This window comes from Salmo trutta, chromosome 22 (genome assembly GCF_901001165.1).
Source record: "Salmo trutta chromosome 22, fSalTru1.1, whole genome shotgun sequence".
Classification (NCBI taxonomy): Eukaryota; Metazoa; Chordata; class Actinopteri; order Salmoniformes; family Salmonidae; genus Salmo; species Salmo trutta.
This window is the reverse complement of record NC_042978.1, coordinates 14203856-14348034: the sequence shown is the minus strand read 5'-3', so window position 1 is coordinate 14348034 and position 144179 is coordinate 14203856. Positions and strand designations below refer to the sequence as shown.

Below are 144179 nucleotides of genomic sequence, written 5' to 3'. Positions count from 1 at the left end.
TGGCGAATTTGCCAATCTTGGTGATCTCTGGCAAATGCCAAACATCCTGCACGGTGTTGGGCTGTAAGCACAACCCCCACCTGTGGACGTCGGGCCCTCATACCACCCTCATGGAGTCTGTTTCTGACCGTTTGAGCAGACACATGCACATTTGTGGCCTGCTGGAGGTCATTTTGCAGGGCTCTGGAAGTGCTTCTCCTGCTCCTCCTTGCACAAAGGCGGAAGTAGCGGTCCTGCTGCTGGGTTGTTGCCCTCCTACGGCCTCCTCCACGTCTCCTGATGTACTGGCCTGTCTCCTGGTAGCGCCTCCATGCTCTGGACACTACGCTGACAGACACAGCAAACCTTCTTGCCACAGCTCGCAATGATGTGCCATCCTGGATGAGCTGCACAACCTGAGCCACTTGTGTGGGTTGTAGACTCCATCTCATGCTACCACTAGAGTAAAAGCACCGCCAGTATTCAAAAGTGACCAAAACATCAGCCAGGAAGCATAGGAACTGAGAAGTGGCCTGTGGTCCCCACCTGCAGAAGCACTCCTTTATTGGGGGTCTTGCTTATTGCCTATAATTTCCACCTGTTGTCTATTCCATTTGCACAACAGCATGTGAAATGTATTGTCAATCAGTGTTGCTTCCTAAACGGACAGTTTGATTTCACAGAAGTGTGATTGACTTGGAGTTACATTGTGTTGTTTAAGTGTTCCCTTTATTTTTTTGAGCAGTGTATAAGCGATGGCCCTTGCATCACAGATGTATGTCCCTGATAAGTTATCATTGAGTGATACAATTAGAATCACACAGATTCAATGACATACAACACATTCTGTGATCTCCAACTATTGCTCAATTCCAGTTAAACTAAATGTATGTGTTTTAACTGGAAGCTGCACATCCCTAACATATCCTCATACAGGATGGACCTGAATTAAAGTATGTTGATGATTTTCTTGGCCAGGTCACCATTGCAAATGAGAATCGGTTCTCATTATCAATCAGCTCAATAACATCAACCAGCTCTCTAAAAAACAGCCATAACTAATCTCTCTCATAAATGTTTGGCAGAGGGACAAGCCAGCCATCCACATGAATACATTTACACTTGATATCTTCCAAAGAAAAAGCTTTTTTTTTGTCTCGACCTCTCAACTTTCACACACTTTTTTTGATGAGATAGATTGCGGCCTAGTTTGAATTACATATGGTTGAACCACAACAATGGGAATAGGTTGACATAAGCAGTTTGTTTGACAAATGCAATTCAGTCTAACAAAGAAAAAGAACAGCAGTTGTGCACAACATCCATTTTTGAACATGACTGAGGTATTATCCCTTTTTTCTGAGATTTTGTAGTTAGCTGTGTGATAAACAATCCATAAATGAATCGTCCGTATGACTCCATAGACTGGGACGGGACAGATCCGGTAATTAGTTATACTACAGCAAGTTTTACAGAAGCTGTGAGGTGAAGAGGAACAGATTTTCCAAGAGTTTTGGGAGCATGAGATTTTTTCTCCTTTCAATCTCCTGTCTGCAAACTTTGTAAGGAATATACCGAACTCTGACTCTGGGTGAAATCCTAAAACACTAAGACGTTTGGAAATGTCTCGCCAAAGAAGGAAAAGCTGGCAAATTTGTTATGGAACACACTGCGTCACATGGAAAAGAGATTTCAAACTTGAATTGTTACCCTCAAATGTAAAATATGACGTTGCCCAGAGAGGCCCCCAGTTCAGTACACTATCAGTAAGGTAGATTAGCTGATGACAATTGAAAAAAACATTTTCTTGTCCATATAATTCTTCCATTTTCTTGACAAAGAGGACTAAAGAAATGTTAGCTAATCTAAAGTCACGCTGTGAAATAGATCCTTGGACCAAAATATGTTTTCTTTTTGTAGAAATGGAGCCAGAAGGATGCCAGGCAGAACAGTGATTGAATAAAACAGAAGAAATGCACGACACTCCGATGCGTTCTAAACTTGTCTCGTATGCGGTGATCACGGTATTCTTGTGATTTTCTTTAGTGGCTTGAGATTTAGCAGTAGAACGTCTAATTCTGTAATTTGTCAACCTATGTACGACGGATTCAAACAGTTGCACGTGTCCAAATAAAGAGACAGAAGTTGTCGAGTTATGCCGAGGAGAACAGAATGCATGCATCAGGCACAAAACCAAACACAATGTTGAACAATGGAAGCAAAAACAGTTGACAACCCCTTTACACCATTTTGCGGAATGTCAGTGTGAGAAGTGTGAAATGCATTATCCTTAAATTGATTGTGTGATCTTTCAATTTGCAGTTGCTGACTGTAAGGATAGGATCTTACATATCCTCTGCCTTTGGGGACAACTTTACCGGGGTGCAAGCACCAGTCACAACCATATTCACCATTGAATTGCTTACAGTAACGAGGTACTGGCCTGGCAATTGCATCTAAGGAACAAATCAAGGGGAAGACGTAAAGGCGCCACATAAAAGGCGCCAAGCTCTACGTAACTAAATCGTGCGCATGGGCGGAAGTTAAAAAACTAGGCGCGAGCAAAGAAAATAACGGTTTACGCTTGCACTTTGCAGCACAAGCAAAATATCACCAAACATGTATGCACTTATGGATTTTTTTGAAGAAAGGACATCAGAAATTGTTGAAATGGAAAACATTGAATAGTTTGATGGGACGTGCGATAATTTTCAAGAATGTATTATTAATTGGCAGCGCAAGGGTAAGAGATATCCCGCCTATGTCATGGCTCTGGATGGTAAGCTAACTAGCTAGCTACCAGCTAATGACACAGTATAACGTAGCTAGCTAACAATATATGGTTAATGTTATCAATCGTTAAACTCACTTATAAAAAAGTAATACAGACAAAACATTGGCTATAACAATTAGAACTAATGTAGCTAACGTTAGCTAGCTAAGGAGCTAGTTATATCACTTAAGTTCACTAGTATGTGTAGGTAGCATGCTAACCACTGGGCGGCAGATAGCCTGGAGAAGACTAGCCTGCCTTCATCAGGGCAGAAGGCACCTCAACTTTCTTTATATTTGGTAACATTGCATAATTAAAAAAGGATTATAAACCAACTTTGGGAAAAGTTATAGTCCTAATGAACATTCTGTAAAAGTACATCTGATGTCAAATAGGGACTATTAACTAGAGAGCCCTTTAGCTAGCTAGGTTGCACATAAAAACAATGTATCAAATATCAATCAATTATGGTATCAAAGGCTTTAAAAATTTACTTGAATTTAGCTTACCTGAGACAAATCGTCAGGCGTTCAACTGGGCTGATGGACTCTCTGTAGTTGGCATCCACCCGGGTGATCCTGGCTCCAACCATCTGGAGCAGGTGATCGAACTGGCTTGGGTCCAGACGAAAGTAACGTCGGAATTCCTCTCCAAACAGTCAAAGCTCTTGAATGACTTTCGTGACTTTAACCATCTCTGGACCTACACAGACCTGCGCTTTCGGCGGCGCTGGTCCCGGCCCAACAGTGCAATCAAAACCACCTTCCTCAACGTTGTTCTCATTGTTGAAAGAGCCTACTCTGCTATCTTGACTATTTATTATTGCCTCCAAAACGTATTCCCTCCAAAACTGCATTTTAGAGGGAAATTATATTATAGGCTCTCATAACTAATTTGTGGATGTCATCGAATAAATAATAAACTTGGCAAATAAATGAATAAAAAATTTAAAGAAATTCTACAGTCAAACTGTTTTTATTATGTTATCCCACATGTTGTCACTGGATATGTGCAACAAAAATTCAACATTCACATTTTGCTACTTTCTGTCAAGTCTATGCATACATTCGATAAATCCAATGTATGCACCACACAGAACGCACTGCCTCTGCAAGGCAATGCTGCAAGGCAAACGCAGCGTTCCATTGTAAATGAATTTACTTCTGGTGTATCAAAACGCAATGACACAGTCGATGTGTTTGAAGCATTAGAGCGTTGGACTAGTAACGGAAAGGTTGCAAGATCGAATCCCCGAGCTGACAAGGTAATAATCTGTCGTTCTGCCTCTGAACAAGGCAGTTAACCCACTGTTCCTAGGCCGTCATTGAAAATAAGGATTTGTTCTTAACTGACTTGTCTAGTTAAATAAATAAAAAAAACTAGCAGCTGGTTAGCACGAAAGCTAGTTAACACATACTAACTGGGCTGATTGGCAGTTGTAAATAAGAATTTGTTCTTAACTGACTTGCCTGGTAAAATAAAAGATATAGCTAGCTAGGTTGCAAACACAGCTTATGATATTATGGGGTGAGAGGGTATGCAACATGGTGAGTGAAGTGAGCCACTAACTAATGTTCATTTTTACTTTGTAGAAGATCGCAAGAGACCAGTAGAAATGTCAGAATGTGCAAGCGAAGAAAGGATAGAGGAATAAGTGAGAAAGTAAAGAACCCGCATTATGTGGAAGAAGCAGAAAATACAACTCAAAAGGCATGCTTAGTTGTGAAGTTGACTAGCTATAGCTAGCTCTTTGCTCTTTGTTACTCTACCAGAGTATCACAGAAAAAGAAGAGAGCTGAGTCTGAAGAAAAAAAAACATCAGGCAGAACTAATGACCAGTGTATCACGTCAAGTAAGTTTCTAACACTTTGTAGCATTAGTTGTGCAATTTAAGTTGATGCTTTAAAGGTGAATTTAACCATGTCTCACCTACTTTATGTACTAATATTAGCATTACACTTTGTGTCATATAAATCTGATTTCTCCTCAACACAACCAAATACATTTAAAAAAGTTATGTGGTTAATAATTAGGTCTGAAACACCTCCAAAAATATGTCCCCTATTCATGTCTAAATTTGTAAGTTGTACAAAGAATCTTTGTCCTTCCAGGCCAGACCGCAGTGACCTCACCTTAGTGTCAAAACAGGAAATGCAAATGCAGCTAACCACTGCAAACTTTCAAATATGGATCTCAAAAGAGAAAATGCAACACTCAGACAATCTCTCTCCATGATTGAAGGTAAGCTTTCCTGTTTGTGGATGCTCCCACTGAATATTCCCACCCTGCATGCAAGTCCAGGTTTAGTTGTGTATATACCCATAGATACTGTGATTAGGTTCAGTTGTAGGTGTATCTGTGAATAGGTACAGTTGTATAGTGTCTACCAATCTATTAGTTGATTGCATACAAGTGTAATGATAGCACATTATGTTCTATATTTTCAGAGTTGCCAGGTTTGCTCCAGGAGGTGAAAAACCTAAAGAGGGAGAGAATGAGATACAATTTCAAAGGGTGTGTGTGTTTGGTTTAAGCTTGATGATCAGAATATGAGGAGTAGAGATTGAGAGTAGGAAAGATTATTAGAAGTTGGAAGGATGTAGTTGAATGAATCTGTATTCACTTTCTCTAACTGTCTGTCATTCTGTGTGTTCCCAGACATGGCTGGTGGTTTGAGACCCATCCCCAAATCTCACAATGGTGAGAGGAAAAACTGTTTCTAACGGTGTGTGTGTTATAGATTGTTGTTGGTTGATGATCAGAATATGAGGAGTAGAGATTGAGAGTAGGGGGGATGATTAGAAGATGTAAGGAGGTGGTTGAATTAATCTGTATTAAATCTCTTTAACTGTCTGTCATACTGTGTGTTCCCAGACATCATGGCTGGTGAATCCACACCCTTCCTCCAACCCCAAAAGCAGCACTCCAAGACATAGCCATCACAACCCTACCAGACATTATGGTAGGGTGACTTCAAACCTTGAGCTGTAAAGCGGGGATGCAAACTAGTCACAATTTGAATACAAAAGCAGGTGTATTAACATTGTAACAATACAGCAAGCAGAAAAATACTGTATGCATGTGCAGTTTTGCTTAATTTAATGTAAATGTTTATTGCATATTGTAGTACAATGATAATTTGTCTTATAAGTGTTTTAATTTATAGAGCGCCATATCGGATTATGCAAAACATATTCACAAAACTATTTCTCGTTAACTACTAAAACTATCTAACGGAGTACAGCAAGCAAACAACTTGAGTCGTTGCGGAAAGGACTACGAGAGTGGTTTTATAATTCAAATACATTTACTTACTTAAAGGGGTGGTTTATCGAAAAATAATTTTAACCTCATTAGAACAAAAAAATCCAACATTTACGATTGTATCTAGAATGTATGAAAAACTATATGTATGTCACGTCCTGGCCAGTATAAGGGTTAATTAGTATTGTAGTTTGGTCAGGACGTGACAGAGGGTATTTGTTTTATGTGGTTCAGGGTGGTGTGTTTGGTTAAAGGGTGTTTGATTTAGTATTTCCGGGGTTTTGGTTTATAGTCTATGTTTATGTATTTCTATGTGTAGTCTGGTGAGTGTGTTTCTATGTTGTGTTGATTGGGGTTGGGACTCTCAGTTGAAGGCAGGTGTTGTCTATCTGCCTTTGATTGAGAGTCCCATATATTAGGGTGTGTTTGTGGTTGTTATTTGTGGGTGATTGTTCTGTGTGTAAGCTGTATGCGTTACCAGACTGTTTGTAGTTGTTCGTTCGTTTCGTTTTGTTATTTTGTATGTTCATTTTTGTAGTTAATAAAAATCAAGATGAGCATACACGTACCTGCTGCGTTTTGGTCCTCATTCACCGACGACAACCGTGACAATGCATTTATCCTCACTTATGCGACAAATGTTGTTTCGTCATTGAATTGCCCCAAAACAATCTGTTTTGCTTTAAAACATGTTACAAAAATCGACCTGCTAGAGGTAATATTTTCTTCAGTTTGTGTTATCTGGTTGATACTCTTCCTCTTGATTCAAAGATTTGTATGTAAGTTCTCAATCTGACTCGGTGCGAATTAATCAAAAATTACTTCCTGGATTTTAATGAAAAATTACTGATATCATTGGGAAATATTAGGCTAGGTAAATATTTTACCAAAGTAATCTTAGTGAGATTTTAACTGCAAGGGCTGTTGCAGTGATTGGAGGCACCTTTGGTGTCTTTTGAAGGTATTGAGGATCAACTTTGACATTAAATAGGGTTTCTATGGGAGAGGGAGAAGTAGAATTTGTTGATGAGCTAAACTAAATACTGATTCAACCAACCTAAAAACTGTCTCTGGTGAAGGCTAATGCCTAGGAAAATGTTCTAGTGAGATTAAACAGATTTTTTTGATGAACCACCCATTTAACATAGTTGATGAAAACATTAAACAAGGCAATATAACAGTTTACATTTCAAGATAATACTTTATGAACAAGCATTTATCTGAGCATGAATCTGAGAGGAAGGCAGAGAACATATGTTTGACTAAGTCCAAAACTCAATTCTAATATACTGTACTTAGAAAGGGGGAGAAAGACAGAAAGGGAGAGTGACAAAGCGAGGGAGACAGAGAGAGAAAGAAGGAGATAAGAGTTGTATAGTTACCACTAGTGCTGGGGATAGGACTACATCCATCATCAATGGCGACGACGTGACAATGATGTAAATAATCTATTCATATTTGTGTTCGGTAAAGTCGGAATATTGGTAGCAATAATGGTTTTGTCCGAATACTCGGCACACCCCTATTAAAGACATACTGGGGAGATGATTGCACTAAGAAGACAAGGGTTTTTTAGAACAGGTGCACACAAACTGGAAGTCAGAGCAAATACTTATATTAAAATACTGTATTGATTTCAGATATAAATGTTTTAAATATTCTAATATCATGCAAAAAAACATTGTTTCTGTCCATCACAAAGGAAAGTTTGAATACATAGTTGATAGCTACTACAGTACTGTGCGAATAGCAAAATCATGTGTAACTGGCTTATGTCTGTTATTGTTTTATGATGTTTTACAGGTGGAACTGGCATAGGGTGTTAAACTCCAGGTGAACATTATCGCTCGACTGAGCAAAGAACCATCAAAGTGCATTTCTGAGCTCATGACAGCTCTGTTTCCCAGAGAGGTGATGGCCGTCTCTTTGTTGACAGGGGAAAAATGTAATGCATTACGGGACAAGGAGGCACAGAAACAGCTGTGCCCAACCAAAGTGTCTGCCATTTGCAGTAAGTTGCTTAATAATTTTTTACAATAAATACTGTACATGTATAATACATGTACATGTATAATACATGTATAATTATGAAAGATAAGACTTTTACTTTAAAATACGGCAGAACTACTAGTACTGTAAATGGCCAAAAGGGGGTTTTGTAGTTTATTTAATTTAATTATTACAAGCGTGTGAATGTATGTGTGTAACCTGATTTCAGGTCTATTAGTTTGTGTCAAGACTGTTGATTAATTTGGGGTTAGGCAGGCTATTCTGTACTCAAAGCAAATTTGTTAAAACCGTCTTCTTTTTTCCCACAGCCTTTTAATTAGGCGAAACCAGATGGAGGAGAAGGATGTCTTTAAAATAATTTAATTGAAGCTTGAATCGAAATTGCTTAAGAAGTTCAAGATTTAGGTTTAAAACTGCTTTTTTTTACTCAAAGGGAGTAACTTGGAGGCTAAGGCCTAACCTTTTGATTTGTTAACTCAGTGAAAAAGTATTAAAATTGATAATCTTTCAAATATAATGTCCTCGTATCTGTCAACTTTTTAATGTACACTGAACAAAAACATTTCAAAAGTCTACTATAGTTATTGCTGTAGTATCACTATACGATTGTTATAATATTACCATAAGATATACCATTAGTATATCTTTGTAAATTGGTATAGTAATGTATAATATTAGTTATTGCTATAGTATCACTATAAGAAGATGTTATAGTATTCCTTTAAGATAACTATAGTTATTCTATACTATGTCTGAATTTACCATAAGAATACTATAGAATTTGTTAAAAGTTTTTCTGTGATATTTCTATAATATTCTTCTATAGTAATCTTATAGGATCACTATAATATTGCTATAGTTATTGCTATATTATTACTATAAGATTGCTGTAGTTATTATATAGTATGTCCAAATTTACCACAAGAATACTATACGTTTTTTTTGTGATATTTATATAATACTTTTTTATATTAATCCTATGGTGTAAGTAACTCTTCCCACAATCAAAACAGTGGTGAGATTTCGTAAGTAACTCTTCCCACAATCAAAACAGTGGTGAGATTTCCCTCCTGTGTGTACTCACTGGTGTATTTTAAGTTCTGATGAAGATTTGCAACGTTTTCCACAGTCGTAAGGGTGAGATCGATCATCTCGAAAACTAAAGCAGATACTGTAATTTGTTACGGCCCACCACACATGAATATCAATATTAGCTTTGCGTCCCTTTTTCAGGACCCTGTCTTTCAAAGATAATTCTTAAAAATCCAAATAACTTCACAGATCTTCATTGTAAAGGGTTTAAACACTGTTTCCCATGCTTGTTCAATGAATCATAAACAATTAATGAACATGCACCTGTGGAACGGTCATTAAGACACTAACAGCTTACAGACGGTAGGCAATTAAGGTCACCGTTTTGAAAACTTAGGACACTAAAGAGGTCTTTCTACTGACTGAAAAACACCAAAAGAAAGATGCCCAGGGTCCCTGCTCATCTGCGTGAATGTGCCTTAGGCATGCTGTAAGGAGGCATGAGGACTGCAGATGTGGCCAGGGCAATAAATTGCAACGTCCATACTGTGAGACGCCTATGACAGCGCTACAGGGAGACAGGAGGGACAGCTGATCGTCCTCGCAGTGGCAGACCACGTGTAACAACACCTGCACAGGATCGGTACATCCAAACATCACACCTGCAGGACAGGTACAGGATGGAAACAACAACTGCCCGAGTTACACCAGGAAGGCACAATTCCTCCATCAGTGCTCAGACTATGCAATAGGCTGAGAGAGGCTGGACTGAGGGCTTGTAGGCCTGTTGTAAGGCAGGTCCTCACCAGACGTCATCGGCAACAACGTCGGCTATGGGCACAAACCCACCGTCGCTGGACCAGACAGTACTGGCAAAAAGAGCGCTTCACTGACAAGTCGCGGTTTTGTCTCACCAGGGGTGATGTTCGGATTCGCGTTTATCATCGAAGGCATGATTATTACACCAAGGCCTGTAATCTGATGCGGGATCGATTTGGAGGTGGAGGGTCCGTCATGGTCTTGGGCGGTGTGTCACAGCATCATCGGACTGAGCTTGTTGTCATTGCAGGCAATCTCAACGCTGTGTGTTACAGGGAAGACATCCTCCTCCCTCATGTGGTACCCTTCTTGCAGGCTCATCCTGACATGACCCTCCAGCATGTCAATGCCACCAGCCATACTGCTCGTTCTGTGCGTGATTACCTGCAAGACAGGAATGTCAGTGTTCTGCCATGGCCAGCGAAGAGCCTAGATCTCAATCCCATTGAGCACGTCTGGGACCTGTTAGATCAGAGGGTGAGGGCTAGGGCCATTCCCCCCAGAAATGTCTGGGAACTTGCAGGTGCCTTGGTGGAAGAGCGAGGTAACATCTCACAGCAAGAACTGGCAAATCTGGTGCAGTCCATGAGGAGGAGATGCACTGCAGTGCTTAATGCAGCTGGTGGCCACATCAGATACTGACTGTTACTTTTGATTTTGACCCCCCTTTGTTCAGGGACACATTATTCAATTTCTGTTAGTCACATGTCTGTGGAACTTGTTTGGCTTATGTCTCAGTTGTTTATTCTTGTTATGTTCATATAAATATTTACACGTTAAGTTTGCTGAAAATAAACACAGTTAACAGTGAGAGGACGTTTCTTTTTCTGCTGAGTTTAGTATTATATGGACAGAGTGGCCCTGATCCTAGATCAGAATTCCTACTCTGATGGTAAATTCTCTCTCCCTCATCCTTTCAATAACTTCAGTCGGACCCCCTGGTCAATGATTAGTAGATATGGGTGAGTGGACATACATCTGGGACTAGCCTAGAGGACTGGGCAGGACTGATTTCTTCCTCCCTCCCGCCTGCATTTGCAGTTTTCTGTCTGACTCCCTCCCGCTACCGCAATGTTATTTTAGGCATATGTGACGCAGCTCACTTGCCAGCCATGGTGCCATCAATTTTGCGCCCTATAGGCAATATGAACATTTGCAAAAAATACCCTGAGAAATAGCCTAGGTTAAATTACCTGAGATTCTCACGTGGTCCATTATATTAAGCTATCGGTATTACTGGGCTGTAGCAGCCAATATGGTAGACTTGCACTTTTTCACTTTGGCAATTTTTATAGCCTACCTTTTAGGATTGGGACAATTTTCAGAATGAGACAAATATGGGTGATCAATATTTATTTCTAGGCAATGCAGTAAGCTAATTAGCTAGCTACTACCATAGCCAGTTCAGCTCTAGCTATCTGTCAGATAGCGATATGAGGTGACAATTATTACTATCTAACAGCTGTTGTTTGTGTGGAAATGTTTTGTAGCCTTTGCTTTGTCCCATTTCAACAGAAATAAATGAACTTGGCTAACTTTCGCCAGTTGATGTGCCGTTCAAGAGAGAGCTGGCCAAAAGTTGGCTAACGTTAGCTATTATTTTTGCTTCAATCACACTAGACCTGAATCAAACGATGAAACCAGCGGCCAAACAATTGAAGACTGATAATCTGATATTCAAAAAATAATAATAAAAATAAAAAGTGATGCAGGCAGTCTCATGAGTTTTTATTAGAGTCAGTATAGCAATGTTTATTTAACTAAATAAAATCAGTTAAGAACAAATTCTTATTTTAAATGACAGCCTAGGACCAGTGGGTTAACTACCTTGTTCAGGGGCAGAATTCAAATCAGCTCTGGGATTTGAACTTGCAACCTTTCAGTTACTAGTCGAACGCTCTAGCCATTAGGCTACGCTGCAGCCCCAATGAATTGTCATTAATATGTCAGTTTCTCAAGCTAATTCCATAGCTGCTTTTCACACTCACACAAATAAACAGCTCTACAGGCTAAATTGTCATGGTGCATAGTCAGTACACAACACTGCTCATTAGGGTCAGATGGTGACAGGTATCAAGGCAGGGTCAGACAGCCAGGGAATACCAGTCTATGGAGCTCAGGTGAATTTTGCAGTATATTATAACAATATCAGTGAATGATACAAAGTCCCATGTTGAGGTGATGGGTAGACCTACAGTACAGGGCAGCGGTTTAAGCTGAAAGGTACAGTCTGGGATCTGGGAATAATGTTAATTTTATTGAACCATTGATTCTATTCTTGGATAATATAAAGTATACATGTACACCAAGGTAATTCTTTGTCATGCCTCATCTTAGGAGGATCAGATTGTGACAGGGGTCTCAGCAGGGTCAGGTAGCCAGGGAAAACCAGTCTATGACGGCGCTGAGGTGAATTTTTGCAGATAAAACACTTTATTCTCTCTGTGCAAACACTAGACAAGCAAGATGCTTCAGAGATTGAAACTATTTGCAGGCTGTCTGACAAACCTCCAAAGTTGATTTCCAAACTGTATCAAGGGTTGATGGAGGCTTTACAAAACATGTAAAACTAAAATGTGAGGAAAACTAGAAGCTATTGATGATGATGAATATACAGATATGTTTGAATGCCAAGTCATGTTCATATAATCTCAGACATAAACTACTGCAGTTTTAAGACCATCCATAGATCGTACTATATGCCAGTGAAACTGAATAACATGCACTCAGAAATGTATTTCCTCTGCTGGAGGTGTAAAACACAAAAGGGGACATATTTGCATATGTTATGGTCTGAAGGCTGGCTGAATTATGACAAATAGTATGTTCTTTTACCTCAGCATGTCTACAGATTATCCCTTCTCTCTGTTTTTGTTTGCTTGGAAATGTTGATAATGGAGACTTATAAGAAGAAACTGTAACCAAGCATTTATATCGGCTAAGAAATGCATTGACATTAATTGTAAGGTTGATTATCCTCCCACAATGGCACAAAGGACGGCAGAAATGTAAAATGTATCACTAGATTTGATTTATTACAAGATTAACGGTATACTTTGCAACTTTCATAAGGTCTGGATGCCTTATATGGAATACAGTATAACTAAAGGAGTCTGTATTGAAAACATGCCCACGTCAGGGGAGATACCTATTTAGGCTGGGCTGCTCAGTACGAGTCCTGGGACTCTGCTGTCCTGTGGGTTGTCACTCTGGCCTTGGCCTAACACACCCAAAACCAATTATGAATATTTCACTGAGAACTTAAAGCTTAGTGGAGTGTGTTGGATTGGGGCGCTTCAGGGTAGTGGACCCCTAGGGACAGAACGGGGCGACCCAACTATATTGTGTGCATGTAAAAAGAGCTCTGTTGGTTAAAGGTGCAACACAATATTGATTATTTGAATTCGTTAAGTCCTATCAATCATTTAAACATATTTAATAATGATATCTTACCTAGCTTGACGACCTTCAGCATTTTTTATTATTTTATTTGTTCTAAATAGAGAAGGCTAGAAGGGCCATGGGTCATTTGGACTGTGTAGAAATGGAAGAAATGAGCTTTAGATGCCCAAAAGATTTCTGGAGGAGACCCAGACCCCACGCCAGGTTATGTCCCCCACCCACACACTTCTAAAACCAATGTTGCGCCCCTGGGTAGGATACTGAAGTTGAAGCAGCGAATTCTGAGTGTGTGTGAATAATGCAACAAAGATGACCGTTTCCAAATTATCTGCGGGACAACAAAAATATTTTCATCCCAAAGTTGTTTGTCTGACCACCTGCTCCCACCCGCAACATGAAAAATGCCGGCCGCACCGCGATGATCTCTGTTGGGACCCGCAGGTCCTCTCCCGTCGCCGAGGCCAGGAATAGTCCTTCAGCCGAAGTAGAAGATAAGTTCATCGCTATGCAATACTGACCGAGGTAGCCTATGCTTTGAGTAGCAACAGACTGACTGACAGGCAGTCAGGCAGAGACACACACACTCACATTTGACTTGACCTTATATTGACAGCACTCTACTCCCAGATCCCCCCCTCAACCTTTCTCTCCCATTAACCTCCCCCTGTCTCCACCCTAGGTGCCACGTGGTCTCCCATCTCTTTCATAGCTGGACCCCGCCACATAAATCCTCTTTGTCAAGACAGGTAAATTAAGAGCTACACTCTGGCCTGGCTTTGGCTTCAAGGTGGGTCACAGTTACAATCCCCTTTGCTTCCACCCACCTCAATTATCTACTAGGGTCTTCACATTCTTCTTGAGGCGCTCATATTACTTTCTATATTATAGGGTACGAAGCATGTGTTTTTACTCACCAATGTAACAAGACAGTGTGGTCAAAGACTTGGTAACTTAGTTGTAGTCACTATCTGGTTACCTATTACATATTTATTAACTTATTTCTGGATATCTTTTAAGCTACCCACAATGCACTATTTCTCAATGTCACATGGATGACAAAAGTATGTGGACACCCCTTCAAATTAGTGGATTCAGCTATTTCAGCCACACTTGTTGCTGATAAAATCGAGCACAGAGCCATGCAATCTCCATAAACAAACATTGGAGGTAGAATGGTCTTACTGAAGAGCTCAGTGACTTTCAACGTGGCATTGTCATAGGATCCCACATTTCCAACCCTGCTAGAGCTGCCCCGAACTGTAAGGGCTGTTATTGTGAATTGGAAACGTCTAGGACCAAGAACGGCTCAGCCGCGAAGTGATACGCGACACAAGCTCACAGAACGGGAACGTTGAGTGCTGAAACGCATAGCGCGTACAAAATCGTCTGTCCTCAGTTGCAACACTCACTACCGAGTTCCAAACTGCCTTTGGAAGCAACGCCTTCACAAGAACTGTTCGCCGGGAGCTTCATGAAATGGGTTTCCATGGCCGAGCATCCGCACACAAGCCTAAGATCACCATGCGCAATGCCAAGCGTCGGCTAAAGTGGTGTAAAGCTCGCCGCCATTGGACTCTGGAGGAAGCGCGTTATCTGGAGTGATTAATCACGCTTCACCATCTGGCAGTCCAACAGATTAATCTGGGTATGGCGGATGCCAGGAGAAAAGTTTGGTGGAGTATGAATAATGTTCTGGGCTGTTTTTCATAGTTCAGGCCCCTTAGTTCCAGTGAAGAGAACTCTTAACGCTACAGCGTACAAAGACATTCTAGATGATTCTGTTCTTCCAACTTTGTGGCAACAGTTTGGGAAGGCCCTTTCCGGTTTCAGCATGACAATGCCCCTGTTCACAAAGCGAGGTCCATACAAAAATGTTTTGTCAAGATGAGTGTGGAAAAACTTGACTGGCCTGCACAGAGTCCTGACCTCAACCCCATCAAACCCCTTTGGGATGAATTGGAACACCGACTTCGAGCCAGGCCTAATCGTCCAACATCAGTGCCCGACCTCACTAATGCTCTTGTGACTTAATGGAAGCAAATCCCCACAGCAATGTTCCAACATCTAGTGGAAAGTCTTCCCAGAAGAGTGGAGGCTGTTATAGCAGCAAAGGTGGGACCAACTCCATATTATTGCCCATGATTTTGGAATGAAATGTTCGATGAGCAGGTGTCCACCAGTGGAGGCTCCCCAGAGGAGGAAGGTGAGGACCATCCTCCTCATTGACTTTCATAAAAATAAAAATAGTGAAACATTAAAATGTTTATCCTTTTTAGATAAAACAATACTAAATATATTCACATCACCAAATAATTAATAAAAACACTGTTTTGCAATGAAGGTCTACAGCATCCTCAGCAGCACTCTGTAGAGTAGCACCATGGTGTAGCCGGAGGACAGCTAGTTTCTGTCCTCTGGGTACATTGACTTCAATACAAAACTTAGAAGGTTCATGGTTGTCACCCCCTTCCATTGACTTACACAGTAATTATCACAACTTCCGGAGGACGTCCTCCAAATTATATACTACGAAGAGCTCTTGCAGCATGAACTGACATGTTGTCCACCCAATCAATGGATCAGAGGATGAATTTAGTACTGAAAGCATAAGCTACAGCTAGCTAGCACTGCAGTGCATAAAATGTGACTCAAAGAGAAAGACAATAGTTGAGAAGTTTTGAATAAATTAATTCCTTTCAAAATTAAGGAGAAGCAAGAGAGAGAGGGAGAAAGAGAGCTAGCTATATTTCGTAGAATATATTTTTTCACTTTCACTTACTTAACTATTGTCAAATTCAGCTAGCTAGTTTAGCCTACTGAAACACCCGGCTCCAACAGAGAGGGATGTTATGTTAGCTAGCTGACTATGGATATCCAACAGTGGAACTCTTCCAAGTCAAGGTAAGCTTTTGGCTTTATTCATTTATTGCCACCGGGGCCTGCTGGTGCAACTGCTAAACTGATTGCGTCTAATTACACTGTTGTGCATGATTGTAGCGGGTTTACTAACGCCTTAGTTCTAGTAGCTATGCCTATGTTGACTATGACGTGACAACGAAATAAGCTGTATGTAGCAGTTAGCAGTAATGATATGAAGGTTTGGCTTGGAAAGGTTTATTCACCTGGTCACAGACAGCTGATGTGTTCTGTACTGAAGTCCACAAGTGAAGGGAAAAGGTGAGAGGAGGAGAGTGCATAGATAAATGAGAGAAGGAATTATATATACAACGAGCGGTTTGTATGTGTCTGGTATGAAAGTGAACTGTGTTTGCGTGTGATCAGGGGTGTATTCATTGCGCCGATTCTGTTGAAAAACGTTTCTTAAATGGAAGCAAATGGAAAGAAACGGGGGTAAACATATCTGAATTTGTCCAATAGAAACTCTCATTTGCAACTGTTGGAGTAATGATTACACCCTATATCAGCTAGATGCAGGCAAGAGTATGCAAGGCGGTATTGAATGTGTCTGTCACCTTGATTACTCAGAATTCTCTTGACCTGTGCAGCTACGTTGTAAACTTTCATTCATAGGCTAGGTTGTAGCAACCTCATGATGGGTACAGGGAAAATTTGAGTATCATGTAGTAGCCTAAACCTATCTATGTTACATTGAGCTGAGTGAATGTAATCTGAATGACAGTCATCCAATATGCTGTAATAGAAATGAGGCCATGTTTAAAAAATAAAAAAAAAGATCATCCTCCCTCATCTTAAACGGCACCGACCGCCACTGGTGAACTCATACTTATGGTCATCTAGTGTTGCTCAAGCTGGCTAACGTTAGCCATGCTAGCATGTATATAATTACATTCCAGACCAAGTGTTGGTGGTGGTGAGCTACAATCCACCAATCAAATCAAATTGTATTTGTCACATGCACCGAATACAACTGGTGTGGACTTTACCATGAAATGCTTGCTTACGAGCCCTTCCCAACAATGCAGAGTTCAAAAATAAAATAGTAACACAAGGAATAAAATAAAATACACAAGAATGGAGGTATGAGGTATTTGAGTTTGTGGTATTTGAGTATGAGGTATTTGAGTTTGTGGCTGTGCTATCTAGTGGGAAACCATTAGCACGGCTGGCTCAGGTGCTTTCTTCACCTGGGCACAAAGTGAAAGAGAAAATCATACCTGCTTGTTCTAATTTTGTAGTACCTCGTCTGTTCTCCTTTTTGTTTTATCAACTTTTCGGCATGTTCTCTGTGAAGTAGGCTACGGGAGTATTGTAACTTTTTACACATTGGCAGGCTAGCTGACAGACATCTGGAATCTATCTATTTGGGATTTTTTGATTCTCCATCGGCCCGCCTCCCTGGATTTGGTAGCTAACTCAGCCTGAACGCTTTTAAAAGTTTTACCATCGGATGTGCCCCAGCCATCAATCTGTAAGTCTCTGCTCTCTCTTTGATCTGTGGTTATGTTTTAGTTTGGTTAGTTGTGTTCGAGCTGGTCTTTAGTAGTTGGGCTCTAGCTTGCCTACCATAATCGTAGTTGTTGGCTAGGCTAATAGCTAGTTAGCTAAATAGCTCATTTTAGGTGGCTGGATAGCTTGCTGTTTAAGATAACTGCATATACAGTACCAGTCAAAAGTTTGGACACACCTAAAACCTAAGGGTTTTTCTTTATTTTTACTATTTTCTACATTGTAGAATAATAGTGAAGACATCAAAACTATGAAATAGCACATATGGAATCATGTAGTAACCAAAAAAAAGTGTTAAACTAATCTAAATATATTTTATATTGTCACGACTGTGTAGGAACAGACCAAGGCGCAGCGTGCGTATCGTTCCACATCTTTATATATTGTGAAACTTAGCCAAAACAAACAATAAACTATAAACAAACAACAAACCGTGACGACAGAGGTGCAACATGCACTAACTCAAAATAATCTCCCACAAACACAGGTGGGAAAAACAACTACTTAAATATGATCCCCAATTAGAGACAACGATGACCAGCTGCCTCTAATTGGGAATCATACAAAAACCCCAACATAGAAAAAAGAAACTAGAACACAACATAGAAAAAATAAACTAGATAAACCCCCCAGTCACGCCCTGACCTACTCTACCATAGAAAATAAGAGCACTCAATAGTCAGGACGTGACATACACTGCTCAAAAAAATAAAGGGAACACTTAAACAACACAATGTAACTCCAAGTCAATCACACTTCTGTGAAATCAAACTGTCCACTTAGGAAGCAACACTGATTGACAATAAATTTCACATGCTGTTGTGCAAATGGAATAGACAACAGGTGGAAATTATAGGCAATTAGCAAGACACCCCCAATAAAGGAGTGGTTCTGCAGGTGGTAACCACAGACCACTTCTCAGTTCCTATGCTTCCTGGCTGATGTTTTGGTCACTTTTGAATGCTGGCGGTGCTTTCACTCTAGTGGTAGCATGAGACGGAGTCTACAACCCACACAAGTGGCTCAGGTAGTGCAGCTCATCCAGGATGGCACATTAATGCGAGCTGTGGCAAGAAGGTTTGCTGTGTCTGTCAGCGTAGTGTCCAGAGCATGGAGGCGCTACCAGGAGACAGGCCAGTACATCAGGAGACGTGGAGGAGGCCGTAGGAGGGCAACAACCCAGCAGCAGGACCGCTACCTCCGCCTTTGTGCAAGGAGGAGCAGGAGGAGCACTGCCAGAGCCCTGCAAAATGACCTCCAGCAGGCCACAAATGTGCATGTGTCTGCTCAAACGGTCAGAAACAGACTCCATGAGGGTGGTATGAGGGCCCGGCATCCACAGGTGGGGGTTGTGCTTACAGCCCAACACCGTGCAGGACGTTTGACATTTGCCAGAAAACACCAAGATTGGCAAATTCGCCACTGGCGCCCTGTGCTCTTCACAGATGAAAGCAGGTTCACACTGAGCACATGTGACAGACGTGACAGAGTCTGGAGACGCCGTGGAGAACGTTCTGCTGCCTGCAACATCCTCCAGCATGACCGGTTTGACGGTGGGTCAGTCATGGTGTGGGGTGGCATTTCTTTGGGGGGCCGCACAGCCCTCCATGTGCTCGCCAGAGGTAGCCTGACTGCCATTAGGTACCGAGATGAGATCCTCAGACCCCTTGTGAGACCATATGCTAGTGCGGTTGGCCCTGGGTTCCTCCTAATGCAAGACAATGCTAGACCTCATGTGGCTGGAGTGTGTCAGCAGTTCCTGCAAGAGGAAGGCATTGATGCTATGGACTGGCCCGCCTGTTCCCCAGACCTGAATCCAATTGAGCACATCTGGGACATCATGTCTCGCTCCATCCACAACGCCACGTTGCACCACAGGCTGTCCAGGAGTTGGCGGATGCTTTAGTCCAGGTCTGGGAGGAGATCCCTCAGGAGACCATCCGCCACCTCATCAGGAGCATGCCCAGGTGTTGTAGGGAGGTCATACAGGCACGTGGAGGCCACACACACTACTGAGCCTCATTTTGACTTGTTTTAAGGACATTACATCAAAGTTGGATCAGCCTGTAGTGTGGTTTTCCACTTTAATTTTGAGTGTGACTCCAAATCCAGACCTCCATGGGTTGATAAATTGGATTTCCAATGATTATTTTTGTGTGATTTTGTTGTCAGCACATTCAACTATGTAAAGAAAAAAGCATTTAATAAGATTATTTATTTCATTCAGATCTAGGATGTGTTATTTTAGTGTTCCCTTTATTTTTTTGAGCAGTGTATATGAGATTCTTCAAAGTAGCCACCCTTTGCCTTTATGACAGATTTGCACACTCTTGGCATTCTCTCAGTGATTCCAAACCATTTAAGAATGATGGAGGTCACTATGTTCTTGGGGACCTTCAATGCTGCAGAAATGTTTTGGTACCCTTCCCTAGATCTGTGCCTCAACACAATCCTATCTCTGAGCTCTACGGACAATTCCTTCGACCTCATGGCTTGGTTTTTGCTCTAACATGCACTGTCAACTGTGGGACCTTATGTAGACAGGTGTGTGCCTTTCCAAATCATGTCCAATCAATTGAATGTACCACAGGTAGACTCCAATCAAGTTGTACAAACATCTCAAGGATGATCAATGGAAACAGGATGCACCTGAGCTCAATTTCGAGTCTCATAGCAAAGAGTCTGAATACTTATGTAAATAAATACATTTTAAAAATATATATTTTACCTGTTTTTCGCTTTGTCATTATGGGGTATTGTGTGTAGATTGATCAGGATTTATTTTTATTGAATCCATTTTAGAATAAGTCTGTAACATATCAAAATGTGGAAAGAACACGTTTCAAATGCACTGTAGGTGGGGGCAAAGTGACTACGCATAGATATTTTTTATATGTTAGTCATTTAGCAGACGCTCTTATCCAGAGCGACTTACAGTAGTGAATGCATACATTTCATACATTTTTTTTTTGTACGGGCCCCCCATGGGAATCAAACCCACAACCCTGGCGTTGCACACACCATGCTCTACCAACTGAGCCACAGTGAAGGCTAATAAACAGTCACTGACCTCCTCCCTATAGACTGCCTCATCGTTGTCTGTGATTAGGCCTACCACCGTTGTGTCGTCAGCAAACGAAATAATGGTGTTGGAGTCGTGCTTGGCCACGCAGTCATGGGTGAACAGGAGGGGACTGATGTGAGCCATGACCAGCCTTTCAAAGCACTTTCAGAGTACTACGGGGCGGTAGTCATTTAGGCAGGTTACCTTGGCGTTCTTGGGCACAGGGACTACGGTGGTCTGCTTTAAACATATAGGTATTACAGACTCGGTCAGGGAGAGGTTGAATATTTCAGTGAAGACATTTGCTAGTTGGTCCGCACATGCTCTCAGTACACGTCCTGGTAATTAGTCTGGCCCAACAGCATTGTGAATGTTGACCTGTTTAAAGGTTTTGCTCACATCTGAAAACATGTTGGCGCCAGAGGGTATGGCTGCCGTTTTACTGGCTCCTAACCAGCTATTTAGTTTGTTTTTTTGCATATTTTGTAACTCATTTTGTACATAATGTTGCTGCTACCGTCTCTTATGACCGAAAAGAGCTTCTGGACATCAGAACAGCGATTACTCACCTCGACAAAGATTTTTTCTTTAATGATTCCAACGCGAAGGATATACTGCTTCCCGGAGACCAGGCCCTCATCCCCGTCATTCGCATGAATAAAATATGGAACTACAGGGGGCGGAGTTCTCGGTGCCTTGTGAGAATTTGCTGCCGATTGAGTAAACCACCACTACCCTCTGTATTATTGGCCAACGTGCAATCATTGGAAATCAAACTGGACGATTTAAGATTAAGAATATCCTAGCAATGGGACATTAAAAACTGTAATATTTTATGTTTCACGGAGACTTGGAACGACGACACGGATTATATAGAGCTGGCTGGCTTCTCTGTTTTTCAGCAGGACAGAGCAACTAGGTCTGGTAAGACGAGTGGTGGGGGTGTGTGTCTATTTGTCAATAACTGCTGGTGTGCGATGCCTAATATTAAAGAAGAATACCTCATGATAAGCTGTAGACTATACTATTTACCATGAGAGTTCACATCTACAGTTGAAGTCAGAAGTTTACATACACCTTAGCCAAATACATTTAAACTCTGTTTTTCATAATTCCTGACATTTAATCCTTGTAAAAATTCACCTGTCTTAGGTCAGTTAGGATCACCACTTTATTTTAAGAATGTGAAATGTCAGAAAAATAGTAGAGAGAATGAATTATTTCAGCATTTATTTCTTTCATCACATTCCCAGTGGGTCAGAAGTTTACATACACTCAATTAGTATTTGGTAGCATTGCCTTTAAATTGTTTAACTTGGGTCAAACGTTTCGAGTAGCCTTCCACAAGCTTCCCACAATAAGTTGAGTGAATTTTGGCCCATTCCTCCTGACAGAGCTGGTGTAACTGAGTCAGGTTTGTAGGCCTCCTTGCTCGCACACACTTTTTCAGTTCTGCCCACAAATTTTCTATGGGATTGAGGTCAGGGCTTTGTGATGGCCACTCCAATACCTTGACTTTGTTGTCCTTAAGCCATTTTTGCCACAACTTTGGAAGTATGCTTGGGGTCATTGTCCATTTGGAAGACCCATTTGCGACCAAGCTTTAACTTCCTGACTGATGTCTTGAGATGTTGCACAAAAAAACAACAATTTTCCTACCTCATGATGCCATCTATTTTGTAAAGTGCACCAGTCCCTCCTGCAGCAAAGCACCCCCACAACATGATGCTGCCACCCCCGTGCTTCACAGTTGGGATGGTGTTCTTCAGCTTGCAACCCTCCCCTTTTTCCTCCAAACATAACGATGGTCATTATGGCCAAACAGGTCTATTTTGTTTCATCAGACCAGAGGACATTTCTCCAAAAAGTACGATCTTTGTCCCCATGTGCAGTTGCAAACCATAGTCTGGCCTTTTATATGGTGGTTTTGGATCAGTGGCTTCTTCCTTGCTGAGCGGCCTTTCAGGTTATGTCGATATAGGACTCGTTTAACTGTGGATATAGATACTTTTGTACCTGTTTCCTCCAGCATCTTCACAAGGTCCTTTGCTGTTGTTCTGGGATTGATTTTCACACCAAAGTACGTTCATCTCTAGGAAACAGAACCGGTCTCCTCCCTGAGTGGTATGACGGCTGTGTGGTCCCATGGTGTTTATACTTGCGTACTATTGTTTGTACAGATGAACGTGGTACCTTCAGGCATTTGGAAATTGCTCCCAAGAATGAACCAGACTTGTGGAGGTCTACAATTTTTTTCTGAGGTCTTAGCTGATTTATTTTGATTTCCCCATGATGTCAAGCAAAGAGGCACTGAGTTTGAAGGTAGGCCTTCAAATAAATCCACAGGTACACCTCCAATTGACTCAAATTATGTCAATTAGCCTATCAGAAGCTTCTAAAGTCATGACATCATTTTCTGGAATTGTCCAAGCTGTTTAAAGGCACAGTCAACTTAGTGTAGGTAAACTTCTGACCCACTGGAATTGTGATACAGTGAATGATAAGTGAAATAATCTGTCTGTAAACAATTGTTGGAAAAATTACTTGTGTCATGCACAAAGTAGATGTCCTAACCGACTTGCCAAAACTATAGTTTGTTAACAAGAAATTTGTGGAGTGGTTGAAAAAATGAGTTTTAATGACTCCAACCTAAGAGTATGTAAACTTCCAACTTCAAATGTATATTATTAGTAGCCGTCTATTTACCACCACAAACCGATGCTGGCACTAAGACCGCACTCAATGAGCTGTATAAGGCCATAAGCAACAAGAAAATGCTCATCCAGAAGCGGCGCTCCTAGTGGCCGGGGACTTTAATGCAGGCAAACTTAAATCCGTTTTACCTCATTTCTACCAGAGTAAAAAAACTCTAGACCACCTTTACTCCACACACAGAGACGCATACAAAGCTCTTCCTCGTCCTCCATTTGGCAAATCTGACCATAATTCTATCCTCCTGATTCCTGCTTACGAGCAAAAACTAAAGCAGGAAGTACCAGTGACTCCGTCAATACAGAAGTGGTCAGATGGCGCCGATGCTACGCTACAGGACTGTGTTGTTAGCACATACTGGAATATGTTCCGGGATTCATCCAATGGCATTGAGAAGTATACCACATCAGTCACCAGCTTCATCAATAAGTGCATCGACGACGTCGTTGCATTGAGCCCAATGAGCTCTGATGCGCGTAACGATGGTGACAGGTAATGAGCGGGAGCAGGTGTGACACCTGTTCCAAGACAGGTGCATGATAATAGTCCATTCTAAATCAAAACTAATTTCACACATATTATTTACTATAATAGACGACATACAATTAAGAATAGTCTCATGGGTGACAATATTAGCCTATCACTTGTGAAGGATGTAAAGCACTTGTGAATGATGCCCAGCAAGGGAAGAAACAGAGCATGCCTTTTTTTGTTGATTTTTTTCAAATCATAGTCGCACACCTCATGTAGCCTAGCCCATAGGCCGATATGTTTTAATAAGGTTTGTGTCACAACTACAGTGGCCAAATAACTTAATAAAATTAAGTTCATTAATCCGCTTTACAATCGATGTAGAGCCTAACTGGCATGCGGCACAGGCAGCACGTGAGTTTCAAGTTTGGGGAAGATCATTTTCATGACATGTATAATCGCATTTACGGTCAGAACAGTGTTTTCCCACTAACTGATTGCATTTTGGAACATTCATAATGTGAAGAAATAGCCTAATAGTATATCAACATTTTAAGCTGAATGTTCTGATCTGTTGCACCAGCCTCATTGCTTTTAAAGTTTTTTTTTTATGCGAGTGGTTGTATTAATTTGGATCCCACAACTGTCCCAGCTTAGGTTAAGAATATTTATTTATTGCACAGGACAAGTTGACAAATAGAATAGGTCAACTTTTGTACTATGGTGGATAGTAGATTAACATAGGCTAGTGTTTTTGCTGTTTGTTAGGCCTACTCATCTTGTTGGCTGACTAACAATAGGCAAAATCTGGACAGTTCTTCTAACATCTTCAATATGCACCTCAGAATTCGATAAGAGGGATGTGTACGTCTTCACTTGTAGCCTACTTCTTAGCTGCGAGAAGGACCCGATCACATGACGAGCATTGGCGAATAAGAATTGAGATATCTGTTGCCATGTGAGTGAGAGGTGCTTCGGAGCACGGCAGCCGGGAGAATGGAATGATATTATATTCAGCCCAAGGGCACAACAGCCACTTTGGCCGCAAAAGGCATAGATTTTTAGGGGCATTACAACCACGTAATGGGGATGCCACCGGGAAATTGTCAAATTGTGAATGAGAGACCGATGAGGTGTTTGCAGCCTGCACATGAAACAAATCAGCTCATGCCTTTCATGCAACTTTTTTCAGCTCATCATTAGTTGCATCATGCAGCCTTAGAATATATAAAAAATCTAAACATATAGTCCAATATTTGTATGACAACTAAAGTTGCATAAATAACTCTAAATGAAGCATATCGGGAGGATCTGTATCTTTGTTAATGGCTCAACACAGAATAGCCACGTGGGCGCACTTCCTTGGAAATTGTTTGGAGAAAATATCCTTTCTATTTTATTCAGCTATGTTCAATTGTATTCTTCATACTATAAAATAATACAAAATAATGTCACAGAAATCTAAACAGATCTTATCTGCTAAATGAACTAGTGTAGCCCACAGCCATTTGGCATAGCCATATCAGGGCCTAACATAAGGACAACTCAGAGTATGCTATTCTGTTCTTCTGAAATAGTCTACATTTCCTTCATATCATGTTTCTTTAGACATGTCTAAAATAAATAATGGATTGATTGTGAAGGTGTAGGCTATATTAAATGGATTTATTAGACTTTTTAAAATGTAGATGTTCCAAAGGTCTGCATCAGTGGCTTGTAGGCTACGCGTGTAAGCCAGGAGATGCTAAACGTGTTTATGTTAATTAACGGTCAATTACCATGAGTCCAGCAGTTATTTGCTCAACAATCATCTTTCATGACCGCCACTGCTAAGGTCATCCTCGGTACTTGAAATATCACAACTGCCTTCTTGACTGACATGCCCTTTTTACATGCCTTTACCAATCTCTCATTGTCCTCTGATAACAGCTTCTTAGGCCCACTCCTGCAGACTACCTTGCCACTCAGCAGACAGGATAAGGTCATCCTCGGTACTTAAAAAAAAAAGTAGGTGCTGGCATGGTATTGTCACTGTAAGGACATGAAGAAAAAAAATTCAAGAATCAGATGATAGGTATTTGGTGTCACCTACTGCTTTGCTTTTTCTAACAAATAATCAAACGAATGATCATTAATTTAACACAACACAATTTGGAATCAATATGTTGCATCAAGATTATTTGACTCTGGTAGACATCACCAGCGAGCAACAGTAACAACCTTAGTAAATCAAATCAAACTTTATTTGTCATATGAGCCGAATACAAGTGTAGATCTTACCGTGAAATGCTTACTTACAAGCCCTTAAAGTTCTTCAGGATTGGTGGGTCCCCTGCGGGACGGTTGAGCTAACGTAGGCTAATGCGATTAGCATGAGGTTGTAAGTAACAAGAACATTTCCCAGGACATAGACATATCTGATATTGGCAGAAAGCTTAAATTCTTGTTAATCTAACTGCACTGTCCAATTTACCGTAGCTATTACAGTGAAATAATACCATGCTATTGTTTGAGGAGAGTACACAGTTTTGAACATAAAAAGTTATTAATAAACAAATTAGGCACATTTGGGCAGTGTTGATACAAACTTTGAACATATATGCAATGGTTCATTGGATCAGTCTAAAACTTTGCGCATACACTGCTGCCATCTAGTGGCCAATATCTAAATTGCACCTGGGCTGCAATAATACATTATGGCCTTTCTCTTGTATTTCAAATATGACAGCACAAACAAATACAAAAATACATATATTTTTTTTTTTGTATTATATTTTACCAGATCTAATGTGTTATATTCTCCTACATTCCTTTCACATTTCCACAAACGTCAAAGTGTTTCCTTTCAAATGGCACCAAGAAAATGCATATCCTTGCTTCAGGGCCTGAGATACAGGCAGTTAGATTTGGGTATGTCATTTTAGGCAAAAATTGGGAAAAAAGGGGCCGATCCTTTAACCAACAGTGCAGTTCAAAAAGAGTTAAGAAAATATTTACCAAATAAACTAAAGTAAAAAATACTAAAAAGTAACACAATAAAATAACAATAACGAGGCTATATACAAGGGGTTCCGGTACCGAGTCAGTGTGCGGGGGTACAGGTTAGTTGAGGTAATTTGTACATGTAGGCAGGGGTGAAGTGACTATGCATAGATAATAAACAGCGAGTAGCAGCAGTGTACAAAACAAATGGAGGGGAGCGGTGTGTCAATGTAAATAGTCCAGTGGCCATTTGATTAATTGTTCAGCAGTCTTATGGCTTGGGGGTAGAAGCTGTTAAGGAGCCTTTTGGTCATGGACTTGGTGCTCCGGTACCGCTTTCAGTGCAGGAGCAGAAAAAAACAGTCTGACTTGGGTGACCGGAGTCTCTGACAATTTTATGGGCTTTCCTCTGATACTGCCTATTATATAGGTCCTGGATGGCAGGAAGCTTAACCCCAGTGATGTACTGGGCTGTATGCACTACCCTTTGTAGTGCCATACGGTCAGATGCCGAGCAGTTGCCATACCAGGCGGTGATGCAACCGGTCAGGATGCTCTCGATGGTGCAGCTGTAGAACTTTTTGAGGTTCTGGGGACCCATGCCAAATCTTTTCAGTCTCCTGAGAGGGAAAAGGTTTTGTCGTGCCCTCTTCCCGACTGTCTTGGTGTGTTTGGAGCATGATAGTACGTTGATGTGGTAGGTCCCGTGTGGCTCAGTTGGTAGAACATGGTGTTTGCAACGCCAGGGTTGTGGGTTTGATTCCCACGGCGGACCAGTACGTTAAAAAAAAGTATGAAATGTATGCATTCACTACTGTAAGTTAGAGCCCTGTCGATGTTAATGGGGGCCTGTTTGGCCTGCATTTTCCTGTAGCTCCTTTGTCTTGCTCACATTGAGGGAGAGGTTGTTGTCCTGGCACCACACTGCCCGTTCTCTGACCTCCCTATAGGCTGTCTCATCATTTTCGGTGATCAGGCCAACCACTGTTGTGTCGTCAGCAAACTTGATGGTGTTGGAGTCGTGTTTGGCCACGCAGTCGTCGGTGAACAGGGAGTACAGGAGGGGACTAAGTACACACCACTGAGGGGCCCCAGTGTTGAGGATCAGCGTGGATCAGTACACCTAGCTCCTGTGTGTGTACCCGTTTGGACTGATACTGGCAGGGTCCTGGATTCAATTCAGGGCTTCCCATCAAATATTTCTACATCAGAAGTGGGATGGCACCAGCTGGTGCTGGGAGGCCATCAGAATTCTGACCGTTAACTGGGTAGGCAGGATGGATGTGTGAAGCGCAGGGACACCTTCTATGAAGAAATGTTGCAGGCTTACTCTTAGTTCTGCAAGGACTACCATGTCAGAGGTTTGGGCCACTTGGTGTAATATGACACCCAGAAATAGCACCGAAATTGGCTACAATAATGTAGGCCACCAAATATGAATTAGTGATTTTAATTACTTATAAAACATGTTTATTTGACCCATAGCTATCCAGATAACTTTTTCTCCACTCTGGAGAGCCATTATTAACTTGTAACACAGATGGAAGGAGCAGTATCTTTGCTTGATAACAAGCAAAAGTACACTGAACAAAAATATAAACGGAACATGTAAAGTGGTGGTCCCATTTTTCATAAGCTGAAACAAGAAAATCCCAGAAATATTTAAAATGCACAAAAAGCTTCTCTCTCAAATTGTGTGCACAAATGTGTTTACATCCCTGTAAGTGAGCATTTCTCCTTTGCCAAGATAAACCATCCACCTGACAGGTATGGCATATCACAAAGCTGATTAAACAGCATGATCATTACACTGGTGCACCTTGTGCTGGGGACAAAGGCCACTATAAAATCTGCAGTTTGAGGGAGTGTGCAATTGGCATGCTGACTGCAGAATGTCCACCAGAGCTGTTGCCAGAGAATTGAATGTTCAATTCTCTAGCATAAACTGCCTCCCAATGTCGATTTAGAGAATTTGTCAGTACGTGCAACCGGCAAACCAACCGCAGACAACGTATAACCACGTCAGCCCAGGACCCCCACATCCAGCTTTTTCACCTGTGGGATAGTCTGAGTGGGGGTCGGCCTGGCTCCCCAATTGGTGGGCCTACCTGCCAAGTGGGAAGGCCTATGTTCTCCAAGGCCCACCCATGGCTGAGCCCCTGCCCAGTCATGTGAAATCCATTGATTAGGGCCTAATGAATTTATTTCAATTGACTGATTTCCTTATATGAACTGTAACTGAGTAAATTATTTTAAATTTTTGCGTTTGAATTTTTGTTCAGTATAGCTGGCTAGCTAGCAAAAGAATATAAAGCTAGCTAGCATTTCACTATATTTCACATTGCTAGCTTGATAAATAATCATAGTTTGACTGTTTAATCCATGTGAAATCACTTTGCGGTGGATCCGTTAGCTAGCAAGTCAGGTTTTTCTGTCAACACCCATCACGTGTGTGGCGCGAATTGGGCACGAAGACAGTACTGGACCCATAGATGGGTTGGTGGTTTAGCAACAAAACCGTCGCGGGCAAAACAGACAGGGTTGGCTTAGATTTGTTGACATGTAAACTATATTGTCTCCAATGTTTATTGAAAACAAATACATTTTCACAATGAGCACTCGTCTCTCAAATACGTCATTACAGTTGTTGGTTATCTAGCTAATTTTAACCGTCAACATTCCAGAATGTGGTGAAAATGGCAACCATATTGGTCAGGGAGAAATCCAAAAACAGACAATCCTGATTTTACTTATGCAGGAAAATAAAAGTTAGGCGTGTGATACTGTAATAATCATCTACCAAAAATACTGTCATTATAAATTCAACTTCTATATGAATAGACTCAAATATGCAAACGGCCAGTAAATGTCTAAATGTTTTTCTTGGTAAACTGAACGCTATTATGATACAATATCAGTACTTCTTGCCTGTCCAACTCCCTGACCAAGATGGCTGACCTTAAGGTTCATGTCTATTGTAGTATACTAATTCTATGACTGGACCAAAGATTAATCTTTAATATGAGCTGGGCAAGTTAGACACCAAAAATTATGGTAGGCTGCTAGAAGGGAAAACTGCTGGTAGGCTAGGAGAAAATCAAGTGGATTAAACAAAATGTAAATTTTAAACAACTGTTTACATCAGTGTGGCCTAGGCCCTATGGAGTAGATAGACAACAATCATGCCAAACGAATTAAGTTATTTTAACACATTCTTAAGCTCATTATGAATAAAGATAGTAAAAAAAAAAAAGTAAAGTGTAAAGCTCCAAACATGTAGCCTACAAGTATGTAGGTGAAAATACCCACAACACATTTCACTAGGGCAAGATGATTAATGTACTTATAATTTTTCTGGTTGCATGAAGAGCTCCGAACTCTTAGGTCTAATTCTATTTGATTTGTGGAGCGTTATATCTACCTCGAACCAAACCTGCATTAATAGTTGATTGCAAAACATTGCTCTTAAAAACAATCATGATGAGAAAGTAAATAAAAATGTTTGCCCTTGGCCTGCAAAAAGAAAACTTTATTAGGCAGCATTTTCATCTCACAGAAAAATAGCCATCTGGTGCCATCCAGTGGTGGTATTGTACAGCTGCAGTTGAATCAAACGCGGTTAATCGTTTCCTATTATCCATACAAATTCTTAAAAGATTTTTGTACATTACCACTAAGACAATGCCACATTTGACAGTAATTGAAATTAAGCCTGAAATGCAATCATAACCATTGTGTTCGTACTTTTCCGCAACCAAGTTTAAGCAGACGCATTCCTGAGCATTTCTTACCAAGATTCAACCACATACAAAACACTCAAAATACACAAATTGAACAGAATTTATCATTTTTCTATTAAAAAAAAAAAATTCAGAGTGAAAAAACTATGAATGATCTGATCAGACATTTAAAACTCAGATGTTCAGTTAAATTCAATTGCAATCTTAAATTTTAAAAGGAGGAAGAAAAGTCAAAGGGTCTATAAAAGCAACATCGAATTCACAAAGCTTTTGTGAGCAATATACATGCTGCAGACAGTTTCACAATACATCTAAACATGTGACTGGGAACAAGGGTGTTCAGACCTCAGTAGCGGCGACCGAAGGCCCCACCACCCTGCATCATCTGATTCTGACGATTCAGAGCTCCAGAGAGGGACTGGGAAGTCCCTGTTGTCATGTAGCCTCCTCCACGACTGGGGGTCAGAAAACAAGACACCATAAGGACCAGAATTGCTGATGGATTTCACACTGGCCCCACATGTCCGAATCCTACATGGGCAGATGTCTCAAAAACATAGTCAATATTGCCATATATATGAGCTTACCTTGCCATTCCTCCCCGTGCCCCCATGTGACTTTGGCCTGGGATGCCCCCGTCTCGACCTGTTTGCCAGGTTCTGTCCCAGTCACGGCCCTCCCTGAAAGAAAAGACAGAGATGAGCAGCTCAAAGCACACCTTGGCATCCATCTGGTGAGAGGTAAATTCAAATTGACAAAACTATCTAAAAATCAAACTAACCTTGGATTAATAGTACGCTTGTCATAACTTCCTGCTGCGGTCCAGGTGTCCCTCCCGTGCCTCTCGGTACGGTCCGAGAAGTGCTGGTGAGGGAAGCACAATTAAAACCAAAAGAATCGCATCACATTTTTTTTTAAAAAGGCACCAAATGCTGTAAAACAGTGGTACGACATGATCAACAACTCATATTGGTGCCTAATAGCATACAGTGCCTTTGGGAAAGTATTCAGACCTTGACTTTATCCACATTATGTTACATTACAGCCTTATTCTACAATTGATTAAATTGGGGGGAGAATCTTTACACAATATCCCATAATGACAAAGCAAAAACCAGTTTAGACATTTTTGCTAATTGATAAATTAAATACAGAAATACCACATTTACCTAAATATTCAGACCCTTTATTCAGTACTTTGTTGAAGCACATTTGGCAGCGATTACAGCCTTGAGTCGTCTTGGGTATGACGCCACAATCTTGGCACACCTGTATTTGGGGAGTTTCTCCCATTCTTCTCTGTAGAGCCTATCAAGTGTTGTCAGGTTGTATGGGGAATGTTGCTGCACAGCTACTTTCATGTCTCTCCAGAGATGGTCGATAGAGTTCAAGTCCGGGCTCTGGCTGGGTCACTCAAGGATATTCAGACTGGTCCTGAAGCGACTTCTGCGTTGTCTTGGTTGTGTGCTTAGGGTCGTTGTCCTGTTGCAAAGTGAAACATCACCCCAGTCTGAGGTCCTGAGCGCTCTGGAATAGGTTTTCATCAAAGATCTCTGTACTTTGTGCAGTTAATCTTTCCCTCGATCCTGACTAGTTTCCCAGTCCCTGCCGTTGAAAAACATCCCCACAGTATGATGCTGCCACCACCATGCTTCACCGTAGGGATGGTGCCAGGTTTCCTCCAGAAGTGAAGCTTGGCATTCAGGCCAAAGAGTTCAATATTGGTTTCATCAGACATGAGAATCTTGTTCCTCATGGTCAGAGTCTTTAGGTGCCTTTTGGCAAACTCCAAGCAGGCTGTCTAATTCCTTTTACTGAGGAGCGGCTTCTGTCTGGCCACTCTAGCGTAAAGGCCTGATTGGTGGAGTGCTGCAGAGATGGTTGTCTTGCCAGAAGATTCTCCCATCTCCATAGAGCAACTCTAGAGCACTGTCAGTGACCATCGGGTTATTGGTCACCTCCCTGACCAAGGACCTTCTCCCCCGATTGCTCAGTTTGGCCAGGCGGCCAGCTCTAGGAAGAGTCTTGGCGGTTCTAAACATTCTTAAATGGAAGATGGAGGCCACTGTGTTCTTGGGGACCTTCAATGCTGCAGAAATTATTTGGTACCCTTCCCCAGATCTGTGCCGACACAATCCTGTCCCGGAGCTCTACGGACAATTCCTTCAACCTCATGGCTTGGTTTTTGCTCTGACATGCACTGTCAACTGTGGGACCTTATATAGACAGGATTGCCTTTCCAAATCACAGTCAATCAATTGAATTTACCGCAGGTGGACTCCAATGAAATTGTAGAAGCATCAAGGATGATCAATGGAAACAGGATGCACCTGAGCTTAATTTCAAGTCTCATAGCAGAGAGCGATACACACACACATACATATTTTAATATAAAATGTGGAGAAAAAAAAAATCTAAAAACCTGTTTTCGCTTTGTCATTATGGGGTATTGTGTGTAGACTGCATGAGGCCATGACTTACCGTGCTATCCCTGTCTGCAACTACAGCCCGTGAAGTGTCCCTCCTACAGGAAAGATTACATTATTAAACATTACTAAACACAAACATTGATTATTGACCGAAACGTGTGGCATACAACCACAAATTCAACAAGCAGTTGGCCATTGAAACTGCTTTTTACATAAGTGTAAATATAAGCATCAATTGAAGTGATGCAGAAACAGGCGCAAAATATTTGAAGCCCCCCCATCATAAGACCTACATAACAGATGTCATAAACAGTCATGACAGCTGGTGTCAGCTAACTGCAAATAACCTTAGTCTACTCTGTACCTGTCAATGACGGCATCGTCCTGGTAGCGACCGCGGTCCCTGTGGTCAATGTCTTGGTAGCGCTCCTGGCGACCGAAGTCTGAGCGCCCCCCATAGCGGTCATCCATAGCCAGCCTCTTGTCCTGCCAGTCGTCTTTCCTACAAGCAGCAGGTCTTTGTCAGTCGCAATAAAATATTCTCAAACCATGCACGTCTTTAGATGACAGTCATGCACACTGAGGATCTAGAGTAAGGCTGAGGTTGTTATGTGGCCATATCCAGCCATCTATTCTATGATAAGAGACCTGGTAACTCAAACAGGGGTACTGACGCTGTGGAGAGGGGTGAAAGAGTCGCAGACGTGGATGAAGCGTGTACCTGTTGTCCAAGTCGGCGTAGGGCCTCTTGAGGGGGCGGCGGTCCTGCTCAAAGCGCAGCTGCTCCTGCTGCCTGCGGAGCTCATCCCTCTCCCGCTGGATCCTCTCCTGCTCACGCCGGCGCTCGTACTCCACGCGCTGACGCTCGCGCTCCAGGAACTCACGCTCCATGCGGTCAAAGTTCAGCCGCTCCTTCTCCACCTCCAGCCAGTTTCTTTTCCGCAGGAGGCGCTCACGTTCCTCCTTCTCCCGGAACAGGCGGATACGCTCACGCTCTGTGCGGTTGTCCACGCTGCCACGGTCTGGGCCACTACCGCGCTCCCTGGGCCAAACAGAAAGCATAGGAGATATTTAATGGAATCACTTTGAATGACCAGTCTCTTTTCAAAGGATTCTAACTGCTGTAACAAGCTAACAGTGTACAAGCTGGCTTCATTCTTAGCATTGAGGTGAAATGTCGTGCAGCTATAGCAACTCCTCACCCAGAGTGCCTGCGTCTGTCCACCTCCCTGACCTCCCTCTCACGCTGCCTCCGTCTCTCCCGCTCACGCTGCTCCTTGATCTGGTCAAACGACAGGATGTCCTTCTCTTTGCTTGGGGACTTGCGGTCGCGACTCTTGGTACTCTGTTTTGAACAAGACAAAAGCTCTTGTAGTGTAACCATTTTTACAACAAAAGTTTGAGGTGAAAGTTCAATAGATGGAGCATAGATGTCAGCATTTGGGTAGCTTACCCGGTCTTTGCTTTTGGCTTTCACGCTGATGACAGGCTCTCCCTTGGACTTGTCCATCACCACTGTCCTCTCATTACGTTTGCCATCTTTTCCGACTTCACCTTCAGCCATTTCGTCCTTGTTGGCATCGGACCTGGATAGAGAAAATGGTTAAAAACACGAATCTAGTATCTGATGACATACAGTAAGCACATAGCTTAATGTGTAACGACATTGACGTTCTCAGAGCTTACTTGGAGTCTGAGGAGTGTCTCCTGTCGGTGCCAGACTTAGCATCGCTCTTGTCAGCAGGCTTCTTCCCAGCAGGCTCGTTTTTAGCCTGGAACAGAGGTCGGATTATAAAACAGCAGACTTGCCAACCATGAAGATTTTGTACGAGTACCACTTCAGGGTGGCAGCATCTCCGGCTCCCACATCGGTACACGTGCAAATCCCACACTGCTCACATCAAATGCACCTTTTTTTGCCTAATAATGATGTTGGCAGAAGACTGCCTAAGCAGGAATGGTATGCTATAGACATACGCGTACTTGGTAATTGGCTGCTTTTCAGTAGCTAACTAGAAAATGTTTAAAAGTACACATTTTTACAATGAAATACATTTAAATGTATACTTTCTTAAGCCCTATTCAGATGGGATTAGTTTTACTGGGGGAGGTCGGGTAATGTAATTATGTGCACAAGCACAAAAAGTAACATTTCAGTCACGTCCGAATCTGCCATGTCAGTAAATTTTCCATGGCAGGAGAGTAATATTTCCAACCATAATGACCTCTGATAATACTAGCCCTTTGCGAATTGGCATCCCTGTGTTTTGAGTGAAATGTTCGAGTTTGACAGGCATTGCTCGTGGTTTGAGCAAGAAATCATTAACTGATTTGATAAAAAGTGCACTGTGATGGAAAATGTTATGTTGGTGCTCGTCTATAAACCAATTTCTGTGTTCATGCTAGTGACTGATTGATAGTGAGGATTTGTTCAGTGTCTGCAATTTGGCAGTACACCCAGAAGCTTGTGAAGTATTGGTCGGTCACATGCAGCACCCAGCACTGGTCGGTCACATGAATGAAGCAAACATTAAACGAATAAGCTAAAAATCATGCAAACATGACTTGTCTATCATATATAAAAAAGGACTCAACGGGACTGTCCCGTTAGAGCTCCTGACAGACATTCACAATGGCGCATCAAGTTTAATAGAACCTCTCCAGTGCACTGACAATCCTAAATGAATCATTGTTTATTGACTTTTGAGTGTCCCTGTGTAGGAATTTCCACAACAGCGCTGTTTAGGCTGGGGGGCATTTAGGATATCTACTGCAGATTGCTAAAATATCCTAATGATCACACTTCCACAATTCAAATATTATGACGACACTATAGCAAAGATGGTTTGGTATGGTTTAAAGAAACGTGAGCTTTCAGTGTAATCCGTTGTCGCCTGGACAAGCCTAGAAAAAAAACGTCAAGGCTTCCGTCATAACTGTCAATGTATTGAGAAAAATAATTAGAGAGCATTTTGGGAAAAAAATAATCCTGTCCGAATCGTCCTCTGGAGTAACGGACATTCTGGGGTTATAAATAAATAACCAACGTTCTCTAATAATACTTGTCCCGTCCGAATAGGGTTTTAAATGAAACATTGTAGCCAACATAGAAGTCCTCATGAAATTGAAGTGGTCAATGAAATTGAGGTATTATTTATTCAAATTTGTCATTGTATGTGTATAGTCTAGTGAAAATGTAAACTTGAATCAACTTACATTTAATTTGTGGAGAGAATCCAGAATAATTCAATTACTGGATGCAATGTAGTAATCTAGCTTGATGTAGGCTATTTGGAATATGAAACAACGGCCTACATGAGCTGTTTTCAGGGGAATGGCCCTAGCCCCCACACTCTGATCCAACAGGTCCCAGAAGTGCTCAACAGGATTAAAATCCAGGCTCTTCGCTGGCCATGGCAGAACACTGACATTCCTGTCTTGTAGGAAATCACGCACAGAATGAGCAGTATGGCTGGTGGCATTGTCATGCTGGAGAGTTAAGTCAGGATGAGCCTGCAGAAAGGGTACCACATGAGGGAGGATGTCATCCCTGTAACGCACAGCGTTGAGATTGCCTGCAAGCGCAGTCCGATAATGGTGTGACAACGCCCCAGACCATGACGGACCCTCCACCTCCAAATCCATCCCACTCCAGAGTACAGGCCTCGGTGTAACGCTCATTCCTTCGACGATAAACGCGAATCCGAACATCACCCCTGGTGAGACAAACCTTCGACTCGTCAGTGAAGAGCACTTTTTGCTAGTCCTGTCTGGTCCAGCGACGGTGGGTTTGTGCCCATAGGCGACGTTGTTGCCAGTGATGTCTGGTGAGGACCTGCCTTTCAGGCCTACAAGCCCTCAGTCCAGCCTCTCAGCCTATTGCGAACAGTCTGAGCACTGATGGAGGGATTGTGCGTTCCTGGTGTAACTCGGGCAGTTGTTGCCATCCTGTACCTGTCCCGCAGGTGTGGTGTTCAGATGTACTTATCCTGTGCAGGTGTTACACATGGTCTGCCACTGCGAGGACAACCAGCTGTCCGTCCTGTCTCCCTGTCTTAGGCATCTCACAGTACGGACATTGCAATTTATTGCCCTGTCCATTTCTGCAGTCCTCATGCCTCCTTGCAGCATGCCTATAGCACGTTCATCCAGATGAGCAGGGACCCTGGGCATCTTTATTTTGGTGTTTTCAGAGTCCGTAGAAAGGCCTCTTTAGGGTCCTAAGTTTTCATAACTGTGACCTTAATTGCCTACCATCTAAGCTGTTATTGTCTTAACGACCATTCCACAGGTGCATGTTCATGGTTCATTGAACAAGCATGGGAAACAGTGTTTAAACCCTTTACAATGAAGATCTGAAGTTATTTGGATTTTTATGAATTATCTTTGAAAGGCAGGGTCCTGAAAAAGGGACGTTTCTTTTTTTTGCTGAGTTTAGTATTAATAAGACTACAGGGCAGGCCGGAGTGGAGCTCTAGAGATCATTTTATCCTTGCCCAAATCATCTGATTGGCTCAGCTCCAACTTTAGACAGTTGAACTTGTTAGGGTTAGGGTCTAGTTTCCTGAATTTCCGCCTGACTGACGTGCCCAAAGTAAACTGCCTGTTCCTCAGGCCCAGAAGCCAGGATAAGCATATAGTTGGTAGTATTGGATAGAAAACACTTTGAAGTTGGTTAAACTGTTAAAATAATGTCTGAGACTATAACAGAATTGATATGGCAGGCAAAAATCCAAAGAAAAACCAACCAGAATGTTTGAAGTCCCAGGCTTTTACAATGGAAAGCTATGGGTCCTATGTAATTCTGGCTCCCAGATTGCAATTCCTATGGCTTCCACTAGATGTCAGTCTATTGAATGCCGTCGCTGTAAACGCCTATTGTAAATCGGACAACGCAGTTAGATTAACAAGAATTTAAGCTTTTAAATGATATAAGACACTTGAATGTTCATGAATGTTTAATATTACGATTATTTATTTGATTTGCGTGCCTTTCGATTTATCCGAATGTTGTTCCCAGGTGTACCGCTAGCGGGATGCCTATCCCTATTAAGTCAAAAACCACAATGTGCCAACTAGAAGCCTATTTTAGGGGAGTTTTTCATTCAAGCTTATTTTGACCTCAAATGGCGTACATGGCACGCAAAATGCATGCAGGTTGGCATGGTCAAGCCTCACTTATCTGAATGAAGGCATCCCATACATTTGACAAAACTACAGGTTGAGAGCAGTGAACTAAGAGGCCACTGACATTGAAGATGGTAGATAATGACCCTCACCCTCTCCACAGTGATCATTCTACCGTGGAGCTCGGTCCTGTTCAGGTGGCTGATACACTTGGTGGTCTCCTCTGTGGAACACATGGTGACAAAACCGTAGCAGCGAGCCCCGGGGCTCCGGGCGTTAGTCACCACTTTAGCTCCAACAACCTGATGTTGAGACAGAAGGATAGAACACTTAATTCATGAGCAGGGAAAGTGTGTGGGGTCCAAAAGTACAGTACCATTTCACACCTACATCTTGCTCAATTACATTCTTGCATGAACATGTACCAAAAAAGTGCTTATTTTTTTCCTCAGGATACTGACCTTTCCGTGCTTGCTGAACAGAGTCTTTAGATCAGTTGCTCTGGTGTTGGAGGAGAGGCCGCTAACCCACAGGTTTCTGCCACTACTAGCTGGAGCACTACCTGCAGGGCCTTTCAGAACACAGACAAACATGAGCCAAATGTACAGACATTCAACAGAGCTGATTCAGCACCTCATTCAGGTGTGAGCAAGTATTTTGCAATTTCCCACAATGGATACATCACAATTACAGAATGAACAATGTTTACACTTACCCTTTTCATCTTTTGAGTCAGGCTTGCTACCTTTTTCCTCATCAGAACTAAAGACAAAGAGAACACACAATTAATATCTGGAAGTGAGAAGACCTGGGGGAGGGGGCTCATCCAGATGAATCATACTTACCCTGTGCACATAGTAATTACCCCAGCATATACAACACTACAGTGATTTGGGTGGGTGTCAATGTTACAAGGCAGCCTTACATGGCCAAAGAAACTCCCAATACATTACTTTATGAAGGTAAAGAGGTGAGGTAGGGGTGGGAAATGACAAAATGATAACTTGACACAAATGCAGACCATTTTACATCCAGAAGAGCACCAAAACTTGCTAAAAAAGGACCCAATGCAACAGAGATAGCCATTGTTCTAGTAGACAGAAAACAACAAACCTCTTTTTCTGATCATCACCCTCAACAGAAGAGGACTCTTTCACTGTCGTTGATTCTGCAGCATTCTCTTCAGTCTTCTCCTCACCCTCAGCCTTAGAGACCATTTCCGAATCAACAGCGCTTTCGGTTTCACCCGCGCCCTGCTCGCTTACGCTAACAGCCTGAGCGCTCTCGCTTTCAGCGTCATCTGCCTCGTCGGGGACATTTTGTGTGTCGCCAGTGTCTTTCGTTTCACTCGCAGTTAGCTTAGCAACGTCCATGTCGCTAGTCGACAGTTCAGGCTCCAAATTGTCTTCCTCGGCAACATTGACCTTGTCCCCGATGGTGGCTTGATCTTCTGTCGGTGGCTCCTGGCGCTCTTCATTTAGCGGCTCAGATAAACAAGACCCGGCTACTTTATCAGTTTCTACGGATTTAACAGGAATAGAATGGCACAGAGTTTAATTACTTCTGAAACACAGCAATGGTTAACGTGGAACTGGCAAGGCTGGAAAAGGACGTGGCCCTCCGCTGTCATTGAACTACGTATACACAGATACACACGTAACAAGAGACTGGAAAAACCAAAGAGACTGACCAAGCAGCCTAACTCCTCATTCAAGTCGACCATTTCAGTTCACCTGATCCCTAGGCAGAAAAAGATCTGATCTGAAGAAAGCCAAAAGATCAGCAGAGGCTCCATGAAGGTCCATCTTCATGCAATTGCTGACTTCATGAGTGTCCATAATCTGGTAAGTGACAGCGAATTCAGAATTCTTTTGGTTTGTATAACAAGTCCATTAGTCTCATCTCCAGTGAGAATATTAGTCAGAGTCCTAAAAAGGCTTTTGAATGGTCGGTTTCAAATGATGGGCCTCAGTCTTCTCTTCTTGGTCTTTGCGTGGCAAGCTAAAAACACTGCGTGCTAACTGCAACAACTAAACCTTTAATTACTGGCTTTGTGCTTCAGATTGTTAACCAGTTCTGTTTTAATAATAGGAGGGTGCCCAAAACAGACAGATTCATATATCAGTGTTTAGCAATTCCAGTTAACAAGCATCAACACACAGTCAGCAATTATCTTTGGATTTCCAGTCCCTTCCTGACCAACCACAGGCAAGAATGTTAATCTAGAACGACTTGCATACCGGATTTAACACTGCAAAAAGATAGTGTGCATTCATATCAACTTCCAACCCCTTTTCAACAGTACCTATTTCTTCCTTTGAGTCTTTGGGCTTCGGATCCTTCTCTTGAACCTAAAGGAATAAAAGGAAAATGTATCTAGTGTAACATGGCTCCTAGCACAAATGGGGTTTTACAGTCTGTTTTCCTTCCAACTAAACACAAATGATTATGAAATGCGCCTGCATTTTATTTCAACTTTAACTCTTCCTTCTCTTAAATGTCTGCTAATTACGGCTGTGCCGCCTAATTTTTTTTTTTTTTTAAACAAGTGGGAGAATATTGGAATGATTAGGTATGACTTTCCCACAACAGCAGCGAGTTTGTCTCACCTCTTCAGGTTTGGCTTCACTCATCAGCTCAAGAGAGCCAGAGATTCCATTGTGTTCATCTTCGTTCATGGCCCCTTCGTCAGCCAGGATCTCGGGGTTGACTTCATCCGACGGAGAGTTCAGGACTTCATCTGTGTCATACTCCTCCTCTGCCGGCATACTGTTGTCATTCTCGGCCTCATCAAGCACATTCATATCCAGGATGTCCATGTCCTGCATGTTGTCATCCTTGAATGGAATTACGGAAGGTGAATTTATTAATAGATTGTTATCCAGGGAGTGCATAGTGATTGCGTTAGATAAAAACGGTGGTAGATGCTCACCTGGCCATCACCCGAATCTTCCTCAATGGTGCAGTCCTCTGATTCATCGTTCTCCTGTCTTTTCCCTGCAGACAAGATCGTAATTGGATCGCAATTAAAGACCACAAAATTGGGGAGAAAAGTGGGGTCATATTTTTTTTATTTAAGTCCCTAATATCAATTTACTCCAAGACATTGCTTAATTATGACCTTGCTCTCACTCCCTAAACATACCTTTGGAGGTCCGTTTAGCCAGTGCTGCCTTAGGAGTTGCATCGAGAACAACCACCATCTCATCTGGGTTCCCACCCTCTTCTTCAATCGCCTGTTGGGAAATTACATAAGGAATGATTATAGTTACCTGGCTAGCTAACTACGTTAAATCTGGTTTCAGTTTAGCCAACTCTACTATTATCAAACAAACGGCTGTGTGGCCAACTACAAAACAGTGTTAGTTGGTGAACATTATCACTTACACAAACATCTGACAAGCTAACTTGCAGGCCTTGGAGCTGTGTTTCTTTAACCTCTCCTCCAGTGCCTACGAGTATTAAACCTATTCGATGCATTTTAGTACTAACACATCTGATTCAAATGGCCAACTAATCACTAAGGCTTTCATTTGTTGAATCATGTATGCTAAACTAGCTAGTTCTAGAATACGGAGCGGGGGTGCCGGAGGAGAGGTTTGGGAAGGGCACCATGTGGCTATCACCGCCCGCTCACAAAGGCCTTGCCGTTCGGCTACGCAAGGCCATGGCTAGCTGACGTTAGCTTCATTTATTTGAAATATAAATCTTAGTTAGCTAGAAAATCCTAGTGGTTATATACATCATGCAACTAACTAACTAATGACGTGACACTGGTTCCAGCTCATTTGTGAATTATCATGATGCATAAGCACATCTAACTAGCTACTAGTTAGCATGGCTAACGTTACCTTTTTCAGCCTCTCTGTCAGCGTACTCTTAATGCCAGTGGCGTCCAGATTTCGTCTTTTTAATTCTGCTTTCAAGTCAATGACTCTCAGCTCCGACAACTTACGAATTGCTCCCTCAGGAATCTCAACGCCCCCTGCTTCTCCCGTCGAATAATTTTCAGCCATGATTACACTGAGAAAACGTTATTTTGTTTGCAAGCACAGGTTAGCTAATCTCTTGCACGAAACAAGCGGCCTACTGTCACAAAATGGCGCACTATGAACAGGGAACTCCACTGCGCATATGTCATCTGAAAACAGTTCGTGAAAAGGGGCAGTGTTCGCTTGTTCTTCTTCTTTGAGTTTTACGTCGCGCTACACGCAGAATTGGTGGTGTATTGTCGCCTCCAACTGAACGGGGGTGCAAAAAATATACAAGAGAAAAGGAAATTCCATAAGGGGAAGCGAAAATATACATGACTCCACACAAACTACAAATAAATAAATAAATACAAAATATATATTGCGTAGTTTGTGTGGATTCGTGTTAATTTTCCCTGAACACACTGAACAAAAATATGAACGAAAAAAAAAAAAGTACAATGTCTAAGATTTTACTGAGTTACAGTTCACATAAGGAAATCAGTCAATGGAAATAAATTCATTAGGACTAATCTATTAATTTCACATGACTGGGAATACAGATATACATCCGTTGGTCACAGATACCTTTAAAAAAGTAGCGGTGTGAATCAGAAAACCAGTGTGACCACCATTTGCCTTATGCAGCACGACACGTCTCCTTCACAGAGAGATGATCAGGCTGTTGATTGTGGCCTGTGGAATGTTGTCCCACTCCTCTTCAATGGCTGTGCGAAGTTGCCGGATATTGGCGGGAACTGGAACACGCTGTCATACACGTCTACCCAGAGCATCCCAAACATACTCAATGTGTGACATGTCTGGTGAGTATGCAGGCCATGGAAGAAACGGCTTCCAGTGGATTTCAGCTTCCGGCTTCCAGTGATTGTGTACAGATCCTTGCGACATGGGGCCATGCTTTATCATGCTGAAACATGAGGTGATGGGGGTGGATGAATTGTACAACAATGGGCCTCAGGATCTCGTCACAGTATCTCTGTGCATTCAAATTGCCATTGATAAAATGCACATGTAACAGTGTAGGTTCCGTCCCTCTCTTCGCCCCAACCCGGGCTCGAACCAGGGACCCTTGCACACATCAACAACTGACACCCACCGAAGCAACGTTACCCATCGCGCCACAAGAGCCACGGCCCTTGCGACGCAAGGGGAAACCCTACTTCAAGTCTCAGAGCGAGTGACGTCACTGATTGAAACGCTATTAGCGCGCACCACCGCTAACTAACTAGCCATTTCACATCGGTTACACACACACACACACACACACACACACACACACACGACGCCAAACACGTGGTCTGCGGTTGTGAGGCTGGCTGGACATACTGCCAAGACAACGCAGGAGTTCCTTCGGGACAAGTCTCTAAATGTCCTTGAGTGGACCAGCCAGAGCCCGGACTTGAACCCGATCGAACATCTCTGGAGAGACCTGAAAATAGCTGTGCAGCGACGCTCCCCATCCAACCTGACAGAGCTTGAGAGGATCTGCAGAGAAGAATGGGAGAAACTCCCCAAATACAGGTGTGCCAAGCTTGTAGTGTCATACCCAAGAAGAATCAAGGCTGTAATCACTGCCAAAGGATATTCAATAAAGTATTGATTAAAAGGTCTGAATACTTATGTAAATGTAAATGTGATGTTTTTAATTTTTTATCAATTAGCAAACATTTCTTAACCAGTTTTTGCTTTGACATTATGGGTTATTGTGTGTAGATTGATGGAGGGAAAAAAACGATTTAATCCATTTTAGATTAAGGTTGTAACCTAAGAAAATGTGGAAAAAGTCAAGGGGTCTGAATACTTTCCGAAGGCAACTCCTCAGATGTAAAATCCTTTAATCCTTGAAAGAGTTCAGCTGCAGAATCAATGTCGATCTTTCTTGACTTATTTTTACTTCTGCAGTTCCATTTAGCACCATTGCTATAAATGACACAAAGTCCACTTTCTTTACTTGAAGAATGTCTGGATCCTGCAGGTGACACGCAGGCATCACTGCTTGTTGCTGTGTCGGACCTTTTGCTATTTCTACCCTTTATAGCACCTTCCGCATAAAAGACGGACTGAACTGCCCTGATTTTGGCCACCTCCACCTCTTCCACCATATTTGGGCATTCCACAGTTACAACACTTTATTCCTTTGCAATTCTCTTCTGCTATACAGTCTCTATCAAACGGATTTTCCCCCACACGTTCCACATCTCAGCTCCTTCCTTCTGCAGACACTTTTTACATGTCCAAACATTTGACATGTCTTACACTGCAAAGGCCTGGATATAAAGGCTATGACAGGATAATAAACATATCCCAGCCTAAATGAGTTGTCTTTTGTGTACACTATTTGAGGGGCCAGAATCAAAATGTTCAAACACATTTTAATAAGTTATTAATGTCTGTTAAACAAAAAAAAAGTTAAATCCACCATGTGAAAGATGTGAAAGAAATGTATTAACAGCATGCCCAAATGGTTATGCTTTAAGGCACTATATTTTCATAACATTAAGACAAACACCCATTACATGAGCTAAAAAAAATGAGATTACATCAGTTTCTCTCTACATATTCTTTAACATATAAACAATGCAGGTCATGGGATCAATTTGTTGTAAAGTAAGTTGCACTATAAGTTAATGTGTAGGTCTGTAGACAAAACACAACGGGTTGCACGGCTTACTATTCTGCAAATTGACATGACTAACATGAATGGAAGTTGTGCATGTTACTGAACCGATATGTGAGGTCCTCTACTTGACCATGAGGCAGGCTTTTGCTTGTGGTGAGAGGCTGAGGGGGGTCAGAATCAAACAACTCTGGACTGTCATCCTCCACAGGTAGATTTAACTTCCCAGGAGAAGATGGGGTGGCAGACAGTCCTGGCTGTGAGTAATATGACCAGGTGGTGGAGGCTGAGCCAATGGAGGATGTCTCTGAGGCAGGGAAGCTTGGCCCAAAGCCCTCTGGGAAGGAGGAGGAATGGCTGAAGGAGTGAAGGTCGAATGAGGAAGAGGCCGAGTAGGAGCGGGGAAGCCGAGGTTCGTGGAGATTGAGTTTGGATACCAATGGTTTTCCCACAGTGACAGTTTGCCTCTCATGGACCTCCTCATCCAAGTTTGTATACTTATACTGAAGACACACAGTGAATGTCAACTCCTTCTGTAATGAGAACAAACAAAGGCAGATGCGTCAAAGCTCAGAAAATGGTGATAGTCACATAACTCATAGGCCTACACAGAGAAGGGATTCACAATCACCTTGAGCAAGGTTCTTACAGGGTTTCTGGGCTCTCCCGTATCCCCAAACAAAACTAGTAACAAAGATATCTGATTTAAAGTTCGAATACCAACACTGTTTTGGAGCACCCATGAGAGTCAATGTGTAAAATGAACCCTGACCGTAAGTCTCTGCAGTCCCTTCAGGCGGGTGTAGAGGCCTGGAAGCTCTGCAGGCAGGAGGATCTCCATTGGCAGTAAACTCCCTGCATCTAGGAGGTTCTCCTGATTACTCATCTTCAGATCCATATCCAAACCCTGCCATCATACAGAACACAATTGGAAACAGGAACAAGTATGATTGCATGTCCACGTGACAGAAACAGAAACTCAGCAAAAAAAGAAAGGTCCTCTCACTGTCAACTGCGTTTACTTTCAGCAAACTTTACATGTGTCAATATTTGTATGAACACAACAAGATTCAACAACTGAGACATAAACTGAATGTCACGTTCGTTATATAAATAATCGGACCAAGGCGAAGCGTGAGTAGAGTTCCACATATTTATTACAGTGAAACCTCAAAACAACAAAGAATTAATGAACGTGCAGTACGTAGCGCACATAGGCACTAAACAAAACAATATCCCACAACGCAGGTGGGAAAAGGGACACACTAAGTATGATCCCCAATTAGAGGCAACAATATTCAGCTGCCTCCAATTGGGAACCATACACACACACCAACACAGAAATAGAATACATAGAACCCCCCCTAGTCACACCCTGACCGAAAACACCTTAGAGAACCCCGTGGGCTCACTATGCTCAGGGCGTGACACTGAACAAGTTCCACAGACATGTGACTAACATAAATGGAATAATGTGTCCCTGAACAAAGCGGGGTCAAAATCAAAAGTAACAGTCAGTATCTAGTGTGGCAACCCAACTGCATTAAGTACTGCAGTGCATTTCCTCCTCATGGACTGCACCAGATTTTCCCGTTCTTGCTGCTTGCTGTGAGATGTTACCCCACTCTTCCACCAAGGCACCTGCAAGTTCCCGGACATTTCTGGGGGGAATGTCCCTAGCCCTCACCCTCCAATCCAACAGGTCCCAGACATTCTCAATGATATTGAAATCCGGGCTCTTCGCTGGCCATGGCAGAACACTGACATTCCTGTCTTGCAGGAAATCACGCACAGAATGAGCAGTATGGCTGGTGGCATTGTCATGCTGGAGGGTCATGTCAGGATGAGCCTGCAGGAAGAGTACCACATGAGGGAGGAGGATGTCTTCCCTGTAACGCACAGCGTTGAGATTGCCTGTAATGACAACAAACTCAGTCCGATGATGCTGTGACACACCGCCCCAGACCATGACGGACCCTCCACCTCCAAATCGATCCTGCTCCAGAGTAAAGGCCTCTGTGTAACGCTCATTCCTTCAACGATAAACACAAAGCCTACCGTCACCCCCGGTGAGACAAAACCGCGACTCGTCAGTGAAGAGCACTTTTTGTCAGACCTGTGGTCCAGTGACGGTGCCTTTGGGCCCATAGGCGATGTTGTTGCCAGTGATGTCTGGTGAGGACCTGCCTTACAACAGGCCTACAAGCCCTTAGTCCAGCCTCTCTCAGCCTATTGCGAACAGTCTGAGCACTGATGGAGGGATTGTTCGTTCCTGGTGTTACTCGGGCAGTTGTTGTTGCCATCCTGTACCTGTCCCGCAGGTGTGATGTTTGGATGTACCGATCCTGTGCAGGTGTTGTTACACGTGGTCTGCCACTGCGAGGACGATCAGCTGTCCGTCCTGTCTCCCTGTAGCTCTGTCTCAGGCGCCTCACAGTACGGAATTGCAATTTATTGCCCTGGCCACATCTGCAGTCCTCATGCCTCCTTGCAGCATGCCCAAGGCACGTTCACGCAGATGAGCAGGGACCTGGGTATCTTTCTTTTTCTGTTTTTCAGAGTCAGTAGAAAGGCCTCTTTAATGTCCTAAGTTTTCATAACTGTGACCTTAATTGCCTACCGTCTGTAAGCTGTTAGTGTCTTAATGACCGTTCCACAGGTGCATGTTCATTAATTGTTTATGGTTCATTGAACAAGCATGGGAAACAGTGTTTAAACCCTTTACTATGAAGATCTGTGAAGTTATTTGGATTTTTACGAATTATCTTTGAAAGACAGGGTCCTGAAAAAGGGACATTTATTTTTTTGATGAGTTTATTACTGTGAAACGTTTAATAAGGAGTTACCAACCCTGACTGTGCTGCAGTTGAAGACTATTGAACATATTAAGACATTGTGACAATGGAGAAGCTAACCTCAGTGAAGTCTGTGAGATGGGCCGAGCAAGACGCAATGTCCTTGGGGTTCTCCAATATTCGGGTGTAGATGATCATGATGTTGGAGAATTCTGCTGCGAAGCCCAGCTGCACCGTCACGCCACAGTCAAACTGCAGGTTACGGCTCTTTGGAAGAACTGGAAAGAGACAGCTAATGCTTTTTGAAGCCGTCATGGGTGCTTGCTTAGGTCTACCAGAAAACGCATATCAGCTCCCGGAGCTAATGCATTGGATTTAGCTCAGAGGGATAATGTAACACATATGACCTGGGTTCAAAACCCAGTCAGTCACTCCACTAATGTACCTTGATTGAAAAATGCATGGTGAATAAGCCAAAGGTCTCACCATGTGCTATGGCCCACTGCAGGTTGCGTGCCGAGGTGGTCTCTGGGCAGCCAGAGCTCTGGATGCGGTCAGTGAGTGCACGTCGCTCAGAAAGATTACTGCGTAACTCTAGAGCCTGCCGCCCTCGTGTGATCTCACACCGACCCATGTCTGTACAGATACATGAACAAAAAAGACAAACTACATTAACAGTCATTTGTAAAGATTGATATTCACGATATCAAGTGTCACAATACTTCCAAATATGTTTTCGTTTTTTTTTTTTAAACTTCATTAGTCATACCTTCGGCCACCCTGTCCAGCATGACAGTGACCTTCTCGTCCTCCATGACTCTCTGTTTGAGGAAATTGATGAAGATTCCATTGGACAGGTCGTCTTTGTTCACCTCAAAGGCCTCTGCATCCACACACCTAGACATAATCAGAGATTAATATAACACATTCTGTGATACGTGTATGAGTGAAAGAGGTACTTTAAAGTGGCAGAGAAGCAACTCACGTGGCATAACCAAACACTATGTTTGCGGTCACTTTCAGTTGCCCTGGCTGTGGGGGGACGCCGTCGTTCAAGTTTCTAAAACAGTACAAGTTTAGTACAGATATGAATTAATTTACAACATCATAACAGCAATATCATTATTACATTATCATAGAGCCCAATCACATAGTTGATGCTGAGAACTGTACCTTTTGCGACACATGTCCAATAGAAATACATTGAGGCTCGTCTCTCGCTCCTGCATCCTTTGTAGCACATCCTGCACCCACAGGCAGTTCTCTGAGGTATAAGAAGCCGGGGCATCAATGGGCACCATGAAACTGTTCCCATAGTTCTCATAACCATGACCCGCAAAGTACAGAAGCCCTGGAAAATGACGGGAGAGGAGGAACGGGAAAGGGATAGGCACTATCAGACACAGCTGGACAATGCAAATAATATTACTATTTAACTACTATGATTTCTTATAGTAACTAAACTGACCATAGACTCCGCGGTCGAGCAGCAGTAGGAACTCAGTTACAGCGCTGTGCATCTCCTGCCAGTTGAGGTCCAGCAGAGAAACCACCTTGAAGTCCAGCTGGCGCAGCAGGTTGGTCATCTCGTGCACGTCAGCCATGGGCGCTCGCAGAGGCCTGTGGTGCAGGTAATTCATGTTGCCCATCAGAAGAGCCACCTTGTCCGTGGCTTTGACAAACAAGAGGAAATTGAGGTATGAGGAAAAAGGGTACATAGAAACATTCTGTTATTAATGTTATTCAAAATGGACAATCATATACAGTCATTTATGTTTCTAAAGCTTTTTTCAACACTGCATCTTCTTTTAGATGGCTATGTTGTTTACTGCACTTACCATATAATTTACTTATCTGCCTGGCAGGGCTAGGTGTGGCAGCTGTAAAACATTGTTTATAACATTGTTATGAATTAATCACAATACCACCCAAAAACATTAGTGCAACACGGAGTAGAAAAACAGTGAAGGTGGTTAAAATACTATGATGTCTGTACCAGCGTCTATTTCATCCCAGGAGGCATCAATGGAGGAACCAGGGTCTACAAAAACCACAAACAAGGAAGTCAGTCAAAGCACTGTGTCATGTGCTTTCCGGGACAATCAAAACACATTCATAGAACCACTTCTGCACGAATCCTCACAACTAAGCCAACACTAAAAAGGAAACATACAAAACACATCGTAAAATTCTGACCACAGAACAGAAATAACAGACAATACAGTCATTGCAGGTGCAACACTCACCTATTTTGACATGGACCTGGTCGCTCCACACCTCATGGTACAGGTTGAACACCCTGCAGCTGTACATTCCTCTGTCTGCTGTGGTCACACACAGTATCTGCAGACAACCACGACACATAACAACCCCAAATATGGCAATCATAAACAGCCAATGAACAGACACATACAAGTCCAAGATGTCTGACATAATTGGAACTATAATTATGATACGGGCTTTTTAAACATAGAGTTTAAAAAAAAAGGTAAGTAATCATATATTCAGGGGACCCAAAACGGCACTGACCCTCAGGGTGCTTATCTTGCCTGTTGGCATTGATTGTTTATTGTGGTACCACTGGTACTGAGGAGGAGGGTTGGCCTCAGCAAAGCAGTCCAGACACAAGGAGTCCCCCTCAGCTACTACCTGGGGCCGGGGCTGACGGACAATACGCACTCCACTCACTGAGGGGGGGAAGAAGCTGCTACTGACACCTGAAACACAACCAAGGGGCCCAATGGTTATGACACCATAATGCAAGGTGAAGTCAATGTGATGAATTCAGGAAGGGCAGAGCCTAAATGCCAAGACGATCTTCTAATACCATCGTTGCATTGACTACATTAGTTCTACTGATTGAACAATATTGGAAAATATAGTTGAATTGAGTTACCTGTGCTGGAGCCAGCTGACCTGACAATGCGGACATGTGCCCACTGGGAGAAGATGAAGTTCTCTCCATGGTTGACCCGGCAAATGTAGTGTCCCTGGTGGGTTGGGGTTAAAGGGCAAAGGACCAGCTCTGGACCACTTCCACCCAGCACCTAAAGAGAGAATACATTATCTCACTCATACACTTTACACTGTATGTGGGCACACAGTGAGTATACCAAACATTAGGAACACTTTCCTAATATTGAGTTGTTTAAGGGGTGGAGGGTGCACAAGTTGGCTGGATGTCCTTTGGGTGGTGGACCATTCTTGATACAGACTGGAAACTGTTTTGCGTGAATAACCTAGCAGCGTTGCAGTTCTTGACACAAACGGGTGCGCCTGGCACCTACTACATACCCCGTTCAAAGGCACTTAAATCTTTTGTATTGCCCATTCACTGTCTGAATGGCACACCCACACAATCCATGTCTCAATTATCTCAAGGCATAAAAATCCTTCTTTAACCTGTCTCCTCCCCTTCACCTACACTGATTGAAGTGTATTTAACAAGTGACATAAATAAGGGATCATAGCTTCACCTGGGTTCACCTGGTCAATCTGTCAGGGAAAGAGAAGGTGTTCTTAATGTTTTGTATGCTCAGCGTATAATCACTGTAATATGCAATGGACTGACCTCTTCTTTGCCTCTGAACCATTGGTAGCCCATAGCAGCAGGACCAATGGCCTTACAGACCAGCACCACCCTGCCTCCCTCTGTAGCATGCTGGGCCTGGGGCTGCACTGTGATCTGAAACCGCTCCATCACTACACACACATATACACACGCACAGTGACTGAGGTACCAAGTAAGGTGACAGAGGACACCTGTAGTGTTGCTAAAATGGAGCAAATAATATATATTTCAGAGAGCGAGAGACAGGCAGGCAGAGGTTAAGACTGACCGTTAGCAGTGAGGTACTGCGCAGCTTCATGGTGCTCCATCTTCTTCAGGCAGTGCAGCAGGAAGGCCAGGGTGCAGGAGCGCTCAGACAGCCTCTCTAGGAGGTAACGGCTGGGGCTGCCTGTTGGGCTGAGCACCTGGAGCGAACAGCTGGTCATCTCATTCTCACTGTCAATAAATGGTGACAAACCACTAACAGGTCAGGCTAAACATCGACATTCTCTCTGTATGGCTTTATACCATCGTTAAGACTCCACAGCTTCACAACATCACCGTTAAAAAAAAAGTTACAGATTGAGTGTTATCATTCGGTATAGATGACAGATTATTCTGTAAAGAATATGGGGTACGGACTCAGTTATCAACATCATAGCTCTAATGATTATGAGACAATGCTATTAACATTGAGTGTTTCATTTCAAAGTCTCACCTGCAGCGGAATCGAGGTTCCTCAGTGACAACATTGGCAAGTTGTCTCCATCCACATTTGGCATTATCCAGCATGTCAGCTAACCTGCTCTGAGCTCCTTCACTCAAAGTCCCAATGCTGAGATTCCAGTCACCCATCTCTAGTCTGTCTTCAAACAATATTGTTTTTTGTAGGGAAGAATAGAAACAGCTAATGGTTATTGACCTTAGTTCTCAAAACATTTTGGAATAAACTTGTAACAGTGGTCATCCAGAGTCAAGCGTGCCAGTTACGCCTTGAGTGGCTGTGATGACAGAACACACTACAGAAGACACATTGTTCCAACCATAGATATCCTGTTAAATTACTAGAAGGGCTATGTCATAGATCGTCAAAGTTCCAGAATGGGATGAAAATGGCAGCCATATTGGTCAGGGAAAAATCCAAAGTCTAATTGGAATGAATGGCAGTAGAGGCATAATCCTGATTTTACTTATACAGGGAAAATAAAAGTAAGGCATGTGATATTTTAGAAATTGTGTAATATAATTATTGTCAACAAAATATTGTCATATAATTATACATACAGTTTATACAGGTTTTATACCCATTTTCTTTATAAATAGCCTCTAAAATATATGTAAACAGACCAGAAATGTCTCCATTTTCTTGTAAAGCTGTGAGTGCCATTATATGATACAATATGAGTACTTGTTGCATTTACACCTTGTCTAAGTCCTGTCATCAATTAATTTCAGCCAGTGTATGGCCATGGATAGAGGAAGTGGAGTTTAGTCCGCTAGGCTGTGGATTGATTGCATTGTTTGAATGGAATGTTGGAATATTAGCAGTTCATTTGTCCAATTAATGGAATCATTCCTCGAAAACTGGCTTGCTATAGCTAGCTAACAAACATACAGTGCAGATAAATTGTTCAAATACATTATTTTACACAATATCTAAATCACAGCACTGGCAAACCATGGTTGACCAACTTGACCAAAATGGCTGATCATTTTGGTCAAGTTCATGTCCATTCTAGTATTCTAATTCTTAATGCTATGGTTACAACTTTCACTTGCTGATGCTTACAGTGACTGGCAGTATACAAAGCGTGTGAAAAAAGATTTGTATGATTGGATTGTACGTAGCCTAGTTAAAAGCTATAACAATTAAACAAGCACATTACAACATAACGAATAGGCCTAAATATCGGTCAACTGCTATAGCCTATTTATCCGAATGTATTGCTCACTTAAGTGAGTGACTGAAAGCGCATCCATTTACCTGCGTTCGATTCAGCTGCTTCCGGAATAACCTGAGATGAATTTCTTCGTCCACTTAAACGAGACTACAGTATCTTTATCTCAAAACTTACAAACGCCTGCCTCTTTACCGATTCCGACGATGTTTTCGATGAGACAAGAAGCCGTTCAATAGTTTTCAGTGGAAGAAGAGACAAACCGACCGCTCTCATCTAGTTCAGAAATCTCTATCAATAATCATATATTTCGGAACTACAGTTGTCCGTTTTGCCAATCTCGTCTCGGTGTGAATCAACTCTCACAATTGGTTGAACAATGTCTTGTTTCTCATTTCACATCGGTTCCTCTTTTTGTGTTGTCCCTTGTATTTGCATGAAAGCAACCATGTTCCCCCTCAAGTTTACTTTCACCTTCCCTACGCCAATAGAATCATACCAAAACTCAGCGTCAGTGGAAATATGTATCAGAGAGAAGTTTGGAACTATCAGCAAAAGAGACAACTCCATCACGTTGCAGAAACACTAGCAGTTCATGTGTAAAATCACTGAGAAAGCAAAACCAATAAAAAAAAGCTATTACAACCTGTTATGATAATTGCGTTGTTTGTTCTACAACCCATTCATTCATACGTCACCGTGAAATACAATAAGGCCGTGACAACAAGTAGGCAACAGTCACACACACACACAAAATCCACACACACACACAAAAAAAAATTGATATTCACCATCTACACACAAAATCTTGCACGAAATAAGTAGATCTCAAAAGGTGACGAGAATAAACAAGGCCATATTTTTTCAGGTCTCTAGCAGCAGCGGTGCATGTTTAAAATCAACAGCGACGCCAAGACACAAAAAATGTCATATTACAACCTGTGATAATTGCGTTGTTTGCTCAGCATATCTAACTTTTTCAGAAGTAGGGCCATATGAGATTTTTTATTCGGCAGGTGATGGAATAATATAAAAAAACAAATGAATGTAATAATTTCACCTCGAATTTGCTAGGTCATTTGCAAGCAAAAAATCGGCCTATTAAGCTATTCGATGGAGAATGACCCTAGATAATCTCTACTATAAATGAATTTGATTTTACTACAGATTTTTTTTCGAACCCCACTCACAATTCTATTAAGTTCAGTCATTCGGCCAATCCTGGCTTAATATAATGGCATTAGCGATTTTAAGGCATATGCTTGTGGAAATGTTAATTATAGGATGACTTGGGATACATGATCCACGACCAGTGGTGGAAAAAGTTGCAAATTGTCATAGTCGAGTAAAAGGAAAAATACAACAGACAACACAAAAAGAGGAACCGATGATGACTCAAGTAAAAGTGAAAGTCACCAGGTAAATACTACTTGAGTAAGTCTAAAAGTATTTGGTTTAAAATATGCTTAAGTATCAAAAGTAAATGTAATTGCTAAAATATACTTAAGCATAAATCATTTCAAATTCCTTATAGTAAACGAACCAGACAGCAAAAATGTTTTGTTATTTAAATGTACTGATAGCAAGGGGCACACTCCAACACTCAGACATAATTTACAAATGAAACGTGTGTTTAGTGAGGCCACCAGCCATAGAAAAATAGGCTATAGCCTATGTGTAAACATCGATACATCCTGACAAAATACAATATAATTTTCTGGATCTTGTAAACTGTCGAGAACAAAGCCAAAACTGATCCAAATCCGAATCAAGTGGATTTGGGCCATTGCTGGGAAGATTCTGGCCCTAAAATGGAAGCTTTGGCTCAGTTCAGGCTGCCAGATCTGGCCGAATGACTCAGGGCAGGATCCGGCTGCCAGACCCGGGCCAGCAGTTTTAGATCTGGCATGTCGGAATCAGACCAGATGTGGGCCAGACGTTTTGTGCTACCTGGGAAGCCACAGTGGCAGAATAAATTCAACTACACCTTTGTTTAATCACAAAACCAGAGAGCAACATCTGTCTGGTGAAGTCCACAAAGCAAATATTGCATGTAACAGTTATTTCACCTGCAGCATGGTCAAGCAAGTTCATGTTTTCAACCGTTTACTAAACAACTACTGATTTAAAACCAGTTACTACAAGTCAGCATAAAAACAACAGGAGCACTGCCTCTGCTATTCCAGCACCATTTACACTTAAACATTTAAACGTCATCAAATGAACAAGGCTATACATGCTTAGTTTAATACACTGAAAACAAACTTCAAATATACCCAAAACAATTTAGTCCAATCAATGTTGCTAAATGTCATGTAGCTGTCCATGGTACAGATTTCAGTCTGTGTGTGTGGGCGTGTGGCTTAAACAAAACATTTTTTTTGGACTCACCATACAGTGAGGGAAAAAAAAGTATTTGATCCGCTGCTGATTTTGTACGTTTGCCCACTGACAAAGAAATTATCAGTCTATAATTTTAATGGTAGGTTTATTTGAACTGTGATAGACAGAATAACAACAACAAAAATCCAGAAAAACGCATGTCAAAAATGTTATAAATTGATTTGTATTGAGGGAAATATGTATTTGACCCCCTCTCAATCAGAAAGATTTCTGGCTCCCAGGTGTCTTTTATACAGGTAACGAGCTGAGATTAGCACACTCTTAAAGGGAGTGCTCCTAATCTCAGTTTGTTACCTGTATAAAAGACACCTGTCCACAGAAGCAATCAATCAGATTCCAAACTCTCCACCATGGCCAAGACCAAAGAGCTCTCCAAGGATGTCAGGGACAAGATTGTAGACCTACACAAGGCTGGAATGGGCTACAAGACCATCGCCAAGCAGCTTGGTGAGAAGGTGACAACAGTTGGTGCGATTATTCGCAAATGGAAGAAACACAAAAGAACTGTCAATATCCCTCGGCCTGGGGCTCCATGCAAGATCTCACCTCGTGGAGTTGCAATGATCATGAGAACGGTGAGGAATCAGCCCAGAACTACACGGGAGGATCTTGTCAATGATCTCAAGGCAGCTGGGACCATAGTCACCAAGAAAACAATTGGTAACACACTACGCCATGAAGGACTGAAATCCTGCAGCGCCCGCAAGGTCCCCCTTCTCAAGAAAGCACATATACATGCCCGTCTGAAGTTTGCCAATGAACATCTGAATGATTCAGAGGACAACTGGTGAAAGTGTTGTGGTCAGATGAGACCAAAATGGAGCTCTTTGGCATCAACTCAACTCGCCGTGTTTGGAGGAGGAGGAATGCTGCCTATGACCCCAAGAACACCATCCCTACCGTCAAACATGGAGGTGGAAACATTATGCTTTGGGGGTGTTTTTCTGCTAAGGGGACAGGACAACTTCACCGCATCAAAGGGACGATGGACGGGGCCATGTACCGTCAAATCTTGGGTGAGAACCTCCTTCCCTCAGACAGGGCATTGAAAATGGGTCGTGGATGGGTATTCCAGCATGACAATGACCCAAAACACACGGCCAAGGCAACAAAGGAGTGGCTCAAGAAGAAGCACATTGAGGTCCTGGAGTGGCCTAGCCAGTCTCCAGACCTTAATCCCATAGAAAATCTGTGGAGGGAGCTGAAGGTTCGAGTTGCCAAACGTCAGCCTCGAAACCTTAATGACTTGGAGAAGATCTGCAAAGAGGAGTGGGACAAAATCCCTTCTGAGATGTGTGCAAACCTGGTGGCCAACTACAAGAAACGTCTGACCTCTGTGATTGCCATTAAGGGTTTTCCCACCAAGTACTAAGTCATGTTTTGCAGAGGGGTCAAATACTTATTTCCCTCATTAAAATGCAAATCAATTTATAACATTTTTGACATGTGTTTTTCTGGATTTTTTGTTGTTGTTATTCTGTCTCTCACTGTTCAAATAAACCTACCATTAAAATTATAGACTGATAATTTCTTTGTCAGTGGGCAAACGTACAAAATCAGCAGGGGATCAAATACTTTTTTCCCTCACTGTACTTGTAGACTAGCTGAATGCCAATGCCAACCTCCTTTCTTGCTAGCTAGTTAATGGGAGCCTGCTAGGCTACATATTCAACTTCAATCATCTCAGGCCAGTGGCACAACATATCAATTTATAGTTAGATCAGAATCGCCATCACAATCATTAGCCTGTACAGAGAATTAAGCCAAAACAACAAGTCCAAATCCCCATCTCCATCCATGGCTTAGGAATGGGAGGATTTAGCAAGCTAGCTACTGCAGGACATCAACACAAGCGGACATTTTTTTACATTTTACGCTCTTATCCAGAGCGACTTACAGTAGTAGTGAATGCATACATTTCATTTTCATTTCATACATTTTTTTTTGTTTTTTTTTCTCTTCGTACTTGGCCCCCCGTGGGAATCGAACCCACAACCCTGGTGTTGCAAACACCATGCTCTACCAACTGAGCTACAGGGAAGGCTAGAAACCAACACTGAAGTTTTGTCCAAATGCTTGCTGGTATCATTCAATCAAATGCTACGGGGGCAACATGTTATACTTTTTAGGTCCAGATAGTAACAGATAACTGGGCTACACATACTGAGACAGGGGGGTGCCGTTTCCCTCACTCCGATGATTTCTCCAGTGAGATTCAGACACTCAAATTATGAAAACAGAGACGAAATATAATTTTATTAATATTTTGGTATTGGTCAAATATTTGGGGAAGCCTGGCTTCCCTTGGCATCCATGAACACACCACTGTGTAGAATAATCAAAATAATCACTTACAGAATAATCAAAACAGTTCATTTATTCACCATTGATACATAAAATCTTGCACGAAATAAGCAGATCTCAAAAAGGTATTTACGTGTTCTCTCTCTGACAAGTGACGAGAATAAACAAGGCCTTCATTTTTCTGAACGAGAACTTGGGACCTCTGCCGTGCTAGCATACATGACCGCCCTCCTGTAACGTCTTACCAGTCGGTGCTACGCGAAAAGCTAGCTATTCGCTGGCGCAAGTGTAGACACTTCAGGCTGAGGAGTAAGTTTCACATATCACCATGTGCTACACTTCATCTGACTACTAAAAGATACCAAAAACTATTTAGTCCAATCAATTTAAGCTAAATATGATGTGGCTGTCCATGGGACTGAGTTCTGTGTGTGTGTGTGTAAGTAGAAAAAACATGTTCACTCACCCTACTTGTAGGGAAATGCAAATGCCATCCTACTCTTTCATGTTGCCTAAACGGTCTATGTCATACAGTACACACTTTTATAGTTTTTATTGTCCTAGGCTACCTGGCTAAAATGCTTGCTCGCTAGCCTAACTTCCTTTCTTAGGCAATGATATGCCAGACCAGTTAGTTAAAATTAGCCAACTACATCTAGCTTCATGTTGAACTTCCATCCTCTCAGGCCAGGGGCACAATGCATGAATTTATGGTTGGATCAGAATCTCCCTTATAATAATTGGCCAGCACGGAGAATTAAGTAAAACCAAAAGTCCAAATCCCTGTCTCTATCTATGAAAAGGGACGATTTTAGCTAGCTAGGCACCGGAGGACAACGACACAACAATTCAAGTTTGTTTCTGTCAATGACGTTTGGCTTCTGATGTGATTGGTGTCAAGCCAAATCCTAACTTTTCACACGCTTTGTATACTGCCAACAATGTCATACACTTTTTGAGCAGACAGCATCATGATGGGCTACACATACTGAGACAGAAGGGTGCTGTTTCGTTCGCTCTGAGGCTTTCTCCAGTGAGACATTCAGCCTTGTGAATTTAAGGACATTTATGAAACACAGAGAGAAAAGAGAAATAATTGTGTATGTTCACAGAGTATTACAGATGCTATCTGCAAGGTGTGAATCAAAACTCATACCCTCACATAATTCTAAAATAACATGTCTATGCGTCATCTTTTTCAAAGAAGCCTACACATGGTAACATTTGAGATAAGAAATCAAAAGGCAAAAGTTGAGATGGATTCAAAATCCAGGGCTTTCTATTTGCCTTAGCTTACAGTACAAAGTCCAAGTTATCAAGGTGATGGGTTATTCCTTTTCAGCAGAAAGATGACATACAGGCTGAGAGTATTGACTCAGTCTGGTGTCTAGAGAACACAGTTCTGTAGAGAGCAGCTGATCACTGCCACGGTCCTACAGCTTCTTCCCTTTGTGTAACCTGTTAAAGCACCACATGCTCCTTCCTCAGGACCTTCCAGTATTCACGACTATCTGGCTCCAGCTCATGGATATTCTTAAGGGGACCCAGCTGTAACTGGAACAGCCTGGGCGGCAGAAGCTTGGTGTCACTTAATTGTTTATAAAGCTTTTGTAATTATTCATGAATAAAAACACACAACGCTACATGTTTATAACAAAAGCTGATATACATGGACATGAAGTAGAGCATTAACAGGAAGTTGAGCATTAACAGGATGTAGAGCATTAACAGGATATAGAGCATTAACAGGATATATTTCTATTGTTCAAGTGAAAGCTATATCTCAAAATATCCCACAAAAACTTAACTGATCTCCAGCTCGCTTTGTCAAGGTAGTACCACATTTGAGCACTTACAACTCTGGGTATTCCTTGTGTGGTTTAAGTGCAGGGTCGTCTCCTTGCTTCAAAATGTTGACTCCGACAGCATGAGAGGTGAGCTTCACAGGGTCCTTACAGAACTCCAGCCCCTTCAGCACATCTTTCACGATGCACTTGCCTTTCCCTTTGGCAGCAGGCAGAGAGAAAACAAGTTGGGATAAAAACCTGTTATGACTCATTCAACACTTCAGCATCGCTATCACTGGTCATACTACAAAACATGGAAACAATGAGTTAGAGAACATGAACAAGATCGGACTCATGATTTGTGCTCTTCTGCATTTCTGCCCAGTGTTTATGTTAAATACATCTAATTGATCCCATATTTATAGATATAAAGTCTTTAAAAAAAATAAAAATCAGGTAAATTAATTAATGCAAAAGATTTAACATTGGCTAAAGATCCAACTGATCCACGCAAGATACCATTTCCATCGCTATTTACACGGCCGTAACACATCTGGACAAGCGGAACACCTACAGTATGCGAGAACGCTGTTCATTGAATACAGTTCAGTATTCAACACTATTGTTCTCTCCAAGCTCAACACCACCCTCTGCAACTGGATCATGGACACCCTGACAGGCAGACCAAAGGCTGTGAGAATTGGCAACAGCACCTCCTCCACACTGACTCTTAACATAGGGGCCCCCAGGGGTGTCCTCTTTCCTCTGCTGTAGTCCCTGTTCACCCACGACTGTGTGGCTTTGCACGACTCCAACTCCATCATCAAGTTTGCTGATGACACCACGGATGTAGCCCTGATAACCAACAACAATAAGTCAGCCTATAGGGAGGAGGTAAGTGAACTGGCATTGTGGTGTCATGACAAACACCTCTTCCTCAATGTGAGCAAAACAAGAGAGTTGATTGTTGAATTCAGAAAGCAGAGAAGGGAACATGCCCCGATCCACATCTACGGGACTGCAGTAGTCACGTTTTAAGATCCTCTGCGTCCACATCACTGAGGACTTGACATGGACCAACAACACCACCACTCTTGTCAAGAGGGCGCAACAGCGTCTCTACTTCCTAATACGCCTGAAGAAATTTGGCAATCCGCCCCGGGTCCTCTCCAAATACTACCGCTGCACCATCGAGAGCGTTCTGGCCGGTTGCATCACGGTCTGTTACGGGAATTGCTCCGTCCACGATTGCAAGGCCATCTTCACCACCCACTGAAGGGCCAAGTAGATCACTGGGACCGTGCTCCCACCCATCCAGGATATCTTCTCAAAACGGTGCCTGAGAAAGGCACGCAGCATCATCAGCACCTCACACACCCCAGCCATGAGCTGTTCTCTCCCTTACCGTCGTGCAGTTGGTATCGGAGCATGAGGTCTGATAGAAACTGTCTCTGAGCCTGTTGTTATCTACAAGCCATCAGACTGCTGGACACTTGAACTGGACTTGACCACTTGCTCTGATTCTCCGGACCTTAGCACACATGCACACACCACAACTGCTGCTACCAGACTCTTATTATACTGCTCAATTTATACACTTGCCTCCATCTCCCCTTCCCCAATACACGTGTAAATATTGGACTATAAAGTGTGCCTTCCTGTATTATAAAATGTATTATTCTATTCTAATTTCATTTACTTTATATTCCATTTTCTTATATTTTATTTATTTATTTTTGTTGCATTGTCGAGGAGAAACCTTCAAGTAAGCATTTCGTTGGAAGATGTATACCATGCGTATCCTGTACATACGACTAATACAACTTGAAACTTGATATTGTACTGAATGCTATGTGGCAAGGCAACATTCAGATGTAATCTAAAATGCAGTGCCTTGAGATAAACTTCACCATTTACAGAGATAATATGGACAGGCAAAGGCATACAGAGGATACAGGCAATTATTCAGTGGGTGTGGGTGAAAGAGCTATTTTGATTGCACATGAAGTCACACAGGAAGTTATGATAGGAACTGTGCATCACTGTGCATCACTGTGGGCATCCTGACCATAAAGCGGCATATAGACTCCTACTAGCAAGTAGATAGCTACCTCACACTCGAGGTCTTCACAGATCCACCTGTACCTGAATACCTGAGACCCGGTCAGGGACCCGAGTGGGTCCGGAACCAGAATTCGAAATAATGTTAGGGGTCTGGGTCAGATCTGATATGATTGTCATGGGACTCGGGTATGTTTAATTTTGTCCGGAAGGGTCCGTACAGATCCGAATGCAACTGTTGCAGTAGAGAGAGAGAGAGACATTTATGATGCTTCTCTTGCTTTTCACAAGTGGAGGGTGTAGCTTGTGGTTGGCCAATCATAATTCATCAAAGCGGAAACAGGCATCCAGTCAGAGCCTCGCCCCGTGTGTGGCAAAAGTTAGGAAATATCTAATCAATGGAAGATGGAATTAAAAAGGATGGAATTAAAAGTTAAAGGAGAAGGATAGGCTGCCTGCTGAAGGGGCACCACTCTCCCTCCTCTCACGCTTTATTAGCTCTGGTTAAAAATTACTTTTCTGCTGCTTCCCTCACTCAGATCAGACCGGCTCTGGATCCAACCAGGTCTATACAGAACAGGTCTAGTTGTCCTCTGGTTTATTTGCAATGGCTCTCTATATTAAAAAATGATATTTATGCATACTGGGTCCGGGTGGGAAAGCCCAACTTTCGTGGCCCGTGAAGACCTCTACTTCACACTTTAAAGGGCTTGCAATTGCATCACAAATCACCTAGAAACCGCACCAGGCACCATGTTGGAAGACCAGTCAGTCTGGTGGAAGTCCTCCAATCGTCCACATGGCTAGGTAGCTAACAGCCATGGAAAAGGGTGAAAGGTTTAGCTAGAAGTTCCAGCTGTCAGAGAATGGAGAGTAGGCTACTCTGGATAAGGGCAGGTACCTTTGTAGGGGGACATTAGGAAAAGATTCTCCAGTTCCAGTCCCTAGCGAGAAAAACTGAGGACAGAGAGATATAGCAACATAATATTCAGTGCTGTCCAATTTCAGTATAATGCAGCCTTTTTCTTTGTGATGTTTTCTGTCCTCGGATAGTGAGAGCTGTGAAACCCTGTCTGCAAATTTAAAGGTCCCAGTGAATGTCCCAAGAGAATAAGGGTACATCCTTGGATACCATGGATTACAGTGCATTCGGAAAATATTCAGATCGCTTAACTTTTTCCACATTACAGCCTTATTCTAAAATGTATTAAAATTCCCCCCCATCAACCTACACACAATACCCCATAAAAGACAAAGCAAAAACTGTTTTTTTTTTAGAAATGTTAGCAAATGGGTTACAAATAAAACTGAAATATCACATTTACATAAGTATTCAGACCCTTTACTCAGTACTTTGTTGAAGCACCTTTGGCAGCTATTACAGCCTCGAGTCTTCCTGGGTATGACGCTACAAGCTTCGCACACCTGTATTTGGGGAGTTATTCCCATTCTTCTCTGCAGATCCTCTCAAGCTCTGTCAGGTTGGATGGGAAGCGTCGCTGCACAGCTATTTTCAGGTCCCTCCAGAGATGATCGGGTTCAAGTCCGGGCTCTGGCTGGGCCACTCAACGACATTCAGAGACTTGTCCCGAAGCCACTCCTGCGTTGTCTTGGCTGTGTGCTTAGGGTCGTTGTCCTGTTGGAAGGTGAACCTTCACCCCAGTCTGAAGTCCTGAACGCTCTGGAGCAGGTTTTCATCAAGGATCTCTCTCTACCTTGCTCAGTTCATCTTTCCCTCAATCCTGACTAGTCTCCCAGTCCCTGCTGCTGAAAAACATCCCCACAGCATGATGCTGCCACCACCATGCTTCACTGCAGGGATGGTGCCAGTTTTCCTCCAGACGTGACGCTTGGCATTCAGGCCAAAGAGTTCAATCATTGGGTTTTTGTTCACCTCCCTTACCAAGGCCCTTCTCCCCCGATTGCTCAGTTTGGCCTTCTATGTGTGCCTTTCCAAATCATGTCCAATCAATTGAATTTAGCACATGTGGACTCCAATCAAGTTGTAGAAACATCTCAATGATGATCAATGGAAACAGGATGCACCTGAGCTCAATTTGGAGTCTCATAGCAAAAGGTCTGAATACTTATGTAAATGTGATATTTCATATATATATATATATATATATATATATATATATATATATATATATATATATATATATATATATATATATATATACACATACATACACACACACACACACACACACACACACACACACACACATTTTTTAAAAACTGTTTTCGCTTTGTCATTATGGGGTGTAGATTGAGGAAAAAATGTAATTTAATCCATTTTAGAATAAGGCTGTAACGAAAAAGTCAAGGGGTGTGAATACTTTCCAAAGGCACTGTATGTGTACTATTGCTGGGCTGGAACAGAAGTCAGCTCACCCAGTAGACCAAGGATCAGTGGAGCGAGGTTTGCCAACCCTGGTATTTAATAAAAACAATTCACCAGATTTTTTTTTAACCTTTATTTAACTAGGCAATTCAGTTAAGAACAAATTATTATTTACAATGACGACCTAGGGCCTTGTTCAGGGGCAAAACAACAGATTTTTACCTTGTCAGCTCGGGGATTCGATCTTGCAACCTTTCGGTTACTGACCCAACGCTCTAACCACTAGGCTACCTGCCACCCAATGAAATGATGCTTTAGTAGTAATAGCCTACTTGTTACTAAGATGTCTAACCTTTACATAGGAGTTAGCTTACTAGTACACTTTGAAATTATATGAAAGTGTTGATTCTTTGAAGTGTTTAAACTTGTTAACTTCAAACTATTATTCAAGAACTATTGTTAATGTTGATTGATCACAGTTCACAATCCGTCAGTAAAGAGGGTAAGGGAATCGATCTTGTCTGTGTTGAATTCTCAAATGTACATTACCTATGCTTTTGTTCAGTTGTAAGCTCTCCAATTAGATTTATTTGATTGTCACTATTTTCAGGATATCAGCCAGGTGAACCAATTTTGCAGCGGATAATGGCATGCAACACCAATGCAGCCATAGGCCTACAGCAGTGGTTCCCAACTCCAGTCCTTGAGTACTTCCAACAGCATACAGTTTTGTTGCAGCCCCAGACAAACATACCTGATTCAACACAGAGGGCCTTATGATTAGCTGACAAGTTGAATAAGGGTGCTTGTCCGGGGCTACAATAAAACGGCGTACCATTGGGGGTACTCGAGGACCCGAGTTGAGAAACACTGGCCTACAGTATGATGGCATTAGTCTAATGGACATTAGCTTAACTCACACATTGTTTACATATTGTTGAGCTACAGTACATGTTCTCAATTTTAAAACGATACCAGTAGACAATGTATGAGGCTAATCATTATACTAGATGTTTAACACGCATTATGCTGACATGAAATAGTTTTGTGCAAATCCAACCCTTGTAATCTAGGCGGTGAAATGTCTGGAAGCAGGAGATGGGATCTTTAGTTTAAAACATCCACCACCACGTTCAATGCCAGATACTTTTCTCCCAGATGGTCTGAGTGGCACTTGGGAAGTACCACTGTAATAATGAAAATGGTTTGCCTAAGACTACCACAACAATTACATTGTCTATGCTAAATGTGTTTAAATTGTTTTAAATAAATTTATACAAGTTAGGCTATAAGAAATACTTTTTATTCAATTAAGCAAGGCAAAGCAGAAATTACAAAACACTTTTAATTTCACCCAAACAACAATATAGCCTATTATTAAAGTACAGTATGTTTACAATATCAGAAATATGTATTTTACATGTTGTTCCAAAATAAATATTATATATTTTCATACGGTTTATTTTGTCATGATGACAAAGTGAAGGTGCCCTCTGCTCAAATGGCACAACAGAATCATTCAGATTGACCAAAGCACAGCATATTACAACCACCTTGTATAACTGAGGGATGTCTCCTTTCATATCTGGAAAAGGACGAAGTTGTAGAAGAAACTGATGTTGCTGCAGCATTGCTCATCTTCACAGGGGGAATCCAGTCGACATACAGTACATAAACAAATAAAGCACACCTAATGTTAGAATATCACTTCTTCAGGTCACCTATACCATCAGGGCTCAAAATTGTTTGGTTGTGTTTAATTCATTCAGTTGTTTTAGTGTCATATAAAGATTAAATCTATTGTTGGGCTGGAACAACCAGTCAACACAGCAGGTTGTCCTAACCCATTGAGGCATTTTTCCTATGCTGTAATGTCCATACATTTTCCCTCTTATGAATAAAGTTGTCAAATGATCATAGTTTTTTGGGGGGCTATTTGGACCTCATATTGTACATTCTACATGGGTAGAATGTATCCATCTTTTGTAAAATGAACGTCATTTGACTATTTGTTGCAGATTAGGTCAGGAGAATTAGGTTAAGGTAAGGAAAAGGGTTAGCTAAAATGATTGTTTTACTTTTGACGTCAATTTCACCAAAGTTGCATCCCTTCTAGCCATGACTACTTTTCATAGGCATAGATTACATGGTTACATTCAAGCCAAGTAGGTTTCATTGGCTAATGTCTCCAGTTATATAAAGTGTACCAGAAATGTATGAAATGCTTATCAGAGGTCAATATTTCCCCCGGACAAAAGAAAAAAATGTCTCTGATATAGTCTATAGGCCTATACCACTACGATCTCATTAATAGCCAACATTTTCATTATCCAATCTTCTCATCACATTAGGAATAGTAGGCTTACATTACTCTGCAAATGCGATGATAAATGCATGCAATCTTTTGTTATCAAGGTGCATATGTTGAAAAAAATTGCTTCCCCAAAACTTGAAACTCACTCGACACACGCTTATAGCTAGACTACAAGCTATCTAATTTTGTCCAACTTAGTGTTGTTGTTAACACCTGGTTAGCATAACAGCTAAACTAAATTGATGAAATAACCGTAGCAGACCCTGTACTGCCAGCTGTCTGGGTTCAGATCTTGATGGACAAAAAAGGTTTCTTCACTTTTCTTACAGTTCTCCTTGGTGTCACCAAAGGTGTTTCATGATTGCGAGGAATCTGTAAACATATATTTTTTGTTGTCTTTCCTGCCTTGTTAGAGTAGCCATATACCGTTCAGAAAATTACATGGTGACGAATCAACTACACTGAAGAAAAATATAAAACGCAACATGCAACAATTTCAAAGATTTTACTGAGTTACAGTTCCCATATGCGTATGTTGGTCACAGATACCTTTAAAAAAAAGCAGAGGTGTGGATCAGAAAATCAGTATCTGAAGTGACCACCATTTTCCTCATGCAATGCGACATCTCCTTTGCATAGAGTTGATCAGGCTGTTGATTGTGGCCTGTGGAATGTTGTCCCACTCCTATTGAATAGCTGTGCGAAGTTAGTGGATATTTGTGGGAACTGGAACACGCCGTCATACACGCCAATCCAGAGTATCCATAAAATGCTCAATGGGTGACATGTCTAGTGAGTATGCAGGGCATGGAAGAACTGGGAAGTTTTCAGCTTCCAGGAATTGTGTACAGATCCTTGCGACATGGGGGCATGTATTATCATGCTGAAAGGTAATGGCGGAGGATGAATGGCATGACAACGGGCCTCAGGATCTCATCACTGTATCTATGTGCATTCAAATTGCCATCGATAAAGTGCAAATGTGTTCGTTGTCCATAGCCTATGCCTGCCCATACTGTAACCCCACCACCACGGGGCACTCTGTTCACAACGTTGACGTCAGCAAACTGCTTGCCCACACGACGCCATAGACGCTGTCATTCAATTGGAATGATGACGCCAACAGAGATGGTCGCTTCACTTAGAAAACTATGCGGTCCTTAGAAAACTATGCAGTTATTTGTTTTTTTATGTACTATTTCTTACATTGTTAGCCCAGAAAATCTCAAGTGTTATTACATACAGCCGGGAAGAACTATTGGATATAAAAGCGATGTCAACTTACCATCATTACGACCAGTAATAGGTCTTTCCCGAAGCGGATCCATTGTTCGGAACTCCAACCTGGACATGGGATCTTATCCCAGAGGCCGACCCAAAACAACACGGTCGCCGCAGGAGAGGCAGACTCAGAAGGTGAGCACACCATCCACCGCTTCCAAGCATATTAATCGCCAATGTCCAATCTCTAGATAACAAGGGGGACGAAATTAGGACACGAGTTGCCTTTCAGAGAGACATCAGAGATTGACAAAGTATCCCGAGTGAGCCATGTTACAGAGTCGGTACAGCCACCCGGTTTCTTCACGCATCGCGCCGACAGAAACAAACATCTCTCTGGTAAGAAGAAGGGCGGGGGTGTATGCCTTATAATTAACGACTCATGGTTTGTTCCAACAACATACAGGAACTCAAGTCCTTTTGTTCACCTGACCTAGAATTCAATTAAATGCCGACCGCATTATCTTCCAAGAGAATTCTCTTCGATTATAGTCACAGCCGTGTATATCCCCCCCAAAGCAGATTTTAACAACGCTAACCTAAGATCAATACTCCCTAAATTCTATCAGCATATCGAATGCGCGACATGAGCTGGCAGAATTCTGGATCATTGCTACTCGAACTTCCGCGATGCATACAAAGCCCTCCCACGCCCAGCCTTCGGCAAAGCTGACCATGAACCAATTTTGTTGCTCCCAGCCAGACAGAAACTAAAACAGGAAACGCCCGTGCTCAGGTCAATACAACACTTGTCTGACCAATCGGATTCCACGCTTCAAGATTGCTTCGATCACGTAGACTGGGATATGTTCCGGACAGCCTTCGACAACCACATTGATGTATACGCTGACTCGGTGAGCGAGTTTATTAGCAAGTGCATCGGAGATGTCGTACCCGCTGTGACTATTAAAACCTTCCCCAACCAGAAACCGTGGATTAATGGCAGCATTCTCGCAAAACTGAAAGCGCGAACCACCACTTTGAATCATGGCAAGGCAACCGGAAACATGACCAAATACAAACAGTGCAGCTATTCCCTCCGCAAGGCAATCAAACAATCAAAGCATCAGTATAGAGACAAAAAAAGTAGTTGCAATTCAACGGCTCAAACACAAGACGTATGTAGTCAATCACGGACTACAAAAAGAAAACCAGCCCCGTCGCGGACATCGACGTCTTCCTCCCAGACAAATTAAACAACTTCATTGCTCGCTTTGAGGACAATAAAGTGCCACTGACATGGCCCAAAGCCTGTGGGCTCTCCTTCTCCGTGGCCAACGTGAGAAAAACATTTAAACGTGTTAATCCTCGCAAGGCTGCCGGCCCAGACGGCATCCCTAGCCACGTCCTCAGAGCATGTGCAGACCAGCTGGCTGGTGTGTTTACAGACATATTCAAACAAACCCTATCCCAGTCTGTTGTCCCCACATGCTTCAAGATGGCCACCATTGTTCCTGTTCCCAAGAAAGCTAAGGTAACTGAACTAAATGACTATTGCCCCATTGCACTCACTTCTGTATTCATGAAGTGCTTTGACAGACTAGTCAAGGATCATATCACCTCCACCCTACCTGATACCCTAGACCCACTCCAATTTGCTTACTGCCCCAATAGGTCCACTGACGATGCAATCGCCATCACACTGCATACTGTCCTATCCCATCTGGACAAGAGGAATACCTATGTAAGAATGCTGTTCATTGACTACAGTTCATTGACAACAACTTATCATTAAGCTCGAGACCCTGGGTCGCGACCCCGCCCTGTGCAACTGGGTCCTGGACTTTCTGACGGAACGCCCCCACGTGGTGAAGGTAGGAAAGAACATCTCCACCACGCTGATCCTCAAAACACACAAGGGTGTGTTCTCAGCCCTCTCCTGTACTCCCTGTTCACCCATGACTGCGTGGCCATGCACGCTTCCAACTCAATCATCAAGTTTGCAGACACCACAGTGGTAGGCGTGATTACCAACAATGACGAGATGGCCTACAGGGAGGAGGTGAGGGCCCTTAGAATGTGGTGTCAGGAAAATAACCTCTCACTCAACGTCAACAAAAGAGATGATCGTGGACTACAGGAAACAGCAGAGGGAGCACCCCCCCATCCACATCGACGGGACAGTAGTGGAGAAGGTGGAAAGTTTTAAGTTCCTCGGCGTACACATCACAGACAAACAGAATAAAGTGCAACAGCGCCTCTTCAACCTCAAGAGGCTGAAGAAATTTGGCTTGGCACCTAAAACTCTCACAAACCTTTACAGATGGACAATCGAGAGCATCCTGTCTGGCTGTATCACCGCCTGGTACGGCAATTGCACTGCCCTCAACCGCAAGGCTCTCCAGAGGGTAGTGCGGTCTGCACAACGCATCACCGGGGGCAAACTACCTGCCCTCCAGGACACCTACAGCACCGGATGTCACAGGAAGGCCAAAAAGATCATCAAGGACAACAACCACCTGAGCCACTGCCTGTTCACCCCGCTATCATCTAGAAGGCGAAGTCAGTACAGGTGCATCAAAGCTGGGACCGAGAGACTGAAAAACAGCTTCTATCTCAAGGTCATCAGACATCACTATAGAGAGGCTGCTGCCAACATACAGACTCAAATCTCTGGCCACTTTAAAAAATTGACTTAATAAAGATATCACTAGTCATTTTAAATAACGCCACTTTAATAATGTTTACATATCCTACATTACTTATCTCATATGTATACACTGTATTCTATACCATCTATTGCATATTGCCTATGCCGCACACCATCGCTCATCCATATATTTATTTGTACATATCCTATTCATCCCTTTACATGGTGTGTATTTGTGTGTATAAGGTAGTTGTTGTGAATCTGTTAGATTACTTGTTAGATATTACTGCAGTCGGAACTAGAAGCACAAGCATTTCGCTACCCTCACATTAACATCTGCTAACCATGTGTATGTGACCAATAAAATTTGATTTGATTAGATTTTTTGCCATCTGCCCGGTAGTTGAAACCGGGATTCATCCATGAAGAGCACACTCCTGCATGCCAGTGGCCATCGAAGGTGAGCATTTGCCCACTTAAAGTCGCGTACGAAGCCAAACTGCAGTCTGGTCAAGACCCTGGTGAGGACGACAAGCACGCAGATGAGCTTCCCTGAGACGGTTTCTGACAGGTTATGCAGAAATCTTTCGGTGGTGCAAACCCACAGTTTCATCAGCTGTTCCGGTGGCTGGTCTCAGACAAAGGTGAAGAAACCAAATGTGGAGGTCCTGGGCTGGCGTGGTTACACATGGTCTGTGGTTGTGAGGCCGGTTGGACGTACTGCCAAATTCACTAAAACGACGTTGGAGGCGGCTTATGGTAGAGAAATTAACATTAAATTATTTGGCAACAGCTCTGGTGGACATTCCTGCAGTCATGCCAATTGCACACTGCCACAAAACTGCACATTATAGAGTGGCCTTTTATTGTCCCCAGCACAAGGTGCACTTGTGTAATGATCATGCTGTTTAATCAGCTTCTTGATATGCCACACCTGTAAACAATGTAAACAAATTTCTGCGCAACATTTTAGAGAAATAAGCTTTTTGTGCGAATGGAACATTTCTGGGATCATTTCAGCTCATGAAACCAACACTGCATTTATATTTTTGTTCCCTGTAGTTTTAGGCACTGTTATCATACATACAGTTTGGGGTAGCCACTCAGCTATTTGTCGTTAGAATGAATGGGGTGGTCTTCCAACATGGCCACCAGGAGGCGTCATATGTCAACTGCAAGAATGTAGGCTTCCCCTGGTGTGATGTTTTGATAACCATGTAAATCTCTCTTGGACAAGGTGACTTTTATCAATATATTCAGCTCTATTTACTCTCAGATTTAAAAATGCTAATTAGCATCAAAGTAGATATCATGCAAGACTACAAATCCCTGCAAGCTCCTGCACGTCATCTCTAGCTGACACCTTTGCTAACAGGTATTGTGTCAATTTAAAACTTGCACAAGACAGTTTAAAGAATTGTAAATGTAAAGAAATGTAGCCAATTTCTTCATTACTAAATTTAGCTAACATTAGATAGTTAGCAGTCTCATCCAGATCATCATGGCATTTGAAGTTCTTTATGATAGCCATATTACCAGATAATTAGCATTTCATTTTTAGTGGGTAAATACAGGCAAATATATTGATAAGTCACCTTGTCCTAGAGAGATTTACATGGTTATCAAAACCTCACACCAGGGTAAGCCTATACGAAACGCAGTCCTTATTTTAAGTGTTTCTAAAATCCCTATGGGAAAAATGAATGGTGGAAAAATTACTGGAACTATTTCCTTGTTTGACTGCTAGGTTTTATGTGTATTATGACTCATTCTGTGGTACTCTATAGCAGGTTTTCCCTAAGTTGGTACAGAAACATGGTGAAAAGCTTCTGTTGTTCAATGTACATGTAACTAGGTCAAAAATCTGGCTATTTAGCATGGGAAATTTGGGGACCCGGTGTCCAAGTAAGCTTTGACAACATGTAAACTATGTTTAGTTTCCAAGGTTTGTTAAAAAAATAATTACATTTGCACAATGAGCACTTGCTGTCTCAAATACATTGTTACGCTTGTTGTTTAGCTAGCTAGCACATTTTTGCCATATTAGCATTGCCATGAAATCAGTCAAAACAAGACACGGTATTATCGAATACATTTACCAAGAAACCCCCACTTCTCCTTATATGGTTCCTTTCGAAACGCCCAGTCCTTTCGACACCCACACTTTTCATGAGACAGCATATCAGTAGCTGGGAGCATAGATACCCTGGGAGATGACGTTGCAGCTGGACCCTATTGAACTATCTTGCCATCCAGAATCACAACAATACACGGGCTTCTGCCCCATTGAAGCGTGCACATCGTTTTCGTGACGTTGTCAGCTAAACCATCTATATTAACTACTCATACTGTAATCATATGAATAACTTTTGCCCACCGTGCCTGCTATTTATCTGTACCTGTGTATTGTTCATTACTCAGTTATATTTTCTAATGGAACTAACGTTAGCTAGATTAGATTATACATTTTATAGAAGCCATTTAACGTTACTTACCTACTTTCTTTGCGTATCCACACGTCGGCGTTTTATACAACAGGTTACTCATACAAAACCACACGGGTGTATTGGTCGCAAAGCATTTCATTGTCATTGTAGAGCAGAATAAACCGTACCTTGCCATCCTTTCATGACGCGTTGGGGATCAGTTAACACAACAGGCTACCGCGCATGTGTTTGACGTTCATAATCGCCGCTTGTGGTCACGTTACTGCCACCTGCTGGGATGAACGCACCGTACTCTGCCCTAGGGGGCAACGGAGTACCAGTCATGAAACTCATCTGCATAACAGCGAGAGAGGAAGAACGAAATCTACATCAACAACAAATATGTCGGATCAATACGCTACCGTCCAGAAAGGTTCACTGCAATTGAAAAGAATAGGCGTTGTTTCCTCCGGTAAAAAGTATGTATTTCGTGTTATTAGTACTTATAAGTCAATATTTCTCCAGATTTATAAATGTGAAGCATCCGGTTGGCGTTTCCACTCACTCGCAAAATATGGTGATGAGATGAAGCCCAGTGGCCGGAAGTGGGAGTGAGATTAATTTTGGCCGACATTACTGCACATTTTCTCATCGTTGAAACATTCTATCTCCGTAGAGTTTTCTGTTTCCAAAACTAGAATATGTCACAGAGTGGACTGCGTTTTGTAGACTTTACAATTTTCCAAAGTTAAAAATGTTTTGTTTTGTTTAGGAGTGCACGGGCGAATTGCGTTATTGCACATGCGCACTTCACAGAGTAAGGGATCCCTAACGTAAATATGCAAATAAATGCTAGAACGCGCCAATAGGATTTCACTGGCTAGTGCTTGGCTCTGACTACTTTCTTGCTTGTTCTGCCCACTATGATTCATTCGCTTCCATTGGAAACGACAGGCTCTGGTCTATTTTGGGTTAGTTATAAAAAAAATATTTGCCAGCTAACCAGCTAGTTAACTATCAAACATGTAAATAGTTACATAGTGTTAGCCTTCTCAAATGTATGTAGCTTTTAAGTGCACCGGCCATCAGTCCATCAGCACTGTTCTGCCTCAAGCTCTCTCCTGGCCCCTTACACTAAGTCTGAATTTGTCCTGCTAGGTGACCTAAACTGGGACATGCTTAAACCACCTGACCAAATCCTAAAGCAATGGGACTCCCTAAATCTTTGCCAGATTATTACCAATCCCACAAGGTATGACTCCAAACACCCAGAAAAGGCTACTCTCCTTGATGTTATCCTCACAAATTATCCTGATAGGTATCAGTCTGGTGTTTTCTTTAATGACCTTAGTGATCAATGTTTTACAGCCTGTGTTTGGAATGGCTGCTCAGTGAAACGATCTGTCCTGATTTGTCATGGGTCAGATGGTTTAGACCCTTTATTCTTTAAGGTTGCTGCCCCTATCACCGCCAAGCCTATCACCGCCAAGCCTATCACCGCCAAGCCTATCATCTCCAACCTTTTTAATCTGTCTCTTCTTTCTGGGGAGGTTCCCATTGCTTGGAAGGCAGCCATGGTTCGTCCTTTATTTCCATTTACATTTACGTAATTTAGCAGACGCTCTTATCCAGAGCGACTTACAAATTGGTGCATTCACCGTATGATATCCAGTGGAAGAACCACTTTACAATAGTACATCTATATCTTTCTTTTGGGGGGGTTTGAAGGATTACTTTATCCTATCCCAGGTATTCCTTAAAGAGGTGGGGTTTCAGGTGTCTCCGGAAGGTGGTGATTGACTCCGCTGTCCTGGCGTCGTGAGGGAGCTTGTTCCACCAGAGCAGCAAACAGTTTTGACTGGGCTGAGCAGGAACTGTGCTTCCGCAGAAGTAGGGGGGCCAGCAGGCCAGAGGTGGATGAACGCCCTTGTTTGGGTGTAGGGACTGATTAGAGCCTGAAGGTACGGAGGTGCCGTTCCCCTCACAGCTCCGTAGGCAAGCACCATGGTCTTGTAGCAGAAGCGAGCTTCAACTGGAAGCCAGTGGAGTGTGCGGAGGAGTGGGGTGACGTGAGAGAACTTGGGAAGGTTGAACACCAGACGGGCTGCGGCATTCTGGATGAGTTGTAGGGGTTTAATGGCACAGGCAGGGAGCCCAGCCAACAGCGAGTTGCAGTAATCCAGACGGGAGATGACAAGTGCCTGGATTAGGACCTGCGCCGCTTCCTGTGTAAGGCAGGGTCGTACTCTGCGAATGTTGTAGAGCATGAACCTACAGGATCGGGTCACCGCCTTGATGTTAGCGGAGAACGACAGGGTGTTGTCCAGGGTCACGCCAAGGCTCTTAGCACTCTGGGAGGAGGACACAATGGAATTGTCAACCGTGATGGCAAGATCATGGAACGGGCAGTCCTTCCCCGGGAGGAAGAGCAGCTCCGTCTTGCCGAGGTTCAGCTTGAGGTCGTGATCCGTCATCCACACTGATATGTCTGCCAGACATGCAGAGATGCAATTCGCCACCTGGTTATCAGAAGGGGGAAAGGAGAAGATGAATTGTGTGTCGTCTGCATAGGAAGGATAGGAGAGACCATGTGAGGATATGACAGAGCCAAGTGACTTGGTGTATAGCGAGAATAGGAGAGGGCCTAGAACTGAGCCCTGGGGGACACCAGTGGTGAGAGCACGTGGTGCGGAGACAGATTCTCGCCACGCCACCTGGTAGGAGCGACCTGTCAGGTAGGACGCAATCCAAGAGTGAGCCGTGCCGGAGATGCTCAACTCGGAGAGGGTGGAGAGGAGGATCTGATGGTTCACAGTATCAAAGGCAGCAGATAGGTCTAGAAGGATGAGAGCAGAGGAGAGAGAGTTAGCTTTAGCAGTGCGGAGAGCCTCCGTGACACAGAGAAGAGCAGTCTCAGTTGAATGACCAGTCTTGAAACCTGACTGATTTGGATCAAGAAGGTCATTCTGAGAGAGATCACAAGAGAGCTGGCCAAGGATGGCACGCTCAAGAGTTTTGGAGAGAAAAGAAAGAAGGGATACTGGTCTGTAGTTGTTGACATCGGAGGGATCGAGTGTAGGTTTTTTGAGAAGGGGTGCAACTCTCGCTCTCTTGAAGACGGAAGGGACGTAGCCAGCGGTCAAGGATGAGTTGATGGGCGAGGTGAGGTAAGGGAGAAGGTCTCCGGAAATGGTCTGGAGAAGAGAGGAGGGGATAGAGTCAAGCGGGCAGGTTGTTGGGCGGCCGGCCGTCACAAGTCGCAAGATTTCATCTGGAGAGAGGGGAGAAAGAGGTCAAAGCATAGGGTAGGGCAATGTGAGCAGGACCAGCGGTGTCGTTTGACTTAACAAACGAGGATCAGAAAAGGAGGAGAAAAGGAGGAGAGGAGGGTTGAGGAGGCAGAATCAGGAGATTGGTTGGAGAAGGATTGAACAGAGGGAAGAGATGATAGGATGGAAGAGGAGAGAGTAGCGAGAGAGAGAGAGCGAAGGTTGCGATGGCACAATACCATCTGAGTAGGGGCAGAGTGAGTAGTGTTGGAGGAGAGCGAAAGGGAAAAGGATACAAGGTAGTGGTCGGAGACTTGGAGGGGAGTTGCAGTGAGATTAGTAGAAGAACAGCATCTAGTAAAGATGAGGTCAAGCATATTGCCTGCCTTGTGAGTAGGGTGGGACGGTGAGAGGGTGAGGTTAAAAGAGGAGAGGAGTGGAAAGAAGGAGGCAGAGAGAAATGAATTTAAAGGGGGAGATCAAGCTGATCCTAACTGTTAAAGGCCTGTTTCTATTTTGCCGTGTTTATCAAAAGTGTTGGAAAAACTTGTCAATAATCAACTGACTGGCTTCCTTGATGTCTATAGTATTCCCTCTGGTATGCAATCTGGTTTCTTCTCAGGTTTTGAATGTGTCACTGCAAACTTAAAGGTCCTAAATTATGTCACCATTGCCCTTGATTCTAAGCAATGTTGTGCTGCTATTTGTATTGACTTGGCCAAATCTTTTGATACGGTAGACCATTCCATTCTTGTGGGCCGGCTAAGGAGTATTGGTGTCTCTGAGGGGTCTCTGGGCTGGTTTGCTAACTACCTCTCTCAAAGAGTGCAGTGTTTTTCCAAGTCAGAAAAGTTGCTGTCTCAGCCACTGCCTGTCACCAAGGGAGTAACCCAAGGCTCAATCCTAGGCCCCACGCTCTTCTCAATTTACATCAACAACATAGCTCAGGCAGTAGGAATCTCTCTCGACTATTTATATGCAGATGATACAGTCTTATACTCAGCTGTCCCCTCCCAGGATTTTGTGTTAAATGTTCTACAACAAAGCTTACTTAGTGTCCAACAAGCTTTCTCTACCCATAACCTTGTTCTGAACACTTCTAAAACAAAGGTCATGTGGTTTGGTAAGAAGAATGCCCCTCTCCCCACAGGTGTGATTACTAACTCTGAGGGTTTAGAGCTTGAGGTAGTCACCACATACAAGTACTTGGGAGTAAGGCTTGATGGTACACTGTCCTTCTCTCAACACATATCAAAGCTGCAGGCTAAAATTAAATCTAGACTTGGTTTCCTCTATCGTAATTGCTCCTCTTTCACTCAACCTGCCAAACTAACCCTGATTCAGATGACCATCCTACACATGCTAGATTACAGAGACATAATTTATAGGTCGGCAGGTAAGGGTGCTCTCGAGCGGCTAGATTTTCTTTACCATTCTGCCATCAGATTTGCCACCAATGCTCCTTATAGGACACATCACTGCACTCTATACTCTGTAAACTGGTCATCTCTGTATACCCGTCGCAAGACCCACTGGTTGATGCTCGTTTATAAAACCCTCTTAGGCCTCACTCCCCCCTATCTGAGATATCTACTGCAGCCCTCATCCTCGACATACAACACCCGTTCTGCCAGTCACATTCTGTTAAATGTCCCCAAAGCACACACATCCATGGGTCACTCCTCTTTTCAGTTTGCTGCAGCTAGCGACTGGAACGAGCTGCAACAAACACTCAAACTGGACACTTTTATCTCAATCTCTTCATTTAAAGACTCAATCGTGGACACTTACTGACAGTTGTGGCTGCTTTGCTTGATGTACTGTTGTCTCTACCTTCTTGCCCTTTGTGCTGTTGTCTGTGCCCAATAATGTTTGTACCATGTTTTGTGCTGCCACCATGTTGTGTTGCTACCATGCTGTGTTCTCGTGTTGCTGCCTTGCTATGTTGTTGTCTTAGGTCTCTCTTTATGTAGTGTCGTGTTTTCTCTCTTGTCGTGATGTGTGTTTTGTCCTATATTTATATATTTTTAATCCCAACCCCAGTCCCCATAGGAGGCCTTTTGGTAGGCTGTCATTGTAAATAAGAATTTGTTTTTAACTGACTTGCCTAGTTAAATAAAATAAACAAATAAATAAAAGTAAACAAACATATAAGCCTAATCTAATATTTTCCCTCAAAGCTCTAGCTGGTGAGGCTAGCTATGTAGCAGGCTAGCTATGTAGCAGGCTAGCTATGTAGCAGGCTAGCTAACGCCTCACTAACAACCCTTCATCTGTTGGCATTATTTTACTCTTTTAGAAAGAAGAAGAAGAACAAGGAGAAGAAGCATCGTTTGGAGCAGCAAATTAATACAAATAAAAACGAAGAGGAGGAAACCAAGAGTGGATACATTGACAAAAGAACACCAGCTCAAATGGCTTTTGACAAGATGCAAGAGAAGAGGGTAATAATCATTGTCCTAAATGTATTGTCCTACTGATGTTCTAGTACTGAAATAGAGACAATGTTAGTCATGGGATAAAAATGCCTACTTCCTGTTTAAAATACCAATATTCACACCCTACTTTTTCCATTTCTTTTAGCAAATGGAGAGAATTTTGAACAAAGCAGAAAAAACGCACAAGCGGAGAGTTGAGGTAAGACCTTTATTATTTGAAAACATCTGCATGAAATTACTGTAATTCAGAAAATACACTTTGAGTTCTACAAACCTCTGGCATTTACAATAAACAAAGGTATTTTTGTTGTATTGCAGGATTTCAACCGTCACCTGGACACCCTTACAGAACATTATGATATTCCTAAAGTCAGCTGGACCAAATGAAGAGGAATCCTGGACCATTTTCATTTTAGAATAAATTGTTATTTTTTTGCCCATTGTTATCCATGCTGTGTCATTTCTGTTGTACATTAATGTCATTTTATAATGTGGTAATTTGTGTAACTATATTTTTGTTCCATACATAGAATTATACTAGATTAGACATGCTGTGATATGTATTTAATTAAACTGAGTTACTTTTCCTTGTCTGGAATTTCACTAATTTATTCACCTTACATTATTGGTTCATTGCTGTCAAAATTGAAACTGAAAACGACAGGTGGCATTTTCCAGGCCCAATTGCAGAGCCTTCTATTGTAAAGTAGAGAGAGGGCTGAGCTGTGGTCTCTTATAACACCACATGCGTACAGTGTAGTCACTCAATATATTAATTACAATTAGCATAACTGGTCATCTAAAAAAATATGTAGCAAATTATGTATGAAGGCAATATTTGTGTTGGGAATAGAAAGACAGAAGTAGAGCAATATAATAGTAAATATTAGCAAAGGTTTTCTGTTATATAGACCAGATAGTCGAGTAATCGCGCTAACAATGGAAATACATGTCTTCAAAGGTTGAAGGGAGGAGGCGAAAAGGTTGGACCATTCTAGGTAATAAGGTCAGATACGCATGTCAACAACGTGCAGAACTCTGATATAAAGTCGTTTTGTTGTTTAAATACCACGTGCGTTAGTTTATTCGTAACAATCGAACTCGAAACGTATATTTGATCAAATAAGCAATTACATTATTTTGATGAGCAAATTCGACACATTCAAAAGTTCCTCACTTTCGCGGTCTTGTTTTCATGGACATAATTTGGGCGGAGTAAACCCTCTCGCTTCGCTTCTTCCTCTCTAGTGTTAGCCGGCAACACCTAGCACTCCTAGGTGGATGCTACCGTACCGCCGCATGTTTTAGATATTCTAAATATTTTTCACCGGTACCAACTCGTAAGTTACGACGAGCTAGAAGAAAAATGTCAGCAAGTGCGGTGTATGTGTTAGATCTTAAAGGCAAGGTAAGAGGAACTGAGATTAGTTCAGCCAGCTAAAGAGCTAACGTTAGCTAGCTTAATCTAACATGGTTCACATTAAAATGTTTACTAATGCATCACATAATTTGATGGCCAAATTACAACATACAGCTAGCTACTTTACATTCTAAGAAAAATATACAATAGTGAATTTGAGATGGCTAGCTTTTGATGTTGATACGGGACATTAATAATATGCATTGTAGCTAGTTACTTAGCTAGCAGCTACCCCACCCAGCTAGACTGGTATTGGGATCAGATTAGGATGGACTGGTTCAATGGATCATGTAATGTATTGTGGCCAAATTCTGCATGATTATGATAACGGTTGTGGTGGCCTTGTGAACAGTCTACTGCCTGACAAGAGCCCATACATCCATGGATGTCATCATGATCACCAACATTTGCCCCCATCCTAAGGCCTGTTTGAGAATGAGAACACACTTTATGTGAAGCCTCAAATGCATAGTCCAGTTAGACCCATGTAGATTTTTGTGTTCCATATCAAAGACACTTGAAGATATGAAAACACGATGCCATCAGGAGGCACATACCATGTAGGACGGAGAGATGGCTAGAGAAGTAAGTTCCTGTTGATTTTGTTTCACCTCTCCAGGTTCTGGTCTGTCGTAACTACAGAGGAGATGTGGACATGTCAGAGATTGAGCACTTTATGCCCATCCTCATGGACAGAGAGGAGGAGGGCAACTTATCCCCTATCCTGGCTCACGGAGGGGTCCGCTTTATGTGGATCAAACACAACAATCTGTACCGTATCCTTACTGCCACTTACTCAACCGCTCACACAGGGGATTAGAATGACTACTGCCTCAGTATTCCTTTTCCTTTCCAATATATGGTCCCCAATACAAATGGGAAATTTATTCCATATTTTGTTCTGGGTAAAAGGGAGAGTGATGGTTGGTTTGACTGCTCAGGTCAAATTACTACTTATCTCGTTGAGAGTTCAAGCAATGGATAGGTTCACTTCTTGCAAATTCCACTTGTAGTTCATTCTCAAACTGGCCACCTTTTTGAAGGTAGATACAAGTCGACTTATGTTGAAAGCCCCACATCAACTTTTCACCTTAACAAATGTTCCATCAGTTGTAGCAACGTCTAAGAAAAATGCCTGTGTCTCCTTGGTCTTCTCTTTCCTCTACAAAATTATCCAGGTGAGTTACAATCTGTCTATAATGGTGTGTGCAGTAGTCTTATTTTCCAATAACCCATCGGTATTACTGGTGGTTAACTGGTAAAAAATGTGTTGTATCTAGACTCAGCCTATTGTCTCTGCAGGTTTTCTCCGAGTATTTTAAAGAGTTGGAAGAGGAGAGTATCAGAGATAACTTTGTCATCATCTATGAGTTGATGGATGAGCTGATGGACTTTGGCTATCCTCAGACTACTGACAGCAAGATCCTTCAAGAGTGAGTATCCTATCTAGCCCTTATTCTGTCTACAAAACTCTCTCTGTACAAACCTATGTTTAGCTTCCATTAAACAGTTTAAAATTCCTCCAAGTTAAACATGATTTAATAATGTAGTAGTGACCTACAGTACTGTGTGTACAGTTTATCTTCCATTTCACCTAAACACCCAGTATGGCTGCAGACAGAGTTCCTGTCATTGTTGTCCTGTCCTCTCACCAGGTCTGTCTCTGTTTGTTTGTAGGTACATCACCCAAGAGGGGCACAAGCTGGACACAGGGGGCCCGCGCCCTCCTGCCACCGTCACCAACGCTGTGTCCTGGAGGTCAGAGGGCATCAAGTACAGGAAGAATGAAGTCTTCCTGGATGTCATCGAGTCTGTTAATCTTCTGGTGCGGCGCCTTGTCACGTCGTGTTCTAAGTCTAACACTCTCCTCCCTCTAATACAGTCTTGGCTTGCAATGTTTATTATTTCTCTATGACCAAATTATTCAGTGTTTTATTGAAGTACTATCAACCATTTTGAACGTAGACGCATGTCTGCAATTATTGTAAACGGTTTGACACTTCTCCTCCTTTCTCTCCTCTGTGCAGGTCAGTGCGAACGGTAACGTGCTGCGCAGTGAGATCGTGGGCTCCATCAAGATGCGTGTGTTCTTGTCAGGGATGCCTGAGCTGCGTCTCGGCCTCAACGATAAAGTTCTCTTTGAGAACACTGGCCGTGAGTTCCTCTGCACTGTGTGTCACAGTGTCACTGGATTGGTTACAGTTCAGTTAAAATACAAATGCATGTCAGATTTCAAAGCTGTTTCTGTCTGTATTCTCATCCCAAATTTTAGACACTAACGCGTGACTTAGCCTTTGGCTTAGAATTTCCCATCGACATCATTGTATGATTTGCAAGGAAGTTGGAGTTGTGTGCTGTGCGCACATATTTCAAGTTAGGATTCAGCTCTTACCTCTAATCTATTTAAATACCAAACAGAGCTTGTATTTTTCTCAGATAACTGTACTTGTACCAGGTACAATCCTTTCATGCCCTGACTCTCTCTGTCGCTGTGCTCACCACAGGAGGGAAGAGTAAATCAGTGGAGCTGGAGGACACGAAGTTCCACCAGTGTGTGCGTCTGTCCCGCTTTGAGAATGACCGCACCATCTCCTTCATTCCCCCCGATGGAGAGTTTGAGCTCATGTCCTACCGCCTCAACACACACGTGGGTACTGTATGAGAGAGAGAGAGGCCAGTTTCATTAGATGGGCTTGTCATTATGGGTCTGTGTTACAAAGATATGAAGTCTTAGACAAAACAAAAATAATTGTTCATGAAGCTTCTCCATCGAAAGGGCTTCTTAGTCCAAGACTAGGTTTAATCTCTGTCCAGGTAACCACCCCCTTTATGGGATGGGCGTGCAATTAGAAGTGTACAAGTTAAAGCTGGAATCCGTACTTGGTGAAACTGCCATGTCCGTTTTGCAAAATTAAAACAATAAAGGAGTTACTTCATACAGCTAACACTGTTTTTCCCCCTCGGGCATAGCACATCATTGCACGAGCAGTAGAATAGCAGAGTATGTATTGCAATTTATTTACACTCCGTTTCATCAACTAAACAAAACCGATAGCAAATGCGCTGGGGCAGACGGTGACCCTCTTTCACCTTATGCAGATTTCCGCTTTAAGGAATTGCTATTTTAGTTATGCATATGAGATTATGACATGCCATTTTGCATGTACAAGAAAGACATGTCAATGCAGAAATGACCCTTTCGTTGTATTGATGAGTTGTTGTTTTTTAAGCCTATGGAATGTGTTGTCCCCAGGTGAAGCCCCTGATCTGGATAGAGTCTGTGATAGAGAAACACTCCCACAGCAGGATCGAGTACATGATCAAGGTAAACACCTTGACGTTACCGAGCAGCTAACAGTATGCTCTGGTATCAAATCAATAGTTGACCACAAAGCTATCGTAAACGCAAATAGCATGATCTTCAGAAATGCCATGTATTAGCCTCTCTGTTTGTGTCTAAGGCCAAGAGTCAGTTCAAGAGGCGCTCCACGGCCAACAACGTGGAGATCCACATTCCAGTTCCCACAGACGCAGATTCGCCCAAGTTCAAGACCACCGTGGGCAGTGTCAAGTGGATCCCAGAGAACAGTGAGGTTGTCTGGTCCATCAAGTCATTCCCGGTGAGCACAACAACACACTGGACTGCATGCTAGCGTAGACCATAGTTCTCAAAGTGCGGTTCTTTTGAGTGTCTGAACATCATAACCACAAAGATCTCAAGTGTCACTTAACTAACCTGGATACATTTATGTAAAAAAAAATCCACATTATCCTAAGTCTTGCTCTGTTTTTTCTTGTCCCAGGGGGGTAAGGAGTATCTGATGAGAGCCCACTTCGGTCTGCCAAGTGTGGAAGCAGAGGACAAGGAGGGGAAGCCCCCCATCAGTGTGAAGTTTGAGATCCCCTACTTCACTACCTCTGGCATCCAGGTGAGCATCCTCACTGCAGTACCTCTTCTATCCTCCAGGGGGTCTCTTGTTGCTGTTACTGGGAGACTGGGAATCACTCTAACACAGGATGGTGCTGTTGTAACGCGGGTGAGGTCTGGCTCCTCGCGCTGAGAACCTGAGGTGTGCTTAGGATCGTGCTTGGTTTGCTGCTTCAAAGACTGGTGTCGTGTGTGTGTGTGCATGGTACTGTTGTAGGTAGAACTGCTGTGGTTTTTAATACAGACCGTACAACAGACTGCCAGTCAACACAGGGAGAACAACGTCACCGTAGCGTTGGTCTGGCGGGTCTCTCTGTAACATATCTACACTAGAGAGTTAAGGTGTTGTTGACAAGCTACACTCAGAAGGATGTGGACACATTCAAATAGTTCTGCACCGGTACTGTATAGCCAGCATCAGGCAACTGCCGAAAAATAAACTGCTCCACACACTTTATATTTCATTTAACTAGGCAAGTCAGTTAAGAACACATTCTTATTTTACAATGACGGCTAACCCGGACGACGCTGGGCCGATTGTGCGCCGCCCTATGGGACTCCCGATCACGGCCGGTTGTGATACAGCCCGGGATCGGACCAGGGTCTGTAGTGACGCCTCTAGCACTGAGATGCAGTGCCTTAGACCGCTGCGCCACTCAGGAGCACCAAAAACTCACTGCTTTTAAGACTTACTTTGTTTTGCTCTGTTTTATTGCGATGTTGTTTCTACCCATTATACTCAGACCGAATGGTCAATAGGTATTCGATGGGCTGGTTAAGATGAGAACAGTTAGGGGCAGAGTACCAGTGTGCAGGTCCTTATTTAAGTTGGGCAGTGTTCTGGATCAGTGTCAAGCTCTCCCTGTCAGCCCTCTGCTTCCAGATCTGACACCAGGGAAATGACATCAGAGCCCAGAGAATCCAAGGAAAGCTTTTTGTTGCCTCAGTGTGGGGTTTGCTCGCCTCGGGTCTTTGTTTCCTGGTGAAAAACGAGCATGGCCAACTTATTATGGAGATGCACAACCTCACATCAGCACTAAAACAAACCGTGTGCGTCTCCATACAGGAATACAAAGCTATGAAGTCAACACATTACACCATTGTAGGGATTAACATGGGTAAACGGGGTCCTGGGACTGTCCCGGGAACACTCTTCACATTCCCCCCCCCCCCCCCCCCCCCCCCCCCAATAAAATGACAAGACCCGGGAAATTACATTTGTCCTTAAAGTGGAATTGATGCAATTCCACAAAATACATGACATGTGTAGCAGCAGATTAGCAAAAAATAAAATAGCACATTATCCAAACAGGTTGTTGCATGGAAGCCTTGAGTCTAGGATATTTACTTCACACAAAGTCACCATAAATTCAAAGCACACGCATAATTGACACTGCCGGCTGCGCACGCGACCCGAATGCAGTTAGTAAACCCTACAGGAAACCCCTACAGTACAGCCTAGGAAAAGATTTGTGCCTCTTTGAGCTGTCATTGTGACTTCAGACAGTCACACATTTGATAGGCCCCTATGCACAATACACTACATCTGTCAGTCTTGAGGCCCGAGGGGAAATCTTCTCCTGGCATAGAGCCTCGGCTATTCTTCAATCCCACTGAAACCCCGAATCCTTACTCCTGTCTCGCGTGAAAAATCCTAACTTTATTCTGTGATCCATAGGTTGCATTATCGAAGCACGTCTTGTGCCTATGCATGTCAAAATACATCTATAACATTTCCCCCGCTTTTCTCCTACTTGCTGCCCATCTGAGAGCTTCGGTAGAGAATGTGTGATCAACAAACGGTGTGAGAATATATATGGATGTTCTTTTTTTAAACAGAGTTTGTCCCTGTTAAGATATCTTTAAAAAAAAAATCCTCTCTTCATCTCCCCGTTATTCATGAGCTGATCTGCTGTCTGTATAATCATCAACTCCATTTTGCCAAATGTAGGAGAGATTCTGTCATTCGTTGGATGTTATCTAGCAAGCTTAGCAACTTTGTTCATTTGACTTTTGTTTGTATGGTTCGACAACTCTGTGCTCTCGGTGCGTCCTGAGTGCACTCTTTGTTGAGACGACCCACTGCTGAAATGCACTGAATTGAGGAACATGATAATGGCCTGTTTTGCAATTCACAGCAATGTCATTGGCGATCAAAGATAGTTACTCAATCATTACTAAATATCAGTTTCATTTGCTCTGAAATCTTTACATAGTGGCGCTGACAAGGTGTCGCAACGTCCCTCTTATTTGGGGAGAACCCAGGCATTTTCACCATATCTTGGTTTTAAACGCTTTAAACGGGCACTTTGTGGACTCCAGAAAGAATAGCTACTCCTTCTGCAAAACGAATAAACAAAAACCTCAGATTTTCGCAGTATTTCCCAGGATTCTCGGGATGAATATGAATTATCTTCTGGAAAATCTTAATCCCAATATCCCTACCCTATCCCAACCATTGTGCTGCAGCGCTGTGTTTTTGAGCTGTACCAGCAGAACATTTTCAGCATTAGTAACAATCTAGCTTAGATTTTGAAGTTTGCCTAGGGACATCTCCGCTAACCTCCCATGCATTCGGGCTAAACACAAATTAGGCACTTTGGGAGTGCAGGGAATTGGTTATTAAAGTTGAGTTAAGAGTCAGTAAAGCAGAAGAAACTCAAGCCTGTTATCTACACCTCCATTGTGTCGTATTGTAAATGTGCCATGCTAGCTCACAGTGGTGACATCAGGTCACATTGCTGGAAAGCCGCATTGGTGTCTAGTGGTTACCTCACCTTCCATAGCAGGTTTATGTGTGCGTTGGGCTGGTTTCCTTTCCTTTTGTACGAGCGTAAGACATGTGTTCACAAGGCCTCTTGTCTTGCCAATAGAGCCACAGGATATGTTACCTGGTCTCTATCTCAATTTACCCTCTATGTAAATTCATTATCAAACTGTTTTAATAAATGAGACAATCTGCCCAATATTTTTCAAATGAAGTTCTATTTTTCTATACCCAAATGTTAGAGCCAAACATGCTCTGCTAAATTAGAGCTTTTCTCCGTTTTTGGTGTCATTCCCATATCAATATTCTGCAGTGGCGTCCCACACGGAATTGAAAGGTAGAGGATTAAATTACACTTTGCTTGAAACTCTCTGGAAATGAGGATGTTTTGGCACTAATGGAAAATGAGGGATTTCATAATCCAATAGCGGGACTGAGAGACATTCAGTGTCTTCCTGTTGTAGTGTTCTACCAGAGAATGTTCTCCGAAAGGTTTCATCATCACTACAAGATGCACTCGTAACAGCCACACTTATTTAACCGTAGTGGTGGCACCTTGAGGAAAGGGTTGCTTGTAAACCGAAGCCCCTCAAAATAACTCACTCAACCAGAGATCAATGGAGCCTTCATCAGAGATGCTACTTTTAGCTACTGGAAGCTACTATTTAGGGGTTTTGATGGGGAGCTATTTTGTGGCCCTGGCTGACCCCAAGGTCGCTACGCTGGTGTTCCAGGGCCTCTTGAACTGTGCAGAGCCCCTGTGGCCACTCCAACGTAGCCCACCACACGCCACCAAGGATCTCTGCTAGCATTGAGGGAACATTAATGCAGCCTGGGCTTTATTACAGGGAGTACGCCACTTACTGCTCAGTGTGTGTGTGTGTGTCTGTGGGTGCGTGCCTCTGCATATGCCTGGCTACATGTGTGACCATGTGTTTGCACACTCCCGCTCTCCACGCTACCCGGTCTCTCGCACACGACACACAGCACCAAGGGGGAAAAAAAGGAACCACATCATCAACTCCTTGATTAGACAGCGTGGTATATCAAAGTGGTGTTTTACCCCACCGCCAACCAGCCAGGCCTACAGGCAGATGTGCATTAAGCCCCCCAGCCATATCCCAGCCATATCCCATCTGAGGTAGAAAAGGGAAGTTTACCACCAGAGCGGTTTGGGCTGCTCCAGAGGCATAGGCTGCTGGGTTTCTTTATAGCCTGCTGATGGTAGGGGGGGGGGAAGCCACATCAGGGCTCATCTGTCCCCCTCCAGGGGATAATTACAGCCAGGTTCCCCCTCCCCTCAGACACAGTGGCGTGGCCCGCCAGCCTCTCAGAGAGATGTACTCCATATAGGCCTAGTCAACCACCAGAACAGAACGCTTGGCCAACTGCAAAGTACTCATGTACTGCATTATTTACAGTAAATATATCATAGTCTGTATTGTGTACTGAATATAAAAAAAAACTGGTACTGTGTATGAAGATGATAACTGTATTTGGCACAGACATCATCGCAGAAATTCCGGTGTGGTATCAATTTCATATGCGATTTGATGGATGTGCCTCTGTGGTAATTTTTGTAAGCACATGATCATTTGATCTTCATTTAATGTAAACAAACTGTTCTTCCTGTTATAAACAGAAATTATCAGACGTCTATCAGTAGTTAGTAGAACTGTCCCGTGGGCCTAGTTATTTCAAAAGAGAACTTCAAAAACAAGTTGTTTGTTGGACCCTGGTTGACGGATCCGTTGCCTAGTTCCGCTTGAACGTTCATTGAAGCGCTGATCAAATCAAATCAAATGGCTGTTGAAAAGGTCAACTGTCTTCCAGATAGCCTGGAGAAACCGCTTGTTCTCAACAACTACTGTCTGGTATTCACATTCTCTAACATCTCAGAGAAACCTAAACACTGAGGACACAGTCATCCCCAAGATAAATCTGCTCTATTTCAAGAGAGTGTCCTTTTTTAAAATATGGCATTCTTAGCTTGGTCCGACTGTGCCCCAGACTTTGGAACGAATGTGTGCTAATGTTTGTGCCTGCTTTGGCCTTACAGTAGTTTAGAACAACAAACATCTAAATTTGTAAGGCACCAGACTACTTAGACACAGAGTAGTAGGCTACACCTCGATTTAGCTGCATTCATTACAGCATTACGTCGGCCAACCTTGTTACGGTCTGTGACTAACTGGTAGTGTAGGAATAAAAAGCTACCAATTTCACCACCGGCAGTGTAGAGTTGTAGACGGGGAAACTAATGTTGGAGACTTCGGGACGAGAAAAATGCTCTGTCCTCGTTTCACCCCATGGCTACTATTCCTGCATCTCTTTTGATCAAGGCTATTTCTCACTACGACTTATAAACCATAGAAACTATGAAATATTGAATTGGCTCAGTTAGCATTTCACTTTTAGGCAAGACAGGAGACTTAGGTTAGCATGATTCTGGCTGATAAAAGTGTGGATGTATAAATGTAGGCCAGATGTAATGGATGTGTCGGACAAAAACATCATTTATAATCTTTAGTGATTTATGTATGAGGTGATCGCATAGTTGAGGGTCGCTAGTGAATGTCAACATAACCACCAGGCCATTCTGATGGTCCTTGGTGGCTTGCTTTGACCTGCTAGCACCCCTGTTCTGCCAATGACAGTCACTAGACTTAACTGATGTTAGCCTTGACCTGCCAGCACTGAGATCCTCCTGTTCTCACAATGTCTAGACTGCAGACACACACATACAGCTCTGAGACCGTTCAGACAGTCCTCCTCCTATTTGCAAATAGCCATATTCATTGTGTATTGGCCGTATGATCTGCCTCGAACACCCTTTTAGATTTTAAATCACACTTGAAATAGGCGTTGTGCACCTAAATGGGAGGCGATTTCTACAGCTCACAGTCCAAATACAGCGCTAGTCTGATATGGATAATGTCGGTCAGCAGACCGATTTACCTCTGTGGAGTAAATGATGTGTTTGTATCCAACTAGGTTGCCTTTGCACCAGAATGCGGGATTGTAGCCTTTTTTGTTGTTGTCAAGGAATGCAACAGCCCCCTCTCTGTGAAGCTGTTTGTTTCCTGTTATAAGAACCACCTTGTGTGTCTTGGAGGCAGGTTGTGTCCTGGCACTGGCATTGTTCACACCTTTTCTGAGAGGAAGATGAAGGATGTGTTTTGGGTGGCCGACTGCATGCCTGTTGCATCTTCATCAGGACCCCCAGACAGACGGGCCCCACACCCAGAGGTGTTTGTTGAGGAGCCTGTTAGGGCCGGTGTCCTGTTGTAACATGGGTTTCTTCATTACGGCCCAGTTATGATTTATGGTACCCTTGTTGTAAAGTGTTTCACTCCCTAAAGTGTTTCACTCCCTAAAGCAAAAACGATCATCTTTCCCATATGGTGCTGATAAAAAGCTCAGTATTTATGTGAAGAGAGCTGGGCTGCGGTGTGGTGTGCTGTGGCCATTTACACATTGTCAAATCTGTCTGTCAGTGTAATTCTCTGGGCGGTTACTGCAAGTGTTTTATCCCAGGGAAGATTTAAGGCTTAATCCCCCCACTCTCTTGTTCTGTTAGGATCTCTGAATGCCTTAATGTTCTCCTCGTTTCATCGAAAGCCCAGCCGTGAAACAATAGGGAACTGTTTTACGATGGGGTAATATGAAGCTCAATCCACTGATAAGCTCACCACAGAGATAAGTATGTTAATTTACGCTGTTTGTTTTATAGGCCTCAGTGTAAATAATGAGATTTTAATGACCATAGTAAGTTAACTCCCTGTCATGCGTTCTGCTTACTATCAAAGTTTTCTCGTGTGACATGGCTCAATTTGGTAAATTCAGTTATGTAATATTATGCAATATGTGTGCCCTTGGTGGGTCTTGTTCAATAGGTTGTAGTTTCACAAGAAGGGCAAGTGAAGAATTTATGACATTTCACAAAGGATTGGGAAGTGCCAGTTCCCTAATTTAGTATTAATATCTAAAAGTTTCTTAACCACCAGCTTGTTTCTCTCTTGAATGTGAGAGAAGTTCCCATCATCTACAGACATTGGCTTTGTTTGCAGGGCATGTATGACCTTATGGGTGGAACTTGGCATGGTTAAAGTTAGTATTTTAAGTGAATATAAAAATAATCTTCCTTGTAAAAACAACACAGTATCATGTATAGTTAACCCTATTTTGTTATGTTCAATGTGTTTTACTTGACTGGTTTTCCAAACAGGCTCAGAATGAAATGCACTGAGTGGACAAAACATTAGGAACACCTTCCTAATATTTAGTTGCACCCCCTTTTTTACCTTCAGAACAGCCTCAATTTGTCGGGGTATGGACTCTTCAAGGTGTTGGAAGTGTTCCACAGGGATGCTGGCCCATGTTGACTCCAAGGCTTCCCACAGTTGTGTCAAGTTGGCTGGATGTCATTTGGGTGGTGGACCATCTTTGATACACACGGGAAACGATTGAGAGTGAAAAACCCAGCAGTGTTGCAGTTCTTGACACAAACCGGTGCGACTGGCACCTACTACCATACCCTGTTCAAAGGCACTTAGATATTTTGTCTTGCCCATTCACCCTCTGAATGGCACACATACACAATCCATGTCTCAAGGCGTAAACAGCCTTCTTTAACCCGTCTCCTTCCCTTCAATCACATTGATTTTGAAGTGGATTTAACAAGTGACATCAATAAGGGATTATAACTTTCACATGGTCAGTCTATGTCATGGAAAGAGCAGGTAGCTCCTAATGTTTTGTCCACTCAGCGTATGTACTCTATAGAATTTGACTCTGCTTCCTCCCTTTAGTCACTGTTTGTGCTAGGTGTGACGATGGACAGGTTTCGTGATGTTTGCTCACTCTCTTCTTTTTTTAGGTGCGTTATCTGAAGATCATTGAGAAGAGTGGCTACCAGGCTCTGCCATGGGTTCGATACATCACACAGAACGGAGGTAAGGCTCAAACTAGACATTCACACCCTTCTCACCAAACCTCCCAATGAAGACTGATCCTCAACCCACCATACTGTAATAATGATCTCTCGTTATCCCAGCCACCAAACATCTGCATATGAAACGCACTGTCATCTGCCATCAATCCTATGTGTTGAACTATGCATGTCTGAACTGCCACGTGTCTCTGCTCCCGTACTCTGGCGCTTCTGCTTCTGGGTGGGCCCCCCACGTTGCTCTGTTGCCCCTCACATAAATGTTTGGGCTTTTACTGGTTTCAATAGTTTTAGTAATTGCAGCACTGAATGTTGCTTCAGGGACCGTTTTGCCCTGCCTAGGAATAAGTCTAAGGGGACACTGCTACCAAGTGGTCTGTAACTTCCTTCACTGGATTTTCCCCTGCTTCATGCAGTGCTGTGTGGTTCTATTATCTCCCCTCGACTGTGTGCCATGTTGTAAGGCTCTACAGTACAGTCTGCAGTCCGTCTCTCTCCAGGCCTCTCTTCCTGATCAGGTTATCTGTGCAGGTGGTCTGAGACAGGGGCCCCTCCCCTCCCGACTCTAATTGGCAGGAAGGAAGCATCCGGGAAATAGCGTTGTTCTTGGCGGCCGCTGGCCAGCTGTCGTACTGTACTACACCCCAACTAATGGCTGTCTTACTGATACACCGGCCCCTGCAAAGCCAACCAACATATTCATTACCTCCGATATCAACCAGAGGAAGGCATTCGTCTCCGCCGACTGTTTTGTTTTGATACTTTGTCAATCGGGGGTTGAATCTTTTGTTCCGAGCAGTCTTTGGTGTCTGCGCCGTGCAAGGCCAGACTACAGGCCCTGGTTTTGTTGTTGTCTGCCTGTGTGGCTCGAAGATGCAGCAGAAGTCTAGCTTCGCTCAAATCGGAATCGCCGATCCTGATGGAATCCATGTCAATATTTTCACTACAATAAAAGTAGATTCAACGGACAAGAAACGGTATCTCCAGTGATCCAGTCTCACCAGAAAGTATCATGATATTTGACAATATGAGTCCCGGGAATTCTACGGCTCCATTTTGTCTCAATCCCCTCTGACACAGATGAGTTCCACCTTCATTGTCTGCGAGGAGAGCGAAAGCCAACACATGCTGAAGCGGTTATGAATGATGCTGCAACGCTGACATTGATACTATCTTTTGAAAAAGAGTGAAAAAAGGGAAGAAAAACAGGGGGGGGGGGGGCTCTGAGGTCCCAGAGTACTGAGAGAACCTGCTAGTGTAGCTTGGGGGGAGGGCGGGCCGGGGAGAGGCTTTTGCCAAACGATGGTGACCTATCCAGTTTGGGGTTAGCGGATGACGAATGTAGGCAGCCCACAGGGACTCCGTGTGCACGCCCTTGCTCTTAAATGTTTATCTTACCTTTTGTCTCGGGGGTTATTGCCAGTGCATTTAGCCAAGGAATGATTTAGGAATGCACATGTGAGTAGGGGAATTCAAGGCTGCTGAAACTGAAAGCATACTTTTTCCATCGCCACTCACAATGTTTCTGATAGGATCTAATTAAACAGGGACCTGTGGGTCTGTTGAATTACTTGTCTTGGGTATGGGTGATAGATCTCATACTGGGGAGGTTAGACCTTAATGTGGGTGGATCACTGAATACTTCCAGTAGATGTACTGTATATAGACTGAGTTCTTTAGTTGACACAGATATAAAAAATGTGAGAACGGTGCCATCATGCTGCACTGTTGTATCTCACCAAAAGGGAAGGTGTAGATCCCCATTTCCATATGTCTGTATTTGTTATGTTCATGTGTGGTGTGTTCCGCTTAGGGTTAAACAAATACTACACCTTTTTGTTTATTTGATTTAATGCCCCTAACTTTAATTTAAAAAACAAATCCAACTTTATTATCACCACTCATCAGCCCTGTTATTAAACAGATTTAAGTTGACATGTTATGGAAGCTGTCAGGGCAATTAAACAACACGGATCACAACGGTGCAATTACAAACTAGGTGTGAAGACAAGATATCTCATGTATGCTACCTCACGTGCTCTGGCCACTGCCAAGTTTTACTTCCACGTTCACCCCCAAGGCCCCAACTGAATAGCCAATGCCACCTGAACTGACTGCTTGCATCATCCCGACGAGCTCTGGGTTTTGGTGGCCAAACTGGTCACCAGTTTCCAGACTGATTCCTTGCCAGTGCCCCACCGCAGACTTCCACCGCACCACCATTTTGGGTCTTTTTTTCCCTTCCTATGTAATTTTGTTGATCAAAAGAGCTGCAACGTTAGCGGAAAGATGTCCCGAGCCTTAACTGACGATTCAATCTTCATGAGGTTGATTTCATTAAAAGAGCTGAAATGTAATTAGGCATCCTTAATATTAAGCGTGGTACCCTGTGTGGTTTTATTAACTTCATCTATTAACGTTTACACCTTCAAAAGGGGAAGGTCAATAATAATTCCATTCTAAGTTTAGGTGACATCTCACTGTTATCAAACAATGAAAGACAAATTACTTCAAATTCCACGTTTCATATCACTTTTAAAGAGGACCAGTGTTCTTTTATGGGGAAGCGATACACGACACCGTACAGCTCTAGAAATAAAGCACTGGCCCTAACCCAACTAGAGGCCTTGATGCCTTTGGCAGCCTGACAGTTTCTTCAGGCTGAATGAAAAGCCTTGTCCTATTTGCAGAGCGCCCTTGGGGCCTTGATGTGGCTGTAGGTCCTGATTGGCATATTGGTGGCGGTGAGGTCACAGACTGGGCTGTCGTTGAAGACTGGTGGAAAGTGTAGGAGTGGTGTGACAGGGTAATGCCACCCCCAAGGACCTGTGGCTTTACCCCTGCACCGACAAACAGTTTTGTTGTGGACCACGGAGAGCCAATGGCACCTCATCTGCGTGTCCCTGTGTGTGACTGTGCCATGGCCAGGAGCCTGAGTCAGCAAAGCCACGCGTTGGCTCCGTCTCCGCAAGAAGAACTGTGTGCGCGCGTGCATTTCTGGGGAGAGGGGCGCATGGGACCAAATTAGAGACCTCCCATGAGCGTGCAGTAAAGGTCTGTAAACACAGCCTATCAATTACCACAGCCAAAGTAGTCCTGAAGACTTAAGCTGTCTTATTCTACCCCTTTAATGTTCTCCTCACTCAAAAGCCATATAGGAAACCAGCATGTGTTTGATGGTTAAGAGGACAGTCATTTTCAAGGAGGCTTGGGGGGGGGGGAGGAATAAGCCACCAGACCCATTGTCTAGCCCGTGGCATGTGCACGCTACAATTAAAAATAGTTCTCCAGGCGAGTCGGGGTAATTCAGACTGCTGTGTAGACTGGATTCAAGAGTTCCGTTTTAAGTCTCATATTTTGTAAGAAATGTCATATTGCAGAGAAGTAGTATTTAGAAGTTTATTAGGTCTGTTAAAGTTGTTTTGAAGGGGTCAAAAGTATTTTTTTAGTTTTATTCACATGAAAACATTCTGTCAAACTAACAATATGAATAGGCACATTTAGAAAGCGAACCGTCACATTTTACTGAAGTAAACATGTTATGATATTTAAAGTGTGTGTGTGTGTGTGTGTGTGTGTGTGTGTGTGTGTGTGTGTGTTAGACACTTCATAACTACCAAATTTAACACGTCATTTCTCGAACCACCGTAACATGTTAAAGGCTTTACAAATGTCAGTAGTGCGTTTCAAACCCACGTCACATAACAATACTATTGGGCTCAGTTCACCATTGTTCCAAGTGCCTCTGGTTCCCCCTAGCAACCACAAAAACACTGCTCCACCGTAGGCTTTGCACTTAATTGCTCTTAAAGCAGATATGATTTAAGGCAAATGAAAACCAGATACGCTGGGCTTATGGGGCAAGCGGTTTCATCACTCCATATCTAACGTTCCACACACCACACTGTTTCCATAACAAACTGTGTTTTTATTATTGTTATCATTACAGAAATTGAGGCTGTGTTCTTTAGGCTAAAGAGTGTGATTTTGGAGCGGTTTCCACGACCAGACGGTACTGATCTTGTTAAAGCCGGCTCACGCTGCGTGCATGCCCTTGTCGCAAAAGTGAATTCACACAGTCCACACACACACATGCATACTGTACATACACACATAAACAAGTACACAATCTGTTGTGCGGATGTCATGCTCACCTCTACTCAAAAGTCAGATTCCTGAACAGATAAGCAGTCAGAACTTGGCTTGCGTGAAGAAACCAAACTCCACACAGCTGTGTGCTTCCCATTGTAAATGTATGTGCATTTAAGATGTTTATTTACGAGTCATGCTGCCAAGCATAACACCAGAGGAACTTAACATCTCCTTACAAACACACAGTCTTTGGTCTGAGGGAACTAAAATAAGGACACTTATCCTTGAGCTGGTTCTGCTGGTTTTAACAAGAGTTTTCTCGTCTTATTGTCTTTCTTCTGTTAGTTTTATAATGGGTGGAGCCAACTCCCACAAGACGAATCACATTTTATTTAGTTTGGCTCTTGGAGTAATATTAAAACGTTAATGGATTGTGTGTGTTTTGAGGTTAAGATGGAAGGGTAGGGAAAGGACTTCTCTGTAAGCATTCGCTTAGCCTTTATGGCCAAACCGATGTTTCTAGATCAGTCAATATTCATGTATGACTGTCAGCCAAATGGATGTTTACTAATGAGTTCACGAATTGTTTAATTCTTTTCTTTCTTTCTCCAGATTACCAGCTCCGAACCCAGTAGACGCTGCAGCAGAGGAAGGAAGGACCCATGTTTCCAGGATGTATAACTACCTATAGTCCTATGTCATGGACCGTTGTTGTCAACTGTCTTTCTTTTTGTTTTCATTTCCATCTTAAAGTTTAGTTCAAATGTAGTGCCATAATACATATCATACTCCTCTGAAAATGCAGAATCTAGGCTTTTATTTGGTTAGAGTTGTATTCCAAAAGCAGTAAAATGCATAATATCTCTAGAGTTACTCAAAGGTAGGTCAGTTGCAAATAATAAATACAGTTGTTGATACTTTACTTCCCTGTGGTCTAGCGTTCCAAGCTGCTGTCTCCAGATCACATATACCGCTGCAGCATGGGTTTGAATCTGTACCACTGCTATTTTCTCTCTCTTCTGTCCTTCCCCTCTATCCTGTCCACTAAAAACTGAATTAAGTGAGTGGGACTGACACTCCTTTAAAAAAAATAAAAAAGGTACTTCTCCTTTTTCCATCTAAATTACATGCATGAAGGTTTTATTTCATAGGTCAATTTCAGGTGTTAAGTTGTGTGACCAACAAAACAGTACAGTGTTAAAAGAAAATGTGAATTGACAAACAGCTTTCTTAATTTCTCTGTTCCATTTACTTGGTGATAGCCTGACTCAAGGCTGGAAAAAGCTCTTCAATATATATTGTTTGTGTGGCATCAGTCTGTGTGGCTGTTATGATGCGATAGGGTGCATTGGTACATTCATGCAGATCAAAGTGAGCACTTAAAATAGACAAATTGTAATAAAATATGTGCCACATTAGTTTTTATGTTTGTGTCATCACTCCAAAGTTACAGTTCCTTTATGCCACCATTACCCCTATTAAGAATAAAATCCTGAATGCTTATTAAGGATGTATTATTTGCTCATTAAAAACTAAAACATTTTTTTCATTTGACATTTTGATCTTTTAATTTGTTTTGGGGTTTCTTATCCTCACATTGGTCAGTGGAAATAACATGACTGATGTGACTTAAAAAAAAGTTGAGAACAAGTACTCATTTACAACCTGGCCAAGATAAAGCAAAGCAGTGTGACATATAAACAACAACACAGAGTTACACATAAACGTACAGTCAATAAAACCATAGAAAAATCTATGTACAGTGTGTGCAAATGTAGAAGAGTAGGGAGGTAAGGCAATAAATAGGTAATGAGGCGAAATAATTACAATTTAGCATTAACACTGAAGCCTTTTACACAGCTTGGAAAATTCCAGAAAATGATGTAATGGCTTTAGAAGCTTCTGATAGGCTAATTGACATCATTTGAGTCAATTGGAGGTGTACCTGTGGATGTATTTCAAGGTCTACCTTCAAACTCAGTGCCTCTGCTTTACATCATGGGAAAATCAAAAGAAATCAGCGAAGACCTCAGAAAAATAATTGTAGACCTCCACAAGTCTGGTTCATCCTTGGGAGCAATTTCTAAACACCTGAAGGTACCACGTTCATCTGTACAAAACAATAGTACGCAAGTATAAACACCATGGGACCACGCAGTTGTCATATCGCTCAGGAAGGAGACGCGTTCTGTCTCTTAGAGATGAATGTACTTTGGTATGAAAAGTGCAAATCAATCCCAGAACAACAGCAAAGGACCTTGTGAAGATGCTGGAGGAAACAGGTACAAAAGTATCTAGATGCACAGTAAAACAAGTCCTATATCGACATAACCTGAAAGGCCGCTCAGCAAGGAAGAAGCCACTGCTCCAAAACCGCCATAAAAAAGCCAGACTATGATTTGCAACTGCACATGGGGACAAAGATCGTACTTTTTGGAGAAATGTCCTCTGGTCTGATGAAACACAAATAGAACTGTTTTGGCCATAATGACCATCATTATGTTTGGATGAAAAAGGGGGAGGCTTGCAAGCCGAAGAACACCATCCCAACCGTGAAGCACGGGGGTGGCAGCATCATGTTGTGGGGGTGCTTTGCTGCCGGAGGGACTGGTGCACTTCACAAAATAGATGGCATCATGAGGTAGGAAAATTATGTGGATATATTGAAGCAACATCTCAAGACATCAGTCAGGAAGTTTGATCGCAAATGGGTCTTCCAAATCGACAATGACCCCAAGCATACATCCAAAGTTGTGGCAAAATGGCTTAAGGACAACAAAGTCAAGGTATTGGAGTGGCCATCACAAAGCCCTGACCTCAATCCTATAGAAAATTTGTGGGCAGAACTGAAAAAGTGTGTGCAAGCAAGTAGGCCTACAAACCTGACTCAGTTACACCAGCTATGTCAGGAGGAATGGGCCAAAATTCACCCAACTTATTGTGGGAAGCTTGTGGAAGGATACCAGAAACGTTTGACCCAGGTTAAGCAATTTAAAGGCAATGCTACCAAATACTAATTGAATGTATGTAAACCTCTGACCCACTGGGAATGTGATGAAAGAAAAACGAGCTGAAATAAATCATTCTCTCTACTACTATTCTGACATTTCACATTCTTAAAATAAAGTGGGGATCCTAACTGACCCAAGACAGGGAATTTTTACTAGGATTAAATGTCAGGAGTTGTGAAAACTGAGTTTAAATGTAGTTGGCTAAGGTGTATGTAAACATCCGACTTCAACTGTAGATGACCTGGAGCCAGTGGGTTTGGCGACTTAAGCTAGCTATTAAATGGTTATACATGTACACTCACCCTATTCATGAAAATGTATCGCTCAGTCATGTGGCTGTGGCTTGTTATATAAAGCAGGCAGAGAAGCATTCAATAACGGTTCGATTGAAAAATGACTGACGTAAGCGACTTTGAAAGTGGTATGGTTAGGGCTGTGGCGATCACAAAAGTTCGTCGGCCGGTGACTGTCAAGCAAATAACTGCCAGTCTCACGGTAATTGACCGTTAATTATCATAAACACATTTAGCTTCTCCTTGCACATAGCCTACAAGCCACTGATGCAGACATTTAGAAACATCTTCATTTAAAAAAAAGTATATTAAATCCATGTAATATAGCCTACTCTTTCACAATAAATCCATAATTTATTTTAGACAGGTCTAAAGAAACATGATATGAAGAAAATGTAATCTTACTTCAGAAGAACAGAATAGCGTAGCTGTCCTTATGTTAGGCCCTGATCTGGCTATGCCATATGGCTGTGGGCTACACTGTTCATTTAGCAGACAAGATTTGCTTATAATTCCGTCATTATTTTATAGTATGAAGAATGCAATTGTACAATGCTGAATAAAATAGGATATTTTCTCCAAACGATTTGAGGCAGTGCGCAAACGCAGCTATTCCAGGTTGAGCGGTTAATTAACAAAGAAATAGGTACACCTATATGCTACATTTAGAGTTATTAATGTAACTTTAGTTGTTCTACAAACATTGGGATAAATGTTTTGATTTTTAATACATTGTAAGGCTACATGATGCGACTCTAATGACGAAAGGCATGAGCTCTGCTTTGTTTTTTGCACAGACTGTATACACTTCATCAGTCTCTCATTCACAATTTGACAAGCACTTGATAATGCCTTGAATTTCCCGACGGCATCCCCTCTGTGTGGACGTAATGGCCCATAAAAAAGTCCATGGCTTTTGCGGCCCTTGGGCTGAATATAGTAATGGTAATTCCTTTCTCCCTGAGTGCTGCATGCTCCGAAGCACCTCTCACAGAACAGCGCGAACTGGCTCTAACCAGAATAGAAAGAGGAGTGGGAGGCCCCAGTACACAACTGAGCAAGAGGACAAGCACATTAGAGTGTCTAGTTTGAGAAACAGACACCTCACAAGTCCTCAACTGGCAGGTTCATTTAAATAGTACCCGCAAAACACCAGATCACCATCACTGGACGACTGAGGAGTGGAAAAACATTTCCTGGAACATGACAGCGAGTTCAGTTTACTTGATTGACCTGCCCAGTCCCCAGACCTCAACCCAATAGAGCATCTTAAGGATGGAACGGGCTGTTCACAGCATGCATGTACCACCGTCCAATCTGCAACAACTGCATGATGCCGTCGTATCAGCATGGACCAACATCCCTATGGAAGGTTTCCGACACCTTGTAGAATGCCCCAATGAATTCAGGCTGTTCTGGAGGCAAAGGGGGGTCCAACCCGGTACTAGATGGGTGTACCTAATGAACATAAACTGGCCAGTGAGTGTATAGTGCTAGCAGATCTTTTAGATGACTCGTACGAGTTAATATCAGTGTTAACAGTTGACTGCATGGATGTTTCAATAAGTTCTCAGAAGCTGGGCCAAAAGCTGTAAACCTTGAATTTTGCCCAAAATATCCCACTCGGATACACTTTCCCCCTCAAAGTTTTGTCATCTTGGTCTTGTTTGCTGTAAACTGTTTATGTTGAAATCAAAGGACAACAGTCCTAGTGGCTGTGTGTTTGGATTTGAGGTTTGTTTGAGGTCTGTGTTTCTTGTCTATTCCTTTTTAATCACAAAGTTTACATGAGGCCAGAGCATTTGGATATAGATATATGCAGAAAATGTATCTAAAAGTTTTAGATGTTTTTTCAGTTCACAGCCAAATGATCTTTCAAAATGAAATGAAATGAAATAGTTTTGTTGGACATACAAAAGTCAGAACTTCATCATCCAACCAAGCCATTGTTTACTTTTGAATTATATGACACAAGGTACCCTTCAAACAGTTATAATTAGGAAAAGCTTTCAAGTGACACTGCTTTTAGCAGAGGTATTGACTTGCCTGTATTGTTTTCCATATCTTTAAAATCAAGCATCAATGAAGTAGTTTATCAAAAAGAGCTTGATTATTTCCTCTGTATTAATAAACTACTGCATTATGTTTAGGCCACACAACTACTGCAGCATGTTTAGGCCACATTTGAATACTTTGAAAATGCATCCTTCCACCACCCTTTGTTGAAGTAATCACTTGACATGACTGTCTGTGAAAGCTACTCTATCTTCTATGTAGTGGCACCCCTGCTTACACCTATCCAAGGAAGGACGCATTTTCAAAAAGCATACAACTATTTGAACACGTCTTAGATATCTTCCACCGCAGTCAATTTGTGTCACTCAACTTTCTTTCCTCTGAGAGGTGTGATGTAAGTCAGTCCAGATGATGTGTTGCGTGCCTCACATGCTCTCGTCCAGATCAGAATGGAATATCTCCCTGCAGACCACTGGTTGAGAATAGCATGCATGCAGACCTGTGAGGCTCTCTCTCTAAAACAGATCTATCTGCTATTTACACAACATACGTCTGTGTGTCTTCTCCCCCTTTACACTATTATGATGGAACAACAAAACACAGATACATGGCCTATAAACCAAACGCTGCCAGTCGATGTATTGCTGTGTATCAAGGATGAAACTAAGAATAGCCTGCAAACAAGGGGTCTGACTGGCGTGCACATGGACCAGGAAGTGACAGGCTGTTTTCTCTGTGAGTGTGCGCGCGCGCACACACACACACACACACACACACACACACACACACACACACACACACACACAGTGTGTCTGAAGCTGTCCATATGTGTTGAGAGCTGAATAGGAGGAAGATGACCTCCGGGTGGCTTCCCTGGACAGGGCCAGCCAGTCTGCCCTTGAAGCTTATTTTAGACCTGTTGAGGGGAGGTCTGTGACTGTGTGAATGCTGTAGCTCCGGCCTGGGCCTGTGTGAGGTCACGTCGTGAGTCACAGAGTGCAGCGTTTGGGAAAGAAGCCCTGGAATGTGGAGGAAGTGATTCAAAGTGGGGAACAAGGGATCACACTGGGCAGCGTGGGGCTGCCTGACTAAGATAGATTCATTCCTCCAACACACATATTTTTTGTGCTCTCACACACATGTGGATGGGAACAATGGGACAGTCACCTTTAGAGCTGGCATTCCCAGACCCTAGACCTGCATTCAGCTGTGTCTGCATTAGACATAGAGTACCAGTCAAAAGTTTGGACCCACCTACTCATTCCAGGGTTTTTCTTTATTTGTAGTATTTTCTACATTGTGGAATAAGAGTGAAGACATCAACACTATGAAATAACACATATGGAATCATGTAGTAACCAAAAAAGTGTAAAACAAATCAAAAGCAACCAGCCTTTGCCTTGATGACAGCTTTGCACACTCTTGGCATTCTCTCAACCCGCTTCACCTGGAATGCTTTTCCAACAGTCTTGAAGGAGTTCCCACATATGCTGAGTACTTGTTGGCTGCTTTTCCTTCACTCTGTGGTCCAACTCATTCCACACCATCTCAATTGGGTTGAGGTCAGGTGATTGTGGAGGCCAGGTCATCTGATGCAGCACTCCATCACTCTCCTTCTTGGTCAAATAGCCCTTACACAGCTTGGAGGTGTGTTGGGTCATTGTCCTGTTGAAAAACAAATGATAGTCCCACTAAGCACAAACCAGATGGGATGGTGTATCTCTGCTAAATGCTGTGGTAGCCATGCTGGTTAAGTCTGCCTTGAATTCTAAATAAATCACAGACAGTGTTTCTTGGCCCAAGCAAGTCTCTTTTTATTGGTGTCCTTTAGCAGTGGTTTCTTTGCAGCAATTAGACCATGTAGGCCTGATTCACACAGTCTCCTCTGAACAGTTGATGTTGAAATGTGTCTGTTACTTGTTCTGTGAAGCATCTATTTGGCCTGCAATTTCTAAGGCTGGTAACTCTAATGAACTTATCTTCTGCAGCAGAGGTAACTCTGGGTCTTCCTTACCTGTGGCGGTCCTCATGAGAGCCAGTTTCATCATAGCGCTTGATGGTTTTTGCAACTGCACTTGAAGAAACTTTCAAAGTTCTTGAAATTCCCCGCATTGACTGACCTTCATGTCTTAAATTAATGATGGACTGTTGTTCCTCTTTGCTTATTTGAGCTATTCTTGCCATAATATAGACTTGGTATTTTACCAAATAGGGCTATATTCTGTATACCATGCCTACCTTGTCACAACACAACTGACTGGCTCAAACGCATTAAGAAGGAAAGAAATTCCACAAGTTAGCTTTTAACAAGGCACACCTGTTAATTGAAATGCATTCCAGGTGACTACCTCATGAAGCTGGTTGAGAGAATGCCGAGAGTGTGCAAAGCTCTCATCAAGGCAAAAGGTGGCTACTTTGAAGAATCTCAAATATAAAATATATTTTGATTTGTTTAACACTTTTTTGGTTACTACATGATTCCATATGTGTTATTTCATAGTTTTGATGTCTTCACTATTAAAATCAAATCCAAATCAAATCAAAATGTATTCATCACATGCACCGAATACAACAGGTGAAATGCTTACTTACAAGCCCTTACTTACAAGCCCTTAACCAACAATGCATATTTAAGAAAAGTATAGATAATTATAGATCTACATAAGTAAAAAATAGAAAATGAAGGTAACAAATAATTAAACAGTAGCAGTAAAATAACAATAGCGAGGCTATATAAAGAGGGTACTGGTACAGAGTAAGTCGAGGTGATTGAGGTAAAATGTACATGTACAGTTGAAGTCGGAAGTTTACATACACCTTAGCCAAATAAATTTAAACTCAGTTTTTCCACAATTCCTGACGTTTAGTCCTAGTAAAAAAGCCCTGTCTTAGGTCAGTTAGGATCACCACTTTATTTTAAGAATATGAAATGTCAGAATAATAGTAGAGAGAATGATTTATTTCAGCTTGTATTTCTTTCATCACATTCCCAGTGGGTCAGAAGTTTACATACACTCAATTAGAATTTGGTAGTATTGCCTTTAAATTGCTTAACCTGGGTCAAACGTTTCGGGTAGCCTTCCACATGCTTCCCACAATAAATTGGGTGAATTTTGGCCCATTCCTGGTGTAACTGAATCAGGATTGTAGGCCTCCTTGCTCGCACATGCTTTTTCAGTTCTGCCAACAAATGTTGTATAGGATTGAGGTCAAGGCTTTGTGATGGCCATTCCAATACCTTGACTTTGTTGTCCTTAAGCTATTTTGCCACAACATTGGAAGTATGCTTGCGGTCATTGTCCATTGGATGACCCATTTGCCACCAAGCTTTAACTTCCTGACTGATGTCTTGAGATGTTGCATCAATATATCTACATAATTTTCCTACCTCATGATGCCATCTATTTTGTGAAGTGCACCAGTTCCTACGGCAGCAAAGCACCCCTACAACATGATGCTGCTACCCCCGTGCTTCACGGTTGGGATGGTGTTCTTCGGCTTGCAAGCATCCCCTTTTTTCCTCCAAACATAACAATGGTATTTATGGCCAAACAGTTCTATTTTTGATTCATCAGATCATAGGACATTTCTCCAAAAAGTACGATCTTTGTCCCCATGTGCAGTTGCAAACCGTAGTTTGGCTTTTTTATGGCGGTTTTGGAGCAGTGGCTTCTTCCTTGCTGAGCGGCCTTTCAGGTTACGTCGATATAGGACTCGTTTTACTGTGGATATAGTTACTTTTGTACCTGTTTCCTCCAGCATCTTCACAAGGTCCTTTGCTGATGTTCTGGGATTGATTTGCACTTTTTGCACCAAAGTACGTTCATCTCTAGGAGACAGAACACGTCTCCTTCCTGAGCGGTATGATGGCTGCGTGGTCCCATGGTGTTTATACTTGTGTACTATTGTTTGTACAGATGATGGTACCTTCAGGCATTTGGAAATTGATCACAAGGATGAACCAGACTTGTGGAGGTCTACAATTTTTTTTCTGAGGTCTTGGCTGATTTCTTTAGATTTTTCCATGATGTCAAGCAAAGAGGCACTGAGTTTTAAGGTAGGCCTTGAAATACATCCACAGTTACACCTACAATTGACTCAAATGATGTCAATTAGCCTATCAGAAGCTTCTAAAGCCATGACACCATTTTCTGGAATTTTCCAAGCTGTTAAAAGGCACAGTCAACTTAGTGTATGTAAACTTCTGACCCACTGGAATTGTGATGCAGTGAATTATAAGTGAAATAATTTGTATGTAAACAGTTGTTGGAAAAATTACTTGTGTCATCATGCATAAAGTAGATGTCCTAACTGACTTGCCAATACTATATTTTGTAAACAATACATTTGTGGAGTGGTTGAAAAACGACTTTTAATGACTTCAACTGTAGGTAGAGTTAAAGTGACTATGCATAGATAATACACAGAGAGAGTAGCAGCAGTGTAAAAGAGGGGGGTTGGGGCAATGCAAATATTCTGGGTAGCCCTTTGATTAGATGTTCAGGAGTCTTATGGCTTGGGGGTAGAAGCTGTTAAAAAGCCTTTTGGACCTTGACGTGGCGCTCCAGTACCGCTTGCCGTGTGGTAGCAGAGAGAACAGTTTATGACTAGGGCGGCTGGAGTCTTTGACAATTTTTAGGGTCTTCCCCTGACACCGCCTGGTATACAGGCCCTGGATGGCAGGAAGCTTGATGTACTGGGGCGTACGCACTACCCTCTGTAGTTCCTTGCGGTCGGAGGTCGAGCAGTTGCCGTACCAGGCAGTGATGCAACCAGTCAGGAAGCTCTTGATGGTGCAGCTGTAGAACCTTTTGAGGATCTGAGGACTAATGCCAAATCTTTTCAGTCTCCTGAGGGGGAATAGGCTTTGTCGTGCCCTCTTCACGACTGTCTTAGTGTGTTTGGACCATGATAGTTTGTTGGTGAACTTGAAGCTCTCAACCTGCTCCACTACAGCCCCGTCAATGAGAGTTGGGGTGTGATCAGTCCTGGCACCACACAGCCAGGTCTCTGACCTCCTCCCTATAGGCTGTCTCATCGTTGTTGGTGATCAGGCCTACCACTGTTGTGTCATCAGCAAACTTGATGATGGTGTTGGAGTTGTGCCTGGCGATGCAGTCATGAATGAATAAAGAGTACAGGAGGGGACTGAGCACGCATCCGTGAGGTGATGAGGATCAGCGTGGCGGATGTGTTGTTGCCTACCCTTACCACCTGGGGGCGGCCCTTCAGGAAGTCCAGGATCCAGTTGCAGAGGGAGGTGTTTAGTCCCAGGGTCCTTAGCTTAGTGATGAGCTTTGAGGGCACTATGGTGTTGAACGCTGAGCTGTAGTCAATGAATACTACTCTCACATAGGTGTTCCTTTTGTCCAGGTGTGAAAGAGCAGTGTGGAGTGCAATAGAGATTGCATCATCTGTGGATCTGTTGGGGTGGTATGCAAATTAGAGTGGGTCTAGGGTTTCTGGGATAATGGTGTTGATGTGAGCCATGACCAGCCTTTCAAAGCGCTTCATGGCTACAGATGTGAGTGCTATGGGTCGGTAGTCATTTAGGCAGGTTACCTTAGTGTTCTTGGGCACAGGGACTATGGTGGTCTGCTTGAAACATGTTGGTATGACAGACTCAGTCAGGGACAGGTTGAAAATGTCAGTGAAGACACTTGCCAGTTGATCAGCACATGCTCGGAATACACATCATGGTAATCCGTCAAGCCCTGTGGCCTTGTGAATGTTGACATTTTTAAAGGTCTTACATCGGCTACGGAGAGCGTGATCACACAGTCGCCCGGAACAGCTGATGCTCTCATGCATGTTTCAGTGTTACTTGCCTCGAAGCGAGCAAATAAGTATTTTAGCTCGTCTGGTAGGCTCGTGTCACTGGGCAGCTCGTTGCTGAGCTTCCCTTTATTCTACAATGTAGAAAATAGTACAAATAAAGAAAAACCCTGGAATGAGTAGGTGTGTTCAAACTTTTGACTGGTACTGTAGGTTAGTGCTCTATGTCAGCATCTTTTCAAACAATAGGTTCTTGTTATGGGTTTATGACTATTTTGAATAAACAAATACAACCCATTGAGTACCATATGGTTGCATTGTACAATATGTTTGACATATAACACATAAATTGTAAAACATGTTTTTAATAGCTGAAATTACTAGTCCTTTTTACATGCTACTCGTTAACACACATTTAAGTATCAGAACAAAGTTACTTTGACTTTTATCAAAGTATCAGGCTGGGTTTCAGGCTAGATAATGCTCAACCCTTCAAAATGTTTAGACTGTTTTCCATCCATATCGCGGAAGTATCGCGGAAGATCAGCGTTAAAATATAAAGGTAATTTCCGATTGAGCCAACATATGCAGCGTTTCCCATGAACGCGGGAACTTTGCCTTTAAATTTCAATCAAACTATAAGAGGGATTTCCACATAACACAAATATTTGGATAGCCATGCTAGCTTTGCCCTCATGTGAGTGTTAGCAAGCAGACTAGGTAGTGCTAGGTATCAACAGCCAATCCAGTAGGGTCTGGAAGCTACGGTGAGCTTTGATCGTTCAATAGCATTGCGATATCGGGGAGTATTTGCATAAAGTTCAGCTTTCCCCAACTTTAGTCTGCTCCCTTGCCATACGCTCATCGCCCAATGGTACCTCCGCCCATTTCATTCAAATCAAAAGGGTCTCCGTTGTTTCCTCGCCCCCATCGTTATATGTGGAAATGCACTATAACACAGATCTCCCGCTATACTTCGGCGATACGGATTGAATCCAGCCTTTAACCTGCCAGTCAGACAGAGCGAAAGGAAGACGGATCACCTGTGTAGCTCAGACGGACACATCGCCAGGCAGCTGTGCTATCATCTCATCTCAGCAGCTCTCCAACACCCTCCAGTATGCCAGGTACCTGTGGTATGTAGGCTAACTGGATCTGCAAAGGAAACGTGAAAACGGAGGTTCAATGGACGGTGTTTCTTTATTGTTAAACGGTAATGCACATGGGGCTGCGTTAAAGCCTTCACCAGGGTGCTCAGTACAGTTGGCTCCTCATGAGACTTTGTTGAATGATGTGATAGTAAGTCAACTGCTTAGAACCCATGTCGATCCATTACGCTGCAACAGAACAGAAAGAGAGCGAGAAAGGGGGAGATATACTGTACACACGGAAATAATGACAGAGAGAGAGAGAGAGAGAGAGAGAGAGAGAGAGAGAGAGAGAGAGAGAGAGAGAGAGAGAGAGAGAGAGAAAGAGAAAGACATTAATCCAATGAATGTGTCTTTCAGACGGAGTGATGGAAGAATGTGTTTATGCTCAGATCAACAGGCAAGGCAAATGCTCCATTTACTAGGAAGGAAAGACTAGGCCTTGATACGTTAGGGGAGAGAGCTTTACAGAAACTGTAATATAATGAAAAAAGGAGGGATACAAAGGTCAATAAAAGACATTCAGACATCCATCCGGTTTCCATTCCACTGTATGTGCCATGTAAATGTGGAATTATATATGAGCAAGGAGGAGAATGCACAGGCACAAGTTCTCACTTGCTGGGCTCTTTTTAAAAAACACTCAAGCGTAAATTAATCACACCATGTTGCATTATACCTCTTTGTGGCCATTTTGGGATATGATTGGTCTTCCTGGCCATTTTTCCTGCCACTTTTTTTCGTCTTCAATATGCCAGCCATCCCCTTTGACTCATATAATGATTTATTAAAATGCCCTTCAATGTATTTATGTATTTGACCTTATCATTATGTCTCCAAATAGCTCCAGGTGGTTATCGGGTTTAGAAACAAATGTCGCAGATTGTTTTGGGTCCCATTCAAAATACATCACAGTTTTGAACAGTCTTATCTGAAGGTAAAACCCCCCGGGAGTTAGTGTCTTTGTATTCTTAGCCTGTGGCCCTAATCTTGGTGTTGAGCCTCCGCTCTGTGTGGGTGGCTTTGACTTGGGTCACAGTTAGCAGAGTGCAGCAGCTGAACTAGGATCAGCCATAGTGCATTTAAAAAGCTTAATAGTTGACCCTTTACTATGGTTCTGTTTACGCTCTAGCTGCTCTTGTGCAACTGCCAGGGATCCTAATAGTAGCTGGGATCTGGCTTAATGTACCAGATCAGACTGTGAAAGACAGACATGTCCGTTGAGAAGGAGAGAGATGTGGCCACACCAATTTACCAAATACAGCCAGTCACTGTGACTCACTCACTAGACCTCTGGCTACAATAACCTCTGGCTATAATCACCTCTGGCTACAACCATGCCTTTATGTCCTTATCTATGTGGAATAACTTCCTGGTACGCAATCACTGACATAACATCTGAACTACTCATGTCACAGCAATGGTTCAAACAGACAATCGGTGCAGCCTGAACACTAATCTGAGAATGCTGTAGTGACGTTGATGGTTATGAGATATGGAAGGAGCGGGGGACTGAAACTGCACAGTTAGTATCATTTTGAGTGATATTTGGGCGTTGCTAATCTACACACACAAGGGGAACTATAGAACACATCAAATGTGTGAAATCAGGATGTGGGAACCCATGCTGAGGCTAGAGATGAGAGGGAAGGGTACTAACGGCGATGACTGACACCTCTCCTCTGGATCTAGGAACTAGAGAACGCCAAATAAATAGCACATGAATTATCACATTATTACTATGCTTGGTAAGAGACAGCAGATTGAGATCTATCTAGACAGTGGTACGATTGTATGATATCCGTCTTTCAATGTAACTTTATTGTTAGCCATAGGAAGGAAAAACATCCCTCTAGAAACGTAAACATGTTTACGGGAAATTTGAAATAACTGTTCCTGAGCCTAAAAATTCGTTGTATTCAGAATAATGAAATCGTCTGAGATAGAAATCTGTCGGAGAGAGATTTGAGGTCGGTTTAAACATATAGATGAAGGTACTGATGTCTGACTGGACACTGTTCATGTCTGGCTTTTCTGGTCACACTAGGATAGAATTTTTAGCTTAGTTGAACTGCAGTACTGCTGAAGGAGAGATTGGCGGCGCTGTCATCCACTCACTCCATCACACCTCTCTCTCCCTTTCTCGGATCTCCTGTAACAAAGCAACAAAACAACACAAAACATTCACATAAAAAACGATTCAGCTAGTTGAGTCATTTACAATTCTTAATGGATTGATATGAATGAGTCCTGAACTGTACAAGACTCTTTGTTGGAATACACAAAATGCACTCAATTACAAACTGAATGTTTGAGGTTTTGCGGTAAAATTGAGGACAACCACTTGAAACAGGGAGCATTCCTAAAATGAGCTCTACAGTTTCAGTGAGAGGTCGATCGCAGGTTGTGACCTCATCCTGTCCTGATTTTGCACTGAACAATACTTTATAGATGCTGCATAAACTACACATGACTTGTTGCGTCAGCTGGTTACAACGTGTGATGTGGTTAAAAACAGCACATCCACCTGGCCCTCTGAAGACTTAAGTTGATACTAGAGCTGGGACGATAATTATCGACACCGACCATACCGATCACTCATCACAGGCATTTTGCTAACGTCATTCATTACGATAAGTAGCCTATACTAGAGAAATGTGAAATGAAAATAGAAGTTTGAAATGAAATAAGTTCACCAATATGGGTGTTTGTTAATGGGACAATTGATGTCTACAAACATCAAACTCATGGTAGTAGTTTAAAGGATAATACTAATACAAATTGTGCATATCAACGTATTGTTAAATGATTATTATTATTTATTGTCACATACACCGAATTTATCGTTATCGCATCAATTCAGGCAATTCATCGCGATATGGATTTTTGTCCATATCAGCCCCTTTCTAGTTAATACCCTTTGAAAACAATTCCGTTTTTCCCCCCGCTTCCACAGAAAGTGTATTATGAGAGATAGAGAGACTTAAGCAAGAGCTCTTGATTGCAACACAGCATTAATGCCCACACGCAGGCTAACCAGACGCCCACTAGGCCTTGGCTAATGGTATGTTTACCTGTGTTCTCATGCGATTCCATCATACTTCTTCTGTCAATGGCCTGTGAAACCTGACAATGGTCCTTTCTGCTTGTTGAGCCATTAACAATCAATCCCTCCTCAGCTGTCCAATAGACTCAGGAGGGAATTTCATTTAGGACCAAATCAATCACTGCAGAGCAAACTGGCACTAAGCCCTGCTACCTAGCTCAGGTGCTAATGAGGAAATTAATGCAGCTTTAGTCCAATCAATGCAAAGCCTGTTGGATAATGGGGTTTATGCCCTACCGCCTGTTGTTAGTGTAATAAAAAATATGACTGTTTCTGAAAAGACACATCTACTTAGTGGACAGGCTCAGAAGATAAAGCAACGGTTAGATGATGGTCGTATTGGTTTTCTGACATCGAAATACACACACATACGCTATCAGCCCCTGAGAGTACAACAGAGAGACATAAAACAGACAGAGGCCACAAGCACAACACACGCACACTCACACACAGGCTGAATCCCTCCTACACACTTCCAACCATTTCCAAGAACAGGTGGCTTATATCACTGACATTCCTCTGAATTGTGTCCAGTTGAGAGAAAATCAAGTTTGTATAAAGTCTCAAATTTAATACATTTGTTTAACTTTCACTACGATTTCTCAACACTTTTGATTACAGTATGATTGTAATCTTTAAAAAAAATCCCTTCACAATTGTGCACACAGGATTCAAAGAAGGAAGTTACAATTATGGAACTTGCTAAATTGTTGTGTTCAAACACTTCTTTACCTTCTTCAAGGAATACAGCGATATTTACCTTCCTGTTTAAACTCACTTCAACCTAACAATCACACATATCATAAAAGAGATGACATTATAATGGGTCTAAGATGAGTGAACTTGAGTCATATAAAAGTCTGTTGGCATTCCAAAGTCCATGGCTTTGATATGAGCCAATTAGGAGCAGCTAGGTAAACCGCTATCGGATTACGTGGGATTCGACCTGCGCCCCCACAGTGACAGGTACGCTGCACCCCTCCAAAGCTCTGTGTTTGTTACGGTCTGGCGCCTCGTCGCCTAGCAACCCTCATTCTTGCAGGGAAGCCCTTGCGTGTGAATGAGTGAGCTCAGTGCGTGACGTACGCAGACAGTATTTCCCCACATGGAGGGGGTAGTAGGCCAAGGGAAAATGGAAGGGGGAGGGGGGAGTTAAAGGCACAAATGTCTATGGTATCGCCGCCACACTGGCTGTATCTGACTGACTGACAGAGAATCACAGGTTGTGATCAGACTTCCACACACACAGACATGCTACCTGACAGACTGGGGAAGGCTGGAGGACATTGAGATGAAGCACAGACTAGAGACGGGGCTGTACTGAGAAAGGAGGGGGAGAGCTCAAATGTACCTGATTCACTCTTATTGTTTCTTTGATTACCGTGTAGTGTAGATATGCATCTGGAGTATAAAAAAAACTCCCTAGTAAATGATGAGTCTTTTTAGGCCCCCTGGTTTATGATTTCATCATGTTTGTGCATGAGAGAGCAAAATGTACAATGATAGATACTACAAATCTCTCCATCAGGAGAGATTTGTAGTATTCTCTAAGCATTCCATTGGACTCAACAGAGTACAGTCAACTCAGGTATTTCTCTGAACTTTCTCTAATGTAAAGCAGATACAAAGTTGGCTTGGATCCTTTGAAATGGATACAGTGTATAGTTCCGGATTTCCTTAGTGCTGTGTCTGTAATGTGATGGCCCCGGGCAGACAGACAATGCTTTGGCATGTCGGCGGTTTGTGTTTTGTGCTGCGGTCGCACTATTTTGGAAAATCTGGCGCTTGAGTAATATGTATCTCGGAGGTACACTGACGCTCAGGTGATTGCACAATGCAAAAGGTACACACACCGGTTTGCACGCTGCCACGGTAACGGGGAATAATAAAGAATGCGTCATCCGCTCAGAGTTCTAGAAGTTCTCACTTGGGCCTGATCAAGGGTGTGCTGCATACACATACACATACACATACACAAACACGCACATGGACGCCCACACACACACACAGTAGGTTTGGCCGAGATCCACAATGAGCGGCGTCCAAGTTCTAGTGGTGCTATAACTTCTGATGGCACGACTTCCTGCTTGAGGTTGACATGCAAGCTATGTGCCTCTCCATAGACTGTAGGCGTCATTATGTCAAACATTCTCACCGTTTCACACAGTGTTTAAAAGTGACTGAAAGTTCCGTATGTACAGTATTTGACAAAGAGCACTGTGGCATTTAAAAACTCAAAGTTGTACTTTAGAATAAAGAATGACAGTAAAAGGACATACTGTACTATCTTTGTCATTGCTTGTTAGTGGCACTCATAAGGAATTCTTATAAAAAGCAGGCACATGATGATCATACATTTCTACTGGGAGACAAAACCAATACCCCAATGTGACAGTTAACAATGAATCATTTATTGTTAAATAAGCATCACGCTTATGTGACTAATTCAGCTATGAAATGGAAATTCAATACAAACATAAACAGTTGCTGCATTAGCAATTACATGGCAACAACCACTGATTGTGTCTGAAGCTAGAGCGCATTTGTAGTGACTCAAGTATTTACCTTTGACCCCAGCAAACAGACCAGAGTTTAACTTTGACAGAACACGCACACATTGTTTTATAGTTGTATTTCTTTGTATTATTTTGTAGTTGTATTGTTTGTATATCATTGTATTTTACATTTCTGTGACTGTCCTTGTCTATCAGTGTATCAGTGTTTTGTTACTTGTCATGTTTTGTGTTTCTTGTTGATCCCAGGAAGCTCATGGGGATCCAAATAAACAAATAACATCAGTGCTTGGAAAGATCATTCGAGCCAGCAGAAGTCCCCTAAAAAAGCATGTTGATTTTTGTTAGGCTTAGGTGTTTTGGAGAGGCAAGACATGTGTTTGAGATCAGAGTCCCCCGTTGACAGGGGGCTTTGCCCACTCATTGTCTCCCCCCAGACACACTCAAGTCTGGAGCTGTCCTGACAGCGTTCAAAGGGGGCTTCAGTCAATAGTTACCTTGAATTTCCTGTTTAATTAACCTTTTCTTCCCGAGAGAACGTCGAGACATGGCAACTAAGCATAAGTGTCAGCCTTAAACACAGCCATTTGCTTAAACACCTATGATCAGGGATTTTGTGCTGACACACACTCAAATACAGTATATGCAAATCTAAGACCAAAAGTGCATTTGGCTACTCAAAATGCTGTTAAGTATTTATTGTTTTCCCCCCTATCACTCAATTCTGGAGCTCACGCTACATGTACACTACACTACCCATCAACATCTGTGTGTCCTTCCTAATCAGTCCTCCCTTCTCTCCATCTGCTTCTCTAGAGTTCCCTCTGAGGCTGCAGGCTAACCACCAGTGTGACATGTGCACTGCCTACCTCCATAATTTGGTCCCCTCTCCACCAAAGACTACTTTCCATAACAGCCATGAAGTGGTTTAGTGCCGCAACTGCTTTAAGGGAAGTAAAAATAAACCCATAGACACGTGTGCTTCTCATTTGAAGGGGAGGGGGGGGGGAATAGAAGATGGGCACTCACTCATTGTGACCTATTTACTTTGAGTTGTTATGATTAGGCACAAACCATCAGGCAATTTACAGATTATTTCTTTCAAATAAGAGGGTAGGCTTGTGCAAGAGATGAAAGTTCATAAGCACCAAGAGGAGGAAAAATCCGTTTTTCTGGTCAAATAGGGGGAGTAAAAATAGACGACACATCCCACATAATGACATGTACAAATAGCACACACAAAAAGATTGTTCTTCATGAAGAAAACCAAGAAGATGAGATAAGGGGGGGGCTCCAGATGTTGAATATAGTGACATCTCCACGCTGCTCTTCTGCTTGTGTCTCTAAACTGACAAAAAGCACAAAGTCGTATTTTGATGTTTAGCCAGAAGAAAATGTGCAAAGTAATCTATCCATGCTTTATTCGTTACAGAACAGTTCTATAAAATGAATGTTAAAATACAGTGAACAAAAATATAAATGCAACACGCAACAATTTCAAAGATTTTACAGAGTTACAGTTCATATAAGTAAATCAGTCAATTGAAATAAATAAATTAGGCTCTAATCTATGGATTTCACATAACTGTGAATATAGATATGTATCTGTTGGTCACAGATAGCTTAAAAAAAACGTATGGGCATGGATCAGAACACCAGTCAGTATCTGGTGTGACCACCATTTGCCTCATGCAGCGCGACACTTCTCCTTCACATAGAGTTGATCAGGCTGTTGATTATGGCCTGTGGAACGTTGTACCCACTCTTCTTCAATGGCTGTGCGAAGTTGCTGGATATTGGCAGGAACTGGAACACGCTGACGTACACGTCGATCCAGAGCATCCCAAGCATGCTCAATGGGTGACATGTCTGGTGAGTATGCAGGCCATGGAACAACTGGGACATTTTCAGCTTCCAGGAATTGTGTACAGATCCTTGTGTTATGGGGCCGTGCATTATCATGCTGAAATATGAGGTGATGGCGGCGGATGAATGGCACGACAATGGGCCTCAAGATCTTGTCACAGTATCTCTGTGCATTCAAATTGCCATCGATAAAATGCAAATGTGTTCGTTGTCTGCAGTTTATGCCTTTCCATACATTAACCCCACCGCCACCATGGGGCACTCTGTTCACAACATTGACATCAGCAAACTGCTCGCCCACACGACGCTATACACCGCTGTCTACCATCTGCCCGGTACAGTTGAAACCAGGTGTCGACACAGGATTCATCCTTGAAGAGCACACTTCTCTAGCGTGCCAGTGGCCATTGAATGTGAGCATTCAGGTCAAGACCCTGGTGAGGACAACAAGCACGCAGATGCGCATCCCTAAGACAGTTTTGGTTGTGCTAACCCACAGTTTCATCAGCTGATCAGGTGGCTGGTCTCAGACGATCCCGCAGGTGAAGAATCCGGATGTGGAGGTCCTTGGCTGGCGTGGTTACACGTGGTCTGCTGTTGTGAGGCTGGTTGGACGGACTGCCAAATTCTCTAAAACGACTTTGGAGGCGGCTTACGGTAGAGAAATGAACATTAAATTCTCTGCCAACAGCTCTGGGGAACATTCCTGCAGTCAGCATGCCCATTGCACTCTCCCTAAAAACTTAAGACATCTGTGGAATTGTGTTGTGTGACAAAACAGCACATTTTAGAGTGACCTTTTATTGTCCCCAGCACAAGGTGCACCTGTGTAATGATCATGCTGTTGAATGGATTATCTTGGCAAAGGAGAAATGGTCACTAACAGGGATGTAAACAAATGTATGCACAAAATTTGAGCAAAATAAGCTTTTTGTGCGTATGGAAAATTTCTTCAAACTTTTATTTCAGCTCATGAAACATTGCACCAACACTTTAAATGTTGCGTTTTTATTTTTGCTCAGTGTATGTTTATGGCAAGTGCATCTCATAATTTTTTTTGTCTTAGTCATGCTAATGTGCAATGTAATCTATGTGTCTATACAATGAAAGGTGGAACAGTTCAGAATAATTACAAGTCATAAAAACAGAGTTGTCGTTCCATTTCACAACATGAACACTCCTCCTCCTACGTGCACTTTTGTCACACATTGCGACAGAGGAAAACATGACGGGCCACAGGCCACGTACCCATGAAGGCTTGGCCCTCCCACTCTCATACACTACCTCTGTGTATAGGTGTGTCAGTGATGCTACACAGATCCCACACACACCTATTACAGTTCATTATAAAGATCTTTATGTTGATCAAGATTTTCTTTTACGTTGACCCACCTTTTGTTGGACACCATACATTCTTATTTAATTGCTGATCTAAAATAATGATCCGTATGGGTGTGCTTCATGCGTTGTGGAATCTGTGGCCATGCCATGTGCTCTGTGGACTACTCTACATAATGAGTAATACAAGTGAGCTGTTCACATATGGAAGGAAGTTAGCTTTAATGAACGATGATGCAAAACATCATCATAAATAAAAATCCCTCTTACGTGACCATTGAACTGCAGGTCACCTCCTCTCCCTTTGGCTGAGCTTGGCCATGACACACAGGCTAAAAAGTCAGTAGTCAGGCCTTCTGACCAAAAGTGATTCTCGGCAGTCACTCTCTCACACTTACTTCCTGGTGGGGTCATCCTGGTGGGGTCATGGCCTTGTGACCCCAGTGTAGTCAGAGGTAGAGGACGGCCCATCACTATAACATCACTTAAAAGTACACGGAGAGCTAACATTAATGACATGCATGTCAATCTCTCATGGCTCAAAGTGGAAGAGAGATTGACTTCATAATTACTTGTTTTTGTAAGAGCTGTTGACAAGCTGAATGTATCGAGCTGTCTGTTTAAAATACTAGCACACAGCTCAAACACCCATACATAGCCCACAAGACATGCCACCAGAGGTCTCTTCACAGTCCCCAAGTCCAGAACAGACTATGGGAGGTGCACAGTACTACATAGAGCCATGACTATATGGAACTCTATTCCAAATCAGGCAACTGATGCAAGCAGTAGAATCACATTTAAAAAGCAGGTAAAAATACAGCTTATGGAACAACAGGGACTGTGAAGAGACACACACAAAGGTACAGACACATGCATACGCACACATTGTGATATTGTTGTATGGTGGTATTGAACATTTTGTGTTGTGGACATGTGGTGGTGTAGAGATGTTATATGATGTACTGTTTTATCTTTATCTCACTCAGTACAAACATAGTTCACTGTTTTATCTGTTGTTTTATATGTAATGCCGGTGCTTTGGTGTTTTGGACCCCAGGAAGAGTAGCTGCTGCCTTGGCTGGAACTAATGGGGATCCCTAATAAATACAAATACAAATACAAATAACACTGTTGTAAGTTTGGACTAGTTCTATGTGCGAAACCGTGCACCTTCCAGCAACTGGGCTATCTGACAAATGGGAAATGGAATGATATACACTGCTCAAAAAAATAAAGGGAACACTTAAACAAAACATCCTAGATCTGAATGAATGAAATAATATTGTTAAATGCTTTTATCTTTACGTAGTTGAATGTGCTGACAACAAAATCACACAAAAATAATCAATGGAAATCCAATTTATCAACCCATGGAGGTCTGGATTTGGAGTCACACTCAAAATTAAAGTGGAAAACCACACTACAGGCTGATCCAACGTTGATGTAATGTCCATAAAACAAGTCAAAATGAGGCTCGGTAGTGTGTGTGGCCTCCACGTTCCTGTATGACCTCCCTACAACGCCTGGACATGCTCCTGATGAGGTGGCGGATGGTCTCCTGAGGGATCTCCTCCCAGACCTGGACTAAAGCATCCGCCAACTCCTGGACAGTCTGTGGTGCAACGTGGCGTTGGTGGATGGAGTGAGACATGATGTCCCAGATGTGCTCAATTGGATTCAGGTCTGGGGAACAGGCGGGCCAGTCCATAGCATCAATGCCTTCCTCTTGCAGGAACTGCTGACACACTCCAGCCACATGAGGTCTAGCATTGTCTTGCATTAGAAGGAACCCAGGGCCAACCGCACCAGCATATGGTCTCACAAGGGGTCTGAGGATCTCATCTCGGTACCTAATGGCAGTCAGGCTACCTCTGGCGAGCACATGGAGGCTGTGCGGCCCCCCAAAGAAATGCCACCCCACACCATGACTGACCCACGGCCAAACCGGTCATGCTGGAGGATGTTGCAGGCAGCAGAACGTTCTCCACAGCGTCTCCAGACTGTCACGTCTGTCACATGTGCTCAGTGTGAACCTGCTTTCATCTGTGAAGAGCACAGGGCGCCAGTGGCGAATTTGCCAAACTTGGTGTTCTCTGGCAAATGCCAAACGTCCTGCACGGTGTTGGGCTGTAAGCACAACCCCCACCTGTGGACGTTGGGCCCTTATACCACCCTCATGGAGTCTGTTTCTGACCGTTTGAGCAGACACATGTACATTTGTGGCCTGCTGGAGGTCATTTTGCAGGGCTCTGGCAGTGCTCCTCCTTGCACAAAGGCGGAGGTAGCGGTCCTGCTGCTGGGTTGTTGCCCTCCTACGGCCTCCTCCACATCTCCTGATGTACTGGCTTGTCTCCTGGTAGCGCCTCCATGCTCTGGACACTACGCTGACAGACACAGCAAACCTTCTTGCCACAGCTCGCATTGATGTGCCATCCTGGATGAGCTGCACTACCTGAGCCACTTGTGTGGGTTGTAGACTCCATCTCATGCTACCACTAGAGTGAAAGCACTGCCAGCATTCAAAAGTGACCAACAAATCAGCCAGGAAGCATAGGAACTGAGAAGTGGTCTGTGGTTACCACCTGCAGAACCACTCCTTTATTGGGGGTGTCTTGCTAATTGCCTATAATTTCCACCTGTTGTCTATTCCATTTGCACAACAGCATGTGAAATGTATTGTCAATCAGTGTTGCTTCCTAAGTGGACAGTTTGATTTACATTACATTACATTACATTACATTTAAGTCATTTAGCAGACGCTCTTATCCAGAGCGACTTACAAATTGGTGCATTCACCTTATGATATCCAGTGGAACAACCACTTTACAATAGTGCATCTAAATATTTTAAGGGGGGTTAAAAGGATTACTTTATCCTATCCCAGGTATTCCTTAAAGAGGTGGGGTTTCAGGTGTCTCCGGAAGGTGGTGATTGACTCCGCTGTCCTGGCGTCGTGAGGGAGCTTGTTCCACCATTGGGGTGCCAGAGCAGCGAACAGTTTGGACTGGGCTGAGCGGGAACCGTGCTTCCTCAGATGTAGGGGGGCCAGCAGGCCAGAGGTGGATGAACGCAGTGCCCTTGTTTGGGTGTAGGGCCTGATCAGAGCCTGAAGGTACGGAGGTGCCGTTCCCCTCACAGCTCCGTAGGCAAGCACCATGGTCTTGTAGCGGATTCGAGCTTCAACTGGAAGCCAGTGGAGAGAGCGGAGGAGCGGGGTGATGTGAGAGAACTTGGGAAGGTTGAACACCAGACGGGCTGCGGCGTTCTGGATGAGTTGTAGGGGTTTAATGGCACAGGCAGGGAGCCCAGCCAACAGCGAGTTACAGTAATCCAGACGGGAGATGACAAGTGCCTGGATTAGGACCTGCGTCGCTTCCTGTGTGAGGCAGGGTCGTACTCTGCGAATGTTGTAGAGCATGAACCTACAGGATCGGGTCACCGCCTTGATGTTAGTGGAGAACGAAAGGGTGTTGTCCAGGATCACGCAAAGGTTCTTAGCACTCTGGGAGGAGGACACAAGGGAGTTGTCAACCGTGATGGCGAGATCATGGAACGGGCAGTCCTTCCCCGGGAGGAAGAGCAGCTCCGTCTTGCCGAGGTTCAGCTTGAGGTGGTGATCCGTCATCCACACTGATATGTCTGCCAGACATGCAGAGATGCGATTCGCCGCCTGGTTATCAGAAGGGGGAAAGGAGAAGATTAATTGTGTGTCGTCTGCATAGCAATGATAGGAGAGACCATGTGAGGATATGACAGAGCCAAGTGACTTGGTGTATAGCGAGAATAGGAGAGGGCCTAGAACAGAGCCCTGGGGGACACCAGTGGTGAGAGCGCGTGGTGCGGAGACAGATTCTCGCCACGCCACCTGGTAGGAGCGACCTGTCAGGTAGGACGCAATCCAAGCGTGGGCCGCGCCGGAGATGCCCAACTCGGAGAGGGTGGAGAGGAGGATCTGATGGTTCACAGTATCAAAGGCAGCAGATAGGTCTAGAAGGATGAGAGCAGAGGAGAGAGAGTTAGCTTTAGCAATACGGAGAGCCTCCGTGACATAGAGAAGAGCAGTCTCAGTTGAATGCCCAGTCTTGAAACCTGACTGATTAGGATCAAGAAGGTCATTCTGAGAGAGATAGCAGGAGAGCTGGCCAAGGACGGCACGTTCATTTCACAGAAGTGTGATTGACTTGGAGTTACATTGTGTTGTTTAAGTGTTCCCTTTATTTTTTTGAGCAGTATAGAATGACTAAAGGCACTCCGATTTGCTCTATTTGGAAAAAAACATTTCTAAGTGCTTCTATATAGAGAATTATTATTAACAGATATGAATAAGTGCCATGACTTTCACTAAACTGCCAGAGCTCATAATTTGGAAATGACCATGACGAAAGACCAAGATCGTTCACTGTAAGGACACAGACAGAGGGAGGCTGTTTCCGTAGCCATGTACTGAGCTTTCTCCTATGACACATCTTTTGATACTGTAGAAGTCTCCCTCTCTCTCTCTCTTTCACTCGCTCTCTCTCTCTCTGTCTGACACACACACGCACAGGCAGTGACACATACACACGCGCACAAATAAACACACAGTCGGGGCATCAGTGTGATACCTCGTAGACGGCCATACCCCTCTTGGTTGATCTCGCTATTACAAACACATTATACACAGGGTGAACAGGGGGCCAGTGGTGTAAAGTACTACTTAAGTAGTTTTTTGGGGGTACTTTACTTTACTATTCATATTTTTAACAACTTTTACTCCGCTACATTCCTAAAGAAACAAATGTCATTTTAACTCCATACATTTTCTCTGACACCCAAAAGTACTTGTTACATTTTGAATGCTTAGCAGGACAGTGAAATGGTCAAATTCACACACTTATCAAGAGATTATCCCTGGTCCTCCCTACTTCCTCTGATCTGGTTTGTAAAGATGTTGGAGTGTGCCCCTGACTATTTGTAAAATTAAAAAACAAGAAATCATGCCGTCTGGTTTGCTTATAATAAGGAATTTGAAATGATTTATATTTTTACTTTTGATACTTAAGTATATTTGAGTACTTTTTCCACCACTGCAGGGGGCCCCTGTATCCTTGACAACCCCTCTAGTGCTAGATGAGAATTTAACAGATAATCAAACAATAGATAACATCCAGGATTAGGGATGGATTTGGTTTAAATGGCCTCGGGACATTTGCTCTCCCATTTGAGTTGAATGCTGAGCTGCGAAGTGACACGGTGTTGGTTTGTAAGCCTTGTTTAATTAATCACTGACTTAACGTGAGTCACTATGCAAAGAGTGGCGGTAAACGCTAAATCAATAACTGGTAGTAAGGTCCCTTGCAGGAGGTGTTGTTTATGCTTGTGTGAGGGGAGACAAACAAACATCTTACAACAAGCCTACTTCACTGAGGAAGCCCGGGGACAAAAAATATAAGGGTAGAAATACTTGTATTTAGGATTGAATATTGTAGAATGCTCAATTCAGTTCCTGTTCTGACCGTAAACATTTGATCCCACAGTCAAGTTTTGCTTTGACAACCAGTCAGTAATACATAATCCAGAAGTACGGTGTTTCCTTGGGTCAACATTACAACGTGGCTCACAAAAGGTAGATTGGTTAATCTATGACTTCCACCTGCAGGGGAATGAAGGAGCACTATTGTTTAGACCAGGTGGCTGAAAATGCTCCTGACAGCATTTACTTTTTAATGGCCAAGTAGCCTTCATTTATCAATTATTGTTTGTGAAACTTTGTTTTGTGAAACAAAATCGTCGCTAGACATCCCTCTTTGACACTGTCCAAAGAACTGACAAAACATGGCTTGAGACTATGTACATACATGTCATTGTTGCTTAACAACATTCCAAAATCATAGTACTTGAAGTACAGATCTAACAGAGTGAGTGTGTGAGAGAGAGAGACATGATTTTGGACCGCAGATGTATTTTTAGATAATAAGTACAGTAGGTACTGCAGGGTTTATAATGTACCCTTGGCAGCAGGTCGACCTGCATTCTGAGACATTCTGTTCTCACTAGGTTTGAATGACTTGACAGTCATTTTCGTGTTCCTGCCAACAAGCTGAGGGCACCTCTGGGCTGTGAGACAGAAATCCTTCCTTGCTTAACCAGCTCTCACTTGCACCGCAGAGCACTAGCTCCCAGGTCGTTATTCAGCTCTGTGCTGGGACTTGGTCTAGTCACTCTGGTCTAGCGTGACCTGATCAATAAAATAAAAACATTTGCACCTTGTGGGAATACACTGGGTGTACAAAACATTAGGAACACCTGCTCTTTCCATGACATAGACTGGCCAAGTGAATCCAGGTGAAAGCGATGATTCCTTATTGATGTCACTTGTTAAATCCACTTCAATCAGCGTAGATGAAGGGGAGGAGACAGGTTAAAGAAGGATTTTTAAGCCTGGAGACAAGACGAGAGGGAAGGCCCCAATGATTCTTTAAGTTAACCCTATCCCACTGTTATAATTTCTAAGTCTGGACAAAACCCAGTCTCATGAGATCTGTTACATTTCAATGTTTTTGCAAAAAAATGGTATACAATACAGTACATATCCATGCCCCAACTCAATGCCCCCAAAATCGAATTGACTGAGTGAGTATGAATGCAGTGGTTTCCCTAAGCACCGGCGTCGGCTAAATTGCCGGTAACATACTTTTTTTCGGCCAGCTACTTTTTCCACTTAAAAAATGAACTGCTACTTTTCATTTAAAATTATAAATTCGCTAGTCAGAAAAGTCAGTCGAGCCCTCTCCCGCTAGAATGAACAATATGCATCCTGTAGCGATCTATTGATAAGACAGGCGCCTGACAGTCACAAAGTGAGCGATGACAGGGAAATCCTGCTGGTTTGACAGTCAGCTGTCTGTCCTGCCTCCCTGTACCTGTGTGATTTGTGTGTGCTGTGGTTGGTTGCAGTCATCTCTGTAAGTTCATTTGCACATTCCATGACGATGGGGCTGTAGTGGAGCGGATCGAGAGTTTCAGGTTCCTTGTTGTCCACTTCACCAACAAACTATCATGGTCCAAACACACCAAGAAAGTCGTGAAGAGGACACGGCAACACCTTTTTCCACTCAGGAGTCTGAAAAGATTTGGCATGGGATCCCCAGATCCTCAAAAAGTTCAACAGCTGCGCCATCGAGAGCATCCTGACCGGCTGCATCACCACCTGGTATGGCAACTGCTCGGCATCCGACCATCAGACACTGCTGCTACTCGCTGTTTATTATCTATGCATAGTCACTTTACCCCTACCTACATGCACTGGTACCCACTGTATATAGCCTCATTATTCTTATTTTATTTGATTGTGTTATTTTAAAATATTTTTTACTTCAGTTTATTTAGTAAATATTTTCTGAACTTTATTTTCTTAAAACTGCATTGTTGGTTAAGGGCTTGTAAGTAAGCATTTCACGGTAAGGTCTACACCTGTTGTATTCTGTCACGGATCCCTCCGGAACTTTCATTACGCACACCTGTCCCCTATTCCCACTGATTAGTACTTGTATAAGTGTGCCCTTTGGTATCCATTGGGCGGTCGATTATTGTTACAATGTCTGTTGGTGCGTGTGAGTACCTGTGCTGTGTGTTTTGGCTTTCGTGCCCTTGTGGATTTTGCAGATGATTACGGGTCTCGTCCCGTGTGTTAATCATTGTGCGCGTGTGTTATTTATTCAAGGTACACGCTCTTTTGTTTTGGGTTTCTACCCTGTGTTTTGTTACGTGTTTGTTTGGTCTTCGTCCCTGTGCCTTTACACGGCACGCCATAATTTGGGCTTAATAAAAAAAAAAACTCTTACGCATTCCTGCGCCTGTCTCCCGAATCTCTTCATACCAGCATGACAGAATAATGGATCATTAAGGGAGACAGTGGGAATGGCCCGTCCTACAATGCTGCAACTGGGTCGTCCGAAGTCACCACAACGGGTCTGTCCGACGACGCAACTTCAGCAGCTACAACTGGCCCGTTGGATGACGACGCAACTTCAGCAGCTACAACTGGCCCGTTGGACGACGCAACTTCAGCAGCTACAACTGGCCCGTTGGATGACGACGCAACTTCAGCAGCTACAACTGGCCCGTTGGACGACGCAACTTCAGCAGCTACAACTGGCCCATTGGACGACGCAACTTCAGCAGCTACAACTGGCCCGTTGGATGACAAAGCAACTTCAGCAGCTACAACTGGCCCGTTGGACGACGCAACTTCAGCAGCTACAACTGACCCGTTGGATGACAACGCAACTTCAGCAGCTACAACTGGCCCGTTGGACGACGCAACTTCAGCAGCTACAACTGGCCCGTTGGACGACGACGCAACTTCAGCAGCTGTATCGGGTCCTGATCGACCCCCACTGCGTTCCTGTGATTGTCCTCAAGGCCAGTGTCATGGCGCTGCTACTGTCACGGATCCCTCCGGAACCTTCATTACGCACACCTGTCCCCTATTCCCACTGATTAGTACTTGTATAAGTGTGCCCTTTGGATTCCATTGGGCTGTCCATTATTGTTACAATGTCTGTTGGTGCGTGTGAGTACCTGTGCTGTGTGTTTTGGCTTTCGTGCCCTTGTGGATTGTGCAGACGATTACGGGTCTCGTCCCGTGTGTTAATCATTGTGCGCGTGTGTTATTTTTTCGAGGTACTCCTCGCTCTTTTGTTTTAGGTTTCTACCCTGTGTTTTGTTACGTGTTTGTTTAGTTTTCGTCCCCGTGCCTTTACACGTAATTTGGCCTTAATAAAAAAACATATCACGCATTCCTGCGCCTGTCTCCCGATCCTTCATACCAGCGTGACATATTTGGCGCATGTGACAACTAAAATGTATTTGATGTACATGTAAGTGGTAACGATGAGTCTAATTATTGTTTTCGGGCACATTCATTATTTTCTTTCGTATGTTTCCTATAGCCAGCCAAGGAGTCGTGGCGCATAGACTATTTACTGTGATTTGATTGATGACTGAACAGCAAGTATTGACTAGTTTATAAAAGGTGTCGAACTGACTGAAAAGTAGATCTTCTATATACACCTTTGCCATTCAAAAATCATTCAACGTAGTTATATGTCCATGCTATAACACTGTGACAAGTAAACCAAAGATCTCGTTTGTATTTTCCTATGATATGAAGCCCATGTCGGGACTTCACAAACAGTGGCCCTAAAGTGAGAGACTCATCAGTGTAGCCTACCGAATCACATCGGTGAGTGAGCCGTTCATTTGTAATAATACTAAAAACTGATATAACCCTTACATTTTTATTGATTTAACCTTTAATACATTTTTCATACATAATTTGATACAATACATACATAATTTGAAGAACAAACATCATTGTGGCATTTCATATCTTGCAGTAAAACTAAATAAAACTTTAATCTCAAGAAAAGGCAGGTTTAATGCTAAACCTAATGTTCTCGACTTAGAAAGTAGTGTTGATCATATAGGCCTAGGCGATATCCAAACGAACTAACAATACACTGAATTCATACATTTTCAGTAGTTTAAATTGTAAAGTCATGTCTTTCCACACAATACCACAACTAATTTTACCAATCTGGGAGCTCAACTCACTAATTTCGTTGTGCATTTCGGATGGAACCAAGGAATTAGAATGTACCAGAGGCCTGGCTGGCTTCTTTTTCTATTTGGCTGGCTACTCTATGTAGCCTACTTGGGGGACAATACTGTGAATGTCAATGAAAATAATTGAAATGACAGGGCTTGGCATGTTTTGAGCCTAATTCACCTTGATGGTACCTGAGTATCTGTTCTGGGCTGAGAGCATTTTTGAGTGTACACTACTGTTCAAAAGTTTGGGGTCACTTAGCAATGTCCTTATTTTTGAAAGAAAATAAAAAATGTTGTCCATTAAAATAACATAAAATTGATCAGAAATACAGTATAGACATTGTTAATGTTGTAAATGACTATTGTAGCTTGAAACGGCAGATTTTTTTATGGAATATCTACATAGGCGTACAAAGACCCATTATCAGCAACCATCACTCCTGTGTTCCAATGGCACGTTGTGTTAGCTAATCCAAGTTTATCATTTTAAAAGGATAATTTATCATTAGAAAACCCTTTTGCAATTATGTTAGCACAGCTGAAAACTGTGTTCTGATTAAAGAAGCAATAAAACTGGCCTTTTTTAGACTAGTTGAGTATCTGGAGCATCAGCATTTGTGGGTTTGATTACAGGCTCAAAATGGTCAGAACTTTCTTCTGAAACTCGTCAGTCTATTCTTGTTCTGAGAAATGAAGGCTATTCCATGCGAGAAATTTAGAAGAAACTGAAGATCTCATACAACGCTGTGTACTACTCCCTTCACAGAACAGCGCAAACTGGCTCTAACCAGAATAGAAAGAGGAGTGGGAGGCCCTGGTGCACAACTGAGCAAGCGGACAAGTACATGAGAGTGTCTAGTTTGGGAAACAGATGCCTCACAAGTCCTCAACTGGCAGGTTCATTAAATAGTACCCGCAAAACACCAGTCTCAACGTCAACAGTGAAGAGGCAACTCCTGGATGCTGGCCTTCTGGGAAGAGTTGCAAAGAAAAAGTCGTATCTCAGACTGGCCAATAAAAATAAAAGATTAAGATGGGCAAAAGAACACAGACACTAGACAGAGGAAGATTGGAAAAAAGTGTTATGGACAGACGAATCTAAGTTTGAGATGTTCGGATCACAAAGAAGAACATTCGTGAGACGTAGAAAAAATGAAATACTGCTGGAGGAGTGCTTGACGCCATCTGTCAAACATGGTGGAGGCAATGTGATGGTCTGGGTGTGCTTTGGTGGTGGTAAAGTGGGAGATTTGTACAGGGTAAAAGAGATCTTGAAGAAGGAAGGCTATCACTCCATTTTGCAACGCCATGCCATGGCGCTTAATTGGAGCCAATTTTCTCCTACAACAGGACAATGACCCAAAGCACAGCTCCAAACTATGCCATAACTATTTAGGGAAGAAGCAGTCAGCTGGTATTCTGTCTATAATGGAGTGGCCAGCACAGTCACCGGATCTCAACCCTCTTGAGCTGTTGTGGGAGCAGCTTGACCGTATGGTACGTAAGAAGTGCCCATGAAGCCAATCCAACTTGTGGGAGGTGCTTCAGGAAGCATGGGGTGAAATCTCTTCAGATTACCTCAACAAATTGACAACTAGGCTGTAATTACTGCAAAATGGTGGATTCTTTGACGAAAACAAAGTTTGAAGGACACAATTATTATTTCAATTAAAAATCATTATTCATTCAATCATTAAAAATCCTTCAGGGACTTTTTTATTTTTCTTTGTCAACATCTTATCTATATTTCCTATTCATTTTGCAACTCATTTCATTGATGTTTTCATGGAAAACAAGGACATTTCTAAGTGACCCCAAACTTTTGAACAGTAGTGTATGTGGAAGTGTCACCTGTGCTAGTAATCCTCAGCGCTTGCCAGTCAGTGCAGTAACGGGTACAGAGAGCTTTAGCCTCATCGCTAATGTAACCTCTCAGCTATTCACCAGATGCTATGCTAACAGCAGCCAAACCAGACTCCCTTTCAACTTGGCCCTTGCGGTTAGCATGTTTTGCTTGCGCAGCCTCTACTAAACCTTCCTCTGTAAAACAAGCCAAAACACTATGTGGCGCGATACATAAATATCTATATAAAGCTGTCTCTTTCATAAGGGAAGCTAATATTATTATCTGTAAAAAGCCCCAACGCTCATATTGGTTGATCTTTCACAATAAAAAATGCACAGCTGTATTCTCAGCAACATGTTGTCTACGTTTTGTTTTACTCTGTCTATTTCTGCATGAGTTCCATGTACTGTAGTTAGTTCTATGTAAATCTACCACATGTTTACCATCGTAGCAGGGCAGTTGGTGGACTGGGCAGATGGAAAACACACATGCAATGCTGCGGGACCTCAGGGCTTGATGTGAATGCATAAATAAAGTCAATGAGGTCATATCCCCCGGCGCAATCCTTGGGAATAGACGTCATTCAGGGACTTTTTTCTTCCTCCATAATTCCAGGTTACCGCCACATGGCTAGCTAGCTATTGGCTAATCATTGCAAACACATTTGGACATTTGTTCCAGGTGGGAAAAACCAAACACATTTCCTCACAGGAGAGGAGAGGCAGGTGGAGAGGCTGTAGCTAGCCAGGCAGGGGCAGTAACTCGAGCAGTGATTGGTTATTTGATCCCAGCAGTCCTCCTCTCCATGCCTCACCAGCAGACAAGCAGCAGTGAGGAGAGATGCTGACCTGTCTTCAGCAATCTTTGAAGAGAACCAAGGAAAGTTTTACTAGAAATGTCTTTGACAGTTAAACATTTTCCCATACAACACGATGGTTATCATCGCTATGACCATCAGCCAATGTCAACTCTTCCTATACACATAAATACATTTGACTACAAAGATAATCCCTGAAGTAATATTTGTGAATGCATATAGTAGGTGGATCCTAGGATAGCTGCTAACATGTTTGATAATCATGTTTAATGTATGTGTTTTATGAGTCACGGCTCAGCCCAGAAAGATGGAGAATGGGCTGGCCCTAATGCTCTGTGCAGACAGACAGACAGACAGACAGACAGACAGACAGACAGACAGACAGACAGACAGACAGACAGACAGACAGACAGACAGACAGACAGACAGACAGACAGACAGACAGACAGACAGACAGACAGTACATAGTACATAGTACATAGTACATAGTACATAAAGGAAACTCCAGTCCCATAATAAAACCAACCATAAGCCCGTCCACACCACACAGACAGAGTGGGCAGTGCCACCCTCACACATTCCTACACACTGACGCTCACCTCAGACCTAATCTGTGCACTAGGGTGAGGAGGTAGATTATGTCTGGATGCCTGTGTGCCACTCAGGTACTACAGTATGTAACAGGCATGCCCTTGTAACCATTAGACTTCCTAGAAGGCAATGAAGTGGTGTGCTTCGGAAAACCCACTAAGCCCTCACAACAAACCCTCAGACTTATTGTCAAAACACCAGAATATTCTGAGTTGTTGTGAGCGCCTAAAGATTTTTGGTGGGTTTTCTAGAAGCACACCTCTGGACAGGCCTATCGTTGGTGTTATTATGGGACTGGAGTTTCTATTTTGTGCTATGTACTGTCTGTCTGTCTGTCTGTCTGTATATCTGTCTGTTTGCACAGAGCATTAGGGCCAGCCCACTCTCCATCCGTCTGGGCTGAGACGTGACTCATAAAACACACACATTAAACATGATTATCAAACATGTTAGCAGCTGTCCTAGGATCCACCTACTGTATGCATTCACAAATATTACCTCAAGGATGATCATTTTATTAAAATGTTTGTTCGGAATTATGAGTAAAGGAGGAGTTCATCTTAGGAACGGAAATGTGTAACTGTCAAAGGAATTTCTTGTTAAACTTTCCTGGGTTCTCTTGAATGAGTGCTGAATACTATTTTAGCCACTGGTCTGTATTTTCCCATCAGTCCAGGTCCCAATGCCCACTTCTCCATCCACACTACCCCCAGATTACTCCCCCTCCCCTTCCATCATCTCCCCATGGAAAACTAACACACCCTTCTTCTCCGACATCCTCCTAATTATGGTTTTAGTAAGACCTATTTTTTCCCAATGTTGCATAAATCTCTTTTGGTGCTCCTTTATTTTCTCTGCTGAGAGAGGAGAGAGAGGAGAGAGAGAGGAGAGAGGAGAGAGGAGAGAGAGAGAGAGAGAGAAAGCGAGAGAGAGAGAGAGAGAGAGAGAGAGAGAGAGAGAGAGAAAGCAGAGAGAGAGAGAGAGAGAGAGAGAGAGAAAGCGAGAGAGAGAGAGAAATGGGTACAGAGATGGAGAAGGAGAGAGGGAAATATCACAACAACAACATTCCTAAGAGCTATAATTTTCTTCCGGTGGGAAAAAGAGTTGTCCATTATGGTCAGGGTCAGAGAAGAGATGTTACCCAGTCATCTGATGCTCAGGGTCGGCCACATCAAAGCTCCCTGCGGGGCCCCACTCTGGGGACCTCAGTCTGGCACAGACACACCAATCACCACAGAGAAACCTCTGGCCCCAAAAACCAGAACCTCTGCTCTTGCCCACAATAACACCATGGGAATAGCTGATATAATCCCAGCAGATGCGTGATATACCCTTAGATATGCAGTTAATATAACATGTACTTTTAGAAAGTCATGGAGGTTAACAAAATACTCAAGACCACCTTAGATTAGGTAGAACTAACCCAGTGACTGATGACAAGAAGGAAATGACCAGTATTTACAGTTGAAGTCGGAAGTTTAGATACACCTTAGCCAAATACATTTAAACTCAGTTTTTCACAATTCCTGACATTTAATCCTAGTAAACATGCCCTGTCTTAGGTCAGTTAGGATCACCACTTTATTTTAAGAATGTGAAATGTCAGAATAATAGTAGAGAGAGGGATTTAATTCAGCTTTTATTTCTTTCATCACATTCCAAGTGGGTCAGAAGTTTACATACACTCAATTAGTATTTGGTAGCATTGCCTTTAAATTGTTTAACCTGGGTCAAACGTTTCGAGTAGCCTTCCACAAGCTTCCCACAATAAGTTGGGTGAATTTTGGCCTATTCCTCCAGACAGAGTTGGTGTAACTGAGTCAGGTTTGTAAGCCTCCTTGCTCACACATGCTTTTTCAGTTTTGCCAACAAATGTTCTATAGGATTGAGGTCAGGGCTTTGTGATGGCCAGTCCAATACCTTGACTTTGTTGTCCTTAAGCCATTTTGCCACAACTTTGGAAGTATGCTTGGGGTCATTGTGCATTTGGAAGACCCATTTGCAAACAAGCTTTAACTTCCTGACTGATGTCTTGAGATGTTGCTTAAATATATCCACGTAATTTTCATACCTCATGATAGCATCTATTTTGTGAAGTGCACCAGTCCCTCCTGCAGCAAAGCACCCCCACAACATGATGCTGCCACCCCCGTGCTTCACGGTTGGGATGGTGTTCTTCAGCTTGCAAGCCTCCCCCTTTTTCCTCCAAACATAACAATGGTTATTATGGCCAAACATTTCATTATGGCCAAACATTTTTGTTTCATCAGACCAGAGGACATTTCTCCAAAAAGTACGATCTTTGTCCCCATGTGCAGTTGCAAACTGTAGTCAGGCTTTTTTATGGCGGTTTGGAGCAGTGGCTTCTTCTTTGCTGAGTGGACTTTCAGGTTATGTCGATATAGGACTCGTTTTACTGTGGATATAGATACTTTTGTACCTGTTTCCTCCAGCATCTTCACAAGGTCCTTTGCTGTTGTTCTGGAATTGATTTGCACTTTTCGCACCAAAGTACGTTCATCTCTAGGAGACAGAACTTGTCTCCTTCCTGAGCAGTATGACGGCTGCGTGGTCCCATGGTGTTTATACTTGTGTACTATTGTTTGTACAGATGAACGTTTGGAAATTGCTTCCAAGGACGAACCAGACTTGTGGAGGTCTACAATTTATTTTCTGAGGTCTTCGCTGATTTCTTTTGATTTTCCCATGATGTCAAGCAAAGAGGCACTGAGTTTTAAGGTAGGCCTTGAAATACATCCACAGGTATACCTCCAATTGACTCAAATGATGTCAATTAGCCTATCAGAATCTTTTAAAGCCATGACATCATTTAAAAAAATGTTCCAAGCTGTTTAAAGGCACAGTCAACTTAGTGTATGTAAACTTCTGACCCACTGAAATGATGATACAGTGAATTATATGTGAAATAATCTGTCTGTAACAGTTGTTGGAAAAATGACTTGTGTCATGCACAAAAGTAGATGTCCTAACCGACTTGCCAAAACTATAGTTTGCTAACAAGAAATTTGTGGAGTGGTTGAAAAACGAGTTTTAATGACCACACCTAAGTGTATGTAAACTTCCGACTTCAACTGTATATAGGTTGAATGTGCACAAACAGTATCTAGCCCAGGTGTGTCAAAATCATTCCTTGGAGGGGCTGGTTTTTGGTTTTTCCTTTCAATTAAGACCTAGACAATAAGGTGAGGAGTGTTCCTTACTAATCAGTGACCTTAATTCATCATTAGAGTCCAAGGGAGGAGCGAAAACCCGCAGACACTCGGCCCTTCGTGGAATGAGTTTGACAAGTGATCTAGCCTATACAGATATTCACTGCAGATTCCATACAGCAGCTACATTATTCATATTTGAGGTATGCATTAGTGGAGGCTCCTCAGAAGAGGAAGGGGAGGACTATCCTCCTCAGTGAATTTCATAAAAATAAAAAGTGAAACATTAAAAAAGTTATAATTTTTAGATAAAACTATACTAAATATATTCACGTCACCAAATAATTGATTAAAACACAGTATTTTACAATGAACAGTAGCCTCAACATAGATCATTGAGTTTCCGTCCTCCTCTGGGTACATTGACTTAAATACAAAGTCTCAAGGAGGCTCATGGTTCTCACCCCCTTCCATTGACTTACACAGTAATTATGACAACTTCCGGAGGACGTCCTCCAACTTATCAGAGATCTTGCAGCATGAACTGACATTTTGTCCACCCAATCAAAGGAGCAGAGAATGAATCTAGTACTGAAAGCATAAGCTACAGCTAGCTAGCACTGCAGTGTCTAAAATGTAGTTGACTCAAAGAGAGAGAAAGACAACAGTTTAACAGTATTGAACAAATACATTTCTTCAAAAATGAAGGAGAGTCATGAGAGACAGAGAGAGAAAGAGAGCTAGCTATCTTCCATTGTTGTTTTTCTTTTTCACTTACTTAGCTAGCGAATTCAGCTAGCTAGTTTGGCCTACTCAAACACCCGGCTCAAACAGAGGGACGCCATGTTAGCTAGCTGGCTATGGCTATCCATCACTGGAACTCTTCCAAGTCAAGGTATGCTTTTAGTTTTATTAATTTATTGCCACCGGTGCCTGCCGGTGTAACTGCTAAACTGCTTGCTGACTGTACGCTGTACTGCATGATTGTAGCGGATTTACTAATGTGTTAGTTCTATTAGCTATGTTGACTATTACGTTAGCTAGCACTATGGTGACAACGATGTAGGCTGTGTGTAGCGGTTAGCGGATATATGATATGAAGGTTTGGCTTGGAAAGACTCTGGATATGTTGCATAGGTTTTCAATAAGGACCTTAACCTGCTGCATTCCCTACAACTGCATCCAAACAGGACCATTTCTGTTATTGGTCAACACATCTTCTAATAAGAGAAACTCTATTACTGCAGTGATTTTAGTGTGTGGGCTGTGTTGGTGATGGTATTGACTTTTGCAGACACTCAAGAATGTCTTCCTTTCTCTTCAGTAGATCAATATCAGATAAACATGCACACTGCTTCTTATATCACTGACAGACACATGCAGACACCATGGTGTAATCTTCAACAGGACATATACTGTACACACATACACACAGTCCAATAGTGCTTTGTTTGTCTTGTTTACTTGCACATGGTGACTCACCTGGATAGTGTGGAAACCTTGAATGGAATCCTATTTTGATGCAGACCTATCAATCTCAGACATCACCTAGATTAGATCTCATTATTTTAGGCTGTCCTAGGATCTTGTTCTACTGGTTTGATCCCAGCCAGCACATAACTTTCTGAGAACCATATGTTTCTTAGAGCTTGGTGAGAGTGTGGTTATTTTGCATAGAATCTTCCAACAACTTGTGCGGTAATTTCAGTGCAAATAGACATTGTGCAGGGGTATTTTGGGGTGGTAAATCAGAATTTCCCAATTGATCTCTGAGATTTCTGCCCTGCGAGAATATGACCAATGGAGGGTCCAAAAACACATTACTGATACCATCATCGGATCTTAGAATGTGCCAATGTTTGTGAATGATTCCCTTAACTTTGAATAGCGGGTAGTAAGTATGCAAGAATGCTTCTTTTTGTGAGACTGTCCTTGAAAGAGATCATGTCTCAATTTGTTTTGGATTTTTTAAATGGCAGTATTGACCATTTTTGTACCCCCTCTCCTCCTCAGCCGTATTTACGTCGAAATCTGATTGTTTCTTGAAAATTATTTTGATTCGACAGAATAGTACTTCAGCATAACTTTTCCTACAGATATCATCATGTGTCACGGTTGGCAAAAGGAGGAACGGACCAAAGTGCAGCGTGTGTATCGTTCCACATTTTATTTACACTGTGAAACTATGCAACACATATAAATAAACTGAATAACAACAACGAACCGTGACGCAGAGTTGACATACATGTACTCAAAAACAATCTCCCACAAACCCAGGTGAAATTTCTTTTTAAAATACTTAAGTATGATCTCCAATTAGAGACAACGAGGACCAGCTGCCTCTAATTGGAGATCATCGCAAACAAAACCCCAACATGGTCCCGTGTGGCTCAGTTGGTAGAGCATGGTGTTTGCAATGCCAGTGTTGTGGGTTCGATTCCCATGGGGGACCAGTACGGAGAAAAAAATCTAATAAAATAAATGTATGAAATGTATGCATTCACTACTGTAAGTCGCTCTGGATAAGAGCGTCTGCTAAATGACTAAAACGTAAAATGTAATAGAAATACAAAACTAGAACCTGACAACATAGAAATAGAAAACATAGAAAAAACAAAGAACTACAAATCTTGAATGCCCACCCAAATCACACCCTGACCTAACCAAAATAGAGAAACAAAATGTCTCTCTCAGGGCGTGACATCATGATTCTATTTAAAGTCATGTTCTCAATTTGTTCTGAGAACATTTATCTATGGGAATTTCAGTACTTCAGCATAACATTTCCTATAGCGCATAGGACAAAAACTGGTTGAATTAACGTTGTTTCGACATAATTTTAACCCAAATAATCTATGCAATGACGTTGAATCAACATAGAAAATGAATTGTATTGGGCATTTTGTATTTTTTTCACTCAACTTTTAAACTAAATCCAATGGTGAAATGTTTTGTTTGAATAGACTAAAATGAACAGGTTTTGTTTGTGTAAAAAAATACGGCATGCTAGCTCCATCCTGGTGGCGCGGTGGACTAATTCCATGGCTAGAGAACAGAACATTAGAGATTTGAATCTCACTGATAAAAAAACCCAAATGTGTTTGCATGATTAATGCCTAAGGAAATGAATTTCCACGTGTCCTATCTGTGCTTGGAGTAAAAAGAACGTTTACCCAAAAATAAGATGGCAGTGTTATTAAATGTCATTCAGTGAATTTTTTAAGCAAGTTTTTCAAAAACGTCCAAATAACCTATCATTTTTAAGGAACCAGAGTAAAACGTTCTCAGAGCCTCCCTACAACCTAAAAATGAACATTCTCAGAACACGTTAAATTTTCACTTCCTGTTCTCAGAACGTTTAAAAAAACGTTCAATTTTACCAGCTAGGAAACTTTTGGCTTCATTCCCACAACCAATGTGAAAAGAAAAATGTACTTCCCCACAACTTCCAAGGAACAAAATGTGCTGGCTGGGATAATCCTCTCATAAGACTAGTGGCTCGATGTGAGATGATCCTAGTCCAAACCTGATGGAAGACTTAGACAAGAGACAACACATGTACATCTAGAACATCAAGTACTTTGGATTTGATTATGCTCTCTGATAGAGCTGTAAAAGTATGAAGCAAAAATTCAACCTCCTACACACGAACACCACAGGGCCTCAGTTGTGTAAGACTAGAACTGGACATTGCAGGAGAAACTGCATGTTGAGCTTCCCTAAAACCTGGTGAATGGTGAGAGGCGCATTGAAAACAACCTCCGAAAAATGTGTTTGTTTTCCTAGAGGTAACCACTGCAGAGCTATGAGGTTGAGTTGTGAGTTGGGTCCTGTTGGATCTCCAACACACTGGCTCTTTGTGAGGAGTGATGAACTTCAAAAGACAACAGACCCCGGTGAGACGCATTCCACGTATGTTTCATTTTCCCTGCAAATAATCAGCCGGTTCAAAAGGCAGCACGGAGCAGGGGAACTGTGTAGCTTCCACATGGATGCTGCTGCTACATGCCAGGGGTTCTGGGGTACTACTGGGGTACGGTTACCACCTTCTAAAGCCACAATATCACCTGGAACCAGTCAGATGAAACTAAACTCCCCATCAACTACTTGGTCTCTTTCAACCAGACAATCATAATATTATTCCTCCAACGTGTGCTAATAATGTCCATTAGGACGATATTCAACGTGTTTCTGATGCACAGTGTGTCTTGTTCCCAGTCAAAGAGCAGAATACCTTGGCCAATTTCCCGGAATAAAGGAAATAATCTTGAATTTGGCCGTTTTGGAGTTTGATGATGCGACTGTTCAAGTTGTGAGAGTTATGTATTGGAAATGTTAAAGCATTCACACAGACCCCGGTGAGTATCCAGAGTGTACACTGAGTGTACAAAACATTAGGAACACCTTCCCTTTTACCCCCAGAACAGCCTCAATTTGTCAGGGTATGGACTCTCCAAGGTGTCGAAAGCTTTCCACAGGGATGCTGGCCCATGTTGACTCCAGTGCTTCCCACAATTGTGTCAAGTTGTCTGGATGTCGTTTGGGTGGTGGACCATCCTTGATACACACAGGAAACTGTTGAGCGTGAAAAACCCAGCGGCACTGCAGTTCTTTACACACTCAAAACAGTGCGCCTGGCACCTACTACCATACCCCGTTCAAAGGCACTTAAGTCTTTTGACTTTCCCATTCACCCTCTGAATGGCACACATACACAATCCATGTCTCAACTGTCTCAAGGCTTAAAAATCCTTCTTTAACCTGTCTCCTCACCTTCATCTACACTGATTGAAGTGGATTTAACAAGTGACATCAATAAGGCATCATAGCTTTCACCTGGATTCACCTGGTCAGTTTATGTCATGGAAAGAGCAGGTTTTCCAATTGTTTTGTACACCCAGTGTATTCCCACAAGGTGCAAATGTTTTTCTTTTATTGATCAGGTCACGCTAGACCAGAGTGACAGTGGTGTTCTACACACTGACAATGCTATGCTAAGAGCGCTACAGGCTTTTCTTTAGTCTGCATATCTGGCGTACTTGTGGGTTGGTTGTAAGCGTATGTGTTTGTTTGTGCAGTCATGAAGCTATTTGTCCTCCATAACTGTCATCACTTTACTATGACCTTCTCCTACTGTAAACAACCGAGACACGTTGTTATGTAAGGTGAATGTCAACTATTTCACCACAGACATTACACTCTCAGATAAATGGGTACCAAAAAGGTTCTATGGCTATCCCCATAGGAGAACCCATCTGGGTTCCATGTAAAACCCTCTGTGGAAAACTTGGAACCAAAAGGGTTCTACATGGAACCAAAAACGGTTCTTTAAAGGGTTCTCCTATGGCAGTGTTTCCCAACCCTGGTCCTCGAGTACCCCCAACAGTACACATTGTTGTAGCCCTGGATAAACACACCTCACTCAGCTCATTAAGGGCTTGATGATTAGTTGACAAGTTGAATCAGGTGTGCTTGTCCAGGGTTCCAATAAAAATGTGTACTGTTGGGGGTACTTGAAGATCAGGGTTGGTAAACACTGCCATAGGAGAACCCTTTAAAGAACCGTTTTTGGTTCCATGTAGAACCCTTTTGGTTCCATGTATAACCCAGACGGGTTCTACTTGGAACCAGAAAGAGTTCTCCTATGGGGCCAGCGGAAGAACCCCTTTAGGTTCCTTGAAGAGTGAAACATCAGGTAAAGTTCTACAACAATGAAGACAAACATATTTAAATAGAATGCCAAACAACTCCCCTCATAATTAACAATGACATGCACCATCTGTCAATCGGCTAGAACATGAGAGTAAAAACACTGAAGGGGAAAAGATTCCATATCAAGCAAAGATCTTCTCCTAAAGAGTGCATGCGAAGGTTACACTCATCCGTATCTGTTTTGATCTTCCTAAACAGCTGCACTTTGTGTACAGAACATTTGCACTGGTAATAAATTCAAGCTAAACATGAGGTAAATAAAATGACAGGACATTCATCAGTTAAAGTGGTTATTATCTGAAGACGAGTGACTGCCAAATAGAAACTTGCCTCATTGTCAATTTCACTTGGAACTTGCCCTGCAGCACCACAAGAACAGCAGAGATATGAAGCAACAGCAGTGAACCACAGAAATGCCACCTAGCTGATCCAAAAATACCAGATCAAGTAGTCGTAGGCTGGGTAGTGGAGATTCTGCTCTGCCAACTTTCTGCCATGATGTCTGTCTGCCCACCTACTCTAACTACTAGCACGCTTACTTGTCTGCCTGCCCACCTGTCTGTCTGTCTGTGTGTGTGTCTGTCTGCCCACCCACCTGTCTGTCTGCAACCCCTGGTGGTCAGACTGTAGGAGGGGAGATTAAGCAAGAGAGACACCATAGGGGGGCAGAAACAGGGGAGAGAGGCATGGGAAGGTCCTAAGACCATGGGAGCAGACAGGGATCAGCTGAACACTGTCTAGACTGAGGTACCTGCATTCCTCCTGGAAAGACTCCAGGATACCAACCAGCTTAGGGCCAATCTTGAGCAAGAAACGTGGGCACTGTGAAGTTAGTGCATACCGAAACATAGACCTGCATCTCTCTTTCTGCGTCTCGCTGCCTCTCTCTTCCCCCCTTTCCACCCCTCTTTTTCCTCTCCCCCCGTCTTTTTCTCTCTCTCCTCCCTCCCTCTCCCTTTCCCCCCCTTCACTAGTTGTGTTTTAATGGTTGGTCTGGCCATAGGATAACAAGCAGTTGGTGCTGAGGGCCTGTCTTGTTGTATTTATGCCTTGGCCAAAACACCCCCTCCTCAGCTTTAACCCCTTCCTCGACAAACACACCAAGGCAGCACATTACACACACAGCCAGGCCACCAATCATGGAATTATACTATCCACACAAAACATGTCATTTTAGCTTGGCAACTAACCGTTGAGCTGCTGACTGACTGTAATTTAGTAAATTTACACACACGGCAGCACACAGGCATATGCACGATTACACACATACATGCATGCACACGCACACAGTGCCTCTGGTGTCCTATTGACTCAGAGGCCCTCTGCGTCATCTGAACCCCCATGAAGACAGTCTCATTAGGTCGATTTGTTATGACAAACAAATAAAAAATAAAACATTTGAGTTGACACTTCACAGCATCCTGTCCATCTTTCCGTCCTTTGAACACACAAAGAAACTCACACTGTAAAGAGTGTGTATTAGGCTTTCAGGTATAATTAGGCTTTCAGTCATTTTACTGTAAAGCTTTAATGGACCTCAAACTATTTTCCTCCCTAGTCAGTCACATGAGTATTCATGGCTATAGTTACTGTAACAGTCTATCCAGTTGTGTTTGCTGCAGAGAAGCAAGTTATTATTAGCACAAATGTAATTACTCCAAATGTCTATGGATAATAGAAATGTACATTTTTAAACAAGAATAAGAATGTGATTAAAATGGACAGTTCATGTGAGGTACTATAGCAGGTACTACTGGTACTATGGCATCGTCCAGGTTCAGCACTGCTTTGCACACTGAACCACTGACTGGTCTCAGAGTTGGCCTCTGCTGTGGAATCTCCTCTGTTTTTCTCTGTAATATAATAACTATTCATCTCTCTTAGACAAAGTCTTGCCAGGGACTTTCACAAAGATTCATTGCTTTTTTGATTAGTATAACATGATTCTAAGAATTTCCCCAATCTAAACTTTGCGTCAGATGAATTTGCTCCATTCCTCCCTCCCTCTGTCTCTCCCCGGAGGGTAAAACTTCAGCGAAATGATTTGCAGAGATACCAATCAGAACAAAATATACAAGGCTAATAGAAAAGTGACAAAGTCAATATATTACAGAATGACCCTGGTGATGAGAACATGATGGGGGTCAATAATAAAGATTGACTGCAACACAAATCACTATGCTTTGAACAAGATGAAATAGCTTTCTGATGCAGGGATGAATTCCAACTGATTCATGGCCCTTTTATAAACGTATGCATTTTATCAAATGGCAAAGTTATCATATGATAAATTGTTAGATGATTAGTTTTAAACCATTACTATGTCATGCGTTTGCATTCAATCATGGAGTTGAAATGGGTTCAGCATAGCTTGCATGTCCTGTGAGAATCAGTGTTGTCACAAAACACCTTTACTTACAAAACCTCTAATCTACTCCATTTTTGACCACTATTCAATAATCAATCAGTCTGGTCATTCATCTGCATGAGCACTGAAGCTTTGATTGTAGCTCAGTCATTATGACCCAGACCTGCATGCCTTCCCAGCATAAACTGTGTGAGTTCTTCTCTCTCTCTGTGAGTGAATGTGAATCGGTGCAGCCCCCTGGTTGCTCTGTCATTGTCATGTAGGCTGCAGATGGAGCAGGGCTTTGATTCCCCCTGATAAACATTCCTGGCCAAACAATGGTTGTGTTTGTTTAGCCTCAAACAAACACCTGAGACAGGTACACTGTGGGGGTCCCCCAGGAGGCTTTTGACGCCTCCTGTCTCCCGTCTCTCACTGCCTCATTAGGGGAACAGGAACCAGTGCCCCTGAAAGGCTCCTTAACAGAACCCCCATGACCCCTGCGGCAGCCAGCACAATAGACTACATAATGAGGGATTGGGGAGAGTGTATGAGAATTTGGCGATGGTGGTGTGAGTGTGAGTGTGTGTGTGTGTGTGTGTGTGTGTGTGTGTGTGTGTGTGTGTGTGTGTGTGTGTGTGTGTGTGTGTGTGTGTGTGTGTGTGTGTGTGTGTGTGTGTGCGTGTGTGTGTGTGTGTGTGTGTGTGTGCCCCCCAGGTGAGCAGTAGTGAGAGGACGTCTCCTCTCCTAAGTCCTGCTGAGAACACAGCCACTGCTCCTTAATGCTAATGCCTGCACAATTACAAAACACACACACGCACGCAACACACCAATGAGAGTTAAGACAATGCGGTTGGTCCAGACTCCTGCGTGTAAATCGGAGATACAATCGAGAGAAGGGGGTTATTACTCATATTGCACAAACCCCGTGACAGACAGACAGACAGACAGAGCTCAGGCAGTGAATGAGTCAACACGCGCCAGTACTTTCTCAGTAGCAATAACAAAACATAATACCTCATATTCACAGCTTTTCAAAATAAAAACGAACAGCTGGCAAAGTTTGTCAAAGCCAACTATCTAATTCATATACTCAGTATGGATATTGTTTGGCTATATTATGTATACCTTTAGAAACATCTTTTCCAAAGAGGCGATTGTATATTATCAGTTTAGAGGGGACAATGGGCATCTAAAATACTTGAACTAACTTCCCAAGTGTGATTCTGATCCGTTAGATAAATGAGTGAGTCCATAATGACCTGTCGATACTCGAATGAGATCTGATGAGACAGATTAATTATACAGCATCCATCATCGTTGGTATGTTTTTCACATCTCTGCGCTACTTGTCACTTTCACTCAGGTGGATTTCACACCTACTACACCCTCCCAGTCTCAAAGCCCCTGAACGGCTCAGGTCGCGTCTGATTAAGGGTTTGGTTCAAGCCATAGCGGTGAAGTTCCGCGATATAGAACGATTTTAATTTAAAGGCAATGTTCCCGCATATGGCGTACATAGTCCATTTATTACGTCTAATAAAAGCATACAGTGCATTCGGAAAGTATTCAGACACCTTGACTTTTGACACATTTTGTTACGTTACAGCCTTATTCCAAAATGTATTAAATTATAAACAAATTCTCATCAATCTACACACAATACCCCATAATGACAATGCAAAAACAGTAAAAAAAAAATATTTGTATATATTTACATAAGTATTTACATAAGTACATACTGTAAGTATTTAGACTCTTTGCTATGAAATTCAAAAATAGCAAAAACCAAGTCATGAGGTCAAAGGAATTGTCTGTAGATCTCTGAGTCAGGATTGTGTGGAGGCACAGATCTGGGGAAGGGTAGCAAAGAATGTCTGCAGCATTGAAGGTCCCCAAGAACACAGTGGCCTCCATCATTCTTAAATGGAAGAAGTTTAGAACCACCAAGGCCCTTCCTAGAGCTGGCCGCCCCGCCAAACTAAGCAATCGGGGGAGAAGGTCCTTGATTAACCTGTTATGGCTAGGGGGCAGTATTTTCACGGCCGGATAAAAAACGTACCCGATTTAATCTGATTATTACTCCTGCCCAGAAACTAGAATATGCATATAATTATTAGCTTTGGATAGAAAACACTCCAAAGTTTCTAAAACTGTTTGAATGGTGTCTGTGAGTATAACAGAACTCATTTGGCAGGCCAAAACCTGAGAAGATTCTGTACAGGAAGTACCCTGTCTGACCATTTCTTGCCCTTCTTGATTATCTCTATCCATTACAGGGGATCTCTGCTGTTACGTGACACTTCCTACGGCTCCCATGGGATCTCAGAAGGCGGCAAAAAGCTGAATCGTGGCTTTGCAGGCTCTGGCTGAAAAAAAGTAGCGCGTTTGGATAGTGGCCAGTCACAGTACTATGAAACTCAGGCTCGTGCACGAGGGGATAGCATGCTTTTATTTTCTCTCTCTTTGTACGTATACACGCTTTCCCGGTCGGAATATTATCGCTTTTTTACGAGAAAAATGGCATAAAAATTGATTTTAAACAGCGGTTGACATGCTTCGAAGTACGGTAATGGAATATTTAGAAATCTTTTGTCACGAAATGCGCCATGCTCGTGACCCTTATTTACACTTCGGATAGTGTCTTGAACGCACGAACAAAACACCGCTATTTGGATATAACAATGGATTATTTTGAACCAAACCAACATTTGTTATTGAAGTAGCAGTCCTGGGAGTGCATTCTGACGAAGAACACCAAAGGTAATCAAACTTTTCTAATAGTAAATCGGAGTTTGGTCAGGGCTAAACTTGATGGGTGTCTAAATAGCTAGCCGTGATGGCTGGGCTATCTACTCAGAATATTGCAAAATGTGCTTTCACCGAAAAGCTATTTTAAAATCGGACATATCGAGTGCATAGAGGAGTTCTGTATCTATAATTCTTAAAATAATTGTAATGTTTTTTGTGAACGTTTATCGTGAGTAATTTAGTAAATTCACCGGATGTTTGCGGGGGGTATGCTAGTTCTGAACGTCACATGCTAATGTAAAAAAGCTGGTTTTTGATATAAATATGAACTTGATTGAACAAAACATGCATGCATTGTATAACATAATGTCCTAGGGTTGTCATCTGATGAAGATCATCAAAGGTTAGTGCTGCATTTAGCTGTGGTTTTGTTTTTTGTGACATTATATGCTAGCTTGAAAAATGGGTGTCTGATTATTTCTGGCTGGGTACTCTGCTGACATAATCTAATGTTTTGCTTTCGCTGTAAAGCCTTTTTGAAATCGGACAGTGTGGTTAGATTAACGAGAGTCTTGTCTTTAAAATGCTGTAAAATAGTCATATGTTTGAAAAATGGAAGTTTTCGGATTTTAGAGGAGTTTGTATTTCGCGCCACGCCCATCATTGGATATTGGAGCAGGTGTTCCGCTAGCGGAACGTCTAGATGTAAGAGGTTTAAGGAGGTGACCAAGAACCCGATGGTCACTCTGACAGAGCTCCAGAGTTCCTCTGTGGAGATGGGAGAACCTTCCAGAAGGAAAACTATCTCTGCAACACTCCA

The 144179-nt window shown here is 42.7% G+C and overlaps 5 protein-coding genes and 2 long non-coding RNA genes across 10 annotated transcripts; 3 read left to right on the top strand and 4 right to left on the bottom strand.

Annotated features, from left to right (window-relative positions):
- Positions 1 to 4446: 4446 nt before the first annotated feature.
- Positions 4447 to 8543, top strand: LOC115158161 (uncharacterized). 2 transcript variants are annotated; one of them, XR_003868635.1, is made up of 7 exons: positions 4447 to 4604; positions 4864 to 4993; positions 5200 to 5266; positions 5411 to 5452; positions 5627 to 5714; positions 7820 to 8027; positions 8335 to 8543. It is a non-coding gene; the product is annotated as an uncharacterized LOC115158161 (long non-coding RNA). The 2 variants fall into 2 exon arrangements; XR_003868634.1 differs by having other exon boundaries at positions 5200 to 5477.
- A 20944-nt stretch (positions 8544 to 29487) lies between these two features.
- On the bottom strand, positions 29488 to 42385 carry LOC115158160 (scaffold attachment factor B2). Of its 2 annotated transcripts, XM_029706776.1 has the most exons (18): positions 42084 to 42385; positions 41378 to 41468; positions 41165 to 41229; positions 40842 to 41069; positions 40538 to 40583; positions 39346 to 39751; positions 38948 to 38994; positions 38694 to 38803; positions 38385 to 38534; positions 34792 to 34877; positions 34559 to 34691; positions 34308 to 34450; positions 33827 to 34147; positions 33470 to 33607; positions 33158 to 33200; positions 31458 to 31540; positions 31264 to 31356; positions 29488 to 31131 (listed from the first exon to the last, which is right to left on the bottom strand). In XM_029706776.1, exons 1-18 carry the CDS (start codon positions 42246 to 42248, stop codon positions 31023 to 31025), a joined length of 2457 nt encoding a protein of 818 aa, XP_029562636.1. In that variant the 5' UTR covers positions 42249 to 42385; the 3' UTR covers positions 29488 to 31022. The 2 variants fall into 2 exon arrangements, with proteins under 2 accessions (XP_029562636.1, XP_029562637.1); XM_029706777.1 differs by lacking the exon at positions 33470 to 33607.
- A 1987-nt stretch (positions 42386 to 44372) lies between these two features.
- On the bottom strand, positions 44373 to 53690 carry malt2 (MALT paracaspase 2). Of its 2 annotated transcripts, none has more exons than XM_029706774.1 (17): positions 53171 to 53690; positions 51905 to 52067; positions 51476 to 51642; positions 51208 to 51338; positions 50533 to 50683; positions 50166 to 50353; positions 49883 to 49979; positions 49633 to 49677; positions 49475 to 49516; positions 49105 to 49308; positions 48810 to 48987; positions 48622 to 48696; positions 48406 to 48533; positions 48123 to 48272; positions 47757 to 47914; positions 45614 to 45748; positions 44373 to 45374 (listed from the first exon to the last, which is right to left on the bottom strand). In XM_029706774.1, exons 2-17 carry the CDS (start codon positions 52039 to 52041, stop codon positions 44916 to 44918), a joined length of 2445 nt encoding a protein of 814 aa, XP_029562634.1. In that variant the 5' UTR covers positions 52042 to 52067; positions 53171 to 53690; the 3' UTR covers positions 44373 to 44915. The 2 variants fall into 2 exon arrangements, with proteins under 2 accessions (XP_029562634.1, XP_029562635.1); XM_029706775.1 differs by having other exon boundaries at positions 51905 to 52052.
- Positions 53691 to 57715: 4025 nt separating this feature from the next.
- LOC115158157 (39S ribosomal protein L54, mitochondrial) lies at positions 57716 to 72872 on the bottom strand. Its single transcript, XM_075074244.1, is given in 4 exon segments — positions 57716 to 59267; positions 59269 to 59355; positions 59648 to 59795; positions 72786 to 72872. Coding segments are annotated over 4 exon segments (294 nt in total). The 5' UTR covers positions 72802 to 72872; the 3' UTR covers positions 57716 to 59224.
- On the bottom strand, positions 65268 to 67721 carry LOC115158158 (uncharacterized). Its single transcript, XR_003868633.1, has 2 exons — positions 67586 to 67721; positions 65268 to 65624 (listed from the first exon to the last, which is right to left on the bottom strand). It is a non-coding gene; the product is annotated as an uncharacterized LOC115158158 (long non-coding RNA).
- Positions 72825 to 78891, top strand: LOC115158156 (protein FAM32A-like). The gene is made up of 4 exons (XM_029706772.1): positions 72825 to 73076; positions 78166 to 78310; positions 78450 to 78503; positions 78623 to 78891. The coding sequence occupies exons 1-4, from the start codon at positions 72841 to 72843 to the stop codon at positions 78689 to 78691; spliced, it is 504 nt and encodes a 167-aa protein (XP_029562632.1). The 5' UTR covers positions 72825 to 72840; the 3' UTR covers positions 78692 to 78891.
- Positions 78892 to 79488: 597 nt separating this feature from the next.
- LOC115158155 (AP-1 complex subunit mu-1) lies at positions 79489 to 96881 on the top strand. The gene is made up of 12 exons (XM_029706771.1): positions 79489 to 79712; positions 80344 to 80500; positions 80835 to 80902; positions 81027 to 81157; positions 81402 to 81549; positions 81752 to 81878; positions 82229 to 82371; positions 82978 to 83049; positions 83186 to 83344; positions 83528 to 83653; positions 91299 to 91374; positions 96075 to 96881. The coding sequence occupies exons 1-12, from the start codon at positions 79671 to 79673 to the stop codon at positions 96095 to 96097; spliced, it is 1272 nt and encodes a 423-aa protein (XP_029562631.1). The 5' UTR covers positions 79489 to 79670; the 3' UTR covers positions 96098 to 96881.
- Positions 96882 to 144179: the final 47298 nt, after the last annotated feature.

Excerpts from the sequence above, each read along its gene's own strand:
- LOC115158160 (XM_029706776.1), bottom strand. The coding sequence starts at position 42,248 with ATGGCTGAAAATTATTCGACGGGAGAAGCAGGGGGCGTTGAGATTCCT. Across the intron at positions 38,804-38,947 it reads TGACTCAAAAGATGAAAAGG|GCCCTGCAGGTAGTGCTCCA; the intron begins GTAAGTGTAAAC and ends GTGTTCTGAAAG. Across the intron at positions 31,541-33,157 it reads TTGCAGACAGGGATAGCACG|CACTTCTCGGACCGTACCGA; the intron begins GTAAGTCATGGC and ends TTCCCTCACCAG.
- malt2 (XM_029706774.1), bottom strand. The coding sequence starts at position 52,041 with ATGGGTGACTGGAATCTCAGCATTGGGACTTTGAGTGAAGGAGCTCAG. Across the intron at positions 49,980-50,165 it reads GCAAGATAAGCACCCTGAGG|ATACTGTGTGTGACCACAGC; the intron begins GTCAGTGCCGTT and ends GGTTGTCTGCAG. Across the intron at positions 48,534-48,621 it reads ATAGTGTTTGGTTATGCCAC|GTGTGTGGATGCAGAGGCCT; the intron begins GTGAGTTGCTTC and ends GATTATGTCTAG.
- LOC115158156 (XM_029706772.1), top strand. The coding sequence starts at position 72,841 with ATGTGTTTGACGTTCATAATCGCCGCTTGTGGTCACGTTACTGCCACC. Across the intron at positions 73,077-78,165 it reads GTTGTTTCCTCCGGTAAAAA|AAAGAAGAAGAAGAACAAGG; the intron begins GTATGTATTTCG and ends TTACTCTTTTAG. Across the intron at positions 78,311-78,449 it reads ACAAGATGCAAGAGAAGAGG|CAAATGGAGAGAATTTTGAA; the intron begins GTAATAATCATT and ends CATTTCTTTTAG.
- LOC115158155 (XM_029706771.1), top strand. The coding sequence starts at position 79,671 with ATGTCAGCAAGTGCGGTGTATGTGTTAGATCTTAAAGGCAAG. Across the intron at positions 80,501-80,834 it reads CAAACACAACAATCTGTACC|TTGTAGCAACGTCTAAGAAA; the intron begins GTATCCTTACTG and ends ATGTTCCATCAG. Across the intron at positions 83,050-83,185 it reads GGATCGAGTACATGATCAAG|GCCAAGAGTCAGTTCAAGAG; the intron begins GTAAACACCTTG and ends TTTGTGTCTAAG.